Source organism: Thermobia domestica, chromosome 7 (genome assembly GCF_964235325.1).
Source record: "Thermobia domestica chromosome 7, izTheDome1.hap1.1, whole genome shotgun sequence".
Classification (NCBI taxonomy): Eukaryota; Metazoa; Arthropoda; class Insecta; order Zygentoma; family Lepismatidae; genus Thermobia; species Thermobia domestica.
The window spans coordinates 139,214,191-139,358,369 of NC_137460.1; positions in this window are offsets into that span (position 1 = coordinate 139,214,191).

Genomic DNA, 144,179 nt, shown 5'->3' on the forward strand with positions numbered 1-144,179 from the left:
CTATTAAACAATTTCTAAAACTGAATGGATGAGCCAAGATACCCTTTCAAAAATTTTTAAAGGGTGCATCAACATACCCATGTCTTATGATAGGGAATGGAACAATATACATGACCATATGACCATATAAGGTAATAGGACCTCATCAAAGGGGATAAATTGGGCCGAAAAACCAAACACGTTGTTGTAACAAAATTTTCAATTTTATACCCCTAAAAGGGAACGAGGTGGACCACCCAAATTACGTGGTGGATCTATATTAGGGTCCTATAATATAATACCAAATATATAAAATGGCAATTTCCAAAATTAAAGGGGAGGGCCAAGGTAACCCTCCCCAAAATTTCAAGGGGCGGGACAAGGTTCACCTCCCAAACATTTAAAGGGTTGCACAAATGTACCTATGTCTTATGATAGGGAATGGACCCCTATACATGACCATATAACCATATAAGGTAATAGGACCTCATCCAAGGAGTTAAATTAGGTCAAAAACCAAACACGTGGTACAACGTAGTGCTTACGTTTATATTTTTTTCAATTTTGTACCCCTAAAAGGGTACGAGGTAGACCACCCAAATTTATAGTGATTATATTAGTGTCCTATGCTATTATACCAAATGTATAAAATGGGCAATTTCCAAAATGTAAGCGGTGGGACAAGGTAACCCTCCCAAATTTTTAAAGGGGTGTACCAATATACCCATGTCTTATGAAAGGGAATGGGCAGCTATATACGCCCATATAACTATATAAGGTAATATACCTCGTCAAAGTTGATAAATTAGATAAAAACCGAAATTTAAATTTTTTGGCAATTTTTTATCCATGAGAAGGAACGAAGTGGACCCCCAATACTAATAGAGTTACATACCCTGGTCCTAGGCTACCATACCTAATTTTGAGATTTAGCAATTTCCAAAATTTAAGGGGTGGTCCTATGTACCCCTGACAAAATGTAGGGAGTGGACCAAGGTACCCCTGCCAAAATCTAGAGGGGGTAGTCCTGTGTACCCCTAGGTCATTGAACCTGGGCCAGGGGCTATGGGACCAAAAGTGTCATCAGGTATCGCCCTTACTACTCACTGATACTCTGAGTGTGGTATATGCAGCAGTGATCATAAATTACACCATCCAATGATACAATATGTAGGTATTACGGGAACGTCAAGGAATCGTGGATGTAACAAATGACATAAACATCTATCGCTGATATATGATATTCACGAGACTGGTTTAATTCAACCAGGTTACCCAACCATTTTGTCGATAAATGTGCAAATCTAATTCCAGCTGAATTTTACACCGAACATTGTACATAACATTGGATTAGAGGTCCTGAAGAGCTACAAGATAGAGATCATGAAACAAAACAGGTAACTTAAAAATAAAAATAAAGATGCAGGTTAAAGCTAAAACTAAGCCTTCGAGTACATTATAAATTTTAATAGAATTAACCATTTTTATAATATTGAATAAATGGAGAATACGATCAGATCAATATTGTTACCCACAAATTAAGAGTAATACTAGCGGGAGGTGTTTAATTTTCCAATAGGTCTGGTTATTCCAAACACCTAGAATGCTATGCCGAATGCTTTGCGAAAAATGCAAATAGCACAAAACGTATTTTCTGAAAGCATTCAAAATAGGAACGTTTTGAATGAAAGTGACTGATAGAGAAGTGAATTAGGATCTTCTCAAACTTGTAACTTATATTGAAGATATGTGTCAATAGACAAATACTAGTTTTCGGGATGTTCTTTCTATTAATTGATTCCTTCAATCCGCTTGGGCCATGATAGCACATAAATTTAACAGACAGCTAGATACACAGGGACCAAATAATAGAGTACAACAGCGTAACACGCGTTGTTTAGCATTACTTGCTTGTTGTTTCGGTATGCTTGAATCATAGAATGCCATCATGCCCTGGCACACAACAAAAAACAATAACATAGCAAGCAGAATATCTGCCTGCAGGGAAGGTTTACTGAACATTTTATAATAACAATTTGAGAGTTGATATAAACAATTGCTTAACGTAGCAAAAACTGAAACTTATGGACAAGCAAACTTGATCATTTATTGGCTTATCAGTAAATACTGGATACATGAGATTCAAACTAAAATAGGCAATGATCATTTTTATTACTCTCTGTACTTAATACAATATATTACAATCGTGATATTCTAGAAGAAATATTTCGGACTCTTGGTGTTACTGAATAGTACTTTTTTTGTGTCTGCTTGTATCAGAAGATGGCCTCTACCTCAGAAACTCTCATTTTGAAAGGGGATAATCATTCAGCGAAACGACTACAAAATACAAGTTTTTTAACTGATAAGATAATTATTGTTACGAACATTTCTAGAGAACGATACACGTGAACTACGGCATATCAGTATTATGTCAAGCTCTGATTATTTTCAAAATGCCATTGTTACTCAATAATAGGTCGCTCACTTTTGTATAATTTTACAGAAATCTTCCAAATTATATAAGAACCTTCGTTCGTAGATTTCAACATAAAATACTACCAAGCAAGCTGGACTATTAACAAACGTAATATCTTTGTTAAATGCTCAAGTGATTAACCCTTTGATTCCCAAGAATAAAAATATTTGTCCAATAATGTATTTTTTTTGTGTTTTTCTAATTGGTATGGTACTTAAAGACTACTCCAATAAAAAAAATATTTTTTGTAATTTTTCATAAGTAGGTATGGTACGTGGTTTCATCTTGAAACCACTGGGGCTCAAAAGTAGTAGTGACTTTGAGGAAGAAATTAGGTTTGTTGAGAGAATGGTTATTTTTTTCTGAGATAGACATTATTGTTTTTTTCTTTGTTTTGTTTTCATTACAGTACTTTCTTTTAATGATTTGCAAGTTTATTGTTGTGGTACTGCACTCATTTTATACATGAATTTGCTCCAGAAAGATCAAAGACCTGACCTAAACCTAGTCATAGTAGTTTGTTGATTGCTGAATATAGAGAATACATTTGTTACATGTATCGCAACATGTTTATTTAAAAAGAAAAAAATTGCTATATATTTTAAAACTTGTATGACTAAAAAGAAATACAATCTAGTTCCTAAAAAAACATAATAAACTCTAAGCCTTTTGGTACATAATTTTGACAGGCCTACTTATGAAAGGCAAGTTGCTCTCCTAGTAAAAGTCCTTAATTCGTATGATATTAAAAAAAAATCATTTTCGAGTCGTCTGTGTAGAAAGCAACTTAACATATTTCACAAGAGAAAACATACTTAATATACTTCCTAAGAAATAAAAATAAACACTACACCTTTTGTTAGAATGTCAGGCAAGTTGCTGTCTCTCTGAAAGTCATTCTTTTTTGTGATATTTTGAAAAACAATTTTTTGAGTCATTCAAGCACAAAGCAACTTCACATGTATCACATTCCCATTTTGACCGATGAGGTTTAGCTGCTGTGCTGCAGAAAGTACATCTACGGGATGTACATCTTCTTGGCATGTGTTCAGCCTTGTTAAATCTCTTTTCGAGGGGAACCTGTGGCTTGAAGAAACCTTGAGTTCTCGCATAGGTTCTCCCTCCTTTCGGCGTTGACTTAGAAGACCCAATGAGACCAGCAATCACAGCTGGACGGAACTGTTTCAGTGACAGTGACTTACTGCCATCACTTCTCTCCTGAAATATTATGAACTAATTTAGAACAGCTACATCCAAGAAATGCCACATTATTCGATGCCACCACTTCTTGCTTTTTCTGTCAATCTCGTACAAAGATTTTAACATATCTGCTTTATCAACATGCCCCATATTCTCGTTATAATCTTTCACCAATTTCGGGCACGAAATTTCTGTGAGCGACCCATCTTTGTTTCTTCTTTGTACCGTTGTGACATCATCAATATCATGAAAATTAGAGAGAAACGCAATCTCCTTCTTGTCCTTCCAAACTAAGGCCACGATTCCTTCTTTAGAGCATCGAAACTGAAACTGTCCTCTGGTCATGGATTCATCATTAACAAAATCCTTCGGGAAGCCTGCACGTCCTTGACGAACTGTCCCACATGCATAAACTTTATGTTCAAGTAAGTGCCTCATAAGAGGCAAAGAAGAGAAATAATTATCGAAGTATACTTGGTGATATTTTCCTTGGATAATATCAGTCACGTCTTTCACTACACGTGCAGCTAAATTCCTTTCAGTCACATCACTAACCTTTCCAGAATAGATTTGGAACTGTGAGACATACCCACTTTGATTCGCATGGACCCAAACCTTGTAATCACGTTTGATGGGCTTTTGGGGCATATATTGCTTCAAAGACGATCTTCGTTTGAATCATATCATAGATTCATCGATAGATTGTTTGCAAGAAGGCTTGTACGACTGCTGGAACGTATCTGGCAAACAGTTCAGTAGCGGACGTACTTTGTACAATTTGTCGTAATTAACTTCACCCTTTTTGGGTTGTTTCTCATTGTCGTTCAAGTGAATGTTGCGAAGTAACCATTCAAATCTGTTCCTTGACATCACCGACGAAATATATGAGTCCATCAGTGCTGGATCCGATGACCAATAGTCTCTGTAACTGGGCAGTCTTTTTATCCCCATCAACAAATTTATAGCTAAGAACTGTTTAATTTCTTCTACAATGGTATGTTGAAAATCTGTGGAACACCAATTCTTTGCATCACATATAAATTTGTCTGATATACTATGTGCTTCAGTAGTTCTAATGGGAATAGCTGTAGAAATATTTCTACTGGATTTTCTACATTATCTGGTATATTAGGCCTTACATCACTAGAAAAAAAACACATTTCCTTTGAATATTGGATATTGTTCCCAGATAATTGAGTCACAATCATCCTTTCTCACTGTTATGTCTTCCATTACTTCATATTCTTCATCATTGTTTTCTTCATTCACATTGTCATCACCCGCAATCATGGGCTGGGATACAGCTTGCTGCATACACTCATTTTCGTCACCTCTTTCACTTTCGCTGTCATTCCCAGAAACACAGGAATCACTATCACTCGGTATATCCTCTAAAATATTATATAGCAGGTCCGGGGTTAGTTCCTGTGAACCAAACTTCTGTTTCGAAAACATCGTAATTCCGGCAAACTAAGTTCCTCATATATGTAAAGCTACCTGCTGCTTCTAGGACCACCAGCTGTTATGTCCTAGTGGTTTCACTTTCAAACCACACACATATTCATTCATTGCACTCTCGAATATTATTTTTATTTTGCAAGCTATCTTTCACTATATACTGTGATAAACAAGTTCAAAATACTAAGTCAATAATCGGTAATCACTTTGAAAAGAACAGCCGTGTCAAGAATGATCCGCCACCAATTGTCGCAGCACGCCAAAAATGCGACCAATTAAAGGCACAACTCAGTTGTATTTGCTTTGCTTTGTCCTCTGCTAGCGTATCTACTGATTAATTCCATTTCTGGACAAGAGATGATAGTAGTTATCACACCTGCGCAATAGTTACACTTTAGTCCCAGAGACAAGAAGTCACGGGGCAGTGATGTATGTGGTTTCATGGCATCACCAGTAGGATTCAAAGGGTTAACACTATCATTGTACTTCAAGAAAGCAGAAGAGTAATCAATGAAACAATAGTATAATTTTTATTCTATTATACTTCTATGTAACTTTAAGAGAAGACTACCATCAACAATACAGTGATCCAACAATTCATGAAGCAATGCAGTTCAATACGAGCAGCGCCAACTTGAATACACGAAGTCCAGTATTTCCTTAATATTCAATTATTAGTCCATTAAATTAGTCACAGCTGTTTTCATGTGTATGTTTTCTTCAAAATCATTTTAGAATATAAATGACGAGGTAAGTATTTTATATCTCTCATATTCTGTATGTATGTCCATATTCTAATTAAGTTTTAATTCCTTATATAAAATATTTTAAATAATTACACTTAAGCTTAAGAAAAAATAAATCAATGTTTTCATCAATTCTGGTTGTTAATTCTTACCATGCTCTCGAGCAATGCAAGCCATTCCGTTGACATCACATGGCTTATACTTTCCTAGAAGGGCAAAATAAATTATAAAATAACAGTAAATCGTAAGGTTATCGTTTTATAGGAACAGTTGTACATTAAAAACAAACCAGTTCTTCAAGGTGCCAGTTGCTAGTTTACAGGGTGTCCGAGAAGTCCTTCCCTGATTATAAAAATTGATAACTCAGGTTAGAAATAAAGTAGAAATATGAAACTGGTGTTAAATTGTTTACAAACTATAAACGTTTTTGTCTGTGTTAGGTTTGTTCTGTTTTAACAAGTCTCAATTTTGTTTGTTTTAGGTTTGTAGTACGTAAGTAAGAAGCCCAAGAAGCCATGCCAACCACCCAGGAGAAGGCACAGTGTGTCCTGTGGTACCATGAGACACGATCACCAACCACGGTGCAGAGATAGTTCCAGACATTTGGGAGGACTCCACCTGATGTCAAGAGCATTAAAGCCTGGTATGAGAAGTTCAAGAACACAGGGCCGGTTGCTGACCTTCCGAGGTCTGGTCGACCAAGAACCTCAGCAGACACGGTGGAGGCTGTGCGGCAGTCTTTTCTGAGAAGTCCTAAGAAATCGGTGCGCAGGGCCTCACGTGAATAACAGATGCCAAAAAGCTCTATCCATGACATTTTACACAAACGTTTATTGTTTCGTGCTTACAAAGTGCAACTCGTTCAGGCCTTGTTGCCCGACGACGGTACACGTCGATATGACTTTGCGGTCGAAATGCTATCACGTATTGAGGACGATAATGGTTATCTCAGACGAATTACCTTTTCCGACGAAGCGACATTCTTTGTCAGTGGAGTAGTGAATTGCCATAATGTACGCATTTGGGGTTCAGAACCCCCCAGGGAGGTCAGGGAATTCACCAGAGGCATTCCAAAGGTGAATGTTTGGTGCGCGTTATTGCACGATCGAATTATCGGGCCATTCTTCTTCGCTGAGGATACCATTACATCTGCAGTGTACCTGGATATGTTGCAGCTGTATGCTGTTCCTCAGCTGCTTCAGTATCGCCCCGATGTCGGTTTTCAGCAAGACGGTGCACCACCTCATTGGGGTTTGGACGTCCGTGCCTATCTCGATAGGACATTTCCTGGGCGATGGATTGGTCGTGATGGACCAACAGTTTGGCCTCCACGCTCTCCTGACATAACCCCATTAGACTTCTTTTTATGGGATTATGTCAAGGATGAGGTCTACCGAACACGTGTACCAGATCTTGAAACCCTGCAGCAACGAATAACCACAGTCGTTGCATCGATCCCTCCAGTGATGTTGGCTAATGTGTGGATGGAAATTGAATATCGCCTAGATGTGCTACGTGCTACCAAGGGTGCTCATGTGGAAGTGTACTGATGTGACCAAAACTTTTATAGTTTGTAAACAATTCAACACCAGTTTCATATGTCTATCTTATTTTTAGCCTGAGTTATCAATTTATGTAATTAGGGAAGGACTTCTCGGACACCCTGTACATTTGGAAAATATTTGAAATGTAAATATCCATAAATATATATAAAATGCTCATTAGAATATATTAGATAACCATAATGAAAACTTATAAATATATCAGATGTAATCGCCTACAACACATAGAACAATTCAAAATACTATGCCATTCAAATATGTGGCGTTGTTGGAAAACAGAATAAAACCACAGATTACGTATGGGAGAAACAAGTTGCGCCTATAACGGTTCATTTGGGTTATTGGCATATTTAAAGTACTGATTTCAAAAGTTTCAAACACTGGTTTGATAACGTACAATAATTTAGAAGAAATATTGGTCAAGAAATCTTATTTGCATAAACTGGTTAATTATAAAACAAATCTCTGGATTAGACACTATAATAGAAATGTAACCTTCGGCCATATTTTTTCATACCTTTGTAGTGCGAGATTACTCAGAAAGTGGCTCTTTTTTTACTTCGCTATGAAATAAGTTAGTTGAAACTTGCGCTTTATACAAATTGGAGAATAAAAGTTAGAAATCAGTCTTGAAATTAATAACATAAAAAAGATGAATATAAACCCCAGGAACACCAAGGTAATTTGGTTACATGGAACACCAACGGGGGGAGGGTTAAGGCCCACAGCAGAAAGGTATTTTTATTCTCTGTTGTACTAGGTTTTCAAGTACAGTGTTGCCAACTATATGTGTGCAATTGTTTAAGTAACCATTTTATATATATGTCAGTAACTATGAACTATTTATTTCATTTGTTTGTGTAGAAAAAGTATCAAACAGATAAATAGCAACTTATTATAGTGCAGTATGTGTACAAAGACGGCTTTTAGAAGCATTTTGGTGGTGGTGTAGTAAAGTGGGGTGGAATGGAGATGAGTGGGGTAGACTTCAGTATGTGCCGTAGTGATCTTTACTTCTGTGTATTTATTGGTATTTTAGAGTAAAATGAATGCAAAAGAGATTTAATTTAAAATAGAAACAGTGCTGTTTCCTTCTATATTTTTTTCCGGTAACCTATTCACCTTCCTTTTTCCTCCCTGTATTCCACTACAGTATATTTTTGGGATATAGAGTTTGGTGTTTTCTTAATTTAAATTATCTGCTATTATGGTTGGAGTCTTTTGTCAATATGCCATGTGATTGCTATACTTGAATTTGATTGGTTGTTTATCCTTCCGATGAAGGAGCCTTGAAAATGAGTGATTGGGTCTGTCACTTGTTCTCTTCGCGAGGTTATGTGTAAAACCATACTTAATACTGTGTGTAGTATAATTTATTTGTGAATTTAAAACCATATTCTGGGTTTTCCGCGAGTATATAAAAAACATGTAGATAGAAAATTGTTAAATATTCTAATTGAACCATGAGTTCAAATATTGTTATTAAACTTCTGTGATATAAATAATTATATTTCAAATTTGGTTCACGTTGAATATGACTTGTGGTAAGGCAGGAGCCATCTTGGAATTTTACTTCATACAACATGTGCCTGATGAATTTTTCAGTAATTATAAATTTCTTATGATTTTTGCATGAAGCGAATTTACCTAGGTATTTAAATCTACTAGTGGTTGAAAATATTTTTCTAGATCGGACAAAACTCTTTGGAACTTCACAAATTCGTTGTTCTATTCAACATTACGTATATATTTTTGTTTTGTTTTATTAAAAATAAAATTTGTTAATGTTATCTGAATTCTTTTTTCTGTTGTTTATCAACTAGTGTTATTATTTTCCTTCAACCTTTGAAGACGTACTACTATTTGTTGAGCTTTAGCATATCATTCTCTTTAAGTAGCCTACATTTTTACGTGCGCTAAATGGCGTTGTGAACCACATACCATTCCGGGAAACTTTCGGAGGGGCTACTTGTTTGAGTAGAGGGAAGGGAACGTAAAACTTCCTTTCCTGATTTTCAAAGATTTAGTTTTTCTGGGAAGGGACGGTAATCAGGGTGGCCACTCATTTGCAATTTCAAAATTCCCTGACTTTTCCAGAAATTTTTCCGGTTTTCCAGAAAATTTCTAGAGAGATCTAAAATTTTTATATATAGGAACTTTGGGCAACTCAGGGACACGAACCCCTAAATTGCAGTAAAATTATTGCTTTTAATTATTCTTTTGTGATTCCAGGCCCCCGGGCATTTGTCCCCTATTCCCCCTCCCCTGTCGCCGGCCCTGCAAACCCGTAGACCATTATTAAACACAAATCATGTGAGTTATACGGCAAAGAAGTCCATGTGTTAAGAAAAAGAATTACTCGAAAACATGGTATTTTGATCCAGGCCCATAGCTAGGAAATGGCCAATGGAGGTGGAGCCCGCACCCTGCGACAATCCTCAACTCACTTGACTGAAATTTTCATTTCTTTTTTAAGCAAATATACGTTAAAAAAATAAGTAGTCAATAATTCTTAAATTTATTTTCTTGTAAAAACACCATTACAGAATTTACATAAAATCGGTTTAAAATTGCAAAATTCAAATCAAGAAACTGTTCTACTCATTATCTACTTATTATTCGTTAATTTGCAATCAAATATTTCTCCGGATTTAACAACAAATATACAATACCTTCACCAGGTGTGCCTATTAGCATCCTCTGTCATATTGCAGTACAAGGTTATGCTATCGTTCTTTGACGTCACAAATGAATGGAGAGAACAATTATGGAGGTACCTGTATTAAAAAGTAGCGGACTTCGGTCTAGAAAGCCGGCATTAACAAATTTGGGTAGGCCCGGGTCCCAAAGGTTTTGTCGTGCCAGCAGTGGCGTGCGGTGGTTATGCAACCGGGGAACAGGTCGACATAGATGGGAAATATTGTGTAACAAAACAACGGAACTGAAGTAAATGTGCACTATTAAAATGTGCTTTTAAGAAATCAGAAAAATTTGTTTGAATCTGATTTTTTTTTAGAACAATAGTACATGCAGTAGCGGAATTGGGTGTAAAAACTAGGGGGAAGGGAATGCCATTACTTCAAATTGGTGGTCAAAAGGTCAAATATCTGTAAAAAAGCATGGCCAATTAATCTTGTGGTGCAAAAAGTACTGCCGCCACAGAGTACAAATGCATGTGGAATCCACACAGTTTTTGATTCCACATAGAAATACACGCATTAACCAAAATTCCACACATTTTGTGGAATTTGACACACATTCGGAATTCTTCCGGCAGAAATACTCAACTACCGTTCAGCCTTTAAATTAATCACGTGACAACCAAAACGGGATGCAGGGGCGCAGCCTCGAGCGAATTCTGGAAATCAAGCATCCATCGAACTAAACAAGTGTGTGAATTAGAAAATGGTCCCGATTTCGCTCCAGCTTAATTCATGGGCAGCACTAAATGACAAAAGAATATGAAAAAAGTATGCGCAGAGCTAGATAAACGAAACCTGGAAGGAAGGAGAAATCTGGGGACGAAGCCCCCAGCGACCAAAGCTATTGTGTATATAAATAAACCGGCTAAATGGCTAGGAATACAGCAGAACGTAAATTTTCTCCCGAGTAAAAATTCCATGTTTTTCATCAAAATTCCCCGACTTTTCCCGGTTTTCCAGGTTTTCCAGGTGAGTGGCCACCCTGGTAATGTAACATTACCCACCTTGGCTGTTACAAGTATTGCAATGAATTTAGGACTAATCTTTAATAATTCTATCCGTAATTATCCTTGGAATGGATTTTTTAAAATTTTGTTTCCGCGAAAATTTAGACAATGTGAGTCACGTTCATTCGACACTGCAGAAGAGGTCATCAGAGAAGCAGTGTTGCCAACACTACATAAGTTACAATTTTTCTAGAAGCACAACGTCTGGTTTTTGAACCTATGGAATGATAATGTGTTACGTAAGCAAACAAGCTACGACTTCTCTGTCAATTTTGTAAACTAACACTACTACAACATCATGAGTAATACAAGGAATTCATTGCAAGAAATGTACCACTTCTTCCATTTGCTCCATTTGCAATAATCAAATAAAATGTTCAGATCACTGTATTTTGCATCAAAATCTGACAGCGTTATTTCCACCTGCCTTTATTTGAGCTACTACCTTTTATGTCAAATTCGTTTAAAAGTTCTTTAAGTTCTTTCTGAATTGAACTTTTGCTAAGAGCACTATTCGCCATTGTTCAAATACTGCTGCAGATTCCCACATACAGTCCCAGTCACACAATAACGAACTGATAATTTCCTCTGAAATATGCGTCTTTAGTCAGTTTTGCAGGGTGGTGCTTGTAGATTCTATGATTAAAAATACTTGATAACACCGGAGGTGAAGCAGCACAGTTCTTTCCAATCATCATTGGAACTTGATTCTCCTTATACACACACATACACACACACACACACACACACACATATATATATATATATATATATATATATATATATATATATGTGTGTGTGTGTGTGTGTGTGTCTGTGTGTGTGTGTGTAACTATAATATAAAGAGACATACTTAGCTGTTAGGATCTTTGCAGAAATAAACTAATAGATAAAAAATATTTAGGTGCCAAAAAATAATCAGAAGAAATGTATATACTAAATTTTTGTTATGTGCATTTGGCAACACTGCAACAGAATAATAACTCACAGTGCTCTTGCATATTGTAGTACCAAAATAGTTTCAAAGCAGAATAAAATATATAGCCAAAACACATATACAACAGTATATGGTTTGAATAGCCCCTTAGTACTACCAAGGGGAGGTCTCTGAGGCCCACAGCATTTTATTTATTTATAAATAGAAAAACACAACACTAACAAATAAGCAAGTACGTTTTAAAATGAATTGGGTTAAGCTTGACAATATCATTTTTTAGATGTTTTATCAATTAGAAATATTACAAAATGTAATAAAAATAACTTGTGGGTGTCCGAGGCCCCTCTTGGTGTTCCTAGGGTAAATAATGATAATTATTATTCGGTATTGCAATTTCAATCCGACCTTCCGCCTAAAATAAGGGAAGACATCTCAAAAAAGAAAAGGTATCTATACGCCCTTAGAAAAATGTGTAGGTATAAATAGTAACTTGGAATTAAAAAAATACCTGTTATATAACGTCATAAACTTTAAAAATTATGTATTCGTCTTTTAAAAAATATGATAAAACTATTGTTCGAAATAAACTATTTCATTTGTTACCACTGCTTTAAATTAATGCAGTCTCATCTTACGACACATCATTATAATCGCTTTGAAGTAATTAATCCTTATCCACAATACAATAAGATATTTTAGCCTTACGGATATGCCTCTCACAAAGTTATGCATATCTTAATTTGGATTGCACACATTCCAAAGCAGTTAAATTATATATAATGCCTTACAGGTATGATCCATCCTACTAGTTCATCAGTAAGTAAATAACAGAGAAGGTTATTTGCAACAACACATTTTTTAAGAAAATAATATTACATACCATGAGTCAGAAATATAACTGGTGTACACTGGCATATGTCCATACTACGTTCGTATTTACATTGCATGGTACATGCGTATTGAGTATAGACAGGACCAACATCCAAACTCTTTTCTTCCATGAAAAAGCATCTTCGTTGCTTTGGAGTCAGGCTTCTGATATTAGGAGAGCTTACAGTTGCTATCATCGATGTCACATACCAAAGAAAGTGTTTAGGTTTATCATAAACAACTTTATTCATAATAGTTTGGGGATACTCGTACGGAGAAATTGCAAATATCTGGAACGAAAAGTGTAAAAGATAAATTATATATTTCTGCGTAAAAAAAAACTTTAAAAAATATGATTCTCCGTTTCATATCTAGCAGTTATTCTTTGAATAAATAAGAAATTTCACTTTCGCTTTTAAACGTGTTTAATTCTTTGGAGAAATCCTCCCCATTTTGTTTACCTGACGCCTCCTTATACACTTTACGTCCCTATTTCCAGCTCGTTCGTCAGTGTGCTTATTATCCCCTTCTGCGATTTCAGATGCAGAATTTGACTTCCAGTTCTACAATATTACTCTCAATAATAATAAGCATACAGGTAATGATTATGATAAAAATAATTATAATACGCAGACTGAAGAAGAAATGAAGTACAAGAAGGAAATTGTGCGATGTTGATTTAATATGGTATACTTGAATACCGCCAACAGATAGAAATGGTTTTAGTTCTAATGATCTAAGACGGCTAGAATGGACACAACAATGAATTTGTGTGTTCACTACGATAAATTAAGGCTAATAGAATTTATAAGTGGCTTAACAGTGTTAAACCTTTATTGAGTACTGTGAGAGACAACAGATCTTGTGTAACAACGTTACCACCAGGTGATAGATTTCAAAATGGACATCATTGTGGGTCAGTATATTATCCACTAGTCGAGACGTGGAATATTCATGCATAAAAGCAAATTAATGTAACATTAGCCCGATGTTAGATCTTGGAGAAACTTGGGGAAAACACACACATTGTGAAGATTTCGATCGATCAATTTTGATTACACTAAGAAGGGATCGGCATAATGTGTCCAATGCACACCGTAGCCCTTTCATATCTATGTCTTCCTTTCAGGCAGAAGCAATGGAATCATCATAACATTTGGTGTCACCCCATACTATTGACCGTGCAAAACTAGGAGTACTGAATCACCGTCCCATTCGTAAGCTGCCATTATGGTCATCACATGTGCAGCAGCATTGGAGCAAATCATACCGGGAAGAATTGATTGCTTACCAGTGGCGTCAAAATTTCAGCGGTGAATCTTGGTTTGGTGGCATTGTGGATGAAGAGTAGTAGTGAATGGGGCTGCTCGAAGGGAAAGGACACACTGGAGACATGCCATCAACCAGTCACATTTGGGGAACTCCGACTGCAAAACTGTGCGTCTCCAACATTCTGTACCCCTAGTGTTACCTCAAAAGAGACAATATCCCTGTATCATTTTTAACATTATAACGCTCGTCAGCATACAGGACGCAAACCTAAGAACGATTTGGATGATATTAAAACTCTTTATTCGTTATCAAGATCTATAGATTTTTCCTCGAAAATATGTGGGGCCAGTTCGGACATCAAACTGTTTCCAGTGGTAATTTAGCCGGATTATCAGAAACCACTTAAAACAGTTGTGGGCTAACTTGTCACAAGAGAGGATGCAATATCTACGTAACAGCCTTCTAACCAAATTTTGGATGAATCCAAGCTACAAGAGAATTCTGTCATTAAGTTGTGAAGGCAGCTATTGACGCCGGTGGCTCTTCTACCTGTAGCAAAATATTGCAACTGTAATCACTTATATACAAACCGATTGGCATTAGCGTCTACGAAATTACGTTGGCATCGGACAATTCCTTCCAAGAACTTAAATTTTATGCCAATCAATGGAATACTACTACTAATAATAATAATCGTCATGGATGTATATATACGTTTTCAAGAAGATTTTCGCATAGAATAGGAGTAAAATATTACTTTTAAGAACCTTGTCCTTAATGGAACTACACTAATTATTAATTAGTTATTTTATTTTTATACAGCGTGTACTTTTTTCTTGGTCATCCGTTATAACAGAGAAACCAGAACTGATTAAGAAGCGAAACTTGGGACGAAACAACTATCATTATTGGGATATCTTTCCGTGTATTAAGCAGGAATACACAATAAACAGTGTGGTCAACCTTGTATACAGAATCTTTAATAAATAATGGTCAAATTAAACCGTAGAGAGTACACGCCAAAACTAACAAAAACTTCTTAGTAAACAAGTGTCCGCAAACGCTTTGTAACGGAGATACGGGCTGTCGAAAGTGTGGCGAAGATGTTTAGAGACGAATATCTCGAAAAGTATGAATCGGACAGAGGGCGGTCCAATGAATGACTATCGAAGTCAGACCTGCGCTATGCAGACATGCATGGTTGATAACTCTGCAATGCGCGCAAGGGATTCCCCAAAGAAACGGAGGGATTTCCGGAAAATTGTCCAAGGAAAGTTGGCTCAAGATGAACATCAAGGGCAAGTCATCCACCAGTAATTCATAAGTTGTAGTACTAGGTCGAAAGCTCAAAAGGATACAAAATGGCGGACAATGATTACTTGCCGTGTGTATGCCTTGCATAACCAGCAGGAACTGAGAGAGGCAATCGAAGAAAGGTGGAGGTGCATGTTGTGAACTACTTCAGAGCACATTCCTAAGACGAATGCACATGTACAGAGTGATTCTTTACTGTACCAATACCAAGGTAAAACAAACGATGCGCGAAAATGAATGGAAGGCCGAAAGGAACACTGGTAGAACAGCTGGAAATACTGAATCGGGGTTGCAACAGACGTTGAGCTCACTTTGGGTGCATGATGTTGCGAGTTCAAATCCGCTGAAGTGCCCACTGAACGCAGTGGTTCTGATCCCAGATTTTTCCAAATCGTAGGTCCCGTCCTTCGAAGCTCCTAAGCTCGTTTAAAGCAACAATAAGTCAATCAGTCGAGCGCCTGTAGGTTGCTCATTATTTGGTTCATCCCCTGTACGTATACGTAAAGAAGAAATGCTGTGCATGCAGTCTTGTCAATCAGCTGGTAAGCCAGGAAATATGGAATGGAAGATCACTACATTGTTTCGATTACGGACGTGAATTGGAAACGTGCTTGCCTTTCCACGTTTGTTTATTAGTTGCCTGAAGGGTTCTGCTACAAGTCTACATGCTTTCGTCGTACCGGAGTAGTCGCTTGGGAGAATGATTCAAAGTGTAGAAGTTCGTTGCCTTCACTTGTCTTTCTCGCCTACAGTGATTGTAGTAGTTCTGTGTGTTGAAAAGGTGTAAAATGCGCGTACCTTTACAGTGTTGTGGATGTACATACTTCACCGTATTGCGGGAAACAGTGCAATAGTTTCAGTAGTGTTGCAAGGCCATGGGGAAACTATTTATGCAGTGTTAATTAGTGCTATTAGTGTGATGCTAAATTATTGTTTACCTTGCCATTGATACAATGTACAATAATTTTGAGTATTCCGATATGCACTTTATGTACGGTAAAGCAAATGGGAATGCGGTAGAGGCCGCTAGATTATATCGCAAGACTTTCCCTACGAGACAGCAACCAGACCGAAGAACATTCATCAGAATACACCAGCAGCTACGAGAACATGGGAGATTTAAACATTGTTTCAGATCAGGAAGGCCAAGGACAGTACGTACCCCTGAATTAGAAAAACGCGTGCTACAGGCAGTGGACGAAAACCCAGGAACGAGCACAAAACGTGTGGGACTTGCTGAACGTATCCAATGATCTCGGATGTCACATTCTCCATGAATAGCAGTTGTACCCATACCATCTGCAACGTGTCCAACCTCTGACCCCCACATATTTTCCGGCGAGAATGCATTTTTGTCAGTGGCTTCGCAGACAAATTACTGGCAATCCTCATTTCACTGATGACGTCCTATTTGCTGATGAAGCACAACTCACCCGAGATGGCATTGTAAATTTTCACAATTCTCATGTCTGGGCCCCTCAGAATCCACTTGCAATAGTGGAGTTATTACATTAGTGTAGGGTTTCCTTAAATATGTGAATAGGACTCTTAGGTGATCAGCTCGTAGGACCATTCTTTCTTCCTAATGCATTAACTGGGATCTCATATTTGCGATTTCCCCAACACGATTTGCCGCTTCTGCTCGAAAATATACCTCTCAATAGGCGTCAGCGACTATGTGGTTTATACATGATGGAGCTCCAGCACATTTCTTTAACCGTGTCAGAGAACATTTACATGCCCGATTCGGACAAAAGTGGATGGGACGAGGGGGTCCTATTGCTTGGCCACCGCGTTCCCCAGACTTAAGTCATTTAGATTTCTTTCTCTTGGGCCATGTAAAATGGCAAGTTTATTCTACCCCTGTTGCAACATTGAAGACCTTCGGGACAGGGTGGAACAATGTTGAGAACATATTCAACAGGATGCCGACATGTTATCACGAGTACGTGAATCTTTGAGAAGACGGGTACGGACATGCATTCGCATGGATGGACGACACTTACAACATTTACTTTAATGATAGAGGTAAGTTAATTTCTAATGCATCTCTTCTCTGGTTACACATCTGAGTATTTACCGTTTACTTTATGATTAATACTGTACATTACCAACATGACGATATCTATTTGTTGATATGGCGAACAGGACATGTCAATAATTTTTTGCTTGTAATACACTTACGCGTTCAACATGCGGAATGATTTAGATTCGCCTCCCACATACTCGAAAGTTGTCATGCTTTTCCCATTGAAATCCAGTTTGCGGATATTCGTTACGTTAACTGCTTAGCACATAATGCTTCATCAGTGCCTTGCATACCGTTTCATTTTTCTAAGTGCTGCCACAATTGTAAGTATGCATTAGTTGTCGAAATTCTTCCTGGAGCCATTTACAACGTACATCACCACACTTCGATTGCCTCTGATATTTCCTGCTGGTTATGCAACCACACACGGCACGTAAACATTATACGCCATTTTGTATCTTTTTGAGCTTTCGACCTGGTACCACGACTTATGAATTACTGGTAGATAGACTCGCCCTTGAGGTGCCCCGAGCCCCCTTTCCTTGGACAATTTTCCCAGAATCCTTCCGTTTCTTTGGGGAATCCCTTGCGCACGCATTGCAGAGTTATCAACCATGCATTTCTGCATAGTGCAGGTCTGACTTTGATAGACATTCATTGGACTGCTCTCTGTCCGATTCATACTGTTTGAGATATTCGTCTCTAACGTTCATTTTCCCCACACTTTCGACTGCTCCTATCTCCGTTACAAAGCGTTTGTGGACACATGTTTACCAACGTGAGTCTTTTTGCTAGTTCTTTGCATGTACAATCTACGGTTTAATTTATGGCCATTACTTATTAAACACCCTGTATAGTTATATTTTCCAAATGACACTACGTGAGATTATTACATATTTCAAATTAACAAGTAAAACGAAAGCTTATAATGTCACTTTCATTATTCAGTGTTGCAAACTAAGGATGTTATGATATAGTCCAAAGTTTGGAAGCCTCTAACGAAGATACAGCAACAGAAGTGCACAGAGCAATCCATATAGATAGTACTTAAGTATTGGATACGATGGAAATGTTAAGACTTGTTTGGAATGAATACGAACGAAGTTATCACAATTTGAAAATTGTAAATTCTTGAAGGGCTTTATTTCAGAGAAAATACCAACATAAGTGCGGTATCACATCTACTTACTTGTATGATTTCTAATGAATATGTAAATGCTTTATACTTTACAGCACTTCAAAAACTCGAACCGTTCTAGAGATATGCTAAACATTGACCAAGTTTGCAACATTCCTTAAATCATGTAATTCCGAGTTCATTCATTTTTATAATTACAGTTACTGAAATTTATTGCTGTAATGCTATAAAAAAGAAGGAAAACAACAATCATTTTAAATATTTCCGAAAAACACGTCATTTTAGCAGTGTTGCAAACTTCACCAATATTTATCATTTCTCCGGAAAGGTTTGAGATATCCAAGTCCCGTAAACTTCAACATAATTTATATATCGATCATAAATCATACAAGTAATTAGATATGTTACTTACGTAAGCATTTGTTTCGAAATAAAACCTTTCCAATCAAATAAATTTTCAAGACCAGGTAACTTCGTTCCTATTCATTCGAAATCAGTCATACCATGACAATGATGTTCAACGCTAAAATAATTTCGATATGAATTGTCCTGATCATCTCTGTTGTTATACATCTCCGTTAGAGGCTTTTACCCTTCGGTTGTTTATGATAACATAACATCTATAGTATGCAACACTGCATAATAAAAGTAGTATTTTCAGCTTTTGTTTGAAACGCTAATGTGAAATATGTAATAATTTGGCCTTGTGCTATTTCAAAAAGTATAAATTTATATTGGGTCGGCAACACTGTTTATTGTGTATTTATTGTCAATGCATAAAACTATGTCCACCTGCTTATAATTGCTTCGCGTAAAGTTTCGTTTTTTTTACTCCCTTTTGGTTTGTCTTTATACACAATGATCAAGATAAATTGTACATCCTGTTTACAATAATTTAATTCCTCTTCGCTGTATATTGTCTTTACAATATTTATGAAATAACCATTAGAAAGAGTTTAACTAAGTATGGGTGCGTATTACCTCCTTGCAAATGAACTAAAAGTGTTGCTGTTTTCAATAATTTATAAACATAAATCTATATTCATTGAAAATACTCCCAATAGTACCAAAAGGTCAATGTTCTTCTTATCGTAAAGGTCTAAAACAAGTAATTATACATAATGTAGAAAGAGGACAATATTTAGTTTTTAGTAGTTAAATAAGTTACATCTGTAAAGCATGATAATTCTAAATTCTGAATGGACATCTCGAGTATTTTTTTATTCAAAATTTCACGATTTTTTTTTCTGTTAGTAATTCGGGAACACCAACTTTCAACTTTCAACCCCATTGTCGGTACCACTGTTTTGTAGTATAGAATAACTTTTACTGCTAATTCAGTTTATCGCCCTACGACCATGTCAGTTAGTTTAAAGGAAACGGATGATTAATGCAAATGAAAATGAATGAAACTGTGGGAGGAAACGGCAGTATTCCGAGAAAGACCGCGGAAATTGTGTTACCGATCAAAATCTCACTTGACAAAGAATCGAAACAGGGCCCCATGTACAAGAGATAAGGGCTGTCCTAGTAAGGTACCGTAGTCCCTTGAGGTCCCTTCTTGTATAAATTTACATTTTTCCACTGATAGTTTAAGTCCTGCGGTACGCAAACGAACAAAAATCGCCTTTAATATGTCTAGCATATGCTCTTGCGAATTGAACCAAAGGAAGACGTCATCCATGTAACAATTGACATTTTCTGGGTGAACGTTCGCTAAGGTCATTGCCATAATCCTAGAATATATGGCGCCTGCAGAAACAAAGCCTTGGGGAAGCCGCTGGAACTGAAAACTTCCCAAACCAGGAATATTAAACGATGTGCATGGTCTCGATTCTGGTGTAATTGGGATGGTGAAATAAGCAGATTTTATATCAAGGACTGAAAAATAATTATGTCCACTCGTCGTTGTCAAAATTTGATGAATTGGGGGTAAAGAAATTGTATGAAACTCTGCATATTTGTTCAAAACCCTAGAGTCCAAACAGCAACGTAATGAACCATCTGGTTTCTGGATAAATAGCATTGGGTTATTGAAAGGACTTTCTGATCTTTCAATGATCTGTTGATCTAGTAAGATGTTGATTTGCTCTCGCACTAGAGGTCGCAGAGCGGCGGGAACTTGGTATTGTGGGCGGTGAAACGGAACTTTCGTTTTCAGCTCGATGTGGTGTTCATAGTTCTTAACTTTCCCAATTGTATTTTTATTCCATGCGAAAAAATCTGCAAATTCAAAACAAAGGTCCTCTAATTGTTTCTTGATTGCGGGATCGGCCTTATCTCCAATTACCAAACGGGATTTATCGAATTCCTTTCTAGCGTTAATTATTTCGTCAATTTCTTCTTTTGTTAAACCCTGTTCTTGTAGATCTTTCTTTGAGATGCATGTTTCTGCTCTCCCTAGAACAGTACCTTGATTCAATACAACTTTCTCACAAGTGAAATTTGTCACTTGTATGGCGTCATCCTTTTTTTCAAAAAGCACGCGAGGAAAAATAATTCCCTTTTTTGATTGAAGTTCTAAGTTGGGCTCTAACATCATTTCACATCCGGACCAAGAATTTTTAAGTTTTACTGGGATGGTAACAGTTGACTTTGGCCAAATGAAACATTTTCGAGGTGTAATAAATACAGGAACTAAACATGCTTTTAAAATATGTGCCATTTCATTTGAAACGTTCATGGGTTCGATGTTATTTTCAACCTGTGCCGAATTTTTGACTGATCCATCTGTTTTAGTTAAAGGTGGACGACCGAATCTTTGAATACTCATGATTTTCCTCCCATAATCAATTTGAGCTCTTTGTATACTAAGAAAATCGTTTCCAATTAATAATCTATTAGGAAACCCATTGATTATGCGAAACAAATGATGAAAATTCTTTCCAGGAATAGTGAATTTTATTATCGCGACTTTATCTATTGTGAGCATATTTTGTGTAATTCCTTTTATTTTCGTTTCTCTGTTAATTATTTTGGCTGTAGGTGGTACAAGATCATTAGAAATTATTGATATTTGCGATCCAGAATCAATGATTGATTTTACAGATGTTCCGTAAATATTAACTGGTAAAAATACCATATTATTTTCGCAACTAATAGAGGCTAAGAGTTCTCTACTTCGATTATTTTTGTTCCCAGTAAATGTGCCTCTGCCATTTACTGTAGGTTTTAGTTTAAAAAATTGCAAGAACACTGATGTTGATGTTGGTTTGCATTATTTGGAACAAATGGTTGCGCGTTTGAATTTAATTGAGTGTTTGAATTTCCTTGACATGCGTTGTATTGATGATGGTTACAACAAGATGTTTGATTATTGTATGGCTGATATTGATAATTATTATATGTGGGTCTATTGCCTCTGAAATTTCTACCTCTTTGAAAATTTCTATTATTTCCTCTGTGTCTAGAATTTCTATTTCCAAAGTTATTTCCCGTGCTGTCCTTGATGTTCTATGTCCTTGATTCTTAAAATTTCTACCTTTGGATTGTCTCCTATTATTGTTGTTGTTTCCTCTATTATTATATTGGTCTTGATTTCTCGGCTGATTATTCTTCTGGCTATAATTACCATTATTCTTTGATTCAGCTAAGGCTACTTGTAATTCTTCTAATTTCTTTTCTAAACTAGCTAGCTGAGTTAAACTCGCGGGTTCTTGTTTAATCTGTTTTTCGTCTTTTTTCTTTGAAATTTTCGCCACTAGTTCTTCTAAATCTGAGTCATCGTCACTGTCTTGCTTTCTTAATTTACTTAATATTTCTCGAACAGTTTCTTTAGGTTCATTATTTGTACGATTTTTCCTCCTAACTATTTTCACCTTATTTTTCTCTAAGAGTTGTAAATCATTTAGAAACTCATCTAAACTAGCATAAGATTTCGTTCCTACCTTATCAATATAATAAGGTAATAAACCTGATGCTATAAGACCTATTTTCTTTATATCAGACATTTTGTCATCTAGTCTTTCGGCTAGGGTTAGAATGTCATATGCAAAATTAATTCCTGGTTCGTCTTCTCTTTGGAGTCTGTCTCTAATCCGATCTTCGATATCTACATTAAATGATGAACCTGTGAATTCGTCTATAAGCTGTTTTCTAAGTGTCGCGTAGGGTGTGGTCTCAGTGTTCTTTCTTTTCAAAAATAATTTGACCCATTGACGGCCAATTCCTTTAAATACTGATGGTAATAACGCTTTTCTTTTATTATCATCATAACCTGCTATGTCACAAGCATCATCAAATTCTTCAAGGAAAGACACTATGTCACTATCATTCGTGAGGTCAAATCTAGGTAATCTACCGTAATCTGAAAATACAGTGACAGCTATTTTCTGTTCTGGTGGTGTACTACCGCCTTGATTTGCCATATTTTCTACTTTAGATTCAATGCTAGGAAATTTCAAAACTCTAGTATTCTTATTTTCTTTTCGCCGTGGGGTTAATATTTTATTAATATTTTCTATACCAACATCAATGTCCTTGATAGCTTTCTTACTTCTAGTCAAAATACCTTCAGTCATTACCAAAATAAAATTTTACACCATCATTATTCCAGATAATTAATACATAAAATTAAAATCGAAACACGGATCAAGATGTATATGTAGTTCGTGTATGTGTACAATGTAAAAATAAACAACAACCGCGGGTGGGTGGGTGCTTGGGTTAATTGATTTGAAAAAATGAAAAAGTAGACTTTAAAGTATATTCTACCATGGCTTAGTGAGTTAGAAATATGGTCATACTAATCAGTGAAAAATGATTTAGAGATTTGGGGTCGTTATTTAAGCTTTCTCCACTATGCCAATACGTTGGGATCTTAACAAAAGCGTAAGCCATCAGCATATTCCACTATGATTAGGAATTGAGGATCGTTTAGCATCTCCAACCATGTTAGCCTGGTCTACTCTTGTAGGAAATGAATGTGGGGATAGTAGCAAGAACGAGAAGACCAAACTAAACTAAGAGAAATATCTGGAATTTCTCTCTCAACATGCCCCTAAAAGTCAGGCAAGTGTGTAACATGAGATTTTAAGACTAATTTAGTTGTGAATAATGGAAGTGTTATTTAACTCAGAGAAAGACATATTGTTCGATTTGTAACAGTTTATTAGTCAATGAATTTAGTGTTCTGAGATTGACTTGATTAAATATCTGAAAGGTCATGAGGAAAGAAATTAGGGAAGTCTGGCCTTAAGAATATCATACCTGGGTGACTACTGGTCCTATGTTGTCAGGTAATCCCATCTGCAGTTCAGCTCCAAACTTTATAAATCGTCCATGGAAAATGAGCTTATCACTCGATAGTGAACGCGAATAAAATTTATAAACAATCTTTCCGAAACTTAGATTAAAGTAACTATCTCGACTTGTCGCGAATAGATCGTTTAATAACTTCTCATTATCTGAGGTCTTATTAACTCGATTCTTGTTAACTGATCCTTATTCACTGCTTCTTATTAACTCCTTCCTTTTAACTAACTCTCTTTCCAAGGAAACGGTTTTATATAATCAAGAAATGAGGTTGCAGACACTGAAGATATTCATGACAACAACAGGCTCCAGATAGCATGTGGAATTCTTGAGAAACTCACTTGGGACAAGACATTCTGCTGACCAGAAATCTCTAGAATCTCCAAACACAATCTCTCGGATGATTTACATTTTGTCAATCCAAGAATTTTTAAAAACAAAAAGATACATAATTCTTACAATAACATAAACATTCTGTTCTCAATTTTGAAAATGAAAACGCTGATCCAATTGTAATTGTCTGACAAACGTAATAACTACATTGTATAAATTCTCTCGTTAACATAATGTAACTAGGTTGCTTTATTTGCTTTTTAGTAATGAAATAATAAAGCGTCAGCGAACTAAATGATTTTCATGACATAATATTATTCCTAATATTTGTGTGACATGATTTAATGAGTAAAATGATGATGTGAATAAACTTAAATCTAAATCACATAAAATATTGTAACTTTACTAAAATTGAAATCTAAAACCATAATATCTGATAATATTCCATAAATATCCTAAAGTATAATATGACATCTCCTTACATCCTATAACATCCCTCAGCGAGTAAAACTTCGACACATTCGTGCTGTCGAAAATGAAAATAAAATTATAATTTACATGAAAAATAAAAATATAAATATATATACATTCTTAATATGATATAAATAAAAAGAGATAAAATAAAAGTTAATCTTAATATGAGAATATTGCTATTAAATTTGCACTGGCAATATTTAAAATGTTAAAATAATAATATAAAGTAATATTTTTTTGCAATATTAGAGTTTGTAGTTTTTATTTAGTTCACTAGGGTGCATAACTATAAAATGCATATAATGAGTTGTCCTAGCATGAGCTGCCATCTGTTGACCGAAAAACAAAACATCAGAATTACACTGTAGTGAATCACAGTTTACGATTTCTGTCTTATCGGCGGGATGAGTTGTGGTTCGCTTCTACAATTAATAAGAAACCTTTGCACTTACGCTAAACAGCGTGTCATGAAACTCGATGTGCTGAAACAGTTGTTTCCACATAAGTGTTCGCATCTTCAATAGAGATGATTAAAAGAACAAAATAATTATTTCTTCTTGTTATTAACTTCACTTCTTTTTGCACTTAAACACCAAGGACATAAATCTCCACTGTTTGATTTCTGTGAAGCTTTCCACTGAAAACACTATTTTTAATAAAATATTTATCAACACTTCTCACTATTTTAATTAGGTGTAATTACTTCTGGTGTAGAAACATATAATAGGGATTGCACACTGTAATGTGATGAGTTGGAACTAACTACGACTTTCCAGGAGAAACTTGGGATATCACAGTCATTTTCTGCAATGGTTGCGAGTGGAAATCCGTGTTGAGCGTTTTCCAAATTATTAGTAGTTTTCCTGGTGAGTGTCTTTGTGTGGGTTGGTGATATAATTTCACAGAATTGGAGACTTCACTGATTCAAAAATGCATTCATATCGTGATAAAATTTTATCGTCTTTGATCCATTTAAATTCACTGGGTGCATCCTCTGTTGATGGAGGTGATATTCTTCATGTTCGTGGTGTGGCCAGAAAATTGTGAAAGGGTTGGAATAGGGATCAGGGATTCAGATAAGATAAATCTCAGAAAAGAAAAGTGGTGTTAAAAAAATAGATATTGTTTATTACGTGAGTGCTTGACCGTGATGAGCCTTGGCCTTGTGTATAAGAATGTAGGTCAATGTGTGAGTTGTGCATTGTGTATCAAAATACATTATAATTATAAAATAAAAGAATTCCTAATACTAATATCGTGGTGTGGAGAATTACCATAATCTGTACGCGTTGTAGAGAAAACTCATAAATTGAGTGTAGATGCGAAATAAATAATTAAATAATTAAATCGTGGCTTAAACACTAGGATATAGGATCTAAAATATTGATGTTATTTAATTGGTTCCATGTAGCTTGTAAAAAGTTAAAATTAACCAAAATAGGTGACACTAAATGGTATCTTAATTCATAAATAGTATGAATATTTAACCATTATATATTCTAAATTTTACCGTAGTACAGCATCTAAAATCGAATATTCGATCAATTTTCTTAAACTGTATTTATTATTATACTTTTCATTTAAAATGGCAACTTATAAATATGCTTAGCATATATTCAAGCCATAAGATAATTATTTGTTGTAGCTAGGTGGTTAATAGCTCAATAACAAAATAATCAATAATTAATAACTTATTTATCAGTTAATAGCATTTAAGTAATTGAGTACTCTAATTATCAACATATCAAGTATTTATAGCTTCAGATTCTTAATTTGTCTCTTTTTTTTAAATGTTACACTATTAAATAGAAAAATGAAAATGAATCTTAGATGATTAGAAGTGAATCATAGATGATTGAAAGTGAATCACAAATCTATGATCTTAAATTTGACCTACTTATGAACGATAAAGTTCGTTACAGACATGAAGCTTAGTATAGATATATTATTATTGAATATTCGAGTTTTATGGAAACCAAAGAAGTGATAGATCCTTAAAAATTAGTGTGTATGGACTTACGCGCTAGAATAATGATGGATGGCAATGTGCTTACAATTAATGTACATGGAATCTTACATAGGTGAGTACCATAATTTATTTTAAAATATCGATTTATTCTTCACTGTACTATTTATGTCGTTACTACAATGTTTATATACGTGATTTTAAAAACTTTTTTTTAAATGCTAAAAGCTAAAATTTAAATGCTAAAAGCTAAAATCAATCATGAATTCTATGGTATCTCGTCGAAATTTTACGTATTTGAGTACGTTCGCCAGCATTCATTTCTAGTCTTTGTTATGAGCTGCCTACTTTCGGTTAGCGAAGATCGAGTCATCAGCCTCAAATAACAGCTAGAAACAAATGTAAAATTTCAAGTTGATAGAGTTTTTTTAATAGCTGAAGTCAATCATTTTCTAAGCCAATTTTTTTTTCTTTTTTGTATTAGATTATGAATGGTACTATATTGCCTTCAAAAGACATCCCATTTCCTGAATGTCAGAAAAAGGTGTTATGTTTCTGAGAAGGTGTCTCAGCCGTGCGCACCGACTCGCCCGGTATAAGAAGAACAATAATACTACCATAGGATAATCAATATTCATTTTTTTTATTTAATTCTCACATGCCTCATTGTATAATTTTAATCTTCGGATATCGAAAGTGTCAATTTTGGTTTGCTTCTTTTCGTTCACGTATTTTATTTTATATGAATTTTCATTCACTTTTCCAAGTATTTCACCTATTAATTTATATTTATTGGAAAAACAAGCTGGAATTCCGGGTTTCTGTCCTAGTTCTTTGATTAAGACTCGTTGACCTGGAATGAAATTTTCTTGTTTATAATTCTTTTCCATGTATCTTCTTTGTTGTCTATATTGTTTTTGCAAGTTTTTGTAAGCTAAATCGCGAGCTTCTTTTAACGCAGTGAAACGTTCCTCGTTCTCTTGATGATTATAGGGTAAGTCAAAAACGTGGTCTATTTTCATTCTCGCATCATAACCATGAAGGAGATAAAAAGGAGAAAATTTTGTCCCTTCATGTACATGGGTGTTCAAAGTAAATACTATGCTTGGAAGAACTATGTCCCAAGAATTTATCTTTTTATCTACGTAGTGTTTTAACGTATCCTGGAGAATTGCGTTTATTCTCTCTACTTGACCTATTGAGAAATGAGCTTCGGTATCGGCAAAATTCAAAGATATTCCGAATCTTTCTGTCATTTCTTTCATTAATTTTCCTCGATGAGAAGAAAGTCGGTCTAATAAAATCTGTCTTGGGATTCCAAACTTTAGTATTAGTTCTTCATATATAATTTGAGAGATTTCTTCCGCCCATACATTGGAAATTGACTTAGCGATGATGTAACGTGTGGCCATGTCGGTCATTACTAGAATGTATTTGTGCCTATGGGTTCCAGACAATGGAAGGGGTCCTATCTCGTCGAGGACGATCGACTCCATCGGTCCAAATTGAGGGTATGTTTGTGGATGTAACGTTATTTTTCCCTGTTTTCGTTTATTAACTTGACACGTTATGCAGGTATCGCATTTCTCATGTAGAAAGCCTTTCAAATTGGGAATATAGATTTTCTTATATAACGCATTATACATCTTACTGTAGGAAAAATGACCTCCGCCCATAGGGTCAGAGTGAGCTTGGTTAAAAACTGCATCCCTCATGCTGTACGGTATACACAAAAGAAGCTTCTTTCCATTAGCGAAACGGTGAATCCTGTATAAACGATCATCTTTAATTTTATACATTTTCTTCGTTCTTTCTAGAGTGGTGGAGAAAATTTTCGGGATCTTGAATTGCTTCATAGATCGGTCCAAAAAATTTATCTTATTTCTGTAATCTAGCAATATCTAAGCCTTGTTGGAATGTTAAAAATACGTCTAATTGTTCAGGATCGAAATCTTCTTTTGTTTTCTCGATGTCCGTATTTCTGCTTAAAATATCTGCGGGATTGTTTTTGCCAGCTATATGTATAGGAATGTAACGGTAACTTTCAAGTTCAAGTGCCCAACGAAGAAGTTTTGGTGATAATTTCGGTGATGTTTTTAAATATGTAAGACTCTTACAGTCTGTTAGAAGTTCAAATTCGTTACATGCCAAAAAGAAATTGAATGCTCTACACGCAGACAAAATAGCTAGAAGTTCTATTTCTACAATATGGCGTCTTGTTTCCTCCGGTCTTAATAATCTGCTGTAATAGCCTAAAGGTGACCAAGAACCATCTGATTGCTGTTGCAGGAGGACCGCTCCAATTGATTTGGTGCAAGCATCTGTGCATAAGCGTAGAGGCTTTCCTGGAACATAGGGTGCTAACAGTGGTGCATCTAGAAGAACTTGTTTTAGTTTTTCAAATACGTTTTGCTTTTCTTCGTCCCAAATAAATTTAGTGTTCTTTCGTGTCATGCGCTGTAAAGGAGCTACTAATTCAGCGTAATCTTTACAAAATCGGCGCACATAGTTCGTGAGTCCTAAGAAAGATCTTAATTCTTTTTGAGATTTGGGGGGTTGAAAAGATTTTATCGCTTTGATAGTTTTTTCACTTATCTGGTATCCGCTGTTCGATACGATGTGTCCTAAAGCTAAAACTTTTTCTTGTATAAATTTACATTTTTCCACTGATAGTTTAAGTCCTGCGGTACGCAAACGAACAAAAATCGCCTTTAATATGTCTAGCATATGCTCTTGCGAATTGGACCAAAGGAAGACGTCATCCATGTAACAATTGACATTTTCTGGGTGAACGTTCGCTAAGGTCATTGCCATAATCCTAGAATATATGGCGCCTGCAGAAAGAAAGCCTTGGGGAAGCCGCTGGAACTGAAAACTTCCCAAACCAGGAATATTAAACGATGTGCATGGTCTCGATTCTGGTGTAATTGGGATGGTGAAATAAGCAGATTTTATATCAAGGACTGAAAAATAATTATGTCCACTCATCGTTGTCAAAATTTGATGAATTGGGGGTAAAGAAATTGTATGAAACTCTGCATATTTGTTCAAAACCCTAGAGTCCAAACAGCAACGTAATGAACCATCTGGTTTCTGGATAAATAGCATTGGGTTATTGAAAGGACTTTCTGATCTTTCAATGATCTGTTGATCTAGTAAGATGTTGATTTGCTCTCGCACTAGAGGTCGCAGAGCGGCGGGAACTCGGTATTGTGGGCGGTGAAACGGAACTTTCGTTTTCAGCTCGATGTGGTGTTCATAGTTCTTAACTTTCCCAATTGTATTTTTATTCCATGCGAAAAAATCTGCAAATTCAAAACAAAGGTCCCCTAATTGTTTCTTGATTGCGGGATCGGCCTTATCTCCAATTACCAAACGGGATTTATCGAATTCCTTTCTAGCGTTAATTATTTCGTCAATTTCTTCTTTTGTTAAACCCTGTTCTTGTAGATCTTTCTTTGAGATGCATGTTTCTGCTCTCCCTAGAACAGTACCTTGATTCAATACAACTTTCTCACAAGTGAAATTTGTCACTTGTATGGCGTCATCCCTTTTTTCAAAAAGCACGCGAGGAAAAATAATTCCCTTTTTTGATTGAAGTTCTAAGTTGGGCTCTAACATCATTTCACATCCGGACCAAGAATTTTTAAGTTTTACTGGGATGGTAACAGTTGACTTTGGCCAAATGAAACATTTTCGAGGTGTAATAAATACAGGAACTAAACATGCTTTTAAAATATGTGCCATTTCATTTGAAACGTTCATGGGTTCGATGTTATTTTCAACCTGTGCCGAATTTTTGACTGATCCATCTGTTTTAGTTAAAGGTGGACGACCGAATCTTTGAATACTCATGATTTTCCTCCCATAATCAATTTGAGCTCTTTGTATACTAAGAAAATCGTTTCCAATTAATAATCTATTAGGAAACCCATTGATTATGCGAAACAAATGATGAAAATTCTTTCCAGGAATAGTGAATTTTATTATCGCGACTTTATCTATTGTGAGCATATTTTGTGTAATTCCTTTTATTTTCGTTTCTCTGTTAATTATTTTGGCTGTAGGTGGTACAAGATCATTAGAAATTATTGATATTTGCGATCCAGAATCAATGATTGATTTTACAGATGTTCCGTAAATATTAACTGGTAAAAATACCATATTATTTTCGCAACTAATAGAGGCTAAGAGTTCTCTACTTCGATTATTTTTGTTCCCAGTAAATGTGCCTCTGCCATTTACTGTAGGTTTTAGTTTAAAAAATTGCAAGAACACTGATGTTGATGTTGGTTTGCATTATTTGGAACAAATGGTTGCGCGTTTGAATTTAATTGAGTGTTTGAATTTCCTTGACATGCGTTGTATTGATGATGGTTACAACAAGATGTTTGATTATTGTATGGCTGATATTGATAATTATTATATGTGGGTCTATTGCCTCTGAAATTTCTACCTCTTTGAAAATTTCTATTATTTCCTCTGTGTCTAGAATTTCTATTTCCAAAGTTATTTCCCGTGCTGTCCTTGATGTTCTATGTCCTTGATTCTTAAAATTTCTACCTTTGGATTGTCTCCTATTATTGTTGTTGTTTCCTCTATTATTATATTGGTCTTGATTTCTCGGCTGATTATTCTTCTGGCTATAATTACCATTATTCTTTGATTCAGCTAAGGCTACTTGTAATTCTTCTAATTTCTTTTCTAAACTAGCTAGCTGAGTTAAACTCGCGGGTTCTTGTTTAATCTGTTTTTCGTCTTTTTTCTTTGAAATTTTCGCCACTAGTTCTTCTAAATCTGAGTCATCGTCACTGTCTTGCTTTCTTAATTTACTTAATATTTCTCGAACAGTTTCTTTAGGTTCATTATTTGTACGATTTTTCCTCCTAACTATTTTCACCTTATTTTTCTCTAAGAGTTGTAAATCATTTAGAAATTCATCTAAACTAGCATAAGATTTTGTTCCTACCTTATCAATATAATAAGGTAATAAACCTGATGCTATAAGACCTATTTTCTTTATATCAGACATTTTGTCATCTAGTCTTTCGGCTAGGGTTAGAATGTCATATGCAAAATTAATTACTGGTTCGTCTTCTCTTTGGAGTCTGTCTCTAATCCGATCTTCGATATCTACATTAAATGATGAACCTGTGAATTCGTCTATAAGCTGTTTTCTAAGTGTCGCGTAGGGTGTGGTCTCAGTGTTCTTTCTTTTCAAAAATAATTTGACCCATTGACGGCCAATTCCTTTAAATACTGATGGTAATAACGCTTTTCTTTTATTATCATCATAACCTGCTATGTCACAAGCATCATCAAATTCTTCAAGGAAAGACACTATGTCACTATCATTCGTGAGGTCAAATCTAGGTAATCTACCGTAATCTGAAAATACAGTGACAGCTATTTTCTGTTCTGGTGGTGTACTACCGCCTTGATTTGCCATATTTTCTACTTTAGATTCAATGCTAGGAAATTTCAAAACTCTAGTATTCTTATTTTCTTTTCGCCGTGGGGTTAATATTTTATTAATATTTTCTATACCAACATCAATGTCCTTGATAGCTTTCTTACTTCTAGTCAAAATACCTTCAGTCATTACCAAAATAAAATTTTACACCATCATTATTCCAGATAATTAATACATAAAATTAAAATCGAAACACGGATCAAGATGTATATGTAGTTCGTGTATGTGTACAATGTAAAAATAAACAACAACCGCGGGTGGGTGGGTGCTTGGGTTAATTGATTTGAAAAAATGAAAAAGTAGACTTTAAAGTATATTCTACCATGGCTTAGTGAGTTAGAAATATGGTCATACTAATCAGTGAAAAATGATTTAGAGATTTGGGGTTGTTATTTAAGCTTTCTCCACTATGCCAATACGTTGGGATCTTAACAAAAGCGTAAGCCATCAGCATATTCCACTATGATTAGGAATTGAGGATCGTTTAGCATCTCCAACCATGTTAGCCTGGTCTACTCTTGTAGGAAATGAATGTGGGGATAGTAGCAAGAACGAGAAGACCAAACTAAACTAAGAGAAATATCTGGAATTTCTCTCTCAACATGCCCCTAAAAGTCAGGCAAGTGTGTAACATGAGATTTTAAGACTAATTTAGTTGTGAATAATGGAAGTGTTATTTAACTCAGAGAAAAACATATTGTTCGATTTGTAACAGTTTATTAGTCAATGAATTTAGTGTTCTGAGATTGACTTGATTAAATATCTGAAAGGTCATGAGGAAAGAAATTAGGGAAATCTGGCCTTAAGAATATCATACCTGGGTGACTACTGGTCCTATGTTGTCAGGTAATCCCATCTGCAGTTCAGCTCCAAACTTTATAAATCGTCCATGGAAAATGAGCTTATCACTCGATAGTGAACGCGAATAAAATTTATAAACAATCTTTCCGAAACTTAGATTAAAGTAACTATCTCGACTTGTCGCGAATAGATCGTTTAATAACTTCTCATTATCTGAGGTCTTATTAACTCGATTCTTGTTAACTGATCCTTATTCACTGCTTCTTATTAACTCCTTCCTTTTAACTAACTCTCTTTCCAAGGAAACGGTTTTATATAATCAAGAAATGAGGTTGCAGACACTGAAGATATTCATGACTACAACAGGCTCCAGATAGCATGTGGAATTCTTGAGAAACTCACTTGGGACAAGACATTCTGCTGACCAGAAATCTCTAGAATCTCCAGACACAATCTCTCGGATGATTTAAATTTTGTCAATCCAAGAATTTTTAAAAACAAAAAGATACATAATTCTTACAATAACATAAACATTCTGTTCTCAATTTTGAAAATGAAGACGCTGATCCAATTGTAATTGTCTGACAGACGTAATAACTACATTGTATAAATTCTCTCGTTAACATAATGTAACTAGGTTGCTTTATTTGCTTTTTAGTAATGAAATAATAAAGCGTCAGCGAACTAAATGATTTTCATGACATAATATTATTCCTAATATTTGTGTGACATGATTTAATGAGTAAAATGATGATGTGAATAAACTTAAATCTAAATCACATAAAATATTGTAACTTTACTAAAATTGAAATCTAAAACCATAATATCTGATAATATTCCATAAATATCCTAAAGTATAATATGACATCTCCTTACATCCTATAACAATATATATATATATATATATATATATATATATATATATATATATATATATATATATATATATATATATATATATATTGGGAAGAGTAGAATGCATATAAATACGCTAAATAAATTATCTAATTGAAAATTGGATCCGAAACAACGTGTATAGTTAACTGATTTTTTAGTACATATCTAGGAGCTAAAATATTTTCTCTCGTTCCTTATCAACTTTAGTCAATCCTGCTTGAAAACGTTCACTACACCCGTCAGCTAGAGATTTTGTATTAGGATACGAATAGTTTCAGGTGTTGTATTCAAAATGAACAATTTGAAATATTGACATCTAGTATTTGAGAAGGGACTTTCGCCATCAAAATGTACCTAATTTTGTTCTACGCAAAGCACTGACGAACACGTACAACAATCCAGTAAAATAAATTTCACAGTATCTCTGAATAAATTTCACATCTCCAACGACATAACGTTCAAGAAAATAACCTACAAGAAGTTAAGACGATTATGTAAATAAAAATGTACTTAAGCGATACAGAATATTGCATATTTATATTCCGATTGAATCAAAAGCACAAACAAAATATAGTTGTCTTTAATGTACATGATGATCTTAATTTGAAAGTTTCAACATACTTTCAAACCCTATAATTATGACTGTTGAGAACATGGTATTAGTAGCTGAAAGGTTGACTAAGAAGTTAGTTAACACAAGTTAAGACAAAGGCGCGCATTTGTTATACAACATATACTATATCTTCAATTCCAAAACAATATCTAAAATAATAAATTGTCTTACTGTATGACTGCAAGAATTTACGTAGATAAAGAACGCAAGAATTCAGATGGTCGCTCCATAAATTTACCTCAGACATGAGTCCAATTTCAATTAGGATTTGGTACCCCCACGATTGGAAACAGTGGAATATCACACGCATAGGTGGAGCTACTTTCCTTTTAACGGATTCTTGTCGTCCTAGTTGAAGCGAAGTAGCTCAAGTGGTACAGCGTTAGCTTCGCCTTCGGGAGGTCACGAGTTCGATTCCCTTTTCCAACTATCCTAACTTGGTATCTATTAAATAAGCCTTGGCCGGTACCTTCCAAAATCCTTTCCATTGTTATATTTGTTGTTAGATATCTTAACCTCTGAGCTGTATCTGGTGAATGTTGAAAAAATAAACAATGATTTCAGGCTAAATGATTCTTATTTGTTCAACTTCGTAAGTACAGTGATACTATTAAAATGCTAATGATAAAGTTCTATCCTAACAGTGAGAATGCCTCGAAAGTTTTATAACATGGTAAGCACGATCTTATGTAGTGATACAAATTCAAGTGTTTTTTTTTTAAGTACGAAACAAGTTCATCAGCATCTGAGGAATACATTTATATGTATCCTCGTCGCCAAAAGTGCCTTTACATCGCCGTGACGGGTATGTGACCGCGCAGTACTCTAAGGAAGGGATGGTTGCATAAGAATTTGTGATTAATTTTGAAGAGTTTTTATTTTGACTAGGGAAATAACGTAGGTATAGGGAGTAAATGCACAGATTTCAAGCATCAGTGCACTGTCATCTCTGTTTTTCAATTTATTACCTTATATGTTAAGTTAAACACCACAACATCTGTCACTGATAGCGTAGATCATCCTACTTTTTAAAGTTGCCACTTAGCTTATTTGTCCAAACAATAATCTCCAGACATGATGTAGAGAGAAGAGAAAGAAAGAGATAAACATCTGTAAGATTTATGTAATTCACTAAGGAACTATAGGGACCGGCTGAGCTTATTACTGCTACTAGCGCTTTTCACTCTTCAGGAATTTACTACGACATGTTTCCTAAGTCCTAAATCTCTGCATGAAATATATCATTCGCCTCAATGTAATTATTTGGGAATGGAAACTGATTACGTTTAACGTGAATATGTTTCGCTGTCATAAAGCAAGAATAGTAATAAATGTAAATAAGGTTCTTATTATTACATAAAACACATTAGTATTTATTCCGTGTATAGAACAATATAATACAGTAACTAAGCAACATCATAATCACTAACGCTCGCAGGATTTTTTCCAACGGGGGGGAAGACCAATATAGAAACATCTTTTAAGTTTTACGTCTCACGATTATGCCAGCTAGGCTAAGGGAGACGGTGATGATGAGTAATGAATGAAATGGTGGAATGAAAAAAGGGGGAGGAAACGGGAGAACCCCGAGAAAACCCACACACGCGGTGTTTGTCTAACACAAAGTTCAATTGGCGGGGGCTGGGATCGAACCCGGGACCCCAAGCAGTAGAGGAGAACGCTGTACCACTGAGTCAACGCTTCCCCGGAGTCAAACGGCACCCGTGAAAAAGGCCCGAGTCAAAAGGTCTCCGCAACAAAAGGATGCGAGTCAAAAGTCCCGAATCGAAACGCAACTCATCAAAAGGGCCCGCGTCAAAAGGGGCCGAATCAAAACGCCCCTCATAAATAGAGCCCGGGTCAAAAGGGTCTCACGACAAAATGACATAAGTCAAAAGGCCCTGCATTAAACGGGCCCGAGTAGGAAAAGGGTCTATTACAAAAAGGCCCGAGTCAAACGGCCCTGTGTCAAAAATTTCCGGGTTAAAAGGCCCGAGTCAATAGGGGACGAATCTAAACGCTTCTGATTAAAAGAGCCCGGGTCGAACGGGTCCCACGACAAAATGGCCGAAGTCAAAAGGCTCTGCGTAAAACGGGCCCGGGTGAAAAAGAGTCCCGCTACAAAACGTCCCGAGTCAAACGGCCCTGTGTCAAAAGGGTCAGAGTCAAAAGGCCCCTCATAAAAAAGAGCACGGGTCAAAAGGGTTTCACAACAAAATGACCAAGTTAAAAGACCCTGCGTCAAAAGAGCCCGGGTAAAAAACCCACGCAACGGTGTTTGTCCACAAAAAAGTTCAATTGGCGTGGGCTGGAATCAAACCCGTGATCCCAAGCAGCAGAGGTGAACGCTCTACCACTGAGCCACAACGGCCGCTGACTCAAACTGCCCTGTGTCAAAGAGGCCGGGTCAAATGGTCTCCGCAACAAAAGGGCGCGAGTGAACTACCGAATCAAAACGGACCCTAGTCAACAGGGGCCGAATCAAAATGCCCCTGATAAAAAGATCCTGGTTTAAAGGGTCCCACGACAAAATTACCCAAGTCAAAATGCCCTGCGTCAAACGGGCACAGGTGAGAAAGGGGCCCGCTGCAAAAGGGCCCGAGTCAAACGGTTCCGGGTTAAAAGTGCCCAAATCGAAAGGATCCCAATCAAAACGCCCTTCATAAATAAAGCCCGGTCAACCGGTTCCCACGACAAAATGACCCAAGTCAAAAGGCCCTGCGTCAGCCGAGCCGAAGTGAAAAAGGGGCCTGCTGCAAAAGGGCCCGAGTCAAACGGCCCGGGTTAAAAGGGCCCGAATTGAAAGGAGCCGAATCAAAACTCCCCTCATAAATAGATCTCAGTCAAACGGGTCCACGACAAAATGACCCAAGTCAAATGGACCTGCGTCAAACGGACCTTTGTCAAAAATGGGCACGTTGCATTACGTTACTATACTCAGAATTTTTGCAAAGACTGTTAAGGAATGACAACCAACGTCAGTAACAGAGGCAACTTTTGATTGAAGTTACAATTTTAAAAATTTACATTTTACGAATGTAATCCACGAGAACTGCGCAAATGTATGGTGGAATTTCATTTACGGTGGAAAACATTAATGGTCTCAAAACAAACGTTCAAAAAAAGAAAAAATAACACTTTTGTTCATTGTTCTGCAAATTTATTATTATTATTATTATTATTATTATTATTATTATTATTATTACTTTCTCTATTATTATCATTAATAATAATAATATCATAATAATAATAATAATAATAATATACAAGGTCAGTGGTAGCCCATGCTTTCAAACCAGTATACGCCACTGCTCGAAATTATTAACTCTACATTATTCCGTGTCTAGAACAATATAATACAGTAATTAAGCAACATCATAATTACTAACACCCGCAAGATTTTTTTCCAACGGGGAGGGGCAAAAGACCGATATAGAAATATCTTTGAGGTTTACGTCTCACGATTATGCCGGCCAGGCTAAGGGAGACGCTGATGATGAGTAATGAATGAAATGGGAGGAAACGGGAGAAACCCGAGAAAAACCACGCACACAGTGTTTGTCTAACTCAAAGTTCAATTGGAGTGGGCTGGGATCGAACCCTGGATCCCAAGCAGCAGAGGTTAACGCTCTACCAGTGAGCCACCGCGGCCCCTGAGTGAGACGGCCCCGCGTCAAAGAGCCAGGGTCAAATGGTCTCCGCAACAAAAGGGCGCGAGTGAACTCTCTCTCATCAAACTGGCCCTGGTCAAAGGGGCCGAATCAAAATGCCCCTCATAAAAAGTGCCCAGGTTAAAGGGTCCCACGACAAAATGTCCCAAGTAAAAAGGCCCTGCGTCAAACGGGCCCAAGTGAAAAAGGGGCCCGCTGCAAAATGGCCCGAGTCAAATGGCCCCGGGTTAAAAGGGCCCGAATCGAAAGGAGCCGAATCAAAACGCCCCTCATAAAAAGTGCCCGGTCACACGGCTCCCACGACAAAATGACCCAAATCAAAAGGCCCTGCGTCAAACGAGCCCAGGTGAAAACGAGGCCGGCTGCAAAAGGGCCCGAGTCAAACGGTCCCGGGTTAACAGGGTCCGAATTGAAAGGAGCTGATTCAAAACGCCCCTCATAAATAGAGCCCGGTCAAACGGGTCCCACGACAAAATGACCCAAGTCAAAAGGACCTGCGTGAAACGGACCTTTGTCAAAAATGGGCCAACTATAAAAAGGCCCAATTCAAACGGCTCCGCGTCAAGAGGGCCTGGGTCAAAATGTCTCCACAACAAAAGGGCCCGAGTCAAAACGCCCCTCATCAAAAGGGCCCCGGTCAAAAGAACTCTGGAGCAAAAGGACCCGAGAATAGTTTGTTAACGCAAAAATTTGGGAATTAGGTAGCGATAATAAACGTAACAATTATAATGACTGTCTGCATTTGGCATTACGTTACTATACTCAGAATTGACTGTTAGTGCGTTTGCACACGGCAACGATAATATCGGCGGAACCACCGATAATGGCGGTGGTGAAATCGACTTCAATGTATTCAAATCGTAGCTTGCACACGCCACCGATATTATCGGCCGATCCCCCGACACGCAGATGCTGTTGGCCAAGCCCCCGATACTGTCGGCGGTATCGCCGACACCGATTTTGTCGGAGGTAATGTTTTCTTATGATTGGATGCACAAGACACCGATAATGTCGTCCGGCCAGCGGGTTAGATGAAGAGAGTGAGTGACAAGGCGCTGTGTATTTTTGTTTCATTTCTTGTCTTTGGAATTTTGTTGTTTCCATTTTTTCTATTACAATTGTATAATATTATTGTTATTATCTTGTCCTATAAACAACTTCGGAACAGATTATTATTTTTTAGTCAATGTTTTGGTGTAGCTAATTCCCTTTATTAAATAAATATAAAATGTGGAAAATCTGAAGAGTACTGGTTTCCCTCTAAATAGCTATTACCAAATAGAATATAGGAAATTTATATAACCAATTTCTTGATTGTTTTCAACTCCTTTTTTATTTTTTGTTCTTTCTCTCTCTCACACACACACTCTCTTTGATGGTATATTTTTTAATCTATTAATGCTTTTAATTTTTAATACATTCTGGAAATTAATTTAAACGTAATTTTCAGTTTGATACACTGTGAACATAAGCGTATTGAAAAAATCCTTATTATTATTATTATTATTATTATTATTATTATTATTATTATTATTATTACTTTCTTTTATTTTGATCAGAATTGTGTGTAGATCATTTTTCCCGGTTCCACTCAATAAGCAATGATTGAATAGAATATTTGTTGACAAGTCAACGTAGAATTATTATTATTTTGAAAGGAAACCAGCACAATCAAACACTCTTTCCAAAGCTCCAAGGACAAGTTACTCATTTGGCATTTTCTTGATTGTGATCTCAACAATAGGGATGTGACTTCATGCTTCACTTGTTGCAGATTTTTTCTCTCATTTCCGAAACTATCCCAAATCCCCCTTTTTAAAAATAATTTGTGGAATGGCAATTGAAAACAAAGGCCAAAGCTGTGTATCCAAGTTTTCCCTCTCCACTTTGTACTTTATAAGGGATCGAGCCCCTTATAGAGTTCTGCAGTTTAGCTACAGTGACTGAATGAAAAGGTTGTGTATTATTGTATTCGTATCTTTCTAGTTTTGCTTAGATCTTTAGAGATGGCAGGAATTTTTCCATTCGATATTTTAACCCTTATTGAACTTGTGGAATGTAGACCTTGCATATGGGATAAGATAACAGACTCTTTCAAGGACAGAATTAAAAGCAAAAAGCCTGGCGAAAAGTTTATGCAAGCCTTACCCAGGATTTTGAGTTCATGGACAAAAAGAAACGAGAAACGACAGGTATGTATGCAACAGCGCAAATCTGTTTTCAACATTGGGGCCGGGGGGGTAAGATCGTTCCCATATGGTAGATAGCGATATTCAAACTATTTCTGTAGTCGAGAAACAATGCTGTGGAGGGTCAGGGGAGCAGAGTTGTCTTCAACATTGGAAGGCGGGCAGATTTGAGGCTTATTCTGAGTGGACATTAATTTCATCTCACTTTCCTTTCTGGCGATCGGACATAATCAAATATCTCTCCCAAAAAAACACATTTCAAATCGGATTGTTGGGGAGGACAATCTCCCCAGTTCCAAGATTGGAGGGGACATGTCCCCTTCATCCCCCCGGGATTTGCGCCAGTGTATGTATGGAACAATGTAAAGCAGAATTACTAATTCGAATCTTATCATTTAATCTACTATGACATTAATGTCAATTGCATGGAAAACAAAGTAATATACATAAAATATGTAACAGTGTTTCAACAAAAATTAAAACTAATATAGTTTGCAATGTACCGCAGCATCAATTCTCATCGAAACGAAAATAATATGTTTAGAGCATCTATTTAAAACGGCACTGTTAAATCTAAACATGTTTAGGCATAGGGCTATTTTTTCTAAATTTTGTACCGTCCTCCACACCTCTTCAGAACAGTTTTTGTAGTCCTTGTTTCCCAATTATTATTTTTTTATTTGTTTTCATATATGGAGAAGATTTTTTTGTGTGTGTCGCTTACTTCGCAACGATATTGTCGGGGCTTCCACCGATATTGTCGGCGACGTGTGCAAAGTACGCCGACACCGACACCGATATTATCGTTGCCGTGTGCAAACGCACTTAAGGAATGACAACCAACGTCAGTAAGAGAGGCGACTTTTGATTGAAGTTACAATTTTAAAAATTTACATTTTACGAATGCAATCCACGAGAACTGCGCAAATGTATGGTGGAATTTCATTTACGGTGGGAAACATTAATGGTCTCAAAACAAACGTTCAAAAAAAGAAAAAAACACGTTTTGTTCATTGTTATGCAAATTTAATAATAATAATAATAATAATAAAAATAATAATAATAATAATATACAAGGTCAGTGGTAGCCCATGCTTTCATACCGGTATACGCCACTGCTCGAAACTATTAACTCTATATTAACATCGGTCGTCTTTCGATCATTTTATGTTACTGAGTCCCACTCTCCATGGTGTGTAAGGGTGCCTTCTTAATCCTTGCCCCAAGGCAAGAAAAGCAAACAATATTTTCGCAAACAGTCAGGCTTAGAAAGGGAGTGACTCAGAACGCACACAGCTCGCTGTATAGCTGCAAGAGACCCATGGGTAATTAGTTGCCCTCTTGTTACAAGACCTTTAGTCAGAACCTATCAAGGTCAGTTCTGTTAGTTGAACATTGAGTTGACTGTTAGAATACAACAGCAGTAACAACTAGTCCCTTCTGTTTACTTTTCACGAATATTTTTCACCTTCATGCATATTGCGTAGATTTAAATGACATGTGTCAAGTATATATTCCCAAAATGATATGAGTACTCAAAAGGCAAAAACATGTAGCTATTTTTGTTTTCCCTTTTTCTATTAGCCAGTGGAAGTGTGTATGGTTGTTTCACATCCTTCTTGTAGTTTGCTTACTATTACTTCTTTTTAGTTGAGCTTTTGGCAATGAATACCACCGCGACAAGTCATGGTTCTTATGATAGTGGCGCATTTTTGCCCCGAGAAATTACGGAAATAATAAATAATGTAGACTACGATGCTTTTGAAACGGACGATAAACGTATTTTGTAGGAAAATTCTAGCATCAATTTGTGACACACATGTCTTTTTTCATATAGCCTCGCTGCTGAACGGAACGTTAAACCAGTGGCGGAGTAGACACACACATTATATATACAGGATGGCCCATTTTAATCTTTCCACGGAAATATCTCGAAAACGTTTGAGCATAAATAAACTGAAAAAAACTCAAATAGGAAATACCTTGGGCAAATAGAACGGCGCTGTCGCGATGCCCCCAGGGCCGCCCTTCAAGGGGGCCCGGGGATAAATTAAAAATGGGGCAAGTGAGACTTCATTCGATAGATCTTTAAAAACTAAAATGCGATGTGGCAAAAGATTTTTCATATCGGTCACCGTGTTCGAAATGACCGCCAAAATATGTTACCTGCATCGCATAAACGTCCAGTAGCACTTATATGGAAACGTCTGAACATAAATGAACCAAACAAAAACTCAAATAGGAAAGTCGTGGGGCAAATCGAATAATGTTGTCGCGGTGCCCCCAGGGCCGCCTTTCATCTTTGCCCAGGCCCGACTTAGAAATTTTATATGAAAATATGGGTCATGTGATACCTCTTTCGATAGGTCTTCATACACTAAACAGCGTTGTGACAAAAGATTGTTCATATTTGCCACCGTTTTCAAAATGGCCGCCAAGACATCTTGCCTGTATCAGAGAAAACGTCCAGTACCACTAATATGAAAGTGGTTGAAGATAACAACGGATGAACAGAATAAAACTCCTACAGGAAATCACAGAGGGTATTTATCATTCCACGGCTCCAAAATGTTGCAACGGCGGAGAAGATGATTAGAGTAAAGGTGCCATAATGCAAAGGAGAAAATATAATTGCTTGAAAACGGTTCAACGACAAGTGGGTGAAGGGGACGGAAAGGAACGGTGAAATTCCAAACGAGAACCTTAGTTTTTGCAAATTGTATCTACACAACAAAATTATCTGATACACGTTTTTTTTTATGAGATATATGTCTGTAATGGAAAAAAGTAGGTAAAATTCTTGTTAAACGGTACCTTCCATTTTGATTGCATGAAATAATTTGTGCAAAATGAATAAACTGAAATGCGAAACCAATTTGTCGAACAATGCAATTTTAGAACAATGTGTAGGAACGTTGGTTTTCTCAAAAGTCGTCTGCAGAATATTGGTTCATTATACAACCAGTCACTTGTACACCCAAGTATTTCAGGAGCTCCTCCGTGGCTAAGCGGTTAGCCTTTGGCGTGGGAGACCCGAGTTCGATTCCCGGCAGGAGCACGTGTAGTTCGAATTGCACGTTAATCAGTAGGTGCACGTCTCATATAGCCTCGCTGCTGAACGAGACGTTAAATCCAAAATCAAATCAACTCAACCAAGTGTTTCAGACAAACCATACCTATTGCAAGTAAATGTGGGGGTTCTCATTTGAAATTTTACCATTCATTTCCGCTTCACCCCTTACGGGAGAAGATCGGAAAGATAATTTTCTAAGAATTAGATTTCCTCTTTACCATTATCACTTAGACTTTAATAATCTTTTTCTCCATTGAATCATTTTCGAGGCATTGAATGAATAATACCCTCTGTGATTTCCTATAGGAGTTCTATTCTGTTCATCCGCTATTATTTTCAACCGTTTTCATATTAGTGATACTGGACGATTTCTCTGATACAGGCAAGATGTCTTGGCGCCCATTTTGAAAACGGTGACCCATATGAACAATCTTTTGCCACAACGCTGTTTAGTGCATGAAGATCTATCAAACGATGTATCACGTGACCCATATTTTCGTTTAAAAATTCTAAGTTGGGCCTCGGCCCCCATGGAAGGCGGCCCTGGGCGGACCGCGACAACACTATTCGATGACTTTCCTATTTGAGGTTTGGTTTGGTTCATTTATGATTAACCATTTTCATATTAGTGCTACTGGATGTTTATCTGATATAGGTAACATATTTTGGTGCCCATTTTGAATACGGTGACCTATATGAAAAACGTTTGCCATATCGCTTTTTACTTTTTAAAGATTTATCGAATAAAGTGTTACTCGCCCCATGTTTCCATTTAAAATTTTTAAGTTGGCCTCGGGCCTACTTGAACAGCGGCACCCCGATATCATCATTCGATTTGCCCCATGGTATTTCTTATTTGAGTTTTTGTTCAGTTCATTTATGTTCAACCATTTTTAGATATTTCCGTGGAAAGGTTAAAATGGGCCACAATGTATATATATATATATATATATATATATATATATATATAGTAAAACCTGTCAACTTGGCCACCTGTCTATCTTGGAAGTTGGCCACATTGAAACAATGTTTACCCTATGATGATAATGATAAATTTACCTGCATATCTTGGCCACGCAAGTACCATTCTGTTGTTTTTCTTAACTCTTTCGTATTGCCATACGCGATGTTCTGTATTTGTAAGTGGAGACAAAGAAGCATAGATTCCCACGATTTGTTCTTGAAGGTCAAAGGCCAGAACACTACCTTGATAAAGGGTTGGGGAAGGAAGACATGAATAAGAAAAAGCACGTACACAAATTCCGGAAATGATTGCACGTATTTGTTTATCCTATCTGTTTTGGTAAAATCATTAGCAATAGCCTATCAGCTCCGTTCATCAGTGGGAAGCTTAAGTAATTCCGGAAAATTCTCAAGGCTAAAGCTAACCATCTCAGTTCTCAACTATTGACATATGACTTCTTGTCAAAAGGTAGTGGAGGCTTTGAAATATGAATTCCCTTAACATTTTTCAAAACATCTTTTGCTCCGAGGGAAACACTTGTAGCTCATTAACAAAAAGTAGTTAAATGATTAATCTATATACATTATTTTAAAGTAGCTGTCGTGCCATTGCTTATTAACAACCAAATAATACTAGAAATCCTATTCTAAAAATACAGGAATCATACTTATTTTCTGTAAGTTGGCCACTTTTCAATGGAACCAAAGTTGGCCAGTATAGACAGGTTTCACTGCATATATATATATATATATATATATATATATATATATATATATATATATATATATATAGTATTTCTAAGGCATATGTTTAATCTCTTCCTTTAAGTATAAAATTAATAATTAGTGAAATTTGGTGAATAGTATTACTTTTCGAAGCATAGATTTCTGGTACCTCATTTGCAAGAAATGGGGGCATTACTTCCCCATACCCTTCTTAGGGACAGTCATTTCTAAATACCTTAGAAATGAACTGTAAAGTAAACAAAAAAAAAACGATAGAAGTAAAAAACCTAACACCTTACAACACCTAACTTAATACCTAATACCAAATACTTTACCTAATTAATACCTTACAGTCTTGCAAATGAGCTCCATACCTTATTCTTCATTTCGGCGAAAATATTAATAGCTATTTCTTCGAATTCAAATATCCTACAAAGCTTCCATACCAAGTTCTTTATTGTAAGTGTCCGTAATTTAGAAAGTTTGTCATGCTGTTCGTTAAGTAAGTTACACTCTTTTCAGGGCATTCATTGAATGTTTACAAAAAACTGGAGTTGATGGAATGCTCAATACCATATTTAGCAGCTTCATTGTTTTCTGATGTATGCTTTGAGGTTCATTACTGTGAATATATTTCAAGTATTCGGGAAGTGAAATGTGTTTGTTCTATCGGAACATATGTTGATAAGTTCATTCTTAAGCTGATCTGAGCAAAAAGTATTAGGAAAGGTGGATATTAAGTCATTCAGTTTGCCGTATGGAATAATTTGTTGATGCATACCGAATATTCTATAATTTATTAGTTCTACAATGATCAGATTTTTGTATTTTTCAAATCTTTCATCTGCACAATTATTGAGCAAAGAATCTAATTTAAATAAAGTAGAGTTTGTTTGTGTGTCTATCTATCTATCTTTGTGTCTGTGTGCGCCAGCGGACCAGACGAGTGGACCGAGTTACCAAACTTTGGTAACGGGCACCTTGATCCAGGCCCCAGACCAAGACAAAACAGTTTCTCTTTTTGAAAATTCGAACCGGGGGAGAGGGCATTACCGGGACATGTAAAAGTACTTGTTACTCTCGAAAACATAAAAGTGATAGAATTGCCAATACATCTAAACTTTTCGTTAGGGACTCTTTTTTTTTATTCAAATGTTGGAGACATATAGGGACAATATATATATATATATATATACTAATGTTCTTCAAGGGTACGTTACAACAATTTAACATTTTATAGAGGGAGCTCGAAAGATGTTTAAAATAAAAAGAAATAAGAAGAAATAGCGGTCTGTTTCTGTCACACAAATCCAGCTTAAAATGAAGATACGTAGCCCTATAAACGTAGTCAGAACAGCAACTGTCTTTTCGCAAGTACTAGAGTGAAACCTCTACCAACGGACACCTCCCGTAACGGACATATTTTGTAATCCCCAAACACTGTAATAGGAAAAATCATATTGATAAACCTCTCTAAAGCGGACACTCACTAGTACGGACACGGACAGTCTTTCCTGTCTTTTATAAGTATTATTTACCTCCGTATTACGGACACTTTCTCTAGAAACAAGTTGGAAAGTGCATTAAAATTACATTTTTAGTAATTCATACATGTGTCATCAAGGAAGCATTGTGACATTTTGCCTCCTCAACTGGCTGCTCAGCAACACAGACAAAGTCTCTGTTTAACAACACTCTCATGTCCTTTCCTTGCATCCACTCCCACCCAAACTGTTTTAGACAGAAAAGTGTTTGACAGTTGCCTACAATTTGGATGACACGTTATGGTACTGTTCCGCTAGAATCTGTAAGCAAGCAGAAGACAAGTTTGGTATTTGTGGCCCGCGGGTACACATATTGTCTGGAAAAAGACACTACTGGACTGCAATTAACTCACAAATTAAAACAACATACTGAAAATGTAGTAAGTAGTAGCAAGTATAAAGAGCAGAGAACTAAATCATCTTATTTCCATGTCGTGCCTCGAACATAGAATATTGGGTGGCGGAGGATAATTCAGGCATTTGTGTAATATTCGTAAATACACGATTCTTGCAAAAATATGTGTTTTCTAATTGCGTATTACCTTGTTTACTAATTTACGTCATAAAATATTGAAACCTGTTTAAGGCGGACACCTCTCTATAGCGGACAATTTGTGATTCCCCATGGCTGTCCGCTTTAGAGAGGTTTCACTGTACTACATAGCACGAGTCTTTGGACTTTAACTTCTCACGTAGCTGTTTGTTTCTCCTACGCTTCTATAGGAATAATGTTCAAGGTTTCGCGAGACCCATTGCTTTCTGCCTTTCATACGAAAGCATTAAAAAAAAGCTCAGAATAAATTATAAGAAATTTTAAGTTCAGAATCTAAATTGCAAAATTTTAAGTTAGTAATTTAGGCTTAATGGCTTAATACATATAAAGGGTAGACGCTGTCTCCCCTGTCTCCCATCAGGCCTTGCCATTGCGTTAAACTCAAAATCAAAATTCAACACATACCTCTTTTTATTTAAAAATATTGTGTGGTATACAATATGCGGAATTCAAGATGGCTACTATGATCTATACTAAATCATTTAACGCAGTTTCTACACCAATGCCAAATTGTAACATTTGCTTTCCCTCCGTCTATGCATCTCTTTGTTACTGCCCTATCATGATACATTTTTTCTATTAGATACATATGTCAAACATAGCACACTCTGTCTCAAACAAGTGATGTGTAATAAATGAGTTACATTCTCATTTGTGGGAATATTCAAGCCTAAGTTGAAGTGTAAAATCATAACCTTTTACATTTAAAACAATATTGTGTGATATGCAATATGGCGGAATTCAAGATGCCTTCCATGTTGACCACACTCCAAATCAATGCAGGTTTTGCAATAATACCATTTGTAACATTTATTTTTCCTCCGTCCGCGCATGTCGTTATTATTGTTCTGTACCAATACTTTTCACTAACCCTGTATACAGATCCACATATGTATTCTCACAGTAAAATTAAACTAATCTTTTCCACAGAATATTTTTCATACTATACTTTGATTCAGGGGTAGAAATGGAATTTTACAAGTAAGGAAAATCAGCAATAGATAAAGTTTGGGCTATGTCACGAGAATACAAACTCAGAAAGACGGGAGTCACGGGCAGACTGGCCAGAGCCGTTAGGCCGCAGTCGCGGCCTAGGCCCTCTCAGAAAAAAATTAAGAAACAATAAAGAAAGAAAGAGAAAGGGAGAAAAACTAAACAGAAGAAAGCTAAATAATTCGGTAGATCACTGTTATTATGCTGCCAACACACCATCCTTTCATCAATCAGTAAGTATCTTTTTCAATAAGGTCCTTTTGTTACTGGATTTGTGGCTAGGTCCATCTTTCACTATGGTCTTTTATTGTCAGAAACTGTGATTTCGTTTTTACCTGGGGCCTTGGATCCTTCTTTCAATATATTGGACAGTTGGGGCTTTTTTTTATTACATTGAGCAGTTGTTGCCCTGAGTCCTTTATTCATTATATTGGGCAGTTGGGGACCTTCTTTCATTTCCTTGAGCAGTTGGGCTCCTAGGCACTGTCTTCATCATGTTGAGCTGTTGGGACCAGGAACTTTTTTCATTATGTTGGGCAGTTGGGGCCCTTTCATCGTTGAAGACTGGGGTCTGGTTTGTAGCTGGATCCATATTTAACCACAGGCTGATTGGTCCTTTATGGATGTTAATACATCTTGTAGGTCTATATTTGATAACTCAAAAATGGAAAAACAACGTATTTTTAAAAACATTTTTCTATCAAAATCGTTTACAAAATTGCAGGAGAAAACAGTGGAAGACGGCAAGAAAGCGGGCATTTTCAGCATAATGGTTGATTCTATTTAAGATGTTTCGGTGCTGAATCAGCTTACTATAGTAATTTTCTGCGTTATAAGCGGTCAAGTATTTGGGCGGCTATTAGCAGTTGTCGTAAAGAGTGACAATATAAGACAAGTAACTTAAAATGAAAACAAAAGAATACTTTGTGCCAACAATGTTTTGATGTCTGATATTGTAAGTTGCTCTTTTAATGGAGCTGCTATCTTGAGTGGATGCTATAAAGGAGTTAAAGCATTACTGGGGAAGGATAATCCTGAAATCATTTACACCCAATGCATGGCTTATGGTCTTAATTTGGTTGTGACAAATTTGACTGAGTAGATCCCTGAAGCTGCAAATGTATTTGCTGTGGTTGAAACCAGTGCCGTGTTCTGTCTGAATACTACAAAAGAAAGATTGTTTGGAAGAAAATGATTGATGCAAGCCACGAGGGACATGACAAACTACGAAAAGTTCAACAAGTTGGTGCAACACGATTGTGTAGCAAAAACAAGGCACTGAATGCGGTTGTCGACACTAACGGGTTTCACTACGAAACATGAAGGCAAGACCAGACGACTCTCTATCATCACCAAGATTTCTTTCATTCTTATTGTTCCTCAATGATGATGTACAGGACAGGAGTTTTAATGCGAAATCAACATTTCAAGCTAAACTTTGCTGAATAAATTGACAGAATTTAACACTGTAATGATGTGCTCTGTGTTTCAGGACTTGTTTACAGAAACGAAGCATGTTTCAAAATGCATGGAGTCTCACGGATTGGACTATCGTACAACCTGGAGACTTGTAGACAATTTGCTGCAGCAGTTTCAGAAGAAAATAGAGGCAAAATATGTCTGTTTAAGCTTTACGAAAATACAAAAATATTTTGTGTGAAAAAAATAACAGCTTGTGCAATATGGTGTAGAGATAGTAATGGAAAAAGACTTTCCGCCCAGAAGGATCTTAAAGAAGAAGAAAATGTCTGGAGAGCTTGCTGCAGTTGAACTGGAAAAGAACTTAAATATAAGTTAAAATGATTTATTTAGAATAAAAAAAACTTCAACGAAAATTCTGAATACAGCTGTTACATGAGTCAGTGATAGATTTCAGCAGCCAAATGAACTCCAAATACTGGATCCCAAGCACTTTTCGGAAATCAGGAACAATGGTGTGTCTGCAGAAGCTTTCAGAGTTCTTGCGAAAAAACTAAATATAAAATAGGAGGAAATATACAAAGAGCTCCAGCAGTTCTTTGTCGTGTATGATGTCACAAAACGTTCTGGTTTTTGATGATCCTGAAGAGAATGATGCCCCTGCATCCGTAGAAAAAGATGATGATGATTATGCATCTGAGCATGCTATGGGAGATGGAACATTTTGGACGGGATTCACGGCAAGAGTGATAATGATGCTGCAAACACATTGTGTAAAAATTTTTTGTCTTGTGCAGGGAAAATTTTGTACCAATTTCTGTCAGTCTAGCTGTTTTAGTAATTTATACATTGCATACAAACATTCGTTGTCTCTACCATGCACACAAGTTATATGTGAAAGGTGCTTCTCAAAGTTAAAGTTAGAGAGTAAAAAAATCTCAGAGCTAATTTGTGTTAAGACATTTCGGACACATTTTTACTAATGAAAATGGAAAGAGATATGTTATATTTAGTGTCTGTGAACGAAATTGTTCAGGAACTCTGCCATTCATAATCTGAACTGAAAAGAATCTTAACGTTGTAAAATTATTAGTTGTTTATGGTTCAGCAGTGTTTTTCATTTTCAGTAAAACGTCATGTTCATTCCACAGTCAAAAGTTATTATTAGTTGTTTGTTACAATTTTCAGTAAGCTGTTCTGTTCTTTCCATAGTAAAAAGCTATTGGTTATAATTTGTTTAGTGTTTCAGCTACTATACAGAGTGTCTCAAAAGTCCCATGACATACGGTAACTCTCTTATTATCAGAGTTACAACAAAATGTAGGAGGGTAAACCGTCTCCAAATATAATGTTTTCAATCTAAAGTGCAAGAAGTTTTCAAATCGGACAAGCCGTTCGGGCTGTACGCTCTATATGCGCATAATGTTACATGAAAATGCAACGTTACCATTTACCTCGACCCAGAACATAAATGAATGAAGTTACTGTCTATTAAAAACTTTATTTGAAGACGGTGTCTCCTCTTACACTTTGTTGTAACTCTGATAATAACAGAGTTATCCTAAGTCAGGGGACTTTTTAGACACCCCGTGTGGCAATACAATAATAATTAAAAAATATTCTCTTGAAAGTTTGTTTCTGGAAATCCTGTGCTTGCTATGACATCAAATTTCCAATGACCAATAAAAAATCATAGCTTGCAAAAACTATCATGTAACAACGAATTTATCACTACTTAACGCGATGGCTCATCGCATATGTTCACTGTACGCACTGGCGCAACCAGGAATTTATTTCGGGAGGGGACAAGAATATCCAATACAATAGTCCGCAAACGACGTGCTGCACTATTTGATATGGACAAAATTGAAAGTTTGAATTTTCCTCATTACAAGCAATTTAGTTATCCTTATTATTAACTTGCTAAAAAACCTTAAAATGAAAATTCCAATTCACAAATTCCCTATTATTAACGGTTACAAGTTTTAAAATTTGCACTATAATTAATATTTTGTTCATCTATGTTTTTGCATAAAATGACGCACTCTTTACTAACATTTATTACTCTAAGAAATTAATGTAGGGATTTTCTCTGTGTATTTCTTTTTCGACAGTGCTTTGACTTAATTCAATATTCATTTATGCATTGATCTATTTTGAAATTTCACCGAAATTTGTCTGCAGCGCAGCTATTTGTTACTAATAACCACAGATATATTTCCTTCTTTTGCACAAACACTTCAATTTACTAACAGGACACAAAACCCTTGTGCATGCTTGATCTCCAATCTTGCTTTGATCTAAAGCTTTTTACCCATGAAACCGTATTTACCGGGCCTTTTTGACGCGGGACCTTCCTGACTTGTGCCACTTTGAAGCGAGGCCCTTTTGACTCAGGCCCAGCTGACGCCTGGCCGTTTTAACCAGTGCCCTTTGTAGCGGTGCCCCTTTGACCAGGTCCCTTTGGCGCAGTTTCCTGTTGACTCGGGCCATTTTGTCGCAGAACCCTTTTGACACAAACTCTTTTGACGCAGCGCCCTTATGACTCGGGCCTTTTTTCGTGTAGACCTTTTACCTGGGCTCTTTCGACGTGGGGTTGTTTTGACTCGGACATTTTGTAGCGGGACCAGTTTTGAGCCGAGTCCGTTTGATACAGGGTCCTTTTGACTCGGACCCTTTTGTCGTGGGACTCTTTTGACCTGGGCCCTTTTGATGAGGAACGTTTTGATTCGGCTCCTTTTGACTCGGATCCTTTTATTGCGTAGACTTTTGGTCCAGGCCCTTTTGACACGGGGCCGTTTGACTTAGGCTTTTTGTAGTGGAGCCCCTTTCACCCGGGCCCGTTTTACGCTGAGCCCTTGCGATTCGAGACCTTTTGTCGTGGGGCTCTTTTGACCCGTGCTCTTTTGATGAGAGGCGTTTTGATTCGGGCCTTTTGACTCCGGCCCTTTTTGTTGCGAAGACATTTAACCCGGCCCATTTGACGCAGGTCCGATTGACTCTTACCCTTTTGTAGCGGGGCCTCTTTTTGACACGGGCCTGTTTGACGCAGGGCCTTTTGACTCGGGTCCTTTCGTCGTGGGACCATTTCAACCCAACCCCTTTTTATGAAGGGCGTTTTGATTTGGATTCTTTTGACTCAGGCCCTTACCGAGATCTTTTGACCGGGATCGTTTTGACGCTGGTCAGTTTTAACTCGGGCCCTTTTGTAGCGGGACCCCTTTTGACCCGGGCTCGTTTGAGGAACGTCCATTTTGACTCGGGTTCTTTTGTTGAGTCCCTTCTAACCGGCTGTTTTGTTGAGCGTTGTTTTGATTCGGGCCCTTCTGACTAATGCCCTTTCGTTGCTGAGATGTTTGGGCCCGAGCCCTTTTGAATTCTACCCTTTTGTTGCTGAGACGTTTGACCCGAGCCCTTTTGTCGCGGGTCCGTTTCGATTCGTGCCCCTTTTAGCGGGGCCACTTTTGACTTGTGACCTTTTGTTGCGGAGACTTTTTGACCCATACCCTTTTGACGTCGGGCAGTTTTGACTCAGGTCTTTTCTACCGGGGCAATTTTGAGCAGGGACTGTTTGATGCAGAACCCATTTGTCGAAGGACCCTTTGGCCCAGGTCCTTTTGATGAAAGGTGATATGACTCGTGCCCTCTTTTGCAGAGACCTTTTGAACCGGCCCCTTTGATTCGCATCCGTTTGACTCAGGCCCTTTTGTTGCGGAGACCTTTTCACCCGGGCACTTTAGACGCGTGGCTGTTTTCACTGGGGCAATTTTGTAGCGTGGCCTCCTTTGACCCTAGTTTGTTTGTCCCTTTTTACTAGGACTCTTTTGTCTTGGGACCCTTTTAACCCGGCCCTTTTGATATGGGTCATTTTGATTCGACTCCTTTTGACTCGGACCCTTTTTGCGGAGACTTTTGAACTCGGTCCCTTTTGATGCATGGCTGACTTAGGCCCTTTTGTAGCGGGCCCATTTTTCACAGTGCACTTTTGACCACATCTTATTGACTCGGGTTCTTTTTTGTGTGATCCTTTTGGCCAGGGCCCTTTTTATGATGGGCGTTTTGATTCGGGACCTTTTGACACAGACCATTTTGTTGTGGAGACCTTTTCACCTGGGCACTTTTGACGCGAGGCCTTTTTGATCTGGCCCTTTTGTAGCGGGTCCCTTTGGTCGCGGACCGTTTTCACTCGGGGCTTTCTGTGTTTTCCCTTTTGTCTGCCATTCTGGCATGGAACCCTATATATAAGGCAGCAGCTGAAATACCTGGGACAGGGGGCCTGGTGGAGTATGAGTAAATCAATAATCGATCGATGCAGGGCACAATAAAATTAATTACGCCACTGTTCATATCTCATTTTTTGTATTCTCTCGACATCATGTCTGGAGATGAATGTTCTGACTAATGGGCTACAGCGGCGAAAGAAGATATACGGTATCAATATTAATGTTATGGATTTTAACTTAACATATATAGGGCAATAAAATGAAAAACTCTATAGCTATCTTTATTTTGCCCTCCCCCCGTTAGAAAAAATCCTGCGGGCGTAAGTGATTATGATGTTTTTTAGTTACTGTATTATATTGTTCTATATACGGAACAAATACTGTGTTTAGTATAATAAGAAGAACCTTATCTACATTTATTACGGTCCTTGCTTTACGACAGCGAAACATATTCACGTTCAGCGTAATCAGTTTCCATTCTCAAATAATTACAGTGAGAGGAATTAAATAATTCACGCACACATTTAGGACTTAGAAAAGTGTTCTGCGAACATGTCGTAGTAAAGTCCTGAAGAGTGAAAAGCGCTAGTAACAATTGTTAGCAGTTATTAACTTAACATATAAGACAGTAAATTGAAAAACTGAGAATACTGTTACGATACGATACGTCAGAGGTCCCTGGTTCGATTCCAACATCAGACTTTTGGATTTACGTCATCTACTTCGCTGGATTATTTTTATTATTTTTCTTTCCTCGGAAAGTTCAATTATGTAGTCTCAAGCTTCCTAGAAGCATATTTGTATACCTTTGTGTTTTATTAAAAGATAAGTGCAATAGCAGATTCCTTTAACCTCATATAAAGTCACTACCCTTGTTTGTTTTCCTACCTTTGTGCAACTTATCAACTTTCTACTTGTGTCTGGCTACGTTTCCACTTCTTGGCAGTGTCACTAGTCTGCGTTTGAGGACATTGCTCACACATAACTTATTTGTACATATTTCGAGCGCCAGTTAGCTCTTCTCTAGCTGACTCATTCGATTGCCTCAACTAAAAGTTATTGTCTGGTAACTACGTCAACGATTATTAAGTGTGTATTTTGTATTTTCTACTTTTCGCTGAGGTTTAGCTTTGCACTTGAAATTCCTCAGAAAATACAATTCAGGATCAGGAGGTGAAGTCCCCAGCGTGAGGTCTTCGACTCTCAAACGTTTTGACTCATGTGACATCACGAACACGGTGTTAGGAAAAGGTGAGTTATGGAGTGACCATATTTGGTATTGAGGAAATCAGGAGGTGTGGTTTGAGACCTCAGTCCGGGAAACAAAACTGGATGGTGGGTGTTTCTCGGGGCACTTCGTTTGAAGTTGGAAGAACAGCAACGAGCCAGCGAAAGAGAGGGCGGAGAAGAATGGAGTTACTAACTTTGAAAAGGTACTGTTTATTTCGTCGAAACAATAAGTGACTACGCCAGACTAATTACTCTTATACTTTATTGTCCTTACCCTATCTGCTGCACTTTTAAAAGCAACTTTGAGTATGAGTTATGATTTCTAAATACCATGAGCTACATTTCCCACATGCTTTAGTTGTAGAATTATCTTTCAGATGAGATTTATTTTTATATTCCAGCACTAGTTGCTGGTGGTGGAGAAGATACCCCAAAATCTAGTCATCTATCGGTCTCATTATGACCAAAGCGATAGATGATATCAAGCTAAACATACATAGCTATTTAGTCATGTTTCAATACGAATCTTTTCAGAGAAGACAGTGCGCTGATGCTTCTAATCTATGCCATTACTCCCTATACCTACGTTATTTCCCTAGTCAAAATAAAAACTCTTCAAAATTAATCACAAATGTCTTATGCAACCATCCCTTCCTTAGAGTACTGCGCGGTCACATACCCGTCACGGCGATATAAAGGCACTTTTGGCGACGAGGATACATTCAATTTTATGCCATAATTAATTGCAATATCTGTATTAAATGGGCCAAAGGTGTTAGCACACACGCATTTCGTGTAGGAGGCCTGGGCTCTTTCCCGGCTGGAGTTAATCTGGTTCGGGTTCCATGTCAATAATTTAGCAGAAATAATCTCCCCCATCATAATTCAAGCATTTTTATCCAAGATGCACAACAGAAAGATCTATAATGGATAAGGAAGGTACTGTCTCCTCTGCGATATCTTCCACTCCTGTCACTTGGCAACTCACACCCCATCAACACCAGGGCCATTTCTTTTAAATATACTTCTTGAACAACACACAGGGTCCCACCTACAGAACTCTATAAACGGCGCTATGTCTAGATAAGTCACTGACGTCAATTACAGTTCTGGTAGTTTATACTTTGATTGGTACGTGTTGGTTTCGATAAAGTTATATTAATTTGAACATAAAGTTTAATATTCTACATTAATCTTCGAGTAGATGTGCAATACGCCTTAACACCAACGTGTGCGTAAAGTACTTCCTGTCATATAGTGAATATTATCCTATAAATTAATCACTGTCTTATGTGTCCCATTAGTGCATATATTTCTTCAGAGTAAAATCACACAAAGAGCTAAGAGCACAGTTACATACAGAAATATCATTCGTTTGAATACAGTTTTTCCTTGTTTTGATTCGACTGTTCTTTGTGCAGTTTCTTTGCTTGAGTAGTTTCTCTGCAGTCAGTAAAATTTGATATACATGTTTATATATATATTACAATATTATTCTAATAACTTTATATTCATAAAAACCAATCTCATCTTTATCCTTATGTTCAATATCTTTCGCATGATTTTCATTTGATTTTGAAATAATGTCTTTTCCAGCAGAGGATATAATTGAGACGAAACCAACTGCTTAACATGAAATACGAACCACATGATCTCCCGCCGGAGATTGAAAAAAGATCGTTCACGACAAAGACGTTCACGCGAACTGACAATATCTTTCATATATTGTTTCAAACCAGGTAGAATTTTCACTGCGCTTACACCTTTAGTCTTAGTGGTAGTTCATATGGATTGCTCGGTCATTTCCCTCATATATCCATACCAGTAAAAGAAACACTATCCATTAATTAGAAATAATAATACGAATTATTACACGTTCTTGTTCTGAATATCTCTTACAATCATTTCTACATGCATTTCACATTATATGATTTCTACATTTCCAGTATCAATTTCTTGCTCAAATTCCTAATCAGATCATTTTTTACATTGTCACGTAATCTTCATCGGAATAATAATATCGTAAAATCATATATATTTTGTGATGTTATTACACTTGTATCCAATGAAAAATCAAATTAATTCGTTAAAGAAATAGTCCTCAGAAATGAAATAAAAAAATCGCATTGATAAAAGTAGAATACTACATGAAAGAGGTGGAAAATGGTTTTATAAAATGCGTATGCTTTTATGTTACCTTTGTTTGCAATGGAGTATACAGTAGCGCCTTATACTTCTGTTCATCTACACTTGACCTTGAAGTATTATATGCCATTTCTTCTCCATATTTAAACCCATGTCTACAAAGTGAACAGTAGATATAAATGTATTATCCTCAAAATTCCGTAATGTTAAGAACTATTTAATGAAATCAGGAATGTGAATAGTTGAAGAGTCATGAAACATGATACAGAAAGATAACTTCTTTCTATTCAAATTCACAAATGTGAAGACTGACGAAAAGGTTACCATAGCCTTTCACAGTTTCTTCTAATTTGCAAAACAAGTATTATCCATGTGAAGAAGTAGTAACGCAGCATAAGACATATCGTATAGATTCAATATAAATAAATAATTACATTTAAAACGTGTCTGCCAAATAATACCCTATAATTTGTAAATTTGAAAAATTGAACCTATTGTATAAAACCTGAATCTATTTTAAAGCTTAGTATTTATTGGTGTATTTTTAGGTTCTAAATATTACATAAAATTAAGAAGAAATTAAATAATCGAATAAATCTATTTTGTAATTTGAATTGGATACCGAAATAGTTACTTTTATGTTTTATTAAAAATTTTTGCACCAAAACCAAATAAACATTGTTTTACTTCCTTAAAAGTGGTTGTGTTTCATTGGGTCAGGGTTTTTCTTTTCTTCGTAGTTCAAATTTCAGCAGAGTGAAGTTTTAAATATGTGATGTCTAAGTAAGATATTGTTATAATCGCGAAACCATTACAAAGTCTATTATGTGTCCATCATTTCCATCTTAATATATTTCGATATTCTTTATATTGGAAAAAATGATCTAATAAATATTTAAGCATGCTTTTACGATACTTTTTAGAACCATCATGCATCTAATCTAATCTTTTATACAGTATTGTACTATTCAAAACAGTTACAGATAAATTGATCCGTTTATTTCTAATTTCCTTCTCTATATTTGTCTATTTAATTTATTTTGGTATGTTCGCTTATTTTTAGTGTTCTGGTAGCAGTTAATACAATGGACTTAGTTTCCTTTACTGTTGCTCCTACACAATATTATTACAAGATGTAATAACATATTTTCTTATTCCTTCCTTATCAAATATCGTATTCTTATTAAAGTTACCATCATATATATTGATATAGTTCAATGCAAGAATGAACTAATTGGTATCTTTCAGTTTATTATTGTATAAAGAAAATTGAAAACGAAGAGTAATAATTTATCATTTCATTACTTATGTTTAATAGTTTCTAAACCATTACATATGTCAGTTCTTTCCATAGTTTACTATATAATATTTTATTATAATGAATGTTCCCAACCATTGAGTAACAGACACTTCATGTCACAGCTCGATGCAAAGCCAATACATTAGGCACAACATCTTGACAGGCTGTTGAGCAACGAGAGAGAGACTTGGGCAGGTTTGTTCAATGTCAAATTGTGTATAACGTGCAGATTATTACCATACTAAACTATATGCCTTAAGTTTATCACTTGAAGACCTCAATTCCAAAAGAGCCTAAGTCAGATAAGTCAGTTTTTTTCAGGAGACGATTTTCTGTGCGTGTTTTCATCATCCTATTTCTGTGAAAGAAAAGTAATCTACATAAAAGAAAATTTTAATTGCCTACTTTTCGTACGATAACGGTGAAAATACCATCTACAGCAAGAATTTTATAAGCGATTTTAGGCATGTGTCAGAAAATAACTTCAGACAGTACTGTTGACTAAGGATATTTTGGAAAACAGCACTGTTTTCTTTTGGCTACTATGAATTTGATTTATGGAGTTTTGGCATGAAATCCAGTTTAATATACGGAAATACTGGAATGGAACTTAATAGAATCAATATGTCAAAATTGACAAAAACTTTTACGATTTTAACTCAAATCTTTGACAACATTATTTCATGTTCCGTTTTCAGTGGCAATCAAACATTTTAATAAGATTAGTTTTGGGTGTTGCCTGCACATGGCATCTAGAAGAAAAGGTGAATAAATTATACTTACAACAAATCAACTAATACTGCTGAATAATGCTCTTACTTTTATATTTGCATGAACAACTTGAAAAAACATCATTCTTAGAGTTTGCGAGAAAACGGAGTAAGGGAAACTATCTTGGCAAACATTTAAAACTGCTCATGAACTTTCTGATTTACCGAATCATAAGGAATAAAGCCCTGGTAATCAAAGTAAAAGTATTTATTGTGATGATTGGTGATTTTAATTCAATCCTCTGAGTATATTAGTAATTTTTTATTCGCTTTTATACAATAATTTCGTTTTGATATGCATACTGCTTATATTCAGACAGAATTCTATACTAGAATAAACCATGCTAGCTATATTTATATTACGTTTGTTTCCAAAATACTTTTAGGAACTTTTTTCCTCTTGCTATACACTTGCTATTTAACTATATTGTATTTTGATTAAAAAATACAATTACTATTATTCATGTCGATGACATAGAAACGTAAATAGTCTACTAATTTCATATTTTCCTAAATTGCCTTTCGCTCACAATTCATCGTTCAACTACGATTTCCTTATAAATAAACGAAAAAATACTAAGCCCCTAACTTTAGGTTGGGGAACCAAAACAGCTCAATAGAAATAATTCGATACTGCTCCCGAAATTAACTAGAAGTTAAATATAAGTGAACTGTAACAGAGAATAGATATTAGTTGGATATCGTGAAAACTCTACACTATATGGGACATTTTGTCGAACTTTGTTTCTTTTTGGTGTTGAGCGTTATGTAGGGTTTCATCAAAGTTCCTTACGTTTATATTTATTTAATTACTGTTCCATAAACTAATTTGTTTGTAGCAATATGCATGATGTTACATGGTTGATACAATAATCTAATAATTATGATACTTCATTTAATAATTTTAGTAAATGTTTTGTTTGCTATGAAGAGTTGATATATTTATGTTTAACTCGTTGCTGATTGAACATAGAGAAACATGGAACTGAAAACAATTATAATCTAAAATGGAAATAAGGCAGTCATTAAAAAGTAAATACTTGTAAAAAATATATCTTAAAAAAGATGTCTCACAGTATATATACATATTGAAATATTTTGGAACTTAATGTTGTGTAGTCCTTATAGCAACTGTATTAGTTTTGGTAAATATATACTTAATACACTTCACGTTTTCTCTCATTTGTTGGCTCTTGATATTTTTATTTTAAGCAAAAAAATTATCCTACATGCTGTGTTCTTGGTTACCTACGAATTGCTTCCTATAATAACTTTACTGTGCCGCCTATTATTTCAAAAATTATTAACTATATTTTGTATGTATATTATGTATGTTGAAAAATGTGTATCGTGTTGTGTATGAAAGTAAAGTATAGTATAAATGTTCGATAGTATTCGTCATACTCATCACATAATTCTAAAAATCATGTCGATATGCCTACAAATTTGAAGACTTCGTGATGAATATTACACTTCTACAATTAATTAAGAAAATATGAATTTCATCACATATATCAAATATTAAAATGTTTTTCTTCAGTGTCTGAGGAATTGTTTGAAACAATATACGTGATGTAAGGTAATGATGTAAACATATTTGTAATATAATACTTTCCAGTGTGTACATTTGAAAGCTCCGTCATGTATAAAACTCATTATAGGTAGTTTAATTCGTCAACAATTGCGCTTCTACCTTTAGGTCATAATGTGTGTCTTACAAAATTCCACCTTGTTGATTGGAAAATGTAAGAAATATTAAGTTAAGTACATTCACTTAAGTTAGATAGTATAAAACAGTTCTAAGACATATCATTCGCTTGATCAACTAAAAATTATACTCGGCTTGCTTTGCTATTCATATTGGAAAGTTTGCTGAAATATTGTCTCATATATATAAAATATTGTGAATAAGGTATTTATGTATGTATATGTTCCTTCCTTATTATACCCTCTTTTAATTGTTTACCTCTTATTGTGGTATTTATAACTTTGAAAGATCAATAGTTATGTAATTATTGACTTCACTCTTTCAAGTGCATTTCTCGTATTATGCTTCTCAAAGTACCCTTAACTACTACTTTAAAATTAGCATATCCTTGTGTGTCATTAGAATTTGTTTGAAAATCTATTGGATATGATGTAATAAAATGATTAACAGAAGACCCAAATACATTAAATTAATTAAGGATCTATCTCACTTTTACCTCATTGGAATTGATCCAAGCTATATGACAAAGAACGATCATAGTAGGAAGTAAAAGTTCTCGTGTATTGCTTTCAGTGTAATTTATTCAAGAGTGTTATCCTTATGGAACTACTTAAAAATTGTTTTCGCACTTTAATCTGATAGGTGTTTTATATAATGTAGTGGTTATTGAAATAATTTTCAGCTAATGTTACCATTTTTTCACAGTTACGAGTGAATATGATTCCTTAATAGCTTTAGTAGGTATTTATCAAGAAAACGATGTGGATAGACGGAGTCCCATTTTGGGGACTGAATTGACATTACGTTGCACCAATCGACGGTTTTCGGTAAAGGACTGATTACACAAATGATTAAGATCACATGATCATTGGTTTTGGCTTAGCACTTTATTAAAATATTATTACTCACAATAAGAAACCATATCAAATTCTATGTCAAATATATTGATTGAGAATTTAATATTGTATAAAATAATTTATATCGAATAAATGGGTCTAGGTCAAAACCCCCACACTCAAGAAATGTCAAAACACCCACAGAAACGGTCATAACCCCCACACAAATGGACAAATCTCCCAAACGCACGAACGGTCAAAACCCCCACAGCCAAAACCCCCACACTCAGGAAATGTCAAAACGCCCACACAATCGGTCATAACCCCCACACAAATGGACAAATCTCCCAAACGCACGAACGGCCAAACCCCCACAGCCAAAATACCCACACTCAAGAAATGTCAAAACGCCCACACAATCGGTCATAACCCCCACACAAATGGACAAAACAGCCACACATAGCAACGGTCATAATCCCCACATAAATGGACAAAACTCCCACAAAATCGGACAAATCCCCCACACTCTGAAATGATCGTCATTTCACGTCTTTGTTGCGGCTCTTTATGACGTCCAAGAAGAATAGTTGCAACATCAGTTTAAGTGGAATAAAAAATGTTATTAAAAAGTACAAGGGCATTACATGAGTATGGGGGTTTTGTCAATTTGTGTGGCAGTTGTGACTATTTCTGCATGTGGGAGTTTTGTCCATTTGTGTGGGGGTTTTGTCCATTTATGTGGGGATTGTGACCGTTGCTATGTGTGGCTGTTTTGTCCATTTGTGTGGGAGTTATGACCGTTGGAGGTTATGACCGACTACCAGTATGGGGGTTTTGGCTGTGGGGATTATGACCGTTCGTGTATTTGGGAGATTTGTCCATTTGTGTGGGGGTTATGACCGATCGTGTGGGCGTTTTGACATTTCTTGAGTGTGGGGGTTTTGGCTGTGGGTGTTTTGACCGTTCGTGCGTTTGGGAGATTTGTCCATTTGTGTGGGGGTTATGACCGTTTGTGTGGGCGTTTTGACATTTCTTGAGTGTGGGGGTTTTGGCTGTGGGGGTTTTGACCGGTTCCCGAATAAATAAATGTATGAATTAAAATTAGGATGTAAATATTGAACATGTTTACCTACGAATATATTTCTACGAAACTAAGAATATATTTCTCAATGCACCATAAGTATTATATATTATTTTCCTTCATAACTATATATGTTATGAATTGTGTATATCCATTGTGATTTCAGAACTTACGTGCTTATTGTTGGTAAATACGAGTCGTATGCAAGGCACGGGCCTAAAGGTGTATTTATAATCTCTCCGCTATGAGTAGTATTAGCACCGTGTTCGAAGTAAACCATTCCAGGGTTTTTTCGTACCTGAAAAACATAATAATATTAGTAAATATGAAAATCATTCATGCATTATAGGACATATCTTGATTATCGGTACAACGAAAGCTATCCCTTCTGTAGATGAATAGATATACATTTAAGAAATGTTAATATACTTTACCTAGATGGTTACCAATTCAGAATTCTATAATACATTTCTTCTCACAAGTTGTCATAGCATACAATATTCACGTCCAGCAGTTGCATCTTCTGTACATTTTGTCATTGAATCAAATAGATGGCTGTAAGTCTTTGGTGTCACGTCAGAAGGGCCCGGACAAAAGGGCGAGGACAAAAAGGCCCGAGTCAAAACGGCCCCGCGTCAAAAGGGCCCCGGTCATAAGGGCCCGAGTCAAAAGGGCCTCACGTCAAAAGGGCCCCGCGTCAAAAGGGCCCGGGTCAAAAGGGCCCTGCGACAAAAAGGCCCGAGTCAAAAGGGCCCCGCGTCAAAAGGGCCCCGGTCATAAGGGCCCGAGTCAAAAGGGCCCCGCGACAAAAAGGCCCGAGTCAAAAGGGCCCCGCGTCAAAAGGGCCCCGGTCATAAGGGCCCCACGTCAAAAGGGCCCCGCGTCAAAAGGGCCCGGGTCAAAAGGGCCCTGCGACAAAAAGGCCCGCGTCAAAAGGGCCCCGCGTCAAAAGGGCCCCGCGACAAAAAGCCCGAATCAAAAGGGCCCCACGTCAAAAGGGCCCCGGTCATAAGGGCCCGAGTCAAATGGGCCCCGCGTCAAAAGATGCCGAGTCAAAAGGGCCCTCGGCAAAAGGGCGTGACTCAAAAAGGCCCTGCGCCAAAAGGGGCCCGAGTCAAAAGGACCCCGCGATGAAAGGGCCTCACGTCAAGAAAGCCTGAGATATAGCCTGAAAAGCATGAGAAATATAAAAATGCTTATTAGATTAAAAGTATTCAGTGGACACCACCTGATTTGTGTTGAAAGAACGTACATGTATATCTGTATACAGTGTTAATCAAAGTTATTACGACAGCCCAGTTACGATTCATGTGAACAGAGAAAAGTGTTGCAGGTAGGTATTGATCAGTGCCGTGTCATGGTGCGGGTGAGTGGGGCAACGGCCCTGGCTGCCGAAGTAAGGTGGCGCAAAATTCGGGAGTATGAAATAAAAGGAAAGAAGGAAAGAAAAAGAAAGAGGAAAAATTACTTGGAATATTTTAGATCAACAGCAGATAGTGTTACTCGTGTTAGGAAAATCTATGTACACCCAACCACAAAAGTCTCTCCCCCCTAAGTACTCTAATTCCATATCTTGGGGTCCAGGTAATTTGCAGTTGTGAGAACGCCTGGACAGATGCAACCCAATTTACACGTAACTTTTCTCGGCACTGACAACAGTTGGTAGCACTGAATCCAGTCTTTTTGCAAGTGAAATTGTGAGTAGATGATGCAAGAAACATTTCTCCATTCTGAGATGAACCTCTCTGGTTCAGAGCGTGTTTTCCAATGAACATCTCAATATTGTTGTGTATGTAATGTATTATTTCACTATATACCGTATATTCAAAGAAATAAAAACACTGATCACACATGAATCAGAAAATGCTTGAAAGTAGACGAAAATATCAAATCTAGAACAACTGCTGGAAATAAGTTAGTAAATGATTGCCTTCATTGAGAGACCTTCTCCAATTCTCCTCATTCCAACATTTTTTCTTTCTGGAGGAGAGAAAATCTTGCTTGTCACACTGAGTATCCCTTTGGGCTCCTTATAGTATAATTTGTACCATACGGGTGTTTCATGGTACATTGCGTTATTTCTCATCTATTTGAGCTTTTTCGTCCGTTTTGTTGTTTATCAAGTACAGAGGCATTGTAGAAGACATTACGTACGGTTTCAGACCGTCCTGCGTCCAGATGTAGGAGGTGATGACGTCACAATTTTGAAATATATATTTTCTCTTATGAAGCCTATGTTCATTATTTTTTAGCGGGCTTATTTTTGAGCGTAGAAGATTGAAATTTTGCACAAACATTCAATCCACCAAGTAGTATTTACCAGATTTTTCTCAGATTTCTGCGTTAAAACAGGGGGGATCCAGAGGGGCAAAGTGTTGAAAAAAGGATATTTTTACTCCCAAAATCCCGTTTTTCGTCATTTTCCCGCCTTAGATAATGATCGAGACAGGTGAGTCATAACGTCTGAAAGGCTGTTCTATTCTGAAGAAAATGATGTGCAAACCATGATCCTAGGATAATTAGGGATGTCTCAGGGAATTTTTACAAAATATCCCTCTGTATACGGGAATATGGTACATTGTCGGTATATATATTTTTGGCGGGCTTACTTTTGTTCCTAGAAGATTAAAATTGTGCACAAACATTCAGCCTACATAGTAGTATTTATCAAATTTTTTTTCAGATCTCTACGTTAAAACAGGGGGGTCCAGAGGGGAAAACTTGAAAAAAGGGATATTTAGACCAAAAAATTCCCGTCATTCGTGATTTTCCCGCCTCACATACATGATGGAGACAAGCGAGTCATACCGTCTGAAAGGCAGTTCCATTTTGAAGAGAATGACGGTCGGATTATTATCCTAGGGTAATTAGGGATGTCTCAGGGAATTTTTATCAAAATATACTTCTGTATAGGGGAATATGGGGTATTGTCGGTATATTTTTTGCGGGCTTATTTTTGCACGTAGAAGATTGACATTTTGCACAAATATTCACTCCACCGAGTAGTATTTACCAGATTTTCCCCCCGATTTCTGCGTTAAAACGGGGGGTTCAGGGGGGGGAGAATTTAAAAAAGGGAAATTTAGACCCAAAAAATTCCGTAATTCGTGATTTTCCCGCCTTAGATACATGATGGAGACACGTGAGTCATACCGTCCGAAAGGCAGTTCTATTCTGAAGAGAATGACGGTCGAATTATTACCCTTGGGTAATTAGGGATGTCTCAGGAAAATTTTTCCCTGAGATCATGGTGTTTTGCGGTAATTTGGGGCATTGTGGGGATTCTTGATAAAATTTCTCCGGCCCTTACTATTCAAGATAGAAACTTGAAATTTGGTACACACATTTAGTCTATCTAGTACTATTTATCAGATTTTTTTTTGAGATCTCTATGTTCACACAGGGCCGCTCCAGAGAGGCCCAAAATTTGAAAAAATTCCCCCCTGAAATTTTCCTTTTGACATCACTTTTCCGTCTTCTGGTATATGGTATAAGCATGCAAGTGATACCATTTGAAAGCCATCTCTATTCTGAAGAGAATGAGATATGAACCATGATCCTAGGATAAACAGTGACGATGCAGTAGCTGCTTGACTGAAAGTCTAAAAAATAGCCCAAAAAGCCAGGATCCCCAAGGGGGTATGTATTGAAATTGAAATTGAAACATTTGAAAAAGTTAGAACCTGACCGTGATTTGAACGCGGGTCTGCCGAATATAAGTTCAATGCGCTAAACACTTACCCACCTCGTCACTTCATCTTCCGCCTAAACTATTAGCTAGTTAAAAGCATTGCATGTAAGACTATACACAAAATACTCGTACTAAAACTCGTATAAGGAGACGTTCCTTATAAGTATCACAATGACTTACTCGAGGTTTCCTTCTTTAACTCAAAAACAAGTGATATAGACCTTCGTCAATGAGGAAAATGAGGCTACCTCATTGTTTTTAACTGGTCCCGATTTATATTACTGCAATTCTTCCTGACCGTAACTTCTAATTTCTAAAGAAGAAAAGCCGGCAGAGATTATTTTCGCATTCTTTGAATTGCATCAACACGTGTAAAAATAGTGTGTGCTATGTTTATGTAACATAACTACTAGTTTATTTTCTTATCTTTGTATCAAGTGAAAGCAGAGAACTGCCATTTCAGTGACCCGGGTTCGAATCCCAGCGTGACAGTTTTTTTTTCTTTATTCGAAGGTATTGTTCACGTAATTGATATTATTATTATTATTATTATTATTATTATTATTATTATTATTATTATTATTATTATTATTATTATTATTATTATGCGTATAACTGTATGAATTTCGATGGCAACTATCGCCGAATATTAAAAAGTGAGTATGGTAGAACTATGAAATAAAGTAAAGAGATGCGCGCAATTTTATCATAAAATTATATGGCGCAACGAATTTTATCTTATCGCAAACGGTTATCGTCGAATATACACGGTTAAACGAGCACTCTGTTGATCAAATTAATAGAAGTTGCTAGACAAGTATTGGCCACCGGCAGAAAAAAATACAGAGTAACTGGAAGTCGAGTACGTACTATTGTACAGGAATATGCTCAAAGACCTTCAGAGAACTACAGATGGTGATCAGAAAAATGGAAACACCTGTAGTTGGCAACACGTCAGTTCTATGGGTTGGCAGTGGTGTCGTGGCGCCCGCAGAGCCGGACCGCTGGTAGTGGTGTGTTAGGTCGGTCTCCATACTACGTCAGGCGCAGTGGAATAGCAATGTCCAGTGGCTGCAGCAGACGGAGGTAGTGTAAAATGGAGACCCCTCAGATTTTCAAAGAGGGCAAATTGTTGGTGCGCAGTTATGTAGAGTGAGTGTGACGGCAGTGGCTACAGTGTTAAGTGTGTCGCGTGGGACAGTGTGAGGTGATAGGTTGAAGGTGATAACGGCCTACACAACACACGGGAAAACCACATCGGGGAAGCGGAACAGTGGGCGGAAGAAAATCATGAGTGACAGGTCACGCCGGGTATTAAAGCGCATTGGCACGCAGAACCATCGTGCCACTGCGGAGTAAGTGACGGAGGAGCTCAATCAGCACCTCCCCCATCCTTTTTCGACAATCACAGTCCGCCGCGAGTTACATAACATGAACTTACGGGGTCGTGTTGCACGGGCCAAAACGGTCATCAGGGACCATAACGCTTTCGCATGCCGCAAATGGTGCCGCGACCATGCAATTTGGACCGTTGAGGACTGGAAACGTGTGATATGGTCGTGAGTCATCCTTCACCCTATTCCCAACCACGGACCGTGTTTATGTGTGGAGAACGCCCAAAGAAGCTTATGATCTGCAGTGTCTCCGCCCAACTGTGAAACATGGCGGCGGCTCGGTGATGCTGTGGGCCGCAATATCATGGTTTTCATTGGGTCCTGTGGTCACACTTAGCGGACGAATCACTGCCAACGGTTTTTGTCGCAATTTAGGAGACCACTTGCATCCTATGGTCCGGATGTTGTTCCCGGACAATGACACCATCTTCCAGGATGATAAAACACCCATTCATACAGCTGGCGTTGTTGCAGTGTGGTTTGAGGAACATCGGGATGAAGTTCAACACCTCCCTTGGCCCTCCCAATCCCCAGATCTCAACACAATTGAACATCTGTGGTCCGTCTTGGAAACCCGACTCCGGCGACGATTTCCACCTCCATCCTCTCTCACAGAACTGGCCGATGCCCTGCACGAGGAATGATGTAAAATTCCACTTGCTACCATTCACGACCTCTATGCCTCCATCCCACGTCGCATCAAGGCTGTTCTGAAGGCGAAATGTGGCCCGACACCATATTAATCTGGTAAGTTGCAATTTCGTTCAGTTGTTTCCATTTTTCTGATCACCATCTGTATCTTCGTGGCTTGGCTCACAATTTTAATTTGCAATCCACGTAAGCAGTTTGAGACAAATGTCAATCGTATTTGGCATTTGTAAAGTTAAGGAAAAATGATAATAAACTTATTCCAATATAAGTTGGAAGAATTTCAAAACAGATTAAAGTAGCCAGAATTTTTCAATGTAAGTTCACATACTTTATATATCTGCGACTTGGGACTAAAAGGTCTAATGTCAACACGAAGTAGTTTGGAGTATATATACTATTCATATTATCATTTGCTTTTCTTGCAAAAGAAAATATCCATTTATAGGCGTTAAAATTTGACGAACATCTCATTTTTTGCCAAAAAGTGACACTCTCCCTTTTACACCCGAATCACATATTATATATATAATTTAATCGACAAGATATGAAGATTTTTCTTTGTTTGTAAGGATTCATGTTAAGTAAGTACTTTTCAAATATAATAAATGTAATATGTTTGTCTCAAAAATACTTTTTGTTAGTAATGTCTTTTTCTTTCACTCTTTTTATCTTATTAAGACTTTATGCAACATTGGTACTTCTAAAATATAATGATCATAATGTAATGTTAACCAATGTCAAGTTGTTCAAAAAATATACTGTAATGTAAAATAAATATATACGTATAAAATCTGATCAGATGCAACAGAAAATACAAACAAATGCTATTTGTTTGTAATGTTTGTCATTTGTCTTTCAACCGTTTTAAATCCTTATTATAAGGCTTCGTGTTAGGTTAGCACCGTTAATATATAATAAGAATAATGTAATGTTCACCGAAGTCAAGTTGTTAATATTATATATATATATATATATATATATATATATAATTTGATGAGATTTAGTGGAGAAAATATATATAATAGTTTTTAGTAAAAATTTTTTGTTTATAATATACTTCTTGTTTCATTATTTTTTATTTGATTCCATGCCAGTAAGGCCTGGACAAAGAACGACGTGTACCGAAGGGGTTGTCCTCAATGCAATATCGTATATCAGTGGCTCCCAATCATGTTTACCTGGCACCCTCAATGCAAGCCCTTAATACTTCACACATTTCTTACCGCTTGTTGGCTACACGTACTTTTTTCTGATCTTTTACCTGATTTCAGATGCACCATTGAATTTTCAATTCGATAATAATAATAATAATTATAATTATAATAATAATAATAATAATCTCAATATATTTATATTTCCTCTAGCAAGACTTCTGAATACCTTTCTTTGTAGTCCAATATTATTATTTACCAGCTGTATTCCTAATTAAACCACAGTTCGTATTCAAAAAATATTTTGCATTCCTACTTTTAATTTAACATCTCTCTTATATCATTTGTAATATTTCCAATTAAGAATGTAGTTTATTTCTGTCAGTAGCTTCTGCACTTTTGTTCTTGGAAATAACATCCCATCAATGTGGGTTTTCATCACTCCAATAGTGATAATGTTTTCGGTTCACCAGATCATATAAGGTAAATATCACTTCATCAAAGAATACCAGAGAGAGGGGCACGGTGATTCAGTGGTAGAACGCTTAGCTCTGGTGTGTAGGACTACTGGTTCGATTCCCGGCCAAGTAAGGTTGTGGTGGACAATATTGTATACGTGAGTTTTCCCGGGGTACCCTCGTTTCCTTTTGATTTCACCCGTTCTTTCATAATCATTCACTTGCTTTAATCATCGTCATCCTAAAGGGCATAATGTGGGACGTTAAACTGACAGTCTGAAAGTTACTAGAGAATACCATGTCATTTACGACAATATTGCTGTCATCGATATTTCATATCATTACTTCGCAAAACTCAATGCGGTGATCAAAGTCGTCTTCCGTTATTTCATGCACTAAACGCATTCTCATAGGGTTTAAACTTATACCGCCTTATGCAGAGTCGTTTTGACGTAAGATTAGCGTATAATTGACGTACAATTAGTGAATAAAGGTTTCACTACTGCAATTAACATATGTTAATCGAACTCTTTAGTATGGTATTAATCATACTTCAGAATGACTTTACATAAAGAGCATAGCGTACAAAAATTTATTGCGCTGAACTCTGGGAAACACCTAGCTTGTTAGCAACTGGTTATCAATGAATGCGGAATTTCCACAAAAGATTGTAAATTCAAAGAAACTGCCAAATTGCTACATTGTTTCGGCCTTCGTGATCGCATGCGGTACCTTTCTGCAAACCATTCAATGGTCTCTTAGGCAGTTTACTTCGAAATTGGGTTACGTTCGGATAATGTAGCATTAAATAACTGTTGTACCTCTGTATATGATCTCTTTTTATCCTATAACCGGTGTCACGTCAGAAGGGCCCGAACAAAAGGGCGAGGACAGAAAGGCCTTAGTCAATAGGGCCCCAGTCATAAGGGCCTGAGTCAAAAGGACCGTGGTCAGAAGGGCCCCGATCAAAAGGGCCCCCTGACAAAAAGGCCCCACGTCAAGAAATCTGAGATATAGCCTGCAAAACTTCAGAAGTATAAAAATACTTATTAGATGAAAAATATTACGTGGACATACGTGTTTATTTGTGTTGAAAGAACATACATGTGGAAAAATATAGAGTTAGTAAAAATGTTACGACAGAGCAGTAATAACGATACGCTTAGACGGAGGTAAAGTAAATATTGCAGATGGTGGATTCTGCGATACTTGATATCACACAATATGTTTTGAATTGAAAGAAGTTGGTTTGACACATCAATTTAGGCTAGAATGTTCCCACAGATGAGAAGAAGAACTCATTTTTTTAAAAAAAATCTATCTTCATTCGTTTGCGAGATAGGGTGCTACGTTTGACATTTGTATCTAGTAGACCAAAGTATCTGGGCAGGCAAAGAGACACGTAGACGTAGAAAAGTAAAAGGTTGCAGATGTGTTGATGCGAAAACTGCACTGAGTGAGGGCGTGGACATAATGACAGCCATCCTAGATTCCGCCATATTGGATATTGCATAATATTTTTAAATGGAAAGGAGTATGTTTAGCACATCAATTTAGGATTGAATTTACCTACAAACGAGAATATGATTCATTCTTTACCAATCCTCATCCTTTTACGAGGAAAATGGGGTATGTTTGACATTAGTGTGTAGTACACAAAAGTATCAGGACAATAAAATAATAATGTGGCGGAGGAAAAGCAAATGTTGCAAGTGTGTGTTGTTGCAAAAACTACATTGAATGGGAATGTGGGCACTGTTGATCACATAAATATTCAGATATTATTAAACAAACTACTATAAAATGTCCTCCAAAATTATTTTATCCCTCCAAGTTAATACAGTTAGTATTTAATAGCAAACACACAACGATTTATAACTTTCTTTAAGCATTTCGGCATCGTTGTTACAATTTTCCTGGTGTAGTGTGGGGAAATATTGTTCCAATCTGTACGTAATGCTTTTCTCAAACCTTCTTTCACCATAACTCGTATATATTGACCTTACGTTGCAATTCTTTCCAAAGATTCTCAATGGGATTAAAGCCGGTACTGTGTGGTGGAGTTTAGCGCAATTTTGGACAGTTTTAAAGCAATCTTTTCTTTACAACATATACTTTGTTTGGGATCAATATCTTGATAAAATTAGAAATCCTTCTAAGAACGTTAAGATATATTTCTTCTGTATTTTAAAGTAGGCTGGAAGTTCCTGACATTTATTTCTGTATTTACTTGTCGAAACACTATTATTCTACCATCATATTCATGCAGCTTTAACTTAAATTCGTCGATAAAAAACATTCCCACCAGTTTTTGGGTTTATTTTCAAAATCTCTAGAAAATTTAAGTATCTTATATTTCTTAATTGGGGTAATACATGGTTTCTTTCTAGCAATTCTACCATTATATCCTTCCCGTATTAACTCTACATGGTACAATACACTGACCAGAAGAAACATCGTTATCATCCACTACTATTTGAACGACGTTGTTGAGCTCTGCCAAATATTCGAAACTGCACATTAAAAGCATTCTATTGCTTTATAGTCGTAAAGTAACAATTAATCACAAATATACTTACTATTAAAATATGTTATACATATGTGGTAACTTTTGAATATTTTAAAAACGCAAGCAAACGAACAGAAACGTTAAGAACACAATGAAGTACTATTTATTAGTTACCTGTCTAAATACTTTCTTCTACTAGAAACAAATGTCAAACTTAGCACACATTATCGCGTAAATGAATAGAGATCGGTCAAAAGTCGACTCAGTAAGGGATGCGCACGAGACGAGTCGAGACAGAACTTTCTTGATAATACTCGAGTCGAGACACAGCTCTTCCAATAGAAAAATGCACATTTTTCGAGTCGAGACATCACATTTACAGTACATTTTTGAGACGAGACAGCCTCAAATCTTGTTTCGTGCGCATCCCTAATTCAGATTATCGTTTGTAGCAAGATTCTAGCCTAAATTTATGTGACGTAAGTACCCCTGTCTATTTGAAAATATTTTATGGTATATAATATGCGGAATTCAAGTTGGGTGCCATGATCATTTAACGCAATTTTAACACCAACACCAACCTGTAACATACAACGACTTATCAAAAAGATAGTCGTAAACCTGGTTCGTTTGCTGAGATAAAAATTCGAAGTGGTAGTATTTCTTCCTCATGTAAAAATTAGCTTCGATATGTAAATACCATTAATCTCACCTTTTTTAATAAATATGACAACGTCTATAAATGGTGTTAAACTGGTTTATTATTTGATATAACTTAAATATCCTTTTCTTTAAACTGTTAAGTACACAAACTCACTGACTAGGTAACCATAAAACATGTCCATATCAACAACTATCCCATAATAATCACTTACATATATTAAAAACATTCTTCTTTTGTTAATATGAAATGAACATTCTACTAAGTATAGTGCATATGTATGAGTACTTTCTGCCCAAGGTACAGGTAAATATTACACAAACCAAAGTATTTTGTTATATAAAATGTCGCTCGACAAAGGGACTGAATATAAAAGTCATGAGTAGGCTTGGCTTTTATCTTCAAGAACCACTGGTCCGTTTACATTAGTGTTCTTTACATTGCTTATGTCCATCATATTTTAATCGCGCCTTGTATATCAATTCATTACATTTTACAATTACATATATAAATAAATACATTCATAACAATTCTTTCATTTCATCAATATTTATCTTTAATTACATTAATTATATTTATTTCATTATATTATTATTACATTTTCTTATTAAAAATATCGTCGCTTATTTAATTAGTCGTCGAAGAGTGCGATTTCAAAAAATGTAAAGGACAAACGTGGGTTACAAATAATATTAATCTTTACGGGCGCATTAAATAACAAACAAGTCAGATGTTGCATTTAAAGGTATACATAGTAGCACTAAGATGTTATAATAAAGAAGAATCTTGTTCAAGTTAGTCGTTGAATAATTAGTTTTATAGAATAGAGCTTCTTTTTAACATAATCTTTGACAATTAAATTTTCAACACAAATCAATCTAATATAAATAATCTTTGCTTTTAATTAATTATAAATCGAATTATAATTCCTCATATATTAAAAACATTTGAAAATTATCATTGATTAATGAGAATTAAAGAGAATTAAATTGAATAAAAATCATTTGAAAATCAATTTTCCAGTCTACTTAAAACTCTATTTAAGCATTTCAAGTATTTTTAAGAATCGTTTTCATTATTGATATTAACACATAAACTTGAAAATGAAAATTTACAAGAATCTACAACTAACATGAATTTAACCTAATTTCAGTAACGGTAATCAGGTTACATTCGAACTTGCATACGGTTCTAATAATGTACACTGTACTGCGCTATCATGATTAGGTTCTACATTGTTTTGTACATGTCTTTCATCGTGATTCTGACTTTGGTATGAAGTCCCATCTCTTGATCTCCAATTACGTCTATCCACGTAGTTCGCTGCATTTCTGGAATTTCGCTCAGTACTTCGATTATTTTTATATCTACTGCTGTTGAGTGATCTGACATCATAATTACCATGATTAGCTAGGTTAGGCGGATTCCCTACATAACCTTGTCTATTTTGTTCATTTGGATTGCTAGAGTATACTCGGGTTAGGTTAGGTTTCGTATTATTCACACTTCGAATATCTAAATTCCGAACAGGCACCAAATGATCTGAATTATTCTTATTTTTACCTATTCCTGATCGTGGATTCATGGATTGTGGATTCATAGCATGGTATTGAGTTTCGTAGCATTGGACAAGCATCAATAAGAAACTCATACACTGTGTGGAAAATAAAATCTGTTGCAATTTAAATGGAAGCAAATTTCGAATCGATGCTATTATTCTCGATTCCGATTGCAAAGGATTAACGACCTTTAATTCGTTGTAGACATTTACAACAAATTCTACAACAGATTTGTGCAATCGAGGATTGAAGTGTTGATTTCTAAGGGTGGCATCTCTATTTGCCAGCAAAAAGTCATTTTCATAATTTGCGATCAATGCCGCTTTGAATTCCTCATATGAACTAATGTGATCACGTATTGCTTTAAACCATAAGGAACAAGGTGGGAGTAATACATGGGGTATTAATTTCATATATTGTGATCGATCGATACCCATTATATTGCATTCGTCTTGGAATTTCTCTAAGAAAGAAGTAGCATTCTCATTACACTTACCACTGAATTTGCTCATAGCTCGGATTTCACTCATCTTAACACTTAATTTTACCTTCTTTTTCTCATTCCTTGTTCTTGTTGAGTGATAGTTCCTATCCGTGACATGCTGTGTCGTCAAACCATCTATGTTTCGCTCATCAGTACTCTTCGGACAACTTTCTTCTAGTATAATATCTTCATCAGACCCCGGCGAAGGCGAGTTCATCTCTGGTGAGTTGGGAAACTCAAAGCGATCACTACCCAAGTTATTACGGTAAATGTTGTCTTTAGCCTGTAACGTTCTAATCTCTTCCTGAATAGTAGCTAACAACTGTGTATTTACACGTAAGTTATTAGAATTGTTGCTAACCTGGATCTTTTGCTGTTTAATGGAAGATTCTATTACTTCTAAATCTTTTTTTACTGCACTAAGTTCTTGGTTTTGGTGATTGTGCCTTTCTTGACAATCATCGGATATCTTTTTTAACTTTTCCTCGAACTGTGAGGATATGTCGTTCACCACCTGGACAATTGTTTGTTTCGTTTCATCTGATTTCTGTTCTATCCGTCTACTTAATTCTTCATATTGCTTATTAGATTCGTCGAACTTCTGGTCCATTCGTCTACTTAATTCTTCATTCTGCTTGTTAGCTTGGTCAAACTTCTGTTCCATTTCGTCAAACTTCTGTTCCAATCGTCTGCTTAATTCTTCATTTTGCTTGTTAGCTTCGTCAAACTTCAGTTCTATCTTCTGTTCCATGGTCTGCTTTAATTCTTCATTTTGCTTCTTTATCTCGGTAGACATCTGCATTAATTGTCGCTGTAAAGCTAACAAGATATCTTCCGATGTCAATCCTGGTGTTACACTAGTCTCATCACTGTCACTAGTATTTGATTCCTGCTGCATTGTTTCGTTGTCCATTTTTCTAATGATTACTTTACCACTTCGCAATATGGTTAAGTTCGTATTCATAAAAGTAAATTCAACCTTACTCTTCTTCTTCGGGAACTGAATTTACAAAGTCCCGGGTGAGGTAAACCAAAATTTTTACAACGACTTATCAAAAAGATAGTCGTAAACCTGGTTCGTTTGCTGAGATAAAAATTCGAAGTGGTAGTATTTCTTCCTCATGTAAAAATTAGCTTCGATATGTAAATACCATTAATCTCACCTTTTTTAATAAATATGACAACGTCTATAAATGGTGTTAAACTGGTTTATTATTTGATATAACTTAAATATCCTTTTCTTTAAACTGTTAAGTACACAAACTCACTGACTAGGTAACCATAAAACATGTCCATATCAACAACTATCCCATAATAATCACTTACATATATTAAAAACATTCTTCTTTTGTTAATATGAAATGAACATTCTACTAAGTATAGTGCATATGTATGAGTACTTTCTGCCCAAGGTACAGGTAAATATTACACAAACCAAAGTATTTTGTTATAAACATTTGCTTTTCCTTTGTCCATTTGTCTCTTTGTTACTGCCCTGTCATGATACTTTTCTCTATTAGATACATATGTCAAACACCCTGTCTCATAAACAAATGGTAATGTGTCAAAAATGAGTTCACATTCGCATTTGTGGAAATATAAGCCTAAACTGAAGTGTAAGATCATATCCTTTTCCATTAAAAAATGTACGATCCGCAATATAGTGTAATTCAAAATGGCTTCCACGGTAACCACACTCCAAGCCAATGCAATTTTTGCAATAACACCAATTGCAACATTTGATTTTCCTCCGTCCACGCGTGTCGTTATTATTGTTCTGTCCCAATACTTTTGACTAACCCTGTATGGAGATCCACATGTATGTTCTTACACCAAAATTAAAGAAACGTTTTCAAGATAATATTATTCATATAATACGTATTTTTCTACTTTGATTCAGGGGCAGAAATTTAATTTTAGAACTAAGGAAACAGTCATTAATAGATAGTCGGATTAGGCTAGGTCTCGAGAATACAAACTCAGAAATATGATATGATATGATTTTCACTTTAGCATCCCTTTCAGCAGCGAGGCTTATGAGATGTGGACCTACTGATTACGTGGAATTCGAACCACATGAGATCCCGCCGGGAATCGAACACGGGTCTTCCACGTCTACAAACTCAGAGAGACGCGGTTGAAAGCAAACTTTCATCGAGAACCGACTTAAGTAATAGGGATTGTTGCAGAACAAACAGCAACCAAACAAAATTAAGAACACCATTCAAGTTTCCTTTTTGTCTGTAATAAAAACTGATATTCTTCCTTCTATTGGACAATCACTTCTTCTTATTAAGGTGGCACTATCCCCTCGTGCATCTTTGATTTCCACTTCTGTTTTGATTTCAGGCTTTCTGGCCGTGGGACTATTTCTACCGGGGCTCTTTCGACTCAAGCTCTTTCTCGCGGGGCCCTTTTGATGTGAGGCTCTTTTGACTCGGGCCCTTTTCTCGCGGGGCCGTTTTGAAGCAGGGCCTTTTAGACTCAGGCCCTTTAGACTCATGCCCTTTTGACCCGGGCCCTTTTGTCGCGGGGCCCTTTTGTCGCGGGGCCCTTTTGACGCGGGGCCCTTTTGACCCGGGCCCTTGTGACGCGGGGCCCTTTTGACCGGGGCCCTTTTGACCCGGGCCCTTTTGACTCGGGCCCTTTTGACGCGGGGCCCTTTTGACCGGGGCCCTTTTGACGTGGGGCCCTTTTGACCCGGGCCCTTTTGACGCTGGGCCCTTTTGACTCGGGCCCTTTTGACGCGGGGCCCTTTTGACCCGGGCCCTTTTGACGCGGGGCCCTTTTGACTCGGGCCCTTTTGACGTGGGGCCGTTTTGACCGGGGCCCTTTTGACGCAGGGCCCTTTTGACCGGGGCCCTTTTGACGCGGGGCCGTTTTGACTCGGGCCTTTCTGTCCTCGCCCTTTTGTCCGGGCCCTTCTGACATGGAATCAAGTCTATCTGAGGAATAACTTATCACGTTGTTGTACTCAAAACGACAAGAAAAATATTTTTCTTTTTAAACAGGGTAGAGAACTCGATATCGACTAAGACAGATTTTTAATGGTCAAAATCTCAGTTAACTATGCAATCAAAAGAATCAACTAACGTTTTTCTAAAATTTATGCAGAACACAAGTAGCTTATCATTGTTTTGGCTAAGTATGTTACATAACTTTTTCAATCAATCAGTCTGATTTAATGTATTTGATGTAACGGATTGTTTTGCAATGTATGTAAGATAGCAGATAACAAATATATTATGGGCATGCTATCGTTAAATTTTGAGTTTGTTCAGGTAGAATAGCTCGACATCTATGACTGTGAAACAAGATGTGTTCATTACTGCCGACACCTAAAAAGGGCAATATAAAATGGAAATAGGGAATCTATATTGCCTTTTTAAATTAAGGCTGTAATTTTCCAACACTCTTGCTGTTGCAGTTCCAAAAAGGAGGATTTTTAAAATGTCATAAATATGCATATTCATTACATACTTGCATCATAAATATGCATAGATATGTATGCAATAAAACGAAACTTGAACTCTGTCATGAAAATAGTAATCCGTACACACACCCGATAAGAATGTTGATCATCAGCAATTGATTTTTCAGCCTTATGCAAATGCTGCAAACGCTCGCCGTTTTGATACACACAATCCCTTCAGCATCTTAGTAGCAAATATAGGAAAAGTAGAAATATGTTTCCTATATTTCCAATATTCCAATATATGTTTGTTAAAGTATCTTGTATAGTTAGATTATTATTCATGTACACCTCTTGCCTTAAGTAGTTCAAAGAAAAATGTCCGATCATATTAAGTCAGGGAAGCGGCTTTGTCACACTCTTTTCGATTCACAATAACTTTTGTTACCATAGCGTACTAACATCTTTGACTGCTTATTTAGGTTCTACAGCAGGTATTTAAGCAGTTTTTCGTTGGTCCAGTCAAGAATGGACCAAAGAACAACCAAGATTTGTTTCCCAACCAGACGGTCAACTTGGCAGCGCCAAATGGGATCAGAGAGTCGTGATTATTATTTCTTAAGGCACATTTCATAACATTTTCACGCTTTTAGATTTTAAACTTACCAGATTGGAACTTTACATATGGATTGAGCGCACCTTTGGGTATTTTTTTCTTCATTTTCTTGAGGTTCCTACCTGATCCTTGGACCTTGCTCGAGGGGCGCAAGTATTCCGACACGGCGATTCTTTCAGAAGAAAATCCGTTTTTAGCGATTTAGGTTTCCAGTATAGGTGTATGGTACGGACATGTGAGTGGTACCGTTTGAAAAAGCTCGCTCGTTATACTAAAGAAAATGGTGTTTAAACCGTGACTCTAAGTTAAATAGTAATCACGCAGTAAATTTTTGAAGAATATATATATATATATATATATATATATATATATATATATATATATATATATATATATATATATATATATATATATTAGGGTGTCCATTATTTTGGGTAATTTCGTGCTGCGATACGCACCCCCCAAATATATTCTATGTGACCGGAAACACGCATTAGTGAAATAGCAGCTCTCTACGAGAGGGTTAACCCGTGCCGACTTGACGACAAAGTCATGGAAAATGACATTTCCACATTATAATTTAGAATGTCCGATTGTGATAACAAAGAAACTAAAAGAGACAGAGAAAAGAAGTTTTGCATGAAGCAACTAGAGGATGGACGACATCTGCTCGTCTATTGGCGAACATCACCAGATGAACAGTGTTGCCAACCCAAGATAAAGTTTGTTTTTGTAAATTGAATGACTTATATTGGATTTCATCGTTGTAAGCAACAATAAAAATAAAGACAAAATAAAGGAGATCAGTGTTGCAAACTTTTTAATAAATAACTTGAAACATCTGGTAAATGCAAATACCGTTTGTGCACACAGGGAGTGAGGAACTAAACTGTTGTACATCTTAAACCAGATATTGACAAGAACTCTTCACGCTGACTCTAAGTCTTTAAGGATCCACTGATCAGTGTTTCCGTCAATATAAGAGAAAAATTGAGTTTGGAAAAGGTACAATATCTCGGAAAAGGTTACTAATGCTGTATAGTTTGAATCATGTAATGCATGGAGGTAGAGCATGAGGTGTAGTACCGTTGTTATGTGAGATCGATAAGTCCCGTTGTGACGGAGGTATTCAGTATCTTGTTAAATACGAGAAAGAAGGTTTATAAAAGATGGCAACGCAGCAAAGTGGCAATTTGTTTACTCTTGATGTCATCATCAACATCAGTGACCTCAAAAGCCTAGGAGTACATAAACCCATGCAAATTGCACGCTGTTTTCATATTTAATCAGAATGTTGGGATTCCATCCCACTGTGCAGCGTTGCCACCTTTTACAAACGTCCCTTATCTGCTTTTACAAGATACCGTATATCTTGGTCAGTACGTGACTTATCGATCTCACATAACCACGGAATTACTCATCACGCTCTACCGCCTTCCATTATAGGTTTTAAACCATACAGCACTAGTGACATTTTCCGAGTGGTTGTACCCTTCCTAAACTCAACTTTTCTCCTATATTGATGGCAACACTGTTCAGTTTAGCCTTGTAGACCTAGAGTCAGCGTAAACAGTTCTTGTCAATATCTGGTTTAAGGTGTACATAACGTTAGTACCTCACTTCTTGTGTGCGTCAACGGTTTTTGCACATAACACGTTTAACGTTAGTTCTTGAAGACGTTTGCAAAACTGTTCAGCGTTTACCATCCATTTTGTCTTTACTTTCAGTTTTGTTTACAGTGATGTCCAATTTAGGTCATTCAATTTACCAAAACATAACTTTCTCTGGAGTTGGCAACACTGTTCATCCGGTAATGTTTCTCAATACACCGGCAGATGTCGTCCATTTTCTAGTTGCTTTGTGCAAACTTCGTTTCTCTGTGTCTTTTAGTTTCTTTGTTATACGGTTGGAAATTCCAAATTATATTATAATGTAGAAACGTGATTTCGTGATTTTGTCATCAAGTCGGCACGGGTTAACGTTCTCGTAGAGAGCTTCTATTTCACTAATGCCTGTTTACGATCACATATAATACATTTGGGGGTGTGCGTATCGCAACACGAAATTACCCAAAATAATGGACACCCTAATATATATATATATATATATATATATATATAAGGTCACCCTAAGAATTTCTAAAATGTATTCATCGCATTATTTTGATAAAATTCAGATTCCTACGTCAACCAGCCCCGTGCCAGAAGGATGTAGAATTCTGAAATTTTTCAGGAAAGATCTTCGCTTTTTTTTTTCTATTTTCTCATGTCTAGTGTACAATAAGGGAAGCGACGGATGCCACTTGAAAGCATTATCTTTTCTAGAAACAAATGGAGGTGTGAACCATCATCATACGATAAACAGTAAGGAAGCAGTAACTGTTTGATCGAAAGCCTAAAATTTCTCTCTCAAAGTGTAAATCCTAAAATTGGTGTTATCCGTTTAGGAAAGAAAAGAAAAGAAAAGTCAATATTTTTAATGTTTAGTTTTACGTATGACATGTTGACTCGTCTAGTTGAAATTAATAATGTTAATTAATATCAAACAAAGAAATAAGTTGGATGATAGCATCAAGATAAACTGTGTAATCGTCTGTATTTAAGAATTCAAGGAAAAGCTACACAATGTGAGTTCTTCTTAGCGTACATGTGATTGCCAGTTGACAAATGTCGGGAATTCTGACTGTAGACGTAGTCATTGAGATTTAACAAGTTTTGATCCGTTAATAACATTTCGTTAAATATAGTGATTGTTTCTCTCTTGAATAAAAGACCCTAACAAAGGGATTTTTTTCGGGATCCAAGTCTGGGATCTTAATGTTTTCAACAATTTATATCTTATATGCTCAAAATGCACCATTTTAAAGCCATGTAAGCCGTTGATAATAAATTTTCTTGTGATATAGCGTACGCATATATATATTTCAGTGATGATTCTGAAATACGCTGCTCTATGGTTTTCCGAATCTCTTGTGTAATAATACATTATCGTCTATCCTGGTTTCCTCTTGTGAAGGTATTCCTTCTTATGAAAATTTGCAGCACGTCTACATATATTTGAATATCTGGAAAACTAGTGTTAGAAACTATTACTTCAAAGTCTGTTCTTACCTTATTAAATAAGTTCGAATAAAAATAATACTCAATAACGGTGGGATTTTCCATAGGGTAACTAATTGCACAAAAACATGAATAACTTAACACATAATTAATAAATTAAAAATCAAAATACAAAATAATTACAAGGAAACCAAAAACACTTAATAACAAATAATACGACTTTATTTTACTTCATTTCCTTTCCAAGAGATAAAGATACATATTTCTGCGCAAGACAGACACTTTAACGAAGCGATAGTTGTGATATTAGAGCCATGAGCCATGACTAAATTTCCTCTGGTAATTGATTTATTATGTATAATAATAAAATTGAAAACGAGGGAGACTTATTCATTGACCTCGCAAAACCTCCAAACAGTAATAAATACCAAATTGAGATTTTCAGAGCCAAAGGACTAAGTGAGTAGTCTTTCAGAGATTGTGTAATGCCAATAAGGTATTGTAATTTAGAAAATGTCACTTAACAAGCGTTTTGGAAAGGGGTATCTCATGGGCTTTTCCTTGCAACTTTATCATTTCTCTCGTTGTAGAAGAGAGTCAGAAAAATTACTTTCTGTTCTGACGAGCATCTGTTAGTGTTATAATTAAATGTTATAAAAATAGTTTGTTATACAGCCCACACCAACAACAGAACAGGGCTTGGTCGAAATTCACAAGACTTGCTGTGATAAATATCTCGGACAAAACAGTCTATAGTAATCCTTTTTACAGTGTATCTCCAAATGATGACCAAATGATTTCATGTGATCTAGTCTAGAGGAAGGCGTATAAGCTATCGGAAGTTAAGCAGAAAAATGTTAGTAATGTAAGCATGTGGTAGTATACAACAAAGAATATCACGATGTGAGAAAACAGGCTTTTGCAACCTAGTTGGCGACCGCGGGAAAGGTTCTGTTCCAATGGACGTAATATGAAGTTAAGAAAGCGCCTGTGGAAATGCCATTACCATCCTATAAAGAAATGATGATGAGAAAGCTGACATTACTTTGTTCAACGATACATAGAAGTTTCTGAAATGGTTTTATTTTTTATTTACATTTGCTAATGAAGACAATCCAAAATCCATGAGATCGAAAGCGACTCCTAAAATCAACATCTTTTAAAATACTTAGAACATGTTATATCCTCATTTGACACAGACGAAATACAACTGTTAAGTGGGATGACAATTTGTGTAAGATTGTATTAGAACAAAGCTTCAAGCTTTTTGTTCCAACTGCAACGTTTGCTTTCTGCCGACACTTGAAAGCTTACACAAATACCTAAGCTATCTTGTTGGAAGATATTCATAAAGAACTCGGATGTTAGTCCCATAATTTGCTATGCGTTTTACTTCTCACGTGGCGCATTTAAGCAGATAAGGTTTTATAAGTAGATGAAACCTGGAAAGTTAGCAGCAAGAGTGAAGCAACATACCCCTAGTGCATCTGCAAAGAAGAATATTCAAGTAGAAACTGCTGTGTCTTACAGTTGTTCACAAAGCTGAACATTGTATCGAACATAAGAATGGTGGCAATTTATAATATTCTTGTTCTGAAACAATTCAATTGTTACAATATAAACTTATAGGCTTTTACGCGTTGCATAATCTCCTTATTATAGTATTTTACATTATACGCCAGCCAATTCGATCTGGAATTCAGCCCTCTTTTGACTTTACACATTGATTAATCATTGCTTTACTGTATTTGATTTCTTGCCTAGTTCTACTACTAAATTACTATTGAGACACAATATCACAAAACCGCATAGCAATGAATCCGTAGCTCTACTTAATTCACTAATGTGCCATCCCGGGAGCATTGTAATCATTCGTACATCGTTCCCTTCAGAACTATGTTGCTAGTTCGTTTTCAGCCAAATCGTTCCTTTCTTACGTGATAATTTCACCACTTCGATGGTAAGTACATTTTCTAATTGAAGTACAGAAGTATTACTTTTATACAATTTGCACAACTTATTTATTTTCTTTAATATTCACAAGAGTACATTAAAGACAAAAGGGGGAGGGATTGCAATTTAATTAAGGCAATTCAGTCCGTATATTCCTATTACTATTGAATGTGTGTTTTCTCCGTTCTTCTTTTGTTTGTCGTTTATCAGTTCAGTGTCATATATATGACATTGTGAAAAATAAAATAAAAAGTAATTTTGACTATTGTGAATATATTTGATATATCAATCTGAAGCTCCATTCAGAGAATAAATGCTTCATGTTCATTATAACTCTTATAATTAGCAGAAAGGAAATCACTGTACCTATACGACGTACCTAAAAGTAACACACAAACTTTTAACATCTTTTTCTTTTATCAAGTTTTATTGTTGAACTTGAATTTCTCGTTTCTTAAGGTCCTATAATTATTTTTGTAAGGTGTATAAATATAGACTACTTCTGCTATTCTTCGATCAACATTCGGAAGTTTTATTATAATAATAAATGTTTTACGTTCATTTCATATACATCTACATTAAAAAGATGATTAGGTTGTGTTATCTCAGACTTTATCTTAATATGTCGCATTCACAACAAACAAATGTGTAGAAACTTGTAGTTTTAAAATATACAAAATTTACCTTTCCTTGAATATCCGTCAAGTTCGCTTGACTAAGTAATTCATCTTGGACATATTCATTGAACTTGTCGATTGTCTTCTCATTTGCGTGTGCCACTAGAGTTACAAAATCCTTATAATATGATTTCTTCTTTTTGTCAAAGCTTCCAAAAAACCTTCAGAATATGTTTGAAATACATGTCAATATTAATGATTTTAATTTATATGGAGGCATTAAGTAATCAGCAAAATATTTTACAATAATACACTTTAAGGCAAATTTCCTAAGATTTGCACATTCTATATTACACGTATGTTTGTGATGCTTTGATGCAACATAAACAAATTCATGTATATTCAAAACTACAACACAAATCTATTTTAATAAAAACTGTTTATCTCCACTAGTGGTTTCTTGTGGATTACTTCATCGGATAGGAGATTCAGCGTCCAACTTAACAGTGATATTAGATGAAACCATGAACCTCCAGTTTAAGGTGAATCCCAACCAAAATTTTTGAAATTAGTATTCTGATTTCAAGATTCCCTGACCGAAACACTTACATATATCGGCTGCATAGATAACACGCAAAGATTAAAGCAAGGACATGTATAGCTCCTCGCACGTGATCCATAAAATATTGTTTGATGTGTTAAATTTAGTTAATTACTTAATAATTAATATATAGGTATATATATATATATATATATATATATATATATATATATATATATATATATATATATATATATATATATATATGTGTGTGTGTGTGTGTGTGTGTGTGTGTGTTCAACACTAAACATGATTTAAATGTTTCTAAGCGTTTTGATAAGAAGAACCATTTCTCTCATTGAGAATAAAAACATTCTAAAACGTACGAACGTATAATTGATAATATAGTTCTGAAGCAATTTTTTTTTTAGAATATTATTGTCAATTTTACCTAGAATCGTGTATTTTATTTAAATGAGAACATTAGATTATTATCTATTCTGTTTGTACTTAGCTCAGATAGTATTTGTATATAGTGCGTTTCCATTATTACTGCTATCTAAAGTCCCGTTTGTTTCTTTGATTCTAAGAAGTTCAATGGATCAAAAACTTACAAAAGTTTAGAAATAGATCGTAGAGAACATAGTGATAAAATTGGCAAAGAAATATAGACGGAAATATTAAGTGTTAAGAAAGAAATGTTACCAATAAAATGTGCCATTATGTTGCACTATTGTGTTCATGAAGAAAATGAAGACTATTTTTATTTGTGATATTTAAGTCACATTAGTTATACACAGTTCCTTAGATTATTATTGATTCTCCTGAAATTAGAACACGTAAGTACTTAGTTTGGAAATGTACTTGCAGACTGCAGGGAAAGTTAGTTTCGTACTTCAGGGCAGTGAATTGCATGAAACTGGTCAATCTTCTTTCATAGATAACTCGAAAATTATAAAACTTCACATATCTTTAAGTTTTCCCGATTTGCAAACACACATGTGGTACTTCCAGCAGCGTATGTTTATTCAGCGATTTCAAGAGTTTAATTATAAATTATCAGGAGCTTTAATATGATAGTCAACACATTGATTAACATGTTAAAATATTGTATAACGGAACTGATAATATCGCAATGCTTTCAGATTATTGCACCATTTCAATGGCATTACAAAGTATCTGTAATATTTTATGTTATTGTTACAATTGCTATAAGACGGGTAAGATGTGAGTATCGAAATAAAGCTAAAACAAAGCGATTACATTGTTAAATTAAACAGAAATAGTCAACAGTTCACAGAAATGGACATATATTAAGCCTAAATTGTTATGTGTTAATTTCATTGAATTAAAGTATAGTGTATTACAATGATGTCAATAGTTTTCGAAGTTGCCTCGCCATTTGCCTCGGTTCATTATAATGGGAAAATGCGGTCTCATATGACAACGATGTGAGCTCACGTTAGCCCTAGAAATAATGAGTTAGTAGATATAATTGATAATGCAGAATTTGCGAATCGATTAAATATTATGTTATTCTCTTTTATTTGACGTATACGCCAAACACAGTATTTCAAAAAATACAATAGATGTGGTCAGTCATTTAAAAGGAAAAAATTTGCCACATAAATCTTTAAATTACCAAACAAGGTTAAAAATGAGGAGGAACAACTGTACATGTTCACACTAATTTTTAAATAAGTTATGCTCAACGAATATTTGTAGTATACACTGTAAGAGAAGGAAAATGCTTTTACTACAGAGTTTCTAAGTTTCTTGGTTTTAGAATATAATCAGTAGTTTTTGAAATCCGAGTTCTCCAAAGAAATTGATTTTCATTGCAAGATATACATTAGAATGCAAAAGTCTAACGATTAAAAAAAAACACTACTATTGTGGTGCAGTGAAAGCGTTCGTAATGAGGACTAAAATATCATACTCCAACGGAAGCACTAAACATCAAACATTAAACGATTTTTTAGTATCTAAAAAAATGGAATTTTATTGACAAGTCCCATTTCTCAAACTAATGTTTCACTATTATCTCGTTTGGGAACTAACCACCTATATCTATTTATTTTAGCTAAATTAAAAGGTATTCATACTTTAAAAATCATAAAAATCTTATAATAAATTTCAAAATTACGAAATTCCATAATGAACTGTTCTAACCCTGTATTGTGAGCGTCGTTGTTAGTTCTTGTTGAATATAATACAAAATAACTGAGCACGAATATATCATTAATAGTAATTTTGAGTAATGGAAGAAGACAAATGGAAAGGATTAAATTATGTCTAGCTATTGATACATGTTTTGAAACACTAAATAATAGACAAAGTAAGTTGCAAAATGATACAACTATTGCTTCTAGGTATTAAAAGCATAATACAACTAGGAAAGGAAAACATAATGCAATTTCAGAGACGAATATTAGAGCAACAGTAAATCGAACAGTTACTACATATAATGTATATCAAAGGGGTTAGATATAAAGGGTAGTTCAAAAAGCGCGCCGGATTTGGATCGTCTGGCAAATTTCTGTTTCTCGTTTGCCGACATTGTATTGTATTTCTGCTCTAGTCACAGATATTCCTATTGTCTTCTTAGTTTAAATTTCTCGAATTTCTTCAGTCTATCTAGTCATCGAGCAGCATATATTTCATACAATAGTACAACGTGTGCTAATTCTGCAACGTTTTGATCAGAATAGAGAAAGTTATGCAGCAACTGTCAGGCGACTAGCGCGATTCTAGGGCGAAATGAAAAAAACAAATAAATCAACAGTTCGCAGACGTATGAAACATTTATTGAAACGGGTTCAACAGTGAACATTAAATGTCTTGGGTGTCGTCGTAGTTGTCATTTCGAGCAAAACATTGCGGTGTTTCGTGATTGTGTGGCTGTTAGTCCAATGAAATCGTTTTTTCGCCGTTCCTAAAAATAGGATGTTCTCTAGTACAGATAATACTCCAGTATGATCTCCATAGCCTTAAATCGGAATGTGTGATGAACATGTATCATGACTTTTGTTAGTTTGTTTTGAGAAAATAAAGTTCATAATTGACGTATCGAAACAGACACCCTTTCTAAATAACCCCATACAAGAAAAATGGTTGTAGAAACAAATTTGCTGATGTCAACTTATTGACCACTGTATTTAATAATATATGCTTGAACCGGTTTTCACTGTTAATTGACAATCCTATCAATCATGATATTTACTAGTCATTGTAAGGTGGAAACGACAACAGCATTGCAAGCATAATAGTATGTAATATAGAATCGACATTATCATATTATTTTCTTCCAGCACGGACTATTCGACTCAAAAAACCTCAAATACTATCCATGGAATTGAGGTACATACGTCGAGATTATGTACCTTTTCATTATATACAAGTTTTACACTGGGACAACACTTTCGTGGATACAGCTCCATGATAAATGGCATTACTCTGTTGTAACATTTACAAATGTTTACTAATCATACTTGCAGATTATCTTCTAGCACAAATTGATAGCCAATGACATTTATATAAAAAGAAAGGCTCTCTCTCTCTCTCTCTCTCTCTATATATATATATATATATATATATATATATATATATATATATTTACATCAGCTAATGCTTCTGGCAACAAATACTATTCGAAGCTTTCTTGCACCCACTGGAAAACGTGAAGTATATTAATATTTATTTGCATATATTGTTATTGTAGACTGTTCCCATAATGCCCACCGACTTCGATTTTACAAAATTTGAGAAATAAATTTCACTTTTTATTTAGTGGTCAATTTGAAGGCATTTTGTTATACTACCATTAAGAAACCCATATACATCATATTACGAATCAATCATTATGGCACAATCTCATGTGTGACACGCAGCAGTGGTACCAATCTTTGAAAGTTTCATTTACAACTTTTTTTCTTTTTTCTTTTTTAACTGATTTTGTGAGTAAAAGTGCATTCAGTATAAAGGTACAACAAGATATTCTCTCTCTCTCTTTCTCTCTCCCTGTGTGTGTGTGTGTGTGTGTGTTTGTTTGTTTGTTTGTTTCTAGTTCCGGCGTAAGCGTGTGGATACTACCAGGTATACTTTCGTGTGTACAAATGCTAGTGTGTGTGTGTGTGGCGCGGGTATATGAACTATTAATTGGGATCGCGTAGTGGAACTTATCAATATTAGTACGTACATACAAACGGCTGTTACTTCACACGATAACTTTGGACGAATGCGAATTTTTAAATTCTGATTTTTGCAATAAATAAGTAGAGTGATTCCTCTCGAGGGAGTTCCCCTAAATGGTAGCCCCTACCATGTCCAATTGAATCACAAATTGCCGCAATCGTTTGTACATTGTTTGTACAGAAATGTACAGGCCAAACTTTCGTTTGTACACTATTAGGGGCGCCGCCAGAACGAAAACAAATTGGGGCTGTTTAACTGGTAGCCCCCCCACCAACATGTTCTATTCAATCACTAATTATCGCAATCGTTTGTACTTCGTTTGTGCAGAAATGTGCAGGCGAAATTTCGTTTGTACACAATTAGGGGCGCAGCCAGAACAGAAAAAAATGGGGGCTGTCTAAGTGGTAGCCCCCCACCATGTCCAATTGAATCACAAATTGTCGCAATTGTTTGTACTTCGTTTGTACAGAAATGTGCAGGCGAAATGTATGTTCGCACGCAATTAGGGGCGCCGCCAGAACGAAAAAAATTGGGGGCTGTCTAAGTGGTAGCCCCCGACCATGTCCTATTCAATCACAAATTGTCGCAATCGTTTGTACTTCGTTTGTACAGAAATGTGCACCTGAAATTTTCGTTTGTACATAATTAAGGGCGCCGCCAGAACAGAAAAAAATGGGGGCTGTCTAAGTGGTAGCGCCCACCATGTCCAATTCAATCACAAGTTGTCGCATTCGTTTGTGCATCGTTTGTACAGAAATGTGCAGGCGAAATGTTTGTTTGAACAAACTTAGGGGCGCCGCCAGAACGAAAACAAAATGAGGAACTGTCTGAGTGGTAGCTCCCCCCACGATGTCCAATTGAATCACAAAGTATCGCAATCGTTTGTACATTGTTTGTACAGAAATGTGCAGGCCAAATTTTCGTTTGTACACTATTAGGGGCGGCGCCAGAACGAAAACAAAGTGGGGCTGTCTCAATGGTAGCCCCCCACCAACATGTTCTATTCAATCACAAATTATAGCAATCGTTTGTACTTCGTTTGTACAGAAACGTGAAGCGAAATTTTTGTTTGTACATAATTAGGGGCGCCGCCAGAACAGAAAAAATTGGGAGCTGTCTAAGTGGTAGCCCCCCCTCCCACCATGTCCAATTGAATCACAAATTGTCGCAATTGTTTGTACTTCATTTGTACAGAAATGTGCAGGCGAAATGTATGTTCGCACGCAATTAGGGGCGCCGCCAGAACAAAAAAATTGGGGGCTGTCTAAGTGGTAGTCCCCGACCATCTCTTATTCAATCACAAATTGTCGCAATCGTTTGTACTTCGTTTGTACAGAAATGTGCACCTGAAATTTTCGTTTGTACATAATTAAGGGCGCCGCCAGAACAGAAAAAAATGGGGGCTGTCTAAGTGGTAGCCCCCACCATGTCCAATTCAATCACAAGTTGTTGCATTCGTTTGTGCATCGTTTGTACAGAAATGTGCAGGCGAAATGTTTGTTTGAACAAACTTAGGGGCGCCGCCAGGGCGAAAACAAAGTGAGGGGCTGTCTAAGTGGTAGCCCACCCCATCATGTCCAATTGAATCACAAATTGTCACAATCGTTTGTACTTCATTTGTACAGAAATGTGCAGGCAAAATGTATGTTCGTACACAATTAGGGGCGCCGCTAGAACGAAAACAAAGTGGGGGACTCTCTAAGTGGTAGCCCCCCACCAACATGTTCTATTCAATCACAAATTATCGCAATCGTTTCTACTTCGTGTGTACAGAAATGTGCAGGCAAAAGTTTCGTTTGTACACAATTAGGGGTGCCGCCAGAACAGAAGAAAGGGGGCTGTCTAAGTGGTAGCCCCCCCACCATGTCCAATTCAATCACAAATTATCGCAATCGTTTGTACTTCGTTTGTACAGAAACGGGCAGGCGAAATGTTTGTTTGTTCACAATTAGGGGCGCCGCCAGAACGAAAACAAAGTGGGGCTGTCTAAGTGGTAGCCCCCGACCATGTCCAATTCAATCACAAATTGTCGCAATCGTTTGTACGTCGTTTTTACAGAAATGTTCAGGCAAAATTTTCGTTTGTACACAATTAGGGGCGCCGCCAGAACGAAAACAAACTGGGGGATCTCTAAGTGGTAGCTTCCCACCAACATGTCCAATTGAATCACAAATTTTCGTAATCGTTTGTACATCGTTTGTACAGAAATATGCATGCGTAATTTTTGTTTGTACACAATTAATGGCATCCATCCTAACGATGATGGAATTAAATGTTTTTTTGTTTTTTTTTAATATTTATATTTATACTTACAATCATTATTGCTGAGTTAGTTTATCACTTATCGGCTCTTATTATTAAACTTATTCATTATTTCTTACGTGAACTGAATCCTTATGAGAAAAATTTATTTTTTTCTTTCTATCTTGCGCAGAAACCGTTATTCTCATCTCGTACAGGAAATTGATAAGTGGAAGATATAACAAATTCACAAAGTAGACTGTTAAAGGGAAAATTATAACACAGTATTTTGTTTTATTTGATCATCTTCATTAAATTCATTTTGCAGAAACTATAGAATGCATGGTGAAGTATTTTGGTGCATTCAGCATTCTGATTTACGAGTAGAGTTGCTAACTGGCCGGTATTTGCTGTGATTTTGATTAAGGCCGTGACCGGTACAAACTTCTTATTAGACCCCTTCTGACCGGTATTTTGGAATCTGCAATCCAGAATATAACATTGAACATCGAAGTTTTTCAACAGTGCCTTTACAAACACAAATTTTCGTTGTATTATACATTATCGATATTTTTTTAATGTATGGCAGTTTTTTTTATTTATTTAATATAACAAATTTGATAACACTTATATTTTATTGTAAAAGAATTTTATTCATTTATTGAGAGTAGAAAATGACTTTTTAAAGCAATTTCCTTTGTTTGAAGTGAAGAGTAAATTTCATTTTATGAATCAACTATTGTTACATAAAGATTAATATCCAGTATTATTCATCTGTTTCGATAATTTTAAACAAGTGGCAATTGCTGGTAAATACAATAACGATCAATACAGTCTTCAGTTTCTCATTTGTACAGAGAATTTTGAGGGTGTGCCGGTAATTTTGTTTTCCTGAGTTGGCAACCTATTTACGAGGTTTTGTTTCAACTCTGCTACGTAGTGGCTCCGTACTGACACTCCGCATGCAAATAAGTATGTAAGGCTACCATACGCCCCGGTTTCTTAAAATTTGTCCCGGTGTGCAGAAATTTTCCTTCTTGTCCTGTTTTTTCTTTATTATTATTATTAATTACATATCAAAATTTCTGAAAATATAATAAAATCGACTTATTCCTTTTGCTTTTAATTCCGACAATACTATAGGAACAATTTCATTCTAATCTTTATTATTATTGCAATCGCTGCTTCCCCGGATATAACATGCAATGTTTAAATCCTCCTAAGTAGCACTCTTATCACTAAAAGTAAGAATGTATACCCCGAGGTGGCAACAAATTCTTGTGACGTTGCAGACCAGCCCCGAGAACACATTTTTTTCTGCTTCAGAAAAACAATATGCAAATTGCTTTCTTTTAGTTCGCATTTTAGGTTAACAAAAATAAATCAGCCTATTGAAATTTTGAAACAACTTCATAAATCTGGATATTTTTCTTTATAGACATGTAGAGCATATAAAGGTGGTATGCGTAATAATATTGAAAATATAATTTTTGCCTAAATATTGTATGTTCACTGATTGCGTTTATATTGTATAACAGCTTCTAGCTTCTATAATAATGTATAGCACTGTTGATTAAGTATGGACAGTGGCGTATTTACGATTTTGTTTCGGGAGGGGCTTTGCTAACTTCCGGGGGTGCTTTGCCTGAAAATATGAAAATTCTGCAAGATATTTCATATACTTTACTATAGTAAGTAAGATTTCGGTGGGGGGCTTGAGCCCGGAAGCCCTCCCCCTAAATACGCCACTGAGTATGGACTATATTAATACATTATTTTAAGTTGTATAACTAGTGCGATACTGTAGTAAAATTCGAAAGATAAAATTAATACAAAATGCAATATTTACTACTAATTTGTAAGACGTCCCGTTTTTTCTGTTTTCAAAAAGTATGGTAGCCTTAAAGTATGCTAAACCATACAAAATAAATTGTACTGTAAATAGTACCCCTCTGATAGTGCTCTCAAACGGGTCGGGTTACGGGTCGGGTTGTCGGGTCGGGTCAGTCGGGTTAGCTCGTGTCGGGTCACTCGGGTCGGGTCGTCACATTCTTCACTTATTTTCTATACGGAATACTATAAAGAGCTTTGTTGTAGAATTCAATTCGAAGTTGGTGTATGAATGATAAATGTGACTAATTGAAGGTGAAATAGTAATAAAATTTTAATTTGACCCTATATTAACTAATTGGTATTGTAATAATATTACTACTGACTTTTTTCCTTTCTTCGTTTCTATGTCAAGATAAATGTCACATTAAGTGAAATTGAAAGGAAATATCTAGTTAACGTCCCACGTTATGCACCAACGCTAAGAGAGACAGTGATGATGAGAAATAATTGAAGTGGTTGAATGAAGAAAGTGGGAGGAAATGGGAGAACACCGAGAAAACCCATGCACATGGGGTTTGTTCACCAAAAAACTTACTTGGTACGAGCTGGAATCAATACCCATGGACCTTCGGGTCAAACATCTGCCTTTGGGCAGGACACATTATTATTATTATTATTATTATTATTATTATTATTATTATTATTATTATTATTATTATAACTTTAAGAGTGCCCAAGAAAGTTCCGCCGCCTTTTCACCAACACCTTCGAACATTGGTATGTATCCTAAGACGTACCTGGAATATCAAAAATCGTCTCCATCAGCCTCGACGACCTTCTGAAAACGTTCTGGAAGGCCATGGATTCCATCGCAGTCGAACTTGGTGGGAAGTGAAGTGAAGAAGGTATCAAGTGCACATTGAACCTCTACTAGCGATTTGAATTGGCGTTCTCTAATGTGATTGCCCAAGGAATGGAACAGGTGATAATCGGACGGTACAATGTCCGTGGAGTATGGCGGATCCAATAGTGTTTTCCATCCAAGGCGTAGAATGATGTACTGGGTCATTTTAGCCACGTGGGGCTTAGCGTTGCCTTGTAACAAGAGGACCCCTTTGCGATTCAGAACTGCTGGATCCAGACAGTACACAGTGACAGAACACAGTTGCATTGATGATCTGACCGGCTGGTAGCAGTTCCCGATGGACGATGCCTCGAGCAGTCCACAAAATGCACAGGAGAACCTTATTCTGGCGTAGTGCTGGCTTGGGCTGTTTTTGAACCGGTTCATGGGATGCTAACCAACAATGACGGCGCCGTGGAGCTTCGTACAGGACCCACTTCCCATCACATGTCAACACCCTGTCCAGAAATTGCTCCTTCCTCAGACGAGACACCAAAGAAACACAGGTGTCTGCTCGCGTTGCTTTCTGGCTCCAAGTCAAATCATGTAGGACCTATAAACCCAACTTGCAGTGCTTCCCAAGTTGATGGTGGTGGTGCCGAATGGTTTCTCCACTTACACTGAAATGTAGTACCAGTTCCTCACATGTCTGTCTTCGCCTCAATTGCTGCCTGAAGATCTTTATTTTGAACATATGTTTGTCTTCCAGCACGTAGTGCGTCTTCGAGTGTTTCGTCACCGTCCTTAAACCGTCATACCACTGCACTCTCCGCGTAGTCACGACACCCTCACCAAAGGTCTGTCATATCTTCCGCCCCGCGGAGCAGCAATTTGAACTCGTACAGCAAACAAGCCCTTATGACGCTCTGTGAAGGCCCCATGTTCACTCAGTCCTTACGCACGTTCACGGTGTATCTGAACAGCCACAACCAAGTAGTATGTTGAATATACTTACTAGTGTTGCTCACGAGACCTGGTTTGGGGCATTCTCGTTTCGAAAATGTGTCGTGAAGGTAGTCTCGTCTGGAAAAGTGCATATGTTTCTATTGAAAGAGCTCTGTCTCATCTCGTACCCTTTCATGAAAATTCTGTCTCGTCTCGTCTCGTCCAACAACTGACCTTCACCTTATATCCATTCGCATTCAACTCACGGTGTGAAGGCAAATTGAACACAGACCTCCACAAAGAGACAGAACTTTCTTGGTCACCTTCAAATATTATTATTATTATTATTATTATTATTATTATTATTATTATTATTATTATTATTATTATTATTATTATTATTGCTGGGGTAGTGATTTGACTTTCTCCGCAATAATTGCTAATTTTATATAACGTTGCAAATATCTTCTAGATAAATTAATCAAGAAAAAATAAAAGGTAATTCCCTACAGAATGATATTTCAGTGCAATTAGTTCCTTATGATTCTATCAGACAGCAACGTTGTTTTTAAATAGAAAAATCGGAATGTTAACGTGATGAAATTGTTGTTTGTTACACAGCAAAAAATATTAAAAGAAGTTCTATATACATTCCTTACTAGAAAATAATGTTGTCTTCAGAACTTTTATTCTTTTAGCCTTCAGAACTTGTCTTCAGAACTCAGTCAAATTTTATTTTGACTTTCGAACTTGATTGCCTAAATTTTAACCTTGGAAATTTGGATGTGGAGTAAAATAAAGAAGGTTAGCAGGGTAGAGAGGAAAACGAATTAGGAAATGCTGAAAAAATGCAAGAGACGAGAGCAATATTAGACGATATAAGGAAGCGAAAAATGGACGGATCACAAGTTTTGATCTTGCTAAGGGATTGCATTCTGAGGGATGTAGTAAAGGGGGTGATATCAGGAGAGCGAAAGTGTGTAAGAAGGTTGGAATTGATAGATTGTAATAAGGAGGGTGGTACTTTATGTTGGGTTGCGAGGCAGATATTAGCGGGAAATCGCAAAAATGGAAGCTTCTTACCTAGTTCACGGAAACTGGCCTGTTTATTAATGGGAGAACACTGAGGAGGAGGAGGAGGATAATTATACTACAAGTAAAATAAGCCGAAACAATGGTTTATGCATAAGAATTGGTCAGCATTTTTTTTCTGGTGGCAGTTTTGTAAAGTTCTAGCTCTCTCAAACTGGTTAGATTGTAAGGTCAAGTCACTCGGGTCGGTTGTCGGGTTAAGTCACCTCGGGTTGGTTCACTCGGGTCACTTTGGGTCGGGCCAATCTTGTCAGCTCGGGTCGGGTTGTCGGGTCGGGTCAGTCAATTTGGGTCACGGGTGGGGTCGGGTCGGTCTTCAACACATATAATTTCCACGAAATTTACAATATACCACGGTTTATTCCTCATTGGACTTCCAATAAAACATTTTCAATGATGTGTACACCATGTCACCATTTTTGTATGAGGGAATGTCTAGAGGGATTTTGTGGGAATTTGATAGAGTGTAGATTCCTGTGTGTGTGTGTGTGTGTGTCTGTGTGTGTGTGTCTGTATGTATGTGTGTGATACCTTACAGGATACAAGATGTCGAGGAAGTGTGTAAATAAACCGGACAATTTCTGTTATGTATGTGGGGAGCTGATATTTAAATCACAACGTCGATGTTTTACTCCACTTGTGAGGAAGTGTTATCAGTTATATTTTGGTTGCTGTGTAGGAGACCAGGATAAGAACTGGGTTTCTCACTACATTTGTTGTACTTGCGTGAAACGTCTGACTGGGTGGGCAAATGGTGGACGAAACATGAACTTCGCAGTACCAATGATCTGGAGGGAACCAAAAGATCATTCTTCAGACTGCTACTTTTGTATGACACAGATAAAAGAAATAAGCAGTAAATCTAACCACACAGTACAGTACCCTAATTTGCATCAGCAATTAGGCCAGTTCCACACAGTGCAGAATTACCTGTACCGGTACCTCCTCCTCATCTTACGGAAAATGAGGATTACGTACTTGAGGCAACTATTGAAGTTCCAAATGAAGATGATGATCCTACTTATGTAGGAAGCACATCTACATTGGATTCCCATCTGATAACTCCGGGTGTACTAAATGACCTCATACGGGATTTAAAACTCTCCAATACACAGACAGAACTTCTTGATTCTAAACTTAAGGCTGGAATCTGCTCCATCGTGACACTAAAGTGTGTATTTTTCGAAACCTTCATACAAAGTTTCAAAACTACTATTCTCAAGAAAATGATTTAGTGTATTGTAATAATGTCTGTGCTGTGATGGATAGGCTTGGACATGCACATATAAGTACAGAGTGGAGATTGCTTATTGACTCATCCAAAACTAGTTTTAAGGCTGTCCTTTTGCACAATAGCAACAAATTTCCTTCAGTGCCTTTGGCTTATGCAACTAATATGAAGGAAACCTATGAAAACATCGAAATAGTGTTAGAAAAAATTCAGTATGAGAAATACAAGTGGACCGTTTGCTGTGATTTACAAGTCATTTCTTTGTTAATGGGTTTGCAGCTTGGTTATACGAAATATTGTTGTTTCCTCTGCGAATGGGACAGCAGGAACAAAGCGGAACATTACATCAAGAAGGAATGGCCAACGCATGTATTAACCCCTGGACAGAAGAATGCTGTTTATTCCTCACTGGTGAGCCCTGATTAGATAATTCTACCTCCTCTTCACATAAAGTTGGGGCTCTTCAAAAACTTTGTTAGGGCAATGGACAAAAGTAATGCAGGATCTTGTTACCTCAAGGAAAAAATTCCTCCGGTTAGTGACGCTAGGGATTTTTGTAGACCCCCAAATAAGATGTTTGATTCGTGACCAAAAATTTGAGGATCTCTTAACTCTGGCTGAGAAAGCAGCTTGGTGTCCATTTAAATGTTTAACAGAGAATTTTTTAGGAAACAAGAAAGCCCCAAATTACCGTGAAATTGTGAGTGATTTCCGGCAATCATTCAATGAAATGGGTTGCAACATGTCCCTTAAAGTTCACTTTCTAGACTCCCACCTGCATTTCTTTCCTGAAAAGCTTGGTGCTGTTAGTGATGTGTATGGGGAACATTTTCATCAAGACATTTCCTCCATGGAGAAGAGGTACCAGTGACAGTGTAGTTCAAAAATGCTAGCTGATTACTGTTGGACACTTAAAAGAGATGTTCCAGAAACCAAACACAGAAGAAAGTCGACAACTAAAACACATTAGTTGAGGTAAGTAAGTGTCCATTTATTAAGAAGATAACTCTCACTTCTTTTGTATTATTTATTAAGTAGATATAAAATGGTGACACGGTGTATACATCATTGAAAATATGTTTTATTTTAAATCCAATAAGATATAAACCATGCTTATATTGTAATTTTCGTGGAAGTTATATGTGATTTTATCTGCACTAATGAATATTGTAAAATGAACAGTACACTTAGCATATTTTTTATATAAATATGTTTATTTCTCTAGATAGAATAATGCTATTCTTATGAAACTTAGAGGGCTTACTAAGTATAAATCAGGCTAACATACAATATAATTTGTGCGTTTATATACCTAAGGTACCCAAGCTACAAGTATGAAAATGGTTTTAAAAAAAGAAAAAAAGAAAAAGAAAAGAAATTTGAGGGGAAATTTTCCGAAAACACCTCTGTCACGGGAAAACTGAGGGTGATGGAGAAAAATTGAATGCAGATTCGAATTCTACGTGAAAAGTTCTATTAGAATCAGGCATTTTCTTCCGTGTGCCAGAGAAAAAGAATTTTTTTTCAACTAGTGCAATAGGAACCATTTTCAAACTCATCAACCGTTATTCAAACCGGTTAATGTTGATCGCAGATATTAAAAATACTCACATCCGTATATTATTTAATACAAACGAAAATTTTACCTGCACATTTCTGCACAAACTATGTATAAACGATCGCGACAATTTGTGGTTCAATCGAACATGGTGGGGCTAGCACTTAGACAACTCCCCTTTTTTTTCGTTCTGTCCACGCATCTGATAGCTTAGAAAAAAAATTTCGCCTGCGCATTACTGCTCAAACGATGTGCAAACAATTGAGATAATTTTCTTTTGAATCGGACGTAGGGAGGTGCTACCAATTAGTTAGCCTATACTTTGTTATCGTTTTAGCGCGCCCGCAATTGTGTACAAACGAAAATTTCGCCTGCAAATTTCTGTACAAAACCGTAACAAACAAGTGCGACAATTTGTGGTTGAATTCGACATGGTGGGAGGCCTATCAATTAGAGAGCCCATAGTTTGTTATCGTATTGGGGGGGGGGGAACATTTATGTGCAAACGAAAATTTCAGCTGCACATTTCTTTATAACTATATTCAAACGATTGCGACAATTTGTGATTCAATTGCACATGGTGGGAGGGCTACCATTTAGACAGCCCCCCACTGTTTTCGTTCTGAGGTCGCCCCTAATTGTGTACAAACGAAAATTTCGCCTGCATATTTCTGTACAAACGATGTACAAACGATTGCGACAATTTGTGATTGAATTGAACATGGTGATTGGGCTATCACTTAGAAAGCCCCCCAGTTTGTTTTCGCCCTGGCGGCGCCCCTAATTATGTACAAACGAAAATTTTGCATGCACATTTCTATACAAACGATGTAGAAACGATTGCGACAATTTGTGATTGAATTGGACATGGTGGGGGGCTATCACTTAAACAGCCCCCCACTTTGTTTTCGTTCTGGCGGCGCCCTTAGTTATGTACAAACAATAATTTAGCCTGCACATTTCTGTACAAACGATGTAGAAACGATTGTGACAATTTGTGATTGAATTGGAAATGGGGGGGGCTACCATTGAGACAGCCCTCACATTGTTTTCGTTCTGGCGGCGCCCTTAATAGTGTACAAACGAAAATTTGACCTGCACATTTCTGTACAAACAATGTACAAACGATTGCGATACTTTGTGATTCAATTGGACATCGTGGGGGGAGCTACCACTCAGACAGCTCCCCCCTTTGTTTTCATTCTGGCGGCGCCCCTAAGTTTGTTCAAACAAACATTTCGCCTGCACATTTCTGTACAAACGATGCACAAACGAATGCGACAACTTGTGATTGAATTGGACATGGTGGGGGGCTACCACTTAGACAGCCCCCATTTTTTCTGTTCTGGCGGCGCCCTTAATTATGTACAAACGAAAATTTCGGGTGCACATTTCTGTACAAACGAAGTACAAACGATTGCGACAATTTGTGATTGAATAGGACATGGTCGGAGGCTACCACTTAGACAGCCCCCAATTTTTTTCGTTCTGGCGGCGCCCCTAATTCCGTGCGAACATACATTTCGCCTGCACATTTCTGTACAAACGAAGTACAAACAATTGCGACAATTTATGATTGAACTGGACATGGTGGGAGGGACTACCACTTAGGCATCCTCGACTTTGTTTCCGTTCTGGCGGCGCCCCTAATTGTGTACAAACGAAAATTTAGCCTTCACATTTCTGTAGAAACGATGTAGGAACGATTGCGACAATTTGTCATTGAATTGGACATGGTGGGGGGTATCACTTAGACAGCCCCACTTTGTTTTCGTTCTGGCGGCGCCCGTAATTCTGTAAAAGAAAATTTTCGCCTTCACATTTCTGTAGAAACGATGTACAAATGATTGCGACAATTTGTGCTTGGATAGGACATGTAGGTGGGGGGCTACCATTTAGACAGCCCCCACTTTGTTTTCGTTCTGACGGCGCCCCTAATTGTGTACAAACGAAAATTTCGCCTTCACATTTCTGTAGAAACGATGTACAAATGATTGCGACAATTTGTGCTTGAATAGGACATATTGGTGGGGGGCTACCATTTAGACAGCCCCCACTTTGTTTTCGTACTGACGGCACCCCTAATTGTGTACAAACGAAAATTTCGCCTGCACATTTGTGTACAAACGATTGAGACCATTTCTTATTGAGTCTGATAAGGGGGGGGGGTTTATGGACGTCTCCTTTTCACCTCTACTGTAATTAAATTTTTCCTCGAGAAAATCTGTAATCAACACTGTCAGTAGCTACGTCCTCGACTAATATACCTTAACATGTACAGCTTTATTTTCGTATATTTTTCAACAGTTAACCAATTTAAAACTATCGCAAACAAGAATATGTAGTCAACTTCTTAAATACTTCGCTCGCCGAAACACGTTCAGCGCGTGCAACAAGCAAAAATAACATGTTTGGCGTCTCACAAATGGAAAAGGGGGGGGGGAAAGAGAAGGAAAAGCAGCACGGCAGTGCCTTATCGCAGTCAGAGCTGACAACATAGTTTCGGTCGTCACTAACGCGAATAGTCCTACTAGCGGTGTACAAGAGTTATACAGTTACAATATACGTTGTGCCACAGTAGCGCTACAGGAGGAATGTGCACGAACTACAAATGAATATGTTCCCTTACAAGCATCAGTCACTGTTGCACCCTCTTTACATTCTACACATCCTTTTTTCTCCCACTTTTTGACCTTGACAAGCAGAAGTACCAGGCTTTCCGAGTTCACAACCATAAACTGTTTATGTACAGAGTACGTTTTCAGTTCTTCGAATGACTGTGCGCGCGAAGAACAAGGGTGATGATCGGGCTACCGTATTCGGAAGTCAGAAACACCCGGTTCCAATAATAAATGTAAAATACAAATATAGAGCCTTGACAATGCCGTGAGGATGAATATATATATATATATATATATATATATATATATATATATATATATATATATATATATATATATATATATATATATATATATATATAGGTTTAGTTCAGAGGTTATAATGGACATGAAACATTCCAGTTTCGCTTAATTGATTACAAATAATCTCTTATCACTAGCTATTGTGCTTTATTTAGGGAGATCAGCGTATAAAACTCGCTTTCATTCTTCCTTCCATCTTACATGCTCTTTTGCAGTAAAATATCTTGTTTTTGTGACCAGCTGAAAGTCATTCTTTTTCTTGCATTGTAACAAGTTGCACTGTTTCACACTGCGGGGCAGGGTTGATTTGTGAATGGTGACATCACGTGACAGTTAGCATGGAGGTCCACTCACACCACTAAGCTTAATAACTACATATCTTACTTGTCTTGTATTCTCTTTTGTGGTTGACCACTATACCTTTACACATAATTTGCTATCTGGTTCGAATTGTTACTTAAGAGTCAATAGATGCAGCCAAAGATCCTAGATATAGCTCTTACTGACATTTCTTAATTATTATACGCAATATTTGGCCCTTTTCTATACTCATAGCGCTATTCCAACCATTTCTACTTGTCAGTTCTACATACGAAACACACATTACAGATGCAATACTCTGTCTTCGGGAACCACGTCAAAATTATACTCTTTCTTGCGGGGACTTATACATCAATAACCTTCAGCAATCCAAAGTAAGTATTATGTATTATGGTGAGGGTACCACTTCGCAATCAGACATTTTAGTGTTTTACTTTCAAAGCTGATACTTAGCAGAATATTACGTCGTCCATTTATATGTTTAGCGCATAAAAGAAGGTTGAAATATTTGTTATGTTTCGTTGCCATTTTCTCTACAGTCCTGAATTACGTTGAATAACACCAGTAATCGTATTATTCTGCAGCCCATCTTATATTAAGGTTAGGGAAGAAAATAGTTGTGTAATGTGCGAATCGTTTAGCAAATGAAAACGCAATAAATGTAATTTGTTTTCTTTCATGAAAGATTGAAAAAAATATAAGTTCTTACGTTAGAATTTTAATTCAGGAGTTCAAATTACAATGCTATGCAGAGAAGTCTGTGGATTATAGAACACGATTATAAACAAGAAGAAGACTTCGCAAGTTATCTTGAAAAGTTAAAGAACCCTTGTCAGAGAAGTATCACTAATTACTTCCCAAATTGCATACATATATATGTCTGTGTCACAGGGCATCTTGTTTCGAAAGAGCATCAGAATTGACGGCACCAATAAATATGTTGAAATACATATTTCTCTTACACATTTTTCTGAACTCGTCCAGAGCTGTACGAAGTGTTGTAGAAGAAAAGTTGTTTTCTATAGGACAAAAATCTGCTTAATTGATTCAACTATATTCTATAAAGTAAAGAAGGCAGCCTAAAAGATGCATATTCCATATACTGATATAGGAAGGGATACTGAATCAGCTAACTTGTGATTTTAGGAACGTTAGCGCACAGAATGTGTTAACCCGGAACCGTACACTTGGGCACTCTTATGACCGACTTGTGTGGGTCCATCGCGAATAGGATGACTTATTCTGATTTTGGATTGCTAACAAACGAAATTAGTCTCTCTCTCTCTCTCTTGTCTCACTTGCTTCAAACTTTGACTTCGTGGCTTACAGCGCCCACAAAGGCTCATCATAAACCAAACAAGCAGTCCCCGTCTCCACCGACTGGGACCGCCGATCGGGAAAGATATCGGGGGAGAAAAGAGTGCTTGCCGTAAAGATCAATTAATAAAACAAATTTAAGCAATTAATCTATAAACTGTTACAACGCCATGTAAAGCTACAAGCGATTACGGCTAAGAATTAAACATGAGATTAAAATTGCGAGTACAATGTATTGTGATTAAATAAGCAATATGCAATAAACAAACTACAAGCTAATTATAATATTTAACAACTTGAGCGCTCAAAAATACTTACTTTACTTTTTATTTGTTTAGGAAAAAAATCATTTACTTTGATTAGGTGGCCTTTTCGATTCATAAGAATGATTCTTTCTCAATTCTACTTACAGTTTGCGCTTGCGGCATGGAGTGAGAGTAGGGGATAATTTACATAACACTCGCGTTTCACTATGCACACTGTACTGCACAAGGAGGGTGGGGATTAAGTCATCCGCAGTTTCCTCTTCTGGGCTATCCTCTTTACAGAAACTGGTTCCTAAAACCAATCCAGTAATTCATTTGCCATACGAAAGAAAACATCCAATAGTTATGCTGCTCACAACAAGATTATGCCCTGCCAAGATCCATTTACTGCATCGAAATACGTTCAAAACTAGCTTGCTAGCCCATTTCCTTTTCGGCTACAACAACTCATAGAATCACAAAATAGATTTAGATGCAAGGCTCGTTCTATAATTACAGAACACCGACACTTGGTTCCTTTTACTTCAACTTCTTAGTAACAATGACGGGCATAAAGCTCTGGAAACTTAAAGTAAGATCGACGGGCTGGGTGCGAGCCCGTGTAAAAGCCTACTCTATGTGCAGGACGCACGACAGGTGAGAGGCGCATACCTGCCTAACCGAGTCTCTTCAATAGACTGACTTGTTTTTTTCGCCAACCTATTGTGTTGCTTCTCCAAAGGAAAAATCCCGGTTTTGACTTGAATCGCAACCAGTTGATGCAATGGCTAAACTTAGCAATGAGACTTTTTGCTGGAATGCTCAGTGAATCGATTCTTCTTTCTTTTTAGCCATAAAAGAACTTCTGGGCGATTCGATCGAAGTTAGTTAGACACACACACATTCAAACATATATGTATATGCTTGGGAAGAGAGATAGTTCTTGGAAAATTCCCATACGAGGCCTGCTCATTAATTTTGAAGTTTACACTGCATAGACTGTCTTTCTTCTGTTGATTAACACAACTAATGAGCGCCAAAAATCCTTAATAGGCTGTACCCCAGGGAATTTATATATGGCTTTAGATTTTGGTCACCCTGTTAAGAATGTGCACAGTATGATACAATAGTTGCTGACTCTCTAGGCTACGGTGCCAGATATCCGAGATTCGATTTAACATGTGGACAGACAAAAAAATGAAAACTTTTTCAGGTCAATAATACTGAGAGAGGTTTAGCTGGGTTTCCTTCGCTCACTTCAGTAAAATGATGATATTGTGGTGTACACAATAGTCCCATTGCGCTTTCCCATTTCGTTCTTTCTTCCCAACTTCCCAAGTATTATATGATCATATCTGACAGGCTACCATTAAATCTAGGTAATTAACGTGGTCATAGATTCTAAGAAAAAAAAACAGAAAAATAATTCCTACGGCCAATCCTAATTCCGAAAATTGCTAATTGGAAAATTGCTTAATCTTCCTGAGTTAAGAGAGGAATAATTATACATGTGCTTGTATAGTTATATTACTTCTTGAAACAACGCTTTTTTGGCATGTTGGGCCGCGGTGGCTCAGTGGTAGAGCGTTCACAACTGGTGCTTGGGGTCCCGGGTTCGATCCCAGCTAACGCCAAGTGAATTTTGTAGTGGACAAACACCCTGTGCGTGGGTTTTCTTGGGGTTCTCCCGTTTCCTCCCACTTTCTTCATTCCACCATTTCATTCATTACCGTACTCATCATCACCGTCTCCTTTAGCCTAACCGGCATAAGCGTGGGACGTAAAACTCAGATTTCATTTTTTTGGCATGAAGCAGAAAATGATATTTCCCTACAACACAGCTGATAATCCAAATTTACAATTATTCTTCGTAATGACTACATCAAGTCCTTAACAGTTCTGTGGTGATCAAAGACAGAACATCATATACGTAATTATTCGATCTAAGATAGATTCAGTAGGTCGTTTCATACCAATCTCAGAGCTTTCTCAGTGTTGTGTGGATAGTGTACGTAGGTCTGATGCCGGAAACTTGTGCCTGCAACTCCAGTTGTAGAAAGCTATGCCAATTCCGCGTTAATCAGTAAGTATATGAATCACATAACCTTGCTTCTGAAAAAACGCTAAACTCAATTCCCCATTCAAACTTTTTCAATACAATTTCAAATTCCTAACTAGCTCCAAATTCATACTGTTTTTATTTTTCGGTTACAATATTTTTCATGATCTCCAATAACTCAAGCAAGAAATGAAATTTACTTTTCTTTCATTTATATTCGGACTGAACGGAAATAGTAATAATCAAATTATTGTTTTTCGTAAATGCTTAAAAGTTCAGTTGAACTTATTGAAAACTATACCCGTTGATATATTTTATTATTATTATTATTATTATTATTATTATTATTATTATTATTATTATTATTATTATTATTATTATTATTTTCAATCTACTATTTTTATCAAACAGATAACAACAGAATAATACTTACAACTATATCATGAAATTAAAACCTGACAGATAATGCCACCGACATAATTAAGGTTCCTATGAGGTACTCTAAACACGTTATAATTTCAATTCGTTTCAGTGAATAACAATTAAGATTACATATTGTGGCCTGGAGAGTTCACCACAATTGAAATGTATTACCTTATGTATTCAGTAGCTATTTTGTTTCATTTTCTGCAAATAAATTTTGGAAATGTAGTTTTCCTATGAGCTGTTGCATAGTCAACATATTTTGGTGACTACGTTATTAAATCGTTAGTAAAAATGCAATAATAACACCGCATAATGTTATTGTACTAGTTAATAATATTAATTATAAAAAATATCAAACGCTTACTCTTTCAGGAATTTAGTCAAACCTCTTGCAAGCACATTTTGAGGGCATGCAACCACTGATTGTGATGGTATTCTCCAGTCTATATAGTTTCTTTCAATAACTAGAACTGTTGGATTCTCCTGGAATTTTTCCCATGATTGTAGGATAAGAATGCTTGTCACTGTTAATCCGAAAACAAACAGACAAATCCACATTAACCTGTTGATAATGAGAAAAAATAAAGACTTTATGCACATATTTACCAATAATTTCAACATCAATGTTAATTATATTACGTGTTATTTAACGATATTATATCAGTTTCTTTGCCTTTCTATTAGATTCCTGTTTCCTTACCTTTATGCTTGTCATCGTCACTGCAGTTCAAAATGAGTATCATACTACACAAAATTATCTTGCTTAGAAACAGGAATGAATTTTTCTGTTAAATATTTCTAACCATTTCTTACCATTTCTTCGCTGATCCTTGAAAAACGAAACAAGTTTTGTAGAAAACTATTTTCAATTTGGGCCACCGTTTTCAAAATGGCTGCGAAAAAGTGGGTCCTGTATCAGGCTGAGAATAAAAACCGTTTTCGTTTTAAAAATGGATATAAAAATTTGGTCCAGTATCAGATAAAGCGTCCAGTGCTTATAAACCAGAAACGCTTCAGAAGAGAAAGACAAAACAAAAACTGTGATAGGAAAATGACATAGGGCACTTAACAAGTTGTTGTGGTGACCCCCAGGGCCTTCCTTGAATTCGTCGCAGGGGTCAACTTCAAATTTTCAAATGGGAACATGTATTGAATCATAACTCATTTGGTACTCCTTGAGAAACAAAACAACTTTTGTAGGAAAAGATTTTCGGTTTGGGCCACCTTTTTCAATATGGCCGCAAAAAGAGGTCCTGTATCTGATAAAACGCCCAGCGCTCATAAATCAGATCTTAGTTTTTGTTTATCTTTTATTCTCAGCCGTTTCTGTTTTATAAGCACTGGACGTTTTATCTGATACAGGACCCACTTTTTACGTCCATTTTGATATCGGAAGCCCTAATCGAGAATTGTTTCCTACAAAAGCTGTTTCGTTTTTAAGAACTACGGAATGAGTTTATTTCAATACATGTTCCCATTTGAAAATTTGAAGTTTCCCCTGGGCCCTTTGTATCAGATAAAGGTAAAGCGTAAAAATACAGCTTGCTCTCTCTTCGTATTACCAATCTAAACCACTCAATCGTTCCGATCTCAATAAACCCTGCCTGACAGGAAAGACATTCTGCAAGAAACGTCTCTTGTTAAATTTTTCAATCATGAAGTAAACTACATACATTTCCCTTTACGAAGGTCTGGTCTCTAAAATCCTCCCCTTAAAGGTGAAACATGTTATGCACCTTTTGTGGGAATAAAGACCGTTGTGTTCAATGCACTCTATGACATTTCCCAATTGCACTATTTCAAAATTGTTAACCAAATCGAAATTTCCTTCCAACAAACGTGGTTTCTTTTCATTTGACCATTTAATAAGATATGAACCACCCAATGTTCCTATTTGAAAATTGAAAGTTCACTGAGGGTCCTGGGGCTCATCACAACATCATGTGATGTGCCCTTGATATTTTCCTATCTCAGTTTTTGTTTCATCTTTTTATTCTCAACCGTTTCTGATTTATAAGCATTGAACACTTTATCTGATACAGGACCCACTTTTTGCGTCCATTTTGAAAACAGTGGCACATATCAAAAATTGTTTCCTAAAAAAAGTTGTTTCGTTTTTCAAGAACTACCGAATGAGGTATGACTCAATACATGATCAATTTTTTTAAATTTGAAGTTCGCTTCTGGGCCTTCACGGAGGGCCCTGGGTTCACCACGACCACACCATGTGATGTGGCCTATAACATTTTATCGTCTCAGTTTTCGCTTCATCTTTTTATTCTCAATCGTTTCTGCTTTATAAGCACTGGACATTTTGCCTGTGACACCCTGTGTATATATACGAAAAACACGTGTCACCTTCAGACTTTCAAAAATTTCTCCTGACCTTAGTTTTCAAGCTTCAGGATTGAAATTTTACACACGTATTATGAACATAACAGCGCATGCTTTTTTGTAAAAAGTCAGATTCCTACGTGAATCCAGGCCTGGACAAGAGGGGTGCTAGTTTCGAATTTTTTCGAAATATCTGCCAATTTTTCCCGATTTTCCTGATTCTGGTGTATAATACGGACAGGCGAGTGGTGCCGTTGCAAAGTATACTCTACCTTGAATAAAGAGGAGGTATAAACCATGATTCTCCGATAGACAGTAAGGAAGCAGTGGCTGTTTGAATGAAAGCGTAAAATTTACCTCAAAAAACGGAAATCCTAAAAGGGTTAAAGTCTTTTATTATGTATGAGGACATCTTCCCATTTTCGATGCACAGTATAATATACTAAGACGACATTTGCATTACTTCATTTAACATTATTTGTTTTAGTGTAGCCATGTAAGCTATTTTACAACAACATAAATTTGTAAAATTTACGGAAGAAATGTGTATGTTGTTCTATTTTACGACCACATAAGTACGTTCATGAAATATTAACTTCTTTAGTACCAAATGAACTGTTACAGCGTCTGTGTTAGAAAGTGTTTCTTAGGGAAATTTTCATTGAAATTGTACGTTTCGATTCACATCAAAATCATTGAACAATATAGCCTACTAGTTCTATATACACATATGGTGCTTTTGCGTGCATTTAAAGTTTTAAGACACCACTCGAAAATCAAAGATTTTTCTTTAAATAATTCTTTGTTCTTTTGCAAAATTTTTCACAGAATAACATTACGAATATTAGGTAGGTCTATGTGGAGTTGAGGATTCTATTCGCGGCTTAGAAACCATTACAAAAATTTCAGACCAAAAACAAAGTCTAGCCCCTTTTGCTTATGTATTCAGAAAGACACGCTTCGATCGACTACTTGCTTATGGTATTTATTCCAACTCCCCCTCCACCTCTCCTTGTCTAAAGCAGGTGTGATGTATGATACTCTTTTCGTTCGGAAAAGCAGGAACCAGGTTTTCAAGGTTTATAATTCTTAAAACATCCCTTTCATTCTTTTTTTCTGAAATGCCTTTTACGGCCTGAATAAAAAAGTCACAAAATATTCCCATGGCTTCACAAACGCCTTTCTTTGCATTCTTTTCCTTCTTCGAAGCTCTAAACTAAGAAGATGTGTTGGGAGTCTGGTGGTGCAGTTCGTTTTTAGGTGATACCAAGAAAGATGTTGGGAGTGAAAAGTGCTCACGGTTAGTATATAGATAGCCTAAACAAACGAAGAACGTAATTAGGTTTAGAAAATAAAAAGGGTAACTAGGTGATTGTTTATATGTTTATTTAGTTGATGACTGAGATGAGACAGATGTGACTGAAGTTGTTTCTATTTTCAGGAGGTATTATAGCCTAGTGTGGCTATTGATATATTTCAAGTGTATTGTATAGCCAGGTGTGGCTTACATTACTGGAATGGTTTTCAGAATACAGGAAGGTTCCTGTTTAGTGGATGTAGTGGTATAACTGAAGTGAATATAGACCGCAAGAGAATCTGATATAGTCATTCATTTGTAAAGCCTGTTAGTTTAAGAAGTTAATTAATGTAAATACCTTTGCACTAGCTAATATTTTAACAACCTAACAACATGCTCCTTGTGAAATCTAGGAAAATTGTCAATCACGGTAGTAGGATTTATGCTTCCCATAATCGATAATGGGGGCGGAAAGCTCAAAAAATTACTGACGAAAATGAGTGTTATTCAATGTTAAATTTCATTTCTTTTCAGTAATTGCAAGACAATTTTCCTGGGTCGTCATTTAGACAGAAGAGAAGGGAGTAATTCCCCCTCCCTTGAGCTTGATAAAAATATTTTGTTTGATCAAATGTATAGTAATACACTAATAAAAAAGAAAAACTCTTATATCGGCCGAGAACCAAAATCTAAAATAACACTGGTTTTAACAAAAAGATCTTTGGTTACGATACACATTACTAGAGCTCCTACATTTGGTTTCAAGAGTCTAAGGTTTGGTCCCATGCCATTTGAGAACATGTACGACATTGAGAGACAGAGAGAGAGAGAAAAAGAAATTCAAATATGGAGACAGAGAGAGATGATTTATAAATACAACTAGAATTTAATAAAAAAGATATGATCTATAACATCCGTATTATGGCGAAAATTGTGATTTTGTCAAACAGAGGAAGAAAAGACTGAACTGCAAGGATCACATTACGCAGTTGTCGAATTATGATGGAGAACTCATTTTAAAGGACAAGTTTGTTATTATTGGGTTAAGTTATATTTGATAGAATCATCTGGAGATGAGTGCTAAGTGAGAGAAAGATTTTAAGTTCTGGGGAATTAAGAATTTTAAAAATCTTCAGCTTCCGAGACAGGTTTCGAACAAGAAAATTTTGAAAGAAACCATGACTTTATTCATTCAAGAAACCATGACTTTAATCATTCAACCACGGAGATACTTTTCCTTTAGCTAAGTTGAAAGCTAATAGAATGAAATATTCCAAAAGTTCACTCGGCAGGTGCGCCGTTCAGATGGGACGTAGTCCTCTAATAACTTAGTTACAGGGTGCATAATGAACTTCCCCTTATTTAGGAAGACTTTGTAAGGCTGTAAAAGTTTGTTATTATTGTGTTAAGTTATATTTGATAGAATCATCTGGCAAAGTAGAGTCAAATACTTTGAGTCATTGTCTCTTAGATGAACGCTTAGGGTAAGGGACTCATATGCGCATGGTCCTAGGTTCAAATCCTAAAAGTTCAAATTGATTTTTCTTTCTGTTACGCTCAAAATGTGAATTTCAAAATGTGAATTTCAATTTTGAATTAAATGTAGTTGCAGCTAGTTTAAGCCGAATTTATTTTCAAATATATTTGTTATTACATGTTTTTCTTTAACTTGTGATATTTCAACTTAAATATTAAATTTAGCAACCTTAATGTAACTTATTTCCATACGTCATATCATGATGAATGTTTGCACAACAATAGCAGTCGAGCGGCAATACATAATTTCATTCTTACTCTAATATATGTTTATATATTTACAAAGTTTTTTTCTTAGAAAAGGACGTACAGTGGATATGGACGTACGATGCTACGTGGACTCCTGGAGGAGATTCAAACGAATTTAGTATACGTATAAATTACCATTTGAACAATTTACTGTGGGAGGTAAGACACTGACACCATTCCTAGGAGGGAAAGAGGTGACATATAAAAGAGCAATAGAATACGAGAGATATTGGTGTCGTATTCGTAGTCTTCTTGTTCGAAGAGGTGAATAGTGGCACTTCAGTTGAGCGCTCCTCACTTATTTTTAGCCCTAGTAGGGATGAAAAATATTTTTAAAAGTATATTTTTCCTTTTATGTATGATTGTTTAGGAACCTTGTCCTTTAAGGTTATTTTGTAATTATTTTCTACTTCTTAGTTACAATTAAATGTATGTTCTAATTACATTTTATTCTATGTTCTGCATTTCTTCTTACATAGTATGCCCTATACATTTGAAGAGAAGTTTATGACAATTCAGAGCAGCAGGGACATTCACAGGATGTAGGCACTGGATGTCCAGAGTCCCCAGACATCACTACTTTTCTCTAAATGTTATCTACCTTGAGAAATAATGTTAGATATTTTAACTTAGTTTGTCCTCGTACTGAATGTGAATCCCTCAAAAAGCTTTCGATCTTTGAAATAAATTCCTGCCTACATCTTTGCAATGCAGTCACGATTTTAGGGAATGGTCAGGGTTAATGCTTCCCTGCAGCAACGACAATTCCCTAGATATTCACTAGTTCTCCCCATGTCCCCTTGTGGCCCCCAGACCAGTTTGGCCGATCTTGAACATATGCTACATCTGGAATATCATTATTTATGTTAATGAGAGCTCCTCCGTGGCTAAGCGGTTAGCGTACGCGCCTTTGGCGCGGGAGACCCGGGTTCGATTCCCGGCGGGAGCTCATGTGGTTCGGATTCCACGTTAATCAGTAGGTCCACGTCTCATATAGCCTCGCTGCTGAAAGGGACGCTAAACTAAAACCAACTCAAATTATGTTAATGATCCCGAAAACTATGCATTCCATACAAATATAGGATGTTTTCGATTATTTTTGAGTATCATTCCCACACTCTGAGCGTCATGCCAACTAAGGCCTAACTTAGAGTTACGCAGCATTATAGTGTCATTATTCATTTTTGCGACCCCGAAGACTATCACTTCGACACTAATATCGTTCATATACCTTCCCCGTCTGACTTTCGTTGACTACCTCCTTCCCTTAGTAGGGATGGTTTCAGCGTCTCGCCCCCACAACTACGGAGAAATTTCAACCAACTTAAATATACTTATAAATTACCATCTGAAAAACAACTATGCGGGAGATTTTTTTTTCGGAGAGAAATTCTGCAACTACTTTTCCAATATCAATTTGGTGGTTCTTTTCGCTTTACATGCTGAAGATGGCCAAAGAGCCCAACTTCATCTGCACTATTGTACTATGAATATAGGTGTTAATGGAATTTAGTTCAATGAATGCTGGCTTACATGTTGCTCTCGTCACAAAAAGTAAGATACGGTAATAAAAGAGTAATAGTCTAAACAAATACGGAACACTGCTAGCAATGACAGTTATCTAAGATTAAAACTTTAGATAACTCAATCTAAGTTGAAAATTCATTCAATCTTTTCCTTCACTAGTGTTCGAAAATTTAAAGTTGTTGCAAAAGAGGTGATACATCATTTGACTAGACTTCACAGCCTATAGGCCTTTCACTACTTCTTGTTCATCTGAAGCTAAAGTAGTGTGCATTTTAGACAATGAGGGAAAAGTGTGAAATTATATAAAAACCTGCAGAGTGGATTTACGAAACTTAAATAGGGCCTTTCTTTCCTTGGAGCTACCGCACCTTTCACCGTCCAGTGCGCATGATGGCATTTCCCCTTTTTAACCCGAGATTACTAACCCTATTTTTTACCTCTTATTACTAACTATGCGTAAAACTGACGCATATATCCAAAAATGTGTTAAATATAAGGCAAAATGGAATAAAATAAAAAGATATTAATATTGAAGGTATTTTATTGCATTACAATACTAACATAAACAACTTACTGTGAGATATGCATAAGCGCTACAGACAGTATGAGTGTTCCTATTAAGGTTTTAATTTCGTCCCTAGAGGTGTTTTTAATGGTAGCATTACTAACACGGTACTTCCTTCTTTATATTTCAATTCCTTCATTTGTTCTTGTCGCTATCTCATTAATTATATCTTCTGTGAAAAACAAATTAAAACAATCCTTAGAGTCAGGATATACTTTCTTCGTAGGTCCAGAACAAATGTGAACTATATTTTTACTTGAAATTTTCCCATCGGATTTGGTATGAGAAGATTCCCATCGAAAACCACTTTTACCTATTGATTCCTCTTCCTGAAGGCATAGAACCGTTGAAGGACTAACTCCAATCAATTGTGTTGAACTTGAAGACTCGTCTTTAGAAATTTACTTATTCTTTACATGCCACGAGTTTCTACACTTTGCTTCATGGATCACTCTGCCTCACGAATATTTTCCACAGTTATATTTTCAGTTTCTGATTCACTCGGTACGTAAGTCAGATACACATTACTATCGTCAGACGAAAGTTGTTCTTCAAGACAATCCTCCTCGCTTCCATCACCGTCATCTATTTCACAAGCATACGAATTATTCTTTCTTCCTCACTCATAGTCATTCGGTAATATAAAAAATTAAAAATGGAAAGGCCTCATAATTATAGCATTCTTTTCAACTTATGTGTGGATATTGCACCTGTTTTACGCAGGAAGATTCACTGTTAATCATATACTTGCATAAACATTACGTATTATTTATAACCCCTTAATACTAACCATGAGTAAACCATACGTATAACATTTTTCTATAAATACTAACCATGCGTAAAATCGACGCACTAACTTATAAATAAGCACCTGTTGCTAGCTGTCCCGCTGCAAAAATGAACCATCACTTGCACGAACAGATAGCCAAATGAACGGAGGTAGCACTGCTAAGAGGTTAGTAAATTGTGACATCAGGGTCGGAGACAACACTAAAATTTTAGTGACTATGCGTAAAATTTACGCAGTGTTAGTAATCTCGGGTTAAGGAAGATTTTCTAAGGCAGTAAGGGTTTCTTTTTTTGCTGTATGAATTGAGTTGTATTTGGTAGAACTGTCTGATAAAGGAGACAATATACTCAGACATTTCATATATTTCGAAGCTCTAGCTAAGAATGCAACAAATCGTAAATCTGTCACGTTTTTCAAGAGAAAAAGAACAAAAGAGTTATTGCACATACGAATAATGGTGAAACACTTGGATGCAGGTTTTTATAACTTACAAAATGTCATGGTTATGTCATCTCTTGTTAGATAAAGGGTTAGTGAAGGAGGTTACTGCGCTGGTGGTTCTGGCTTCGAAACTTGGTCGTTCTTGTTACTATTTTCTTCTAGCTACACTTAATTTGTGCATTCCAGACCTTCAGGTTTGAATCAAATATAAAAGCAGCTGGTGAATTAAATATAACCAAAATTATTTTCAAATATGAGACTACTATTACATGTTTTTCTTTCATTTACGTTTCAACTTTGATATAAAATCTTGAAATCTTAATTTAACTCATCTTCCGGTGTCAAACAATGATGAACATTTTTACAACGACGTCAGTCGGGTGAAAATACTATATTCCATTGTTACTTGTATATACCTAGGTACTTGTTTATTTGTTTACTTATTTTTGAGTTGTTTAAGTAAAACGTATGGCGGACCGTACAATGTATCATTTGACGGACCTACGTAGGCGGACATAACAGGAGACGTAATGCAAATATCCCTGGTGATAAAAAAGTACGGCAATTCTTCGCAAGATTTGAACCACTGCTTCAACTAATATTTGTTTACGTAGTAAGCGTAATACCACTCTGCCATAATGTCTCACAAATTAGTCTGCTTATTAGTGTAAAACTCATTGAGACGTACATTTACAGGTGTTGCGTAAAGTATTTGATAAAACTTTGCTAATAAGTAGTCCAATTAGGTACCCTTCGAGACGGCTGATCTTGTTGTGGGCAAGCGCTTATTAATAGTAAGTATAGTTGTCTTAGTACTCCATGAAAGCTGCCGTACGCTGTAGCATTGAATCCGTCAGGCGAGAGATATAGCGTTATGTGCAAAAGATTGACCACACATCTTCAACACGTTCCCATAACTCGTCATATCTTCGTGGAGGATTGTTCAATCACGTTTCCCGCAATGGTCGGGCAACAGAGGCCTATACATTTTCAATAGATATCAGATCTGCTCCACGAGGAACCAAGTCAATTCTTTCGACATCAAGTTGCCTCTGCAACCATCTCCGAAACACATTTGTATTAAGTATCAAACTATTGTCCTGTTGCAAGTATGATATGCGGTCACCTACATGAGATTTTATTCCGGAAGCGTTTCTTCCAGATTTTCCGAATCCTTGTGGAAAGGGATGCGCACAAGACGAGTCGAGACAGGACTTTCCTGACAAAATTCTAGTCGAGACACGGCTCTTCCAATAGAGAAATATACAATTTCGAGTCGAGGCACAATTTTTACAGCACATTTTCGAGACGAGACAGCCACAAATCTTGTCTCGTGCGCATCCGTAATTATTGACGTTTAGATGACAATGAATCTTGTAGATTCCACTGAAACCTAAAGTCTTTCATATTCATCAGCAGCAGTGTATTGTTACAGTACTTTTTTGACCTGACCGGCAAACGCATTCAGAGGCATACCTTTTTCTATGGAGGCGGTAAATACACTTAGCCCGAAGTTTGCACTGGAAAGTATTTACCTGCCCCAAATTCGAAACGTCAAGCATGTGGTCGTCTGATAGCCTCTCCTTAACAGCAGCCCTGTATGACATCAAAGTAAATAACAGTCGGACAGGTTGTCAATCTGCCGGATAATTGTAGGATCGCCTGGGAAATTGGTTTCCTCTCGTAACTTTCGGGCAGACATGAAAGGCTTCTCGCGGCATTGAACAGTTGACCTTTGTTCGTTTTCGGCAAAGAAAATTCTTTGAGCCCAGTTCCTTTTTTAGTCTTACATCTCATGTTTCCTCATATCTCCTCCTCCAACTCCGTGCTGTTACAAGGTTAACGCCATATCACGCGCCTGCTTCACTACACTTCATGCCCATATGGTCAACTAAAGCAATTATCCTGCTTTTAATAGAAATTTGTTAATGAGCTATTTCCATACCAGTAGGATAATCGTAGCTTTACGTAGGTGTTTGAACTGAAGGTAATCCATGTGACGTCACACAATAAGGTAGGGTTTCCTCTCATTGTTGTATATCATATCCTACGCCCTCTGCTGGATGTTTATGAATTTCAAGAAATCTGTCGCAATTGACAGTTTCCATAGATTTCACAAGGACCATCTTCTTAGCTTGTAGTCTTTATAGAAGGGAAAGAATGCAAATAAAGGCGTTTGTAAAGCTAAAGCAATGTGTTGTAACATTTTTAAATTCAGGCTCTAAAAAGGCATTTCAGAACAAACGAATGAAAGAGACGGTTTTAGAGCTATGAAACTTGTAAACCTAGTTCCTGTTTGTTCTGTCTGAATGGAAAGAGTATATTACGTCATACACTGCCTTAGACAAGGAAAATGAAATGAAATCTTCCAGCTTTACGTCCTACATTATGACGGCTAGGCTAAAGGATACGGTGATGATGAGAAATGAATGAAATCGTGGAATGAATAAAGTGGGAGGAAATGGGAGAACCCCGAGAAAACACATGAACATGGTGCTTGTCCACTACGAAGCCTCACTTTGTGAGAGCTGAGATCGAACCAAGGACCCCACGCACCAGAGTTGAAAGCTCTACCACTGAGCCACTGTGCCCAATTTAGACAAGGAGAGGTGAGGGAGTGGATAAGTTGGATTGAATGCCAAACCAAGTAGACGATCAAGATGTGTGTTTCTGAATGCATAAGCTAGCAGGGCAAGAGCTTGTAATTAATTTGAATTAAAAATTTTTGTAACGATTTCTAAGCAGCTATTAGTACATATAAACAGACCTGACGAAAAATATCAATAAAATAAAGCCGTTGAAAACTCCATTTATTTCAAAGGAAACAGAAGAACACTTCTCATGTAAATAAATGGATTCAAGAAGAAAATGGTGGAGGTATTCAAGACTCCTAATAATTTGTTCTTTGTTGTTGATCATTCGTTAAGGAATTATTGATATCGACCATGTATGTTGTCCTTTAGTGCCAAAATCTTAATGGAAGGTTTATTATTATTATTATTATTATTATTATTATTATTATTATTATTATTATTATTATTATTGTTGTTGTTGTTGTTGTTGTACCAGTTGTCGTACTTGTAACAGCACATTGATTTTTCCTTATACGCTATACTGGTCACAATATTAAGCAACGAGGGGCCGCGGTGGCTCAGTGGTAGAGCATTCATTTCTGGTGCTTGGGTTCCCGGGTTCGATCCCAGCAACCGCCAAGTGAACTTTGTGGTGGACGAACACCGTGTGCGTGGGTTTTCTCGGAGTTCTCCTGTTTCCTCCCACTTTCTTCATTCCACCATTTCGTTCATTACTTATCATCACCGTCTCCTTTAGCCTAACCGGCATAATCGTGGGACATAACACTTAAAGATTTCATTTCATTTTTTTCATTAAGCAACGACTTTGTCAATCGTCGTTCCGTGCTGCAAGTTGATTTCATACTTAAGATGGCTGGTGAGGTCTGGCACGTTATTTTATTTCGTATGGCTCAGACAAGTAGATTTGAGTCCGAATTTAAATTTTTTTCTCTACTAGTTTTAACTGCAAATAATAGCGATACACAATCTATCTTGTTCATTCAGTATAGGTTTTCGCAAAATTTTAGATTGGCAACGTGGCATGCCGACAATCACTATCGGGCACTATACAGAGTCGTTTTGACGTATGATTAGCGTTGTATTAAAGGCTGACTACTGAAGGAAACATATGTTCTTTGAATTCTTAAGTATGGAACCAATCATGCGTCAGAAGAACTTTGCTTAAGGCATTTCATGTTTAAATTTTCTTTTTCTTTTTTTTATATTTGCAATTGTTTTTTTCTTCTTGATAGGTTGACAACGCAATATGTAACAGATAAGCAATAATCATGGACAACATTCCATATCAGCCTTTGCAAAATTTGCCCATCGCAACCAAACACTAACAAAGCGAAAGCCAATAATAATTGGAATGCTGACTACCGCAAACTAAAACCCAAGTTGTGTTTTGCGTTGCTGCACACCAATACAGAATGAGGCTGCAAGTGTAAGCGCGGAGTACTGATCACCAAAATTTTAGCAGAAATATACGAAAAGTTTGCAACAGTTGCCATGACGTATTGATAGACCGGAAGTTCCCCAATGTGCACGTTTTAACTGCAATGTACAAAAATGAATGAATCGTATATTTCCCCACAAGATGACAGAGAAAAACAACTGTAATTACACATTATTTTCCAATATGGCAAATGTATGTTGGTGTGTTTACATGTTTCCCCAATAGCATAGTGTTGTTTGTGGAAGTTGCATGACGTACTTCCATTCCCCGATAATAACTTTCTCAACGTGTTAGTACCCCGGACACATGGTTTTACACAGGTGAACTTTAATCAATATATCTCGTAATTATTGAAATTTTCATGGCAATGTCAGATTGGTAGCTGATTTTTTCTCTTTCCGCAGCTTGCAAAATGTACGAGAATCCGATATACCCGGTTACCCGAAGGCAGTAATGAAGTGAGGGTCCCCGTAATTTTCACACTGCCAACCATACTGTGTGTGTGTGTCTGGCAGGTAGCCAGAATCCAATATGGCGGCTATCAAAGTTGGCCGCCTCTGCAAATTCATAGTGTTGGTTTTAGAGACTTATATATCCTTAACTAATAGTCCAATCTTTACGATTCAAAAACTAAACGACGAAGAAGGTAGCAGGGTCTAATAAATTAACAACAGTCTTTACCTAATTCTAAAATTAACACCTACAGAAATTATTTAATTTGGAATTTTGCATTTATTATGATGGAGTTTACTCATATTTTCTGAAATTACAATTCAACAGCTGGGATTATCGGAAAAGATGTCGTATAAATTTTTAAAGAGTGTTACATTATCTTTTATTTGGTGTATAGATCATTCAGTCGATTCTCGGCGGGAGCTCATGTGGTTCGAATTCCACGTTAATCAGTAGTTCTACGTCTCATATAGCCTCGCTGCTGAACGGGACGTTAAAATCAACTCAACTCAACTCAACAGATCATTCAGATTGGTTAATAAACAACGAAGTTATGACAATTAAAAATTCACTTTGAGTCGATTGATTTTCCCAAATTTCGAACAAGAGTTTATTTACCGTAATAAAACATCACTGATGGATGCTGCATTGTACGAACAAATCGTTCTCTTGTGATGTGTTCTTCATAAGTCCCATTTTCACCAGAGCACAAAACAGCCTCACCCAATCTGGTTATATGAATCCAATATGTTGTCCATTAATTATGATCCCTAAATATAAGTTGTTGTTTTTTTTTTTTTTTTTTTTTTTGAAATATTGACCCGAGTATCTAGATTTGTAAACGGATACGCACAAAGTAATAGGCCTATCACCTGCTCTGTTACCATTCCCTTTTACACGTGAATCAAGTTTAAGAATATCTTAAGATGTTACGTGCATAGCTTCAATATAGAAAAGTTTTATGGTTTCATCTGAATTGAAAGAGAATTGCACATGAAGACTAACGTAAGAAGTAAATTCATATTGTTAAACCATACACACTGGCTCTATATCCTTTACAATATTATAAGGAAATTACATAAAGCAATATATCATTATAAATTAGAAAGTAAATAATTTCTTTCGTATTGGAGGAAGTGAAACACAACACAAACACTTAGTTCGATAACTTGAAATTCACAATATGGCTTTTGAATTTTCTATGTGTACAAACAGTGTTATGATTTCGACTAACAGTTAATATTACTTTGTGTACAAAGTATTCTGTAAAGAATCATACATTTCAGTTTATCTATTTATCGTACGTGTCCAACGTGGTTTAAATTTACTGTAGATCAACTGAATTTTCAAAAAATAATGTTAGCTCCTTGCATGAAAGTTTTATTGGTCTAGATCTTCGCTTTAAGTTTCCATCACCTTTCTACATGTTCCCCTACACACAGAACACAGAAAGCAGCATGGTACATTTGCATTTCTACAATGACAGCTTGTTGTATATGTCTTACAGCCAGATTTGAAAAAAATTTCCTACATGCTTCGTATACAACTGGAATGAAAGTCCATGTTGGAGGTCCACTATTTTCTTCAAACGGATTCCCCAATTCGATGAAAACTTCTTTCCTCTTTTCAACAGAGATTTAAATCTTTCTTGCATCGACGAGTAATCTTCATGGTGCTTATTATCAGGATCATATTCATTATATAACATTTTGAATTCATTAATTAATCTTCTAATTTCTGGTTCCGCTATCATCCATTTGACAAGAGCATTGTTGTCGTGTAAGAGACCATTCGCCCCGCCATCCTCTTTTGTAATTTTGTTATTCTGTTCGTGAGCCTGATCTATAGCTATTGCAGAGAAACGCCGTAATGTCTTTCTTATCATAAAGTAAAGCATTTCGAAAGCACTCATAATCTCAGAGTGTGTTTCTTCCAACTTCTTCAAATCTGAAATGTGAACGGGAAGCCAATGAGCATAGTTTAGGTTTTCCATTGCGAAAAAAACACTCTGTCATTAGTTTTAGTGTTTGGACGTAGAGTTTATAATTTCCTTGACGTATGGCTTTGATGTAAATTAAGAGTAAAATCCCGAGACGGTAATATATTATCCAAAGCTTATATGTTGGACACGAAGATTCATTTTCAGTGCACCAGTCATTGAAATATTGCCCTGATGAAGAATTCCGATATGCATCACGCAACAAATGATGTAAAACCGCCAGAGTAATCTGATGAGCAAAATGATCTTTTGTAATGTAAATTACTTTTAATAAACTCTCAGTGGTTCCTGGTACTGCTACATCTGACTTGCATCTACCCAACCACTTCCATCTAACCATTTTCCTATAAGACGCAGGAAGGCTTGTTCGATGTGTAACCCTCCCTCCATGAGAATTTGTTGATCCTCGCCAAGTAAATCTGGCCTATTCCATTGAATTCGTTTACTCAAGGCAAATAGTGGTTGATCCATTATAAGAACCTGAATTTGTCCTTTGTTGGGCTTGTAAGCACTCGAACAACATTCATTCCGTGCCGTATCATAGCAAGAGATTTAGAATCTTCCTTAAACAACGGAAGCAGGCAGCATATACTTCGCATTCCTGCAGAATTTTCAGTTTTCGAGGAATGGTGTACAGTCCATATGCAAGTACTGTCATTTTTTAAGCATGCTTCAAGCCAACACCCCTCGTTTTTTTTTATTCTGCGAAATTTCCACTTCGTGGAAGAACTTTCTCTACAATCTGCGGGCTCTGTTCAGGTAAAACTGGTTCCTTATTAGTGACATAAACAGGAGGTATTAGAGCATAATATTCGGGGAAAGCAGGAGCAGTTCTCATTTTTATATTCACATTATCAAGTGGGACACGGTCACGTCAAATGCCATGGTTATCCTTGGAATGATGCTGGAAATTAGAAATGCTCATACCGTGAAAAGAATCCTTTGATGTTCTGCTAGAAGGATTGTAGTCAATTGTAGTCAGATACTTCGACGAAGAGTGGAAGGACACACCATTTCATCAGTTTGATTTATCAAGCACTGAGAGAGACTTGAAGATATTTCCTGTACACATGCCTAGTGAATACAACTGCTTGATGAGAGATTTTTTATGAATTTTAGCATACACGCTAGGTCCAACATAGAGAGGAAGAGGTGGCTCGCGATTGCGTTTATGCTTTGATGCTTCTGTTTCAATATCGTCTACTTTCTGATGAAAGTTATAAAATATAAGTTGACTAATAGTTCAAGTTGATTGACTTAGGTTCCTATCAGGGGTGACAGATGAACCATAAAGTAACATATTAACAGCAGCTATTAGAGAAGGAGGAACAATCTTCCTGGCAGTGATTATCAAATTTTCCTGAAAAATGATACTTGTGGTTTGCCATATCCTTTCGAAGCATCTTAACAATACGATTTAGTGCCATAGCATCTTCATCAATGTCTTCCTCCAGCTCACTTATTATGTCAGATCATTCTGAAAGTAAAACATATTCTTTGCCGAACAGATGAGCTCTGACCTGTGAGAATGCTTTCATATAATCTTGTACTATGAACTTCTATTTCTTCTGATTCAGGCTTCTTCATAATCCCAATTAACCGTGTTTTGTACAGTTTAAGAAGATCGCTCATTTTTAAAATAAGTCCTTTGGAATCGCTTTCTCGAATAGATTCAGTAATATATGTAAGTGCATCTGCAAAACCAAAACTTTCAAATAATGTTCGATCGTTCTCTAGTTCATCTTCTGTGTGTTTTCTTTCTACCTTATTATAAAAGGTAGATAAACAGTTCGTGTGATACTTTGCCTCTTGAGCAATCTAGTCCCCGGCACTACAAATTCCTATAATTCTTTCATCGCCTAACTTTTCAGCGCACTCTGCGACACGAATAGAAGTTCTCTTTGTGACAACTAAGCTCAATTTTCACCCAGATTTAGCACTGCGTTCACAGAAAAAAAAAACAGATTTCATCTATCAGTGGTATATTTTGAGACTTCCGCCTTCTTTTTTTTAAGGGAGCTGACTCTTCTTGTCTGTTCTCCGTGGATGATAAAATCTTGTGCTCAAATGCTTAATTTGTCCTTACTGTAATATTTATACCATTTTTTTGATATTTTGCCTGGAATTTCTCAAAAATGCTTGCCACATCATCACCATTTGTGGATTCCGTTATCAAAAGGCACAAATAAGTTGGTAAAGTAGTTAATTTTGAAAAGGCTTCCAGATTCCTACCTAAGGTAGAATATGATGAGTTTCGCCTGTTTCGATCCTTATTGTCTTTGGAAACTACAAGAGCCTTGGTATCACCCTTTTGGCAGAGTACGCACTTAATCCAATCTTTTACAGAGCTCACCTCCATTGAAATACATGATACAAATTTTACCTCCTTCAAGGAAGTTGCCATTTTCCTACGATCATTAAACATTATCAAATTAGACCCATTTGATTTCAGACTATTTATCTTACATAGTCAATAAATTAATTTAGAATGATTTAATTACAATAAATCTGATATTTTAAACCTACATAGAAAAGTGCACTTAAGACCCGTGCTTAGTCTAGTGGCTTGCGCGCTTGACTTCTTTGTGCGTAATCCCGGGCACAATTCCCAATGGGGATAGAGTTGAACGAAACTGGTTCAACTAAAAATCGGATTCTACTATAATCAGTAGGTCCACGTCTTCTTTAGCCACCAAGTCGTAATGTGGGACGTTAAATTCAAACAAACAAACAAACAAAGGTGTATTTAGTATTATCAAAATTAATATTAAATTACTAGTTTATCAAAAAATTTGGCACAATACCTACATTAGAAAACTAAACTTAAAGCGATATTTAAAATTGAATGAAGACTGTCGAAGATGATAAAACGAATATATAAGGATTAAGATAAATAGGATGTTTTCATTAATATATAAATGACTTTTCTCATATTACATAAAGTGTGGGACCATCCAGATCGAGAATCGAGCTTGAACGACTTGGTTGCCAGTCAGGTATTTTACAGTGCGTGGCTTAGAAATTGTAACAAAAATTCTAAGTCAAAATTATATTTAAAAAAACTCTTGACCCGTTTTCTTATGCAATCCAGAAATACATGTCTCGATCGATTAGTTATTTCTAGCCTTCAATCCAACTCCCTCTCTTCTCCACCTCTCCTTGTCTAAAGCAGTGTGTGTGACGTAGTACACTCTTTCCATTCAGATGAAAAAAATAGTAATCAAGTTTAGCATGTTACAGCTCCAAAATAGCCTTTTTCATTCCTTTGTTCTGAAATATTTTTAAAAAGCCTATTTTTTTAAAAAAAATCATACAATCTTTCCACAGCTTCATTAATACATTTAGTTTCATTCTTTACCTTCTTTAAAGACTGCAAGCTAGTAAAATGCTCCCTAAGAAATATATGCAAATTGCCAATAACCGCAGTAAGTTTTGTGCTTCCTAAAGGCTGTAAAGCACGCACAGAGCTCGAGAATATCTACTAACAGAAATGAATGTTATTCAATGATTAATTTCATTTCTTTTCAGTAATTGCAAGCAATTGTCCCAATAGCGTCATTTGGGCAGGACAGGAGGGAGTAATTTCCCCTCCCTTGAGCTTCATAATTACATATTGTTTGAGCAAATGTATAGTAATACACTAATAAAAAAGTGAAACATTTCTGTCGGCGGAAACTTCCCCCATCTGAATAAAATCTAAAATGACACTGCTTTTAGCAACAAATCTATAGAGTTACGGTAGCACATTGCTAGAAAGCTTACATTTGGTTTCAGAAGTCGAAGGTTTGATCTCAAGCCATATGAGTTCCTGGGCGACATTGAGAGAGGCAGACACAGAGAGAGAGACTCAAATAAGGAGACAGAGAGGAATGATTTATATACACAGATTTAGAACTGGGGGGAAATGATCGGACAGCATTCGTATTATGACGAAAATTGTGATTTTGTGATACAGAAGGGAAGGTTTCGGACTGCGAGGATCACATTAGGCAGTTTTCGAAATAAGGTGGAGCACACTTTTGAGAGCATCAGATGATTACGAATGGAGAGAAAGATATTGAGAATTGAGGAATTAAGAATTTAAAATAATCTAAAGCTTCCGAGACGGGTTTCGAACCGCGAACCTTGTAGTTATCGAACCATGACTTTATCAGGTTTATGTCACTAAACCTCATAAAACAGAACTTTCACTCAACTATTCTTGATACAACAGAACATTGTTTAAACAACGTGAAAGTGAGTACTCAGCTCAACAAACATAAGAAACAGAAAGTAAGAACAATAATAAAAATAAAATACAGAATAAGAACAATAACTTTAAAAAAGAACAATAAGAACAATAACTTCTAAAAACCGGCTGAAATAGTGCCGATCGCGTTCTGGAGGATAAAGCTTGCGACATGTGCGTCTCAGAAAATCAAAATAAGCGCCCGCATCCAACAAGGGCACATAGCGCTGGAAATAGGCGAGAGTAGGCTGCAAGAAAGAGTAGGGCCCGATGTTTAGTTAAAAAAACGAAAATCAAGGAATAACTTATGCTGCACCGTAAACTGAGAGGGCGGACGACGAGTGATACGTCCCACCAATTCCTGGAAAGCGTGCCAGATAGGAGGGGCTCCAGCACATTGGGTATAGCGATGAGCAAGAATGTCCTCTTGGTTCCATTTTTCACACAACGCATCAGGAACGCGTTGAATCTCGGACAATCGCGCGCGTGTAGGGATAAGCTGCTGTAAAACCTGAAACCAAATGACTTGCATGTACGAAGGTATTACAGAGTTTGCGAGCTTGAAACACACTTGCTACCAACCGAAGCGTGGAGAAAGCTGTACAACGTGCAGCTTCGTCTGATGATAAGTTAACATGGCAAGAGCACACTATAACGAACGTGCATTGTGTGTCCGCGGGTTGATGATCACCCCGAAATACGTCCAATAGCGGATGAAAGTTCGGACATACGCCGGATACTGGTCTGGGAAGTGAATGAGGGGTGATTCATAGGATGTTCATAATCCGGCAAGAAACAACTAAACCAGTGATAGTGAAAGAACCAGCTGAAGAGAGCGCGGAGTAGGGGTCTGACATGAACAAAGTTTTGCATTTTAAGCGAATGTTGACCAAACCTAACCCGCCCATAGAACGTGGCAGATAAAGTGCAGTACGCGGAAAACGGGAATAAAACCCGCGCCAGATATGACAAAGGAACAGAGATTCAAATCGTTTGGCGTATATCTCCGGTAAAACTCGCGCCCGGTACCACAGCTTGGGTGCAACATAAATATTGATAAAGTGTATACGGTGTAGTAAATGAAGTCGACAAAACCGCTAGGAATAAAACAAACGGCGTACTTGTGTAACAGGGGTGCCCAAATCTCATCATAGTGGGGAGTAGGTTGGGACGTAAAGGGTAGGCGTAAGATAGTAAAGGAAGAGACATGCGTTAAATTTGGGGAACCGAGAGTGTTCACACGTAACTGAAAAGCGTTAAATTTTAACACATGAGTTTTCCTGTTATTATAGTGAACACTAGCGCAATGGGAATAGCGCTGCAGAACAGGAAAAACGCCCGGAAGGGACTCGGAATCCACTCCAGTAATGGTTAATTCATCAGCGAAACCGAAAATATTGTGACTGCGAAAAAGTTAGGGTCCCGAGGGGGATAAGGTGGCCAAACGGTAAAGAAGCGGGTATAAAACTAAAGCAAACAATATAGTGCTGAAACAACACCCTTGATGCAAACCACGCTGTAACGAAATGATTGAGGATAAATGGCCATTAATTTGAATACGGAAATTCGCCGTAGCATACAAATTCAATATTACCTGGCAGGAAGCTGAAGTAAAGCAACATGCTTCAAGCGTTAAGCGGAGAAAGTTATGATCTACGCTATCATAAGCTTTAGCCAAATCAACTGCAAGGGCTCCTGCAGAACCTGACGAAAGTGAAAATATGCAAAAAGATCCCTGAGAGAACGAAGAATGTATTGAATGTTATGAGTCTTGTGTGGCGCCACCTCGAACGGACTAATTAATCTTTGAATAATAGAACGAACTATAGCTGTTAGAACCTTCTTAAATAATTCAAGGTCTACTGGTAATTTCACACCCACAGAACTGGGCTTTTTTCTTTAAATGACAGCTAGAAATGGTATGAAATTCACTGTGGCAATAAAAAAGAAAAAAACAAGTAATCGGTTGTCCGTCATACGAAACACTCAATTTTTAATCCTGCACTATTAAACGGGATGGGATATGCTTGTTTAGTTCCATATGTATAACACGGACACCGCTATCAATCCCAGTAGGGAATGGAGCAGCCCAAAATTGCTGTTCAACACGTCGTACTATACCATATGCACGGAAATGTTCTTCAAATACTTGTAGAGGCGTTCCCAGTGGAAAGTCATAAACACGCACCATTTTCACTGGGTCCTCGGCCGGCAAGATCATCACAATACTCGAATTTCCATCAGCGTGGAGAAATATCACAGACTCCGGAGCTGTCAATGCATACTGTTCATACTCGTTGACACTCTCGAACTTAATATAAATACTATAAGACTCTTCATGAAGCTGAAGAGCACAAATTTGCTCGAAGACACGAGGAACAGTCTCATTTAACCATTGGTAGACCTGGCTCGAATTTGGGCGTGAACTACGATATTGCTTATCAAACATAAATTTATATTGCAAATCTTTTTTACGTGACATTGTACAGTAGAGGTTACAAGCACTAATTACACTGGAATCACTAGAATAGGCACTAACAGGCCAATAAAAGCCACAGAAAACGTCCTAACACACAACACAAAAGGTGTCGGAAAGGAAACTTAGTACGTCACTCCCAGGAGACTGTGCAACAGAGATGGGCACCCTCACTCATTTTTGCCCTCAAGAGGACCGCCCTCACCCTCACTCACCCTCATTTCTGTAGATGAGGGTGAGGGTGTCTGAGGGTGAGAATGAAAGAGTCTATTGAGGGTGAGGGTGGCTGAAGGTGACGTGAGGGTGTCTGAGGGTGAGGGTGAGGGATTCGATTGAGGGTGAGGGTGTCTGAGGGCGATGATGAGAAAACCAACTGAGGGTGAGGTTGGCTGAGGGTGAGGGTGAAGGTGTCGACTGAGGGTGAGGGTGAAAGTGTCGACTGAGGGTGAGGGTGGCTGAGGGTGAGTGTGAAGAGGTCGACTGAAGGTGAGGGTGGCTGAGGGCGAATATGAGGGAATCAACTGAGAGTGAGGGTGGCTAAGGGTGAGGTGAAGGCGAGGTAGTCAACTGAGGGTGAGGGTAGATGAGGGTGAGGGTGAAGGAGTCAACTGAGGGTGAGGGTGGATGAGGGTGAATGAGGGTAAGAGTGAGGGAATTGATTGAGGGTGAGGGTGGGTGAGGTTTGGCAAAAATGCCCATCACCAATCCAATCTCTTGGACCTTTCTCCACGTCGAGTGAGTCAGGTGAAAAAAAAAACAATGCTGTACACGAGTTGAGTTTCCGAAAGTTGCTTTTACAGTCTGCAATTCCGCTATCTCGAAATCCATAACCACAGTTACAGGGTCCGGGTATTCACTAAATTCATTGCACTGATGCACCAGCTAACGAAACAATTCTTCATATGAATTTTGTGTCTTGCTCCACGTTACAGCATACACCTAGTAAAGAAGTCTCACTCAAACAACATATAGGTCCTGCGTGATTTTTTTAAGGAACCATTGAAAAGTTTCCGTTCACCTTCCATGTTTGACTTCTCAATAGTTCCATAAGGCTATATTTAAAGGAAACTGTTAGAAATACTTCTATGTTTTTCTTCCTTTATATAAATTTGTTTTCTTCACATATATATCCAATAACATTTCGCCAATGTTTAATCAGAGTTGAAATATAACATTCTTCTTTCTATAGCTTCTAAAAAAATCACTCTTTCACATGACTCAGTTAACATGGAGGAAGGTCCAGGAGTTTGGGCTCGGAGAACAGTACAAGAACGATGCAAATTTTCGTCTAGTTTGCGGGGAAAAGAACGGATTGACATATCTTCCCATATTTGCTTCCAATTTTCTGTTCTGAAATTTTGATATTGGCGAAACTTAATATTTGTAAATTGTGATATAAACCCATTAGTGTATGACCCAATAGTGTATAAACCCATTAGTTCCCCATGTTGCCTTTGCTTTTAACATTTGCTGAAGCTGGCACTATTTTCTTGTATTTGCTCCTGCGTCGAGTACCCGAAACTTAAATTTTGCAGGATTCAACACCAACCGAATTGTTTTCCAAGTATGATTAAAGTAACTTAAGCTGTTTAGGTCATTTACTTTGCATCTACTTAGTTCAAGAAAGGTGAAAAACTAACCGTGACAAAATTTCCTATATGATATGAATTTCTGTGATAGAATTACTGGAAACTTTTATCTCTTACCTCAAATACGGTATCTAAAATATGTAACTATTTAATAATAATAATAATAATAATAATAATAATAATAATAATAATAATAATTATTATTATTATTATTATTATTATTATTATTACTATATATATATATTTCGACTTGATTCAGTTGAAGTTTAAAGAAAGCAATTTCAAAAGCTTTTTTCGATTCATTCATTATACTTGTATTAAGTTCTAAAAGACACTGGTGAAGAAATTATAGTGACAAAATTTTTGGAGACGAAATTACCTATATGTTAATATTTTGGTAACAAAATAACCGGTGACGAAATTACCATGCCGAACTTTCTGGTGACGAAGTTTCCGGTGACAAAATTACCGCCGCCCGTCGGACCTAAGCTCACCGGCAAAAAGCTCACCGGATATAAGCTCATCAGTAGTCTTATATTACAGAAGCGGACAAACGCTCACCGATAGCAAACATAAGCTCATTTCAGCGACTTTTAATAAAATTCACTGAATATTGAAATTTAGGCGTTGGCTACTTCCTAAGCGGAAAATGGAGCTACTATCTTATATCACTTATCAGGTGTAAAAAAATACGTTGGTTAGTTGCGTTGTATTAAACGTTGTCAGACCTGGAGGAACTTGTAAAAAAATACCCTGGATATTAAAATCTAGACATTGACTACAATAACAAATAGGCCTAGGAATTCAGTAGAAAGGAGAGCTACTAATGCTGTATAGCAGTTATCAGATATCAGAATAAAATAGGGATGTTGCAAGTTTAATGTGTTAAGCATGGGCGACAGTAGGAGTAATTTTTGCCCTGGAAATTTTGGAACTAAATATTTCTTATAGGTCGGACAATCCAATCAATTTCACTGCATTAAAATATTTTCATGTTTAGGCATACATACTTACATAATAGAATTTTGTTACTTAACGGGATTCGTGATTCTGGTTTGTGACTGTTTTTAACGAATTCATCATACTCAGATGTATTGAGGCCTTGCTTGTTAGTGCTGTCGTCGTGTTTGCAGCCTAACACTCAAAGAAATCTCTTTCTTATTTACTAACACAAAGGTTTTTCTTTTGGTTCATAAGTTGGTTGGTTTCATTTGGTTTTCTTTTGGTTTCGTTCTTAATAAATAAAATAAGAAAGAGGTTCATTTGATGAGTAATGTTCTGCCAGTATAATAACAGCCTTAAGACTTGAACTCTGCAACATTCTTAATATTTTATTCTGGTGTCTGATAACTCCTATATGACGTTAGTCATATAGCCTACTTTCTATTGACAAGGTAGACCTACTAGTTTCTGCACTGCACGGAAAGTTTCAGCATAGAGGAGAGGGTTGGATTACTTTCTTCAGTAAAAGGAAGTAGTACTCTTTTGTTTGTCCCAATCAGTTTTCAATTTATATTTTTATATTCAAAATCTACTTCACATTAACATTCAAAATGTGGTTTTCATTTTTCTCATATTTTCTCTTTGCCATTTTTCAGTTGCTTCTTTTATTTTATTCAGGTTTATTTTCCTTTGCAGTTAAATTACTTAAAGTGTAAATATATTTAGTTACCATTATTGTATTCTTTATTGCATTAATTATCTTATACTATAATTATATTATTAGTGGTGAGCTTATGCCCGGTGAGCTTATTGCCGGTGACCTTAAGTCCAGTGAGCTGCTTATGTCCGCTACCCTTCGATATTCTTTCTTGTCTTGGTGAAACCGAGAGCGAGCGATCCTGCAAAGTGGCCATCTATTATATATATATATATATAACATAAACAAGTATATGAAGTATAAATAATATTATACCGTAGATATAATGTATATCTACGTATATTACAATACATAAATTTCAATCACTTGAATGAGAATCATATTAACCCTTACTTATCATATTAACCCTTAGTACATGAAAGAAACTGTGGGTGTGAGGGAGTTGATAGAGGGTGGCTAAGGAAGTCGATTGAGGGTGAGGAAACCGATTGAGGATAAGGGGCTGAGAGTGAGGAAGTAGAATGAGGGTGAGGGTGGCTGAGGGGAAAGAAGTCGATTGAGGGTGAGGGAGTCGATTGAGGGCAAGGGTGTCTGAGGGTGAGGGTGTTGATTGAGGGTGAGGGTGTCTGAGGGTGAGGATGAGGGAGTCGATTGAGGGTGAGGGTGACTGAGGGTGAAGGAGTCGAGTGAGGGTGAGGGTGGCTGAGGGTGAGGGTGAAGGTGTCGATTGAGGTTGAGGTTGGGTAAGGATGAAGGTGAAGGAGTCTACTGAGGGTGAGGGTGGCTGAGGATAAGGGTGAAGGAGTCGACTGAGGTGAGTGTTGCTGACAGTGAGGGTAAAGGTGTCGATTGAGGGTGAAGGTGAGGGTGAAGGAGTCGAGTGAGGGTGAGGTTGAATGAGAGTGAGGGTAAGGGCGTCGACTGAGGGCGAGGGTGACTGAGGGTGACTGTGAGGGTGTCGACTGAGGGTGAGGGTGGCTAAGTGTGACTGTGAGGGAGTCAACTGAGGGTGAGGGTGAGTTACAATGAGCATAATGAACTTATCCTTGTTCAGAACTCTTTCTAGGGCAGTAAAATTTATTACTATTCTGTTAATTAGGTTACATTTGATAGAACCATCTGATAAAGTAGGGCCAAACCCTGTGCGTCATTGACAGTTAGGTGAATGGTTAATGTAAGTTACTCCTACGTGTATGGTCCGAGCTTCGAATCAAGACCATTCTCATTCATTATTTTCTTTGAGCTACGCTCATACTGTGCATTCCACAAGTTCAATTTTGAAGTAATGTAGTCACAGCCACAGCTCTGTGCATGGCTACAGAGTTATCTGTAGTAGAGTGAATAAAGTCATGGTTCGATAACTACAAGGTCCGTGGATCGAAACCCGTCTCGGAACCTTGAGATTTTTAAAATTCTTCATCCCTCAGTTCTCAAGATCTTTCTCTCCATTCGTAATCATCTGATGCTCTCAAAAGTGTTCTCCACCTTAATTCGACAACTGCCTAATGTGATTCTCGCAGTTCGAAACCTTCCCTTCTGTATCACAAAATCACAACTGTCGTCATAATACGAATGCTGTACGATCATTTCGCCCCAGTTCTAAATCTGTGTATATAAATCATTCCTCTCTTCCTCCATATTTCAATCTCTCTCTCTGTCTGTCTCTCTCACTGTCGCCCAGGAACTCATATTGCTTGAGATCAAATCTTCGACTCTTGAAACCAATTGTAAGCTCTCTACCAATGTGCTATCGTAACACTATAGATTTGTTGCTAAAAGCAGTGTCATTTTGGATTTTATTCGTAGGGGGAGAGTCTCCGCCGACAAAAATGTTTCACTTTTTTATTAGTGTATTACTATACATTTGCTCAAACAATATGTAATTATGAAGCTCAAGGGAGGGGAAATTACACTCTCCTGTCCTGCCCAAATGACGCTCTTGGAACATTTGATTGCAATTACCGAAAAGAAATGAAATGAACCATGGAATAATACTCATTTCTGTCAGTAGATATTTTGGAGCTCTATGCGTGCATTAGAGCCTTTAGGAAGCACAAAACTTACTGCCGTTATTGGCAATTTCCATATATGTCTTAGGGAGCATCTTACTAGCTTGCAGTCTTTAAAGAAGATAAAGAATGAAACAAAAGGTATTTATGAAGCTATGGGAAGATTGTGTGACTTAAAAAAAATAGCCTCTTAAAAGGTATTTCAGAATAAACGAATGAAAAATACTGTTTTAGAGCTATAACATGGTAGATTTGATTTCTGTTTTTTTTTCGTGTGAATGGAAAGAGTGTATTACGTCGCACACGCTGCTTTAGACAAAAAGAGGTTGGAGGAGGGAGGGAGTTGGATTCAAGACAAGAAATAACTAATAGATCGAGACATGTATTTCTGGATTACATAAGAAAACTGGGCAAGTGTTGGTTATTAATTTGGACTTAGATTTTTTGTAACAATTTCTAAGTCGCGGACTGTACCACTTAAACTACCTAGACCGTACACTATTTTTCTGCTGATGTTGATTCCTCTGATTACCTCGTATAACAAAGTTTTAAATTCCACGATTTGCAGAATAGATTCTTCGATTTAAATGTCTTTCTTGTAGTGAAGTGCTTTCTCTTTCAACACTAAAATAATATGTGTTTGGGAAACGCCAGGTTCCCTCTCCAGTCAATGTATGTATTATCCAATGACGTTTTCAATCACCAAACGTCAAGAAATCATGCAAAGTAAAAGAAAACGTAATTACCGGTACATTAGATAATAATAATCTGTATTATATACAGTGACAAATCTTACCTGAATAACCATGCTATTAGAACTGGAAGAGGTAGAAACAGCATTACTTGTCACTTCTTTGTACTGATCAGATGTAGTTTCAACACACTCACTATCGTCAGCTAAGTTATTGTGACTGCAGCCGTAGATGAGAGTCGACTCATCGAGACAAAACAATAGGCTAATCGGCGATTTCTTAATAACACAAGAATCGCGTAGGCACATCAATCTTGGACTTTTTCTGTGATTCTGAACTATTCCCGCCGAAACATTATATGGGATTTACGTCATAGGTACTTTCAATAGAAATACTTCGAGAATACTGCTGCTGTTGTTACTAAAAGTTTTTTAAACACTCAGTTCTATCTGATTTTATTGATGTATTTCGAAACATGATTTGGAATTCATTCCTTCCCATACTTACTCTGTGAGGCAGAAGGATGGGGGAGAGAAAATCTTTTGTTATTACTTTCTCGTACTTGTTTATAAATCGAAATACTTCAATCAATATTTCGAAAAAAAGACTTATCTTTAGGGATCATAATTAATGGTCAACATATTGGATTCATATAACCAGATTGGGTGAGGCTGTCTTGTGCTCTGGTGAAAATGGGGCTTATGAAGAACACATCACAAGGGAATGAATTGTTTCGTACAATGCAGCATCCATCAGTGATGTTTTATTACGATAAATGAACTCTTGTAAGAAATTTGGAAAGATCAATCGACTCAACGTGAATCTTTAAGTTGTCGTAACAACGTTGTTTATTAACCAATCTGAATGATCTATACACCAAATGAAAGATAATTTAACACTCTTTAAAAAGTTATACATCTATTGTGAGAATCGCAGCCGTTTTATTGTTATTTTAAAAATATGAGTAAACTCCATCATAATAAGTTCCAAATTAATAATTTCTGTAGGTGTTAATTTCAGGGTTAGGTAAAGACTGTAGTTAATTTATTAGACCCCGTTATATTCTATATCGTTTAGTGTTTGAATAGTGAAGATTGGACTATTAGTTAAGGAGATATAAGTCTCTAAAACCAACGCTATGAACTTGCAGAGGCGGCCATATTTGATAGCCGCCATATTGGATCCTGGCCACCTGTCGCAGTGGGGACACTTAGATTCCTGCTTAGTTGTATCAGGGGAACAACGTATCCGAGTGGCACCTTTTTATCACGAAGTGTAAGGTTTGGCCATTTTTTTGCCTTAAGCTCCCCTACTAACAATTGATGTTGTGAATTTGACTGCAGGTCTCTTTTGCGTTGCAGGTTGTGATTCATGCCGTTAACAAGGGAATAACGCATCCAGATCATCAAAATATGGGGCGGGAAGAGTGTCCGTTCAGTGGCTGCCGGTTTCAATGCGTGTCATCTACAGCGAGCACCTGTATCGCATGTTGCAGTGCCACGGTTATTGACCAAATTCGAGGAAACGGGAACAGTTGTGAATAGACCCCGTATTGTACGGCCAAGGACCGCCACGGACGAAGAAATAGCTACTGCCGTGCTGGCTTCTTTCTCGAAGTCGCTGCAACGAAGCACACGTCGTTTAGCAATGCAGTGTGCCGTGAGTCACAGTTCAGTGCATACACCTGTGTATGGTGCTCCAAAGGTATAAGTGGCATCCATATAAAATGCAATTGCAGCAACATTTTTCGGAGGACGATCCCGATTATCGCGTCCAGTTTTGCGAGTGGGCTATTGAGAAATTGAGTATATATAAATCCGCAATTCGCTATGAAGATACTGTTTGCGGATGAAGCCCATTTCTGCGTAAATGGCGAGTTCAATAGGCAAAACATGAGTTATTTGTTCCGTGACAACCTCGCTTGGACAGATCTCTCGAAAATGACCGGTGCAGGGAAAACTATGGTATGGGCAGGCATATAGGGAACAAAGATCGTCGGTCCGTTTTTCATTCTAGCAAGATTATATGCAGAACGATACCTCGCGTTGTTGCAGGAAAACATAATGCCTGTTCTGATGTCCGAGGATGGTACCTTTCCCAGGTTCTCCCAACAAGATGGTGCACCTCCCCATTATGGCATCCAGGTGCGTCAGTTCCTGGATGAACAATTCCCTGGGACGTGGATTGGTCGACGTGGACCAGTGGAATGGCCTGCCCGATGACCAGACTTAACCCCCTTTGACTTCTACCTGTGGGGACATGTGAAGGCCATGGTGTATTATGCTGTGAAAATTCGTGATGTTCGCCATCTGGAACAACGCGTCATGACTGCGTCTGAACAAATATCCCCAGAAACCTTAATACGGGTCGATATACATTTGGAGAAGCGTCTGAACACGTGCATTGTCCAGCACGGACAACATGTTGAGCACATTATGTAATACAAAGTCACACCTGCAATTGTGGATAACTGTTCACCACATAACGATAAATGCATTTTGACTCCAGATTCGGTTTTGTGGTGAAATTCTAGCCTATGGTCATGCTTCACATGACGCACGTAGCGTTTGTAATATAAAAGGTTATATTCTAGTTGGCTGCACCAAGATGGCGGCCGTCCGCGTACCCTACGCCAGAAAGTGTCCTCCCTAATCTACCACATCAAATTTGCTGAAAATACATCCATTTGGATGTTAATAGAGGTGGTAAGGGACTTTTGAGACACTCTGTATATTTCATTCAACAGAGGTTCCTTTGTGTAAACAAACAGAACCCATCTTTCTTATCTCTGGAAGGTTGGACATGCGTGGGTACATTATTTGGCTTGGTTTACCGCAATCTATATCGCTTCTTTGAAGACATGATTTCTACAAATTAGTCCGTCTTGCACATAGGTACTGTTATAGAAAAAAACTTAATTTTCCTTCTGATAAATTACTGTGTTTTGTTCATAAAACATCCAATCTAAATGTAAAAGATAATAAAACATTTTGAATTTACCTCACTCCGATTGGATTTTTCTTTCTTGTGATCTCTTTCAGACCATGGAAACTGGTTACAGAGAAAACCTTTTCAATGTAGCGAAACATTTGGGAAATATATTACACTTCAACCTATTTAAGTGCAACCTATAGTAGAAAAGAAAAATACATTTTAGGAAATTCAAATATGTTATCGAACAGTCATCACCTCAAATTTTAAAATTAAAATCATAAAAAAAAAATAAGAAGTTACCGCCGAATGTGCTGCATTTTCTGTGTGAGTGATTCCAACGAATCCTAGTTGTAACAATTTGAGTTCCGAACAAAAAATTCAGGCAAATTTGGCTCGGAATACAAATGAGTTTTAGCAAACCAAGCAGTCTGTACGTTGTCAGTGTCTTTGTGTGTGCATAAATTTTAACAGTTTTTGGAGAAATCATACGATTTATTATTTACTAACTTGTAGGAATTTATACTGGAAGCATGTCTTGTGTGTTAGGCTAGAAATAAAATGTTTGTGCTGCAGTTTTACTAATCGTTTTACGTAATTTAATTTGTTGCTCAAACATTCTTGCTAGCTGTTACGTTTATTACTATAAACATTGAAAATTACATTCGAATTTCAAACAAGTTTGTACCCGTCCAGAGTTTTGTAACGAATTAATTTCAAATTCCAACGTCTCGTCTCAGTGATATAATTATACAAAGGAATTTGTACACAAACATTTAAAATAGAAAGTTTAGAAGTTGTATATTATTTCATACACCTATTGTTATGTAAACAACTGCATTCTCTACATAAAATAAAAATTGTAAATATTAAATCTCCAGTTGCTTTTATTGATATTTAGACGCGCTACCTTCATTCGGATTCACCATAAACTGTAGGAACACGTCTAACATACGTCCCTATCTTTATGAAAATATCCTAAATTCCATTTTAAGTTCCCAAACCGTTAAACTGAACTCTTACTTAATAGATTTGCCTTTGATTCCCTGCGTCTTCATCTTTCTGTATAACTGGATCATCCCAGTTATTGTCATATTCCGCTCTATATCAAATATTGTCATATTCATCTTTCCTGCGTTTTATTACAACAAAACTTGATAAATCTCAATAAATTTAGTTTCTCACAAATTACCCTTTACTTATCTCTCTTTCGGAATAATTGTCAACTTGTGCAATTTAGTTTCCATATTAAATTGTTTGAAATTATTCCGGAATTATTATCCAAGTTTTGTACATTTTCGCAAACAAAATGCGTCCAGGTATAGTTCTGCGAACACCATTTTATGGAGAATATTAACTAGTTCCTAAACTTAATTCTAAAGGTGATTCACTTGTTTGAGGTGAATCAATGGATGGCTTCAATTGACAAATTACCAGATCCTTCAGAAATATAGCTAATGTGTATTCGCAGTTACCACAACTGCAGTATCTATTTTAATAAATTAGGTTTGGTTTCCACTTTGTATAAGTCTTAAAGAATCCTATTGAGACCACGGTTTTGTTTTCTTCAGGTTTGAAATGTCAGTTGTAAGAGAAAAGGAATTATATTATTTTTAGTTATCTCTTTTGATTCTCTGATTGAATTCTAAGATCTTTAACTTCTTGTCGAGGGAAGATTGGAAGGAATTTAATCGTTGGAGAATTGCTGATACGAAAAACGCTGACAATAGGTGGAACGAAACTGAAAGTTTTGATCAACCTATTCTATCCGTAAAGTAGAGTAAGCACTGGTAGTGGGTCTTAAAACCACTTCATTTTCAGCTTTCATCCTAGCGGAAATTAAACCATATCTTGGAAGCGTAGTAGTATAGAAAAACGTAAAATCAATACCGCAGCATAGTTTATGAAAACTGAGAAAATGTAAAGATGAGCTCAAAGTTATTACAATATAAAGGTTCTTGGTCTTAAATCGAAACTTATGGGATTAAGGAAAGCACATAATACAAATGAAAAAGACATAAAGAAAGAAAGATCAAATAAGAAAGGCAAAATGAATAAAATCAAGCGATTTTCAATTAGAAGTACCTTTGAAAAATTACGAAAATTTCATTTTAAAGGTGAAAGAAATGTACCAAGTACCAAAAAGAAAAAACATCCGAAGTGAAATGCATAATGTGTGTTCAACAGAATAAAGCAAGTTAAAGGTTTACGAAGACATAAGTTGCACATTTGAAAGTGGAATACATGACTTAGCTTGGGAGTAATCATTAAATAGGTTTCAATTAAGAAGATTTAATAACCATGTTAAAAGAAGGAGAACGAGAGAAGAAAGAACGAAAAGAGAATCACACAAGAGAAATAAAACGCAGAACGGCAAGCTTAGGTTTAATATTTTATATTGAAAAATTACTTTCGAAAAGTTATAAAAAGAGCTCTAGACTTACAATGGTTTCTCTGAAACTGATAGTTGTATATCTAATGTCTTAAAAGCTAATTTTGTATTCCATAAATGCTTAGATATAATTAAACTCAATTTCAAGATGCAAATAATACTTCATTTTAAACTTATATATTTAATAATAACTCGACTTCTTCCAATAGTTAATTGCCACCTTTATTTGACACAAACCATGACACATATACGAAACTGTTTATATAAATCAACAGAGTTCTATGGCTTTACAAACACACTTATTCAGACGACAACAACTTGTTTTAACCCCAAAAGGTATTATTTCAACCAAGGTACAGATGGTGATCAGACTAATGGAAACCACTGAACGACATTGCAACTTACCAGATTAATAAGGTGTAGGGTCACGTTTCGCCTTCAGAAGAGCCTTGATGCGACGTGGGATGGAGGCATAGAGGTCGTGAATGGTAGCAAGTGGAATTTTACACAATTTCTCGTGCAGGGCATCGGCCAGTTCTGTGAGAGAGGATGGAGGTGGAAATCGTCGCCGGAGTCGTGTTTCCAAGACTGACCACAGATGTTCTATTATGTGGAGATCTGGGGATTAGGAGGGTCAGGAGAAGTGTTGAACTTCAACCCGATGTTCCTCAAACCACGCTGCAACAAGGCCAGCTGTGTGAATGGGTGCATTATCATCCTGGAAGATGGGGTCATTGTCCGGGAACAACATTCGGACCATAGGATGCAAGTGTTCTCCTAAAATTATGACATAATCGTGGGCAGTGATTCGTCCGCTAAGTGTGACCACAGGACCCAATGAAAACCATGATATGGCGGCCCACAGCATCACCGAACCGCCGCCGTGTTTCACAGTTGGGCGGATACACTGCAGATTATACGATTTTTTTTGGGATTTTTCCACACATAAACACGGCCCGTGGTTGGTAATAGGGTGAAGGTTGACTCATCCGACCATATCACACGTTTCCAGTCCTCAACGGTCCAAGTTGCACGGTCGCGGCGCCATTTGCGGAGTGCGAATGCGTTATGGACCCTGATGAGCGGTTTGGCCCGTGCAACACGACCCCGTAAGTTCATGTCATGTAATTCGCGGCGGACTGTGATTGTCGAAACAGGGTGGGGGAGGTGCTGATTGAGTTCCTCCGTCACTTTGCTCCGCAGTGGCACGACGATTCTGCGTGACAATGCGCTTTAATACCCGGAGTGATCTGTCACTCATGATTTTCATCCGCCCACTGTTCCGCTTCCCCGATGTGGTTTTCCCGTGTGTTGTGTAGGCCGTCATCACCTTCGACACTGTCCCACGTGACACACCCAACACAGTAGCCACTTCCGCCGCACTCACTGCACATAACCGCGCACCAACAATTTGCCCTCTTTGAAAATCTGAGAGGTCTCCCATTTTACACAACCTCCGTGTGCTGCAACCACTGAACACTGCTGTTCCACTGCGCCTGACGTAGTACGGGGACCGACCTAACACACCACCACACGCAGTCTAGCGCTGCGGGAGCCACGACACCACTGCCAACCCACACATCTGACGTGTTGCCAACTACAGGTGTTTCCATTTTTCTGATCACCATCTGTAACTGCCAATCAAATTACCTCTTCCAATACATCTAACTGCAATGTGTTGTTAAACGCTTGTGATTCTTTCCACAAATACATTTAAACCACAATATTCAACTCGTCTTCTTCAAAATCTCCTTGAGCTCCAGAGACCTACGTAGTACTTTTTTATAATGTCGCACACAAATTCCATATACATACTAGCGTACGTTAATTGTATTAATGCGTACAATTTTCTACCTGGTATTCTTAAACACAGCGTACAAGTTTCGTCTGGTATTATAAGCCGTGATTGTTTCACATCTCGACGACTTTAGCCTTTCTTTTACACTCGCTTCATTGCATTAGTAGTCATTGAGTCATAATTGCTTTCTGAAATTCTAAGCCGTGATTTTTTCACATGTCGATATTTTTATTCTTTATTTTCATTCTCTAGATGCCATTAGTAGACATCGAGTTATGAAAATGCGCGTACTTTTTAAGAACGACGTTAGCAGATGAAGGAGGAATTGTATTTCATTTGGTATTGTTGTGAGTATCATTCATCTAGTATTACTGTCCCTTTGGAGATAAATTGGCCTAATGAGGAAGGAGTTAATGAAGACTTCCGTTAATATCGCAATCAATTCGCTGTGGATGTTTCAGTTAATTTGTACCTTATACCTCTCCACGTAATACGTCCCAGCTCATTATATTTCATTATATCTCTAACTAACCGGTCCCTTATTCGGGGTTCTTGATTTCTTGTGGAATACTCTTCAGAAAATATACTAACACGATCATACTGTGCACCATTTGTTTTTTAAAGTACAAAAAACACTCTCAGTCTGACAAATCTTTAATACAAAATCTATCGGTCTTTTACATAAGAACGCAAGAGCATCAATATCTTGCGAAACATCATATTATATTTTTCTAATATTATTTTTATTTAAACCCAATGAGTTAAAAAATTCTGACCTAATCGGTTTTGAACCACTGACAATCTAACGATCCACGTTTATTTTCTTTTGTATTTAGGTTTAAAAGTGTTGTTCTAGTGGACAAATTAAAGCTATTTTGTTATGTATGCTTAATAATATACGATTCCTACTGAAACTTTATCATAAAGGTAACATCTATATTGGCACATACTGTATTGTGTTACAGCACCGAACAAAATATTGTTTTTAATGACATTGGTAACAAACCCAATATCCAGCCTGCCATTGACCTACTGTATGAGTATGAACACAGTTATTATAACTAATGAGTAGATACTTACTTCCATACGTTCCTTCAGATTATTTATAAGAAATTGCAGAGTGGTTTGGGAATTTAAAATTTGCGTGTCTGTTTCTACAACTTCGTAAACATCCATTGTATAAGCTTAAGTCCCCTTCTTTCATAGTATGCTTTGAGTGGAATTGTTTAGTTTTATTCCGTTTCCTCTGCACCATCCTCTTCCATATCTGTAAGCATAGACTCACGTTTCAATGTTTAGTAGTTATTTCCTAAGTACTTAACATAATGGAAATCAATTTCAAGGTACAAGAAGCACTTCTCCTTAACGTCACATATTTTCAATAATAGTCCGACTTCTTCCAATAATTAACGGCCATCTTAATTTGAAACAAACCATGTTGCACGTTCACATGTATTTCTTTATACCAAGCGAACTGTACTCCCTTACATACATAACTATTCAGATAAAGTCTTGTTATAAACTCCTCTACAAACATACTTATTTCAACTACAAAGGAACTACCCATAAAATTAAGCATAATGTATGTATATATTGCTAAATTACATTTGATCCTTAACAAAATTACTTTCAAAAGCAAAAGGAGTATATATATATATATATATATATATATATATATATATATATATATATATATATATATATATATATATATATATATATATATATATATATATATATATATACTCGGAGACAGTTCACATCTAAATTCACACAATTATACGTGCTCATCTCAAGTTTTCTCAGTTTCTGATGTAGAGGCAAGGTTTAATCTTGACCTCCGGAGTTTACTTTAGAAACAATTTGCACGAAAATATATAATAATAACTCTATGTACATGACTGGCGATAGTTCATTTAGGTACCCTTCATGATTTTCTGCGTGGACTGCTAACCAAAATTAAGTTTTCGCTCCTACGTGATGGTGACTTCAACACACCGACTCTAGATATTTGTTTCGACTTAACGAAGCCCTGCCGTCACCAGCGGCAATCCTTTGTCGTGTCGTTATAGTATCCACATTTACCAGCAAGTGTGCCACTAGATGTTGGCAACGTATATGTCATCGGGTATTGGCTTTTATAACCCAAGGAAAACTAAACTAATGTTGAAAGAAAGAACATTTATTGCAATAATGTTCATTATGTGTAAAATAAATGTTTAAAAAAGGATATTTTTACGTTCGACAGTTTTCCATTTAAATGTAAATGAAGTAATATTTTAAATTCATATTAAGGACTTTTCTTTAAAAATGAGGGTATATTTACAA